Source organism: Pagrus major, chromosome 8, assembly GCF_040436345.1.
Source record: "Pagrus major chromosome 8, Pma_NU_1.0".
Lineage (NCBI taxonomy): Eukaryota > Metazoa > Chordata > Actinopteri > Spariformes > Sparidae > Pagrus > Pagrus major.
Window position 1 is genome coordinate 14688436 of NC_133222.1, and position 121896 is coordinate 14810331.

A 121896-nucleotide genomic window follows, 5' to 3' on the forward strand; every position below is an offset into this window, starting at 1 on the left:
ACGCTCCAAACGGCCCGAAACACGCTCCTAAACACCCCCTGGAGGAAGGATGTTGGCCCTGACACTTAGTCAAATTTCACCTTCCCATCCATCCCATTCACTATGCAGGCCTGCATCCAACCTTGACCAAAGATTTGAAAAAGTGTCCGTACAGAGGGGTGCCAGCACGCTCCAAACGGCCCGAAACACGCTCCTAAACACCCCCTGGAGGAAGGATGTTGGCCCTGACACTTAGTCAAATTTCACCTTCCCATCCATCCCATTCACTATGCAGGCCTGCATCCAACCTTGACCAAAGATTTGAAAAAGTGTCCGTACAGAGGGGTGCCAGCACGCTCCAAACGGCCCGAAACACGCTCCTAAACACCCCCTGGAGGAAGGATGTTGGCCCTGACACTTAGTGAAATTTCACCTTCCCGTCCATAACCCTCACTGTGCAGGCCTGCATCCAACCTTGACCAAAGATTTGAAAAAGTGTCCGTACAGAGGGGTGCCAGCACGCTCCAAACGGCCCGAAACACGCTCCTAAACACCCCCTGGAGGAAGGATGTTGGCCCTGACACTTAGTCAAATTTCACCTTCCCATCCATCCCATTCACTATGCAGGCCTGCATCCAACCTTGACCAAAGATTTGAAAAAGTGTCCCTACAGAGGGGTGCCAGCACGCTCCAAACGGCCCGAAACACGCTCCTAAACACCCTCTGGAGGAAGGATGTTGGCCCTGACACTTAGTCAAATTTCACCTTCCCATCCATCCCATTCACTATGCAGGCCTGCATCCAACCTTGACCAAAGATTTGAAAAAGTGTCCGTACAGAGGGGTGCCAGCACGCTCCAAACGGCCCGAAACACGCTCCTAAACACCCCCTGGAGGAAGGATGTTGGCAAGTTGACATTGGCACTTAGTCAAATTTCACCTTCCCATCCATCCCATTCACTATGCAGGCCTGCATCCAACCTTGACCAAAGATTTGAAAAAGTGTCCGTACAGAGGGGTGCCAGCACGCTCCAAACGGCCCGAAACACGCTCCTAAACACCCCCTGGAGGAAGGATGTTGGCCCTGACACTTAGTCAAATTTCACCTTCCCATCCATCCCATTCACTATGCAGGCCTGCATCCAACCTTGACCAAAGATTTGAAAAAGTGTCCGTACAGAGGGGTGCCAGCACGCTCCAAACGGCCCGAAACACGCTCCTAAACACCCCCTGGAGGAAGGATGTTGGCCCTGACACTTAGTGAAATTTCACCTTCCCGTCCATAACCCTCACTGTGCAGGCCTGCATCCAACCTTGACCAAAGATTTGAAAAAGTGTCCGTACAGAGGGGTGCCAGCACGCTCCAAACGGCCCGAAACACGCTCCTAAACACCCCCTGGAGGAAGGATGTTGGCCCTGACACTTAGTCAAATTTCACCTTCCCATCCATCCCATTCACTATGCAGGCCTGCATCCAACCTTGACCAAAGATTTGAAAAAGTGTCCGTACAGAGGGGTGCCAGCACGCTCCAAACGGCCCGAAACACGCTCCTAAACACCCCCTGGAGGAAGGATGTTGGCCCTGACACTTAGTCAAATTTCACCTTCCCATCCATCCCATTCACTATGCAGGCCTGCATCCAACCTTGACCAAAGATTTGAAAAAGTGTCCGTACAGAGGGGTGCCAGCACGCTCCAAACGGCCCGAAACACGCTCCTAAACACCCCCTGGAGGAAGGATGTTGGCCCTGACACTTAGTGAAATTTCACCTTCCCGTCCATAACCCTCACTGTGCAGGCCTGCATCCAACCTTGACCAAAGATTTGAAAAAGTGTCCGTACAGAGGGGTGCCAGCACGCTCCAAACGGCCCGAAACACGCTCCTAAACACCCCCTGGAGGAAGGATGTTGGCCCTGACACTTAGTCAAATTTCACCTTCCCATCCATCCCATTCACTATGCAGGCCTGCATCCAACCTTGACCAAAGATTTGAAAAAGTGTCCCTACAGAGGGGTGCCAGCACGCTCCAAACGGCCCGAAACACGCTCCTAAACACCCTCTGGAGGAAGGATGTTGGCCCTGACACTTAGTCAAATTTCACCTTCCCATCCATCCCATTCACTATGCAGGCCTGCATCCAACCTTGACCAAAGATTTGAAAAAGTGTCCGTACAGAGGGGTGCCAGCACGCTCCAAACGGCCCGAAACACGCTCCTAAACACCCCCTGGAGGAAGGATGTTGGCCCTGACACTTAGTCAAATTTCACCTTCCCATCCATCCCATTCACTATGCAGGCCTGCATCCAACCTTGACCAAAGATTTGAAAAAGCGTCCGTACAGAGGGGTGCCAGCACGCTCCAAACGGCCCGAAACACGCTCCTAAACACCCCCTGGAGGAAGGATGTTGGCCCTGACACTTAGTCAAATTTCACCTTCCCATCCATCCCATTCACTATGCAGGCCTGCATCCAACCTTGACCAAAGATTTGAAAAAGCGTCCGTACAGAGGGGTGCCAGCACGCTCCAAACGGCCCGAAACACGCTCCTAAACACCCCCTGGAGGAAGGATGTTGGCAAGTTGACATTGGCACTTAGTCAAATTTCACCTTCCCATCCATCCCATTCACTATGCAGGCCTGCATCCAACCTTGACCAAAGATTTGAAAAAGTGTCCGTACAGAGGGGTGCCAGCACGCTCCAAACGGCCCGAAACACGCTCCTAAACACCCCCTGGAGGAAGGATGTTGGCCCTGACACTTAGTCAAATTTCACCTTCCCATCCATCCCATTCACTATGCAGGCCTGCATCCAACCTTGACCAAAGATTTGAAAAAGTGTCCGTACAGAGGGGTGCCAGCACGCTCCAAACGGCCCGAAACACGCTCCTAAACACCCCCTGGAGGAAGGATGTTGGCCCTGACACTTAGTCAAATTTCACCTTCCCATCCATCCCATTCACTATGCAGGCCTGCATCCAACCTTGACCAAAGATTTGAAAAAGTGTCCCTACAGAGGGGTGCCAGCACGCTCCAAACGGCCCGAAACACGCTCCTAAACACCCCCTGGAGGAAGGATGTTGGCCCTGACACTTAGTCAAATTTCACCTTCCCATCCATCCCATTCACTATGCAGGCCTGCATCCAACCTTGACCAAAGATTTGAAAAAGTGTCCCTACAGAGGGGTGCCAGCACGCTCCAAACGGCCCGAAACACGCTCCTAAACACCCCCTGGAGGAAGGATGTTGGCAAGTTGACATTGGCACTTAGTCAAATTTCACCTTCCCATCCATCCCATTCACTATGCAGGCCTGCATCCAACCTTGACCAAAGATTTGAAAAAGTGTCCGTACAGAGGGGTGCCAGCACGCTCCAAACGGCCCGAAACACGCTCCTAAACACCCCCTGGAGGAAGGATGTTGGCCCTGACACTTAGTCAAATTTCACCTTCCCATCCATCCCATTCACTATGCAGGCCTGCATCCAACCTTGACCAAAGATTTGAAAAAGCGTCCGTACAGAGGGGTGCCAGCACGCTCCAAACGGCCCGAAACACGCTCCTAAACACCCCCTGGAGGAAGGATGTTGGCCCTGACACTTAGTCAAATTTCACCTTCCCATCCATCCCATTCACTATGCAGGCCTGCATCCAACCTTGACCAAAGATTTGAAAAAGCGTCCGTACAGAGGGGTGCCAGCACGCTCCAAACGGCCCGAAACACGCTCCTAAACACCCCCTGGAGGAAGGATGTTGGCAAGTTGACATTGGCACTTAGTCAAATTTCACCTTCCCATCCATCCCATTCACTATGCAGGCCTGCATCCAACCTTGACCAAAGATTTGAAAAAGTGTCCGTACAGAGGGGTGCCAGCACGCTCCAAACGGCCCGAAACACGCTCCTAAACACCCCCTGGAGGAAGGATGTTGGCCCTGACACTTAGTCAAATTTCACCTTCCCATCCATCCCATTCACTATGCAGGCCTGCATCCAACCTTGACCAAAGATTTGAAAAAGTGTCCGTACAGAGGGGTGCCAGCACGCTCCAAACGGCCCGAAACACGCTCCTAAACACCCCCTGGAGGAAGGATGTTGGCCCTGACACTTAGTCAAATTTCACCTTCCCATCCATCCCATTCACTATGCAGGCCTGCATCCAACCTTGACCAAAGATTTGAAAAAGTGTCCGTACAGAGGGGTGCCAGCACGCTCCAAACGGCCCGAAACACGCTCCTAAACACCCCCTGGAGGAAGGATGTTGGCCCTGACAGTCAAATTTCACCTTCCCATCCATCCCATTCACTATGCAGGCCTGCATCCAACCTTGACCAAAGATTTGAAAAAGTGTCCGTACAGAGGGGTGCCAGCACGCTCCAAACGGCCCGAAACACGCTCCTAAACACCCTCTGGAGGAAGGATGTTGGCCCTGACACTTAGTCAAATTTCACCTTCCCATCCATCCCATTCACTATGCAGGCCTGCATCCAACCTTGACCAAAGATTTGAAAAAGTGTCCGTACAGAGGGGTGCCAGCACGCTCCAAACGGCCCGAAACACGCTCCTAAACACCCCCTGGAGGAAGGATGTTGGCAAGTTGACATTGGCACTTAGTCAAATTTCACCTTCCCATCCATCCCATTCACTATGCAGGCCTGCATCCAACCTTGACCAAAGATTTGAAAAAGTGTCCGTACAGAGGGGTGCCAGCACGCTCCAAACGGCCCGAAACACGCTCCTAAACACCCCCTGGAGGAAGGATGTTGGCCCTGACACTTAGTCAAATTTCACCTTCCCATCCATCCCATTCACTATGCAGGCCTGCATCCAACCTTGACCAAAGATTTGAAAAAGTGTCCGTACAGAGGGGTGCCAGCACGCTCCAAACGGCCCGAAACACGCTCCTAAACACCCCCTGGAGGAAGGATGTTGGCCCTGACACTTAGTCAAATTTCACCTTCCCATCCATCCCATTCACTATGCAGGCCTGCATCCAACCTTGACCAAAGATTTGAAAAAGTGTCCGTACAGAGGGGTGCCAGCACGCTCCAAACGGCCCGAAACACGCTCCTAAACACCCCCTGGAGGAAGGATGTTGGCCCTGACACTTAGTGAAATTTCACCTTCCCGTCCATAACCCTCACTGTGCAGGCCTGCATCCAACCTTGACCAAAGATTTGAAAAAGTGTCCGTACAGAGGGGTGCCAGCACGCTCCAAACGGCCCGAAACACGCTCCTAAACACCCCCTGGAGGAAGGATGTTGGCCCTGACACTTAGTCAAATTTCACCTTCCCATCCATCCCATTCACTATGCAGGCCTGCATCCAACCTTGACCAAAGATTTGAAAAAGTGTCCCTACAGAGGGGTGCCAGCACGCTCCAAACGGCCCGAAACACGCTCCTAAACACCCTCTGGAGGAAGGATGTTGGCCCTGACACTTAGTCAAATTTCACCTTCCCATCCATCCCATTCACTATGCAGGCCTGCATCCAACCTTGACCAAAGATTTGAAAAAGTGTCCGTACAGAGGGGTGCCAGCACGCTCCAAACGGCCCGAAACACGCTCCTAAACACCCTCTGGAGGAAGGATGTTGGCCCTGACACTTAGTCAAATTTCACCTTCCCATCCATCCCATTCACTATGCAGGCCTGCATCCAACCTTGACCAAAGATTTGAAAAAGTGTCCGTACAGAGGGGTGCCAGCACGCTCCAAACGGCCCGAAACACGCTCCTAAACACCCCCTGGAGGAAGGATGTTGGCAAGTTGACATTGGCACTTCGTCAAATTTCACCTTCCCATCCATCCCATTCACTATGCAGGCCTGCATCCAACCTTGACCAAAGATTTGAAAAAGTGTCCGTACAGAGGGGTGCCAGCACGCTCCAAACGGCCCGAAACACGCTCCTAAACACCCCCTGGAGGAAGGATGTTGGCCCTGACACTTAGTCAAATTTCACCTTCCCATCCATAACCCTCACTTTGCAGGCCTGCATCCAACCTTGACCAAAGATTTGAAAAAGCGTCCGTACAGAGAGGTGCCAGCACGCTCCAAACGGCCCGAAACACGCTCCTAAACACCCCCTGGAGGAAGGATGTTGGCCCTGACACTTAGTCAAATTTCACCTTCCCATCCATCCCATTCACTATGCAGGCCTGCATCCAACCTTGACCAAAGATTTGAAAAAGTGTCCGTACAGAGGGGTGCCAGCACGCTCCAAAGGCCCGAAACACGCTCCTAAACACCCCCTGGAGGAAGGATGTTGGCCCTGACACTTCCCATTCACTTTGCAGGCCTGCCTCCAAGCCTGACCCCAGATCCGAAAAAGTGTCTGTACAGAGGGGTGCCAGCCGACTCCAAACGGCCCGAAACACGCCCCTAAACACCCCCTGGAGGAAGGATGTTGGAATGTTGACGTTGACATGATATTTATGGTAGATAAAACATAAACTTGCACGTTATCGAATTTGTTTTGACTTTTGAATATTAAAATCGGTTTCGGCCTCAAAAATTCAGTATGGGTCATTACCAAATGTATAGAATTATTAAATCTTTAAATAATGACATCTTAATGAACCAGTTAAACAATAGTTTGTTTGTTTTAAAATAACCGACGAATAAATGAGTTTCTAAAATAAGTTTACAATGGGTTTGACATGAATTTGCATCTTTTGGTTAATGTATGATGCAAAAGATGAGATTGAAATGATCCAAAAATAAAATCAGTATCAGCCCGCCGTTGACCTCAGGTATCATGTACTCCTTGTACAGCAATTCAGTATAGTCTGCCAGTAGTGCATAAATCTTGTGTTCAGCCACATGTAAATCAGTGTCTGCATTCAGTGATCAGCCCACATACATCTGTTTACATCTTCTATCTTTGACACTATTATCCATATCTATCAAGCACATTTTATATCTGCATAATACTGTGGATGGTCTGTGTCTTTATTGTGACATTTATAATCATTGTTGGCCAAAACAATGTGTCAGCTTGCTTGAGACATAATAACCATATGTTAAGCGCGGTTATTTTCATATGTATTTCCCATAAATTATTATATACTTCTCCAAAGCCTTACCACACCATACTGTAGTTATTTAAACTATTTAAACTTGTTTTTTTGTAAGATAATCAACCTGAGGACAATAACCATCCCTTACAAATAGGTGTCAAATAGAATTATTTTCAGTTTTCAACATTAGGTGATGAAATGTGGAAGTGCCCTCAAAAACATTATTTTTCATGAAAAGGAAGAGCCTTCAGTTTCTGCCTATTCATGTGTTGGACTGCCTGTCTGAGCAGTCTTTGTATTGGCCTCTTTTGCACACAGACCAAGTATTTTTGTTGCCCTCTGGTTCAGTGCTCTGTGGAAATGGATGACAGTGTCTATATAAACAACACTGCGGAGTTATGCACCACAGACTCTTGAACTTCTTTTTTCTTTTCTGTCCTGCTTTGACTTGTGCTCAAAATATCTCTTTGCAGCTGCAGGGTCTTTTTACCCATGAGGCTCTTTGATTACAATCACTTTTGCTTCCCCTCACTGATTTGATTTAATCAGATGAAATTTATTTTGAAATGTATTAATGCATTTTTCTTTTATTGTAGTTCAAAATGTTCAGAAAGGAAGCTGTTTAATGCAGTATGATTGTGGAGAAAAGCAAGCAATACCTCTGGGTATTCCTCATATGTAAAATGGAATAAGCGCAAGCGAGGTGGCAGTAGAGTTAAAAATACAAGCAAGTAGAAATGTCACACAGGTCAACCATTAGTGAATGAGATTCTCTGGGAGTAAGACCTGTTATTGGTCCTTGCCATGACTCTCATGACTCTGTGCATTTCCAAGCTCCTGCACACTAATGTGGGGTTGGTGTGTGATACAAGAATTTGATGCTTTTGTGTTTGATGCAGCTTTAATTGGGTTACCTGTGGTGAAGCAGTCAGGTCCTCCACCTGTCTTTGGTGGATGACATGTTTGCTCTTCAGATAACATTTCCATATAATTCCCTTCTTAGTGATATATAGTGAGAGTTTCTTTTGAGCAATTTTCTCCCTGTCACCTTCAGACACGCTATTACATGCTCTGCACACCTGTGCTCCTTTATTTATCCAGCTGTGTTTTGTTGCACCGATAGGCAGAATTCTCTGCAGAGTCTTTTGGCCCGAATTAGGAATATTTGTTGTAATTAAGCCTGTGTGAAAGCTGTAATGAGGATGAATCTTAATGAAGGGACATACATTAATCAAAAGGGCAATCATCTCTGTCCCACAGTGCCTCTCTAAAATGGAGTCATTGTATCTCATAATGTTTAGTTACAACTAAAGCCACACGGGTACTGAAATTTTGAGGCGATACATGACGTGTTTGTTTCAGTCATTTTGGGTAAATAAAGCTCACTATGCAGCCACTAGTCTCAAAGCTAAAGATATGAAGTATTTCCTTGTCATCACTCCTACTTAATGTGCATTGCCATATTACCTACTGGAGTGAGATGATGGATAGTTAAGGCCTGGGTGCCAATTTGGGGTGGACATTATTTTTCCACTTATTCCATTCCATACCTTTCCTCACCTCCTAAATCTAAATTGATGAAGGATCTACAGGATGAGCCACAAATGTATACCTATAAACAGTACATATAAAGTCAAAAACGCAGTCAGTAGAGCTCTATCTGTGCAGGATATGCACAGATAGAGCTCTACTGACTGCATTTTTTCATTAAGGCAAATTTCGAAATCCCTATTAAGACTGGGTATTATATAAATGTTTTTTGCGAATGGCTGTTTCCCTCCTGTCAGATCCCACAGTTGATGTTGGCCAGAGCCAAAGCCATGCTTGGGTTATCATTCTTTGCTCCTGCATCTTGGACTCTCAATGATTTTCCCTCCTGTCAAAGTGTAAAATGATTGTATGTTGCAAATTATTCACCATCACCTTGGGTAAGGACAGAGCACGCAAAATAATGTTCATAGCGCTCCATCCATCTTGACACGTGCAAATGTGTACACAGATCCTGTGTTGAACTGCAGCCACGAGCTAGGCTTTGTTTAAGTTGTCTGCTGAGCTGTTTATGCTGAGCTCAGTAATGTGCTTTTTCTTCTGTTGACAATTAGTGGTGTCCCACTTGAGGATGTGACACCGCGCTTCCTGCTGATCTGTTAACCCCAGCCATTTCTGCATCTCTGTGAACGCTGTCTGAACTCTGTTCACCTAATCAGTGCTATGGGGGTTCTTAATGATATATATATATTTCTTTGGGCTCAGGGCGATAAAACTGCCATCTATAGTAATCTAAATACATTACAGTCCAATCTTCCCAATGAGATTTCATTTCTCCAGGATGCATAGTGTGTTAGTGCTGTAAGACCCAGATCTACTCAGGAGGCAGCTCCTCCATGCCTTATTTTTCACGGGGCAAACAGTATATTATGGTCCTTCTACTGTGCCCCAGGTTTGAGTCTGTTGTCGTCATTAATTCTGTTCTCAGCGTACTGTTGCTACGACCCATTACAAACCAACACCTCCATCTTGGCTCTGTGGTGATACATTGCTCTACGCCTCTCATTAATAACCCCCACTGCATACAGCTTGGTGAGGTAAGAGACAGGGAAGGTGGGCCACGACAGAGGATGAAGCCTATGGTCACCGGTCCTTATAGAAACAGAGAAGCAAAAGCAATTAATGGCACAACATTGGAGGGAGTTCTAGGCCACCTGCAGAGGCTAACCATTGTGATAATCCATTATACAGTAGCGAATTTCGTCTCTGCTAGAAGTATTGTGAGTATTTAATGGGGTGTAAAGAGGTTCTGAGGTATGGCTGAGCATTATGTGTAACCATTTAGGAGACAACACTGGTGCAGGAGAAGAGAATAGCGTCCAGGTCCCCCCTTTCATGGAGCATAATTGACTAACTATTGTTTGTTGTACTGTGTGGGAAAGAAAGATTCCCAGTCTTATTAAAAGAGAATCCATTTTGGTCAGAGAGCTTTGATTATGACAGTTTTTTGTAACATGTCACTTCAGTGTTTTTTCAACAAGCTGTTGCATACCATTTAAAGGTGCAATATGTAAAAATGTTAGTTAAAAACATATTAACTAAAAGTATCGACGAATTTGATTTAAATAATTGTTTTGATGTTATGACGACTGTGTATTGTGTTGCAAAGATACAGTATCTCCTTAAGTTAGCATGCTAACCAGCTAGCCCTGTCCCGGTCCACACTCCCGGTGTAAACACAAACACCCTGGTGTTCTGAGATCCTAGTCCAGACCACTACATGCACAGCTAACCAAGCTAGCTAGCTAACAGCAGCTACACTTAGCGGCTACTCTGGTGATACACTGCCTCCTGTTTGAGTATGAATTTGACAGGTGGCCAATTCTTACAGATTCCACCTTTAAATGTTTTATTTTCTGTGTGTTGCAGTGTAAAAGCACAGCAGTTGAATGGAGAAGTTCTTCTGTTTTCAGGGTGCTACATCAACAAATATTTGCATATTCAGTCATTAGAATTTGTATTGTGATGAATTTCATGAAGTGGCGAGGCTGATTTTTCTTTTGATTGATGTTGGCACAGGCTTTATGCTGTTGATTATAATACTATACATATTATAATTAGATCTAAACAGCTGAGCCGAATCCTTGCCAAGATGCAAAGCCAAAATGTCAAGTATCAAAACTGTGGTGTTATCATATTTAATCCCACTTCAGGCACACAACTGGACTCGCTGCAACATCGAGTGCAGTCTGAAATCATTAGGACACAAGTTGTTTTTCAGTGGTTTTGCTGTAAGATTAATGAGCTGCTCTTAAAATAAATATAAAAACTTTTTATATTTGACAATTTTAAAAATATCCCAGACAATTATTTTTTGTTTTCAAATGCAGAAACAAAAAAAATACATATACACTTTCCGTTTATTTATTTATTCGTTTAAATTATATTAAATTATTGTTTGAATTACAAACCCAGAATAGAACTTTATCATTGAATTCATTTTTGGCAGGTAGAGGTGCGCTAACTCAACAAAGTAATCTGAAGATAAGTCTTGTGTGCTGCTATCTATCATTCACTAACAAACTAAAAGGCTGAAAAAGCCTGCAGTCCAAACCCTTGTCTGCAGAAACATATTCCAAATTAATTCCAAATCACAAATTTTGTCCTTGGCCCTGATTTTCAATGCTGTTTAAATTTGCAGTGAATAAATACTTCACCCCGTACATGCCGTATTTGGTTAGACACACACATGTCAGTTCTGGGATAATTGTTGAAGAAATAATAAGAATGTTGTGGTGGACAAATGAGGTCAACAAGTTTGTCGTAGGTTTTTTAAGGTCTTGTGCAGAGAAAAAGCAGGTTATATGGTGAAGATAACAAAAAAAGTGTGTAGAGCCACTTGTAAGAAAAAATAAAGCATTAAACTTTCCTTCACATCCCAGTTGTTTTGGATGGTAATCTCTCCTCCATGTTGTGTTCCATTTTCTTTTCCTATTATCTTTATCTCTGCCTGGATCGCTGGGGACGGCGTACCTGTTCCAGCTTATTCTGTATTTCTTCAAATGCAGTCTTGTCAGCTTTTCTAACTGGAGCTGAGAGCTTTCTTTATGCTAATCACAGCATGTGTCACTTGCCACCAGGGTGATTGGGAAGCTCCATAGCAAGGCAATTTGGCAGACCGCAGGCCCCGGAATTAACAGTGTGCTGAGTGGCACTGCCAGGACTCCTTGGTGGCTTCATCACACTGTCACTTGGTGGAAAACCCAGAGGCTTCCTCATCGATTCAAATTATTATGACAACGCCAGCTTGTATCACTTATTAATTTGATATTTGACTTTAAACATCAACTCATATTCAACAGATTGAATATTTCATGACTGGCTTTTTATTGTTTCCAGCTGACTCGTTTTTTTAAAATAAGATTCCAGTTATTGGGGTCCTAAATATGTACTTGTCGCCTACATATATGACATTATTCTCAAAGACTTTTATTTTATGGCCATCTCCCAGTGCCCTCCTGTTTTGTTGTTTTTGTCAGGAAACTCAAAATCACCTATGTGCACGCAGTCCACACCCAATATACAATATCAACCCATTTGTCTCCACAACCTGGCAACCCACAACCTGATTCAAGGGGCGTGTGCACAGCTGACAACGAACAGCCCAACGAACTTAACATTAGTTACACACTCACACCACTTCAGCATGTGCTGTTTGGTGGAAAGGTTCAGGGAATTAGCAAATGAATGTCCTTCACCTATACGGTAAGTCTCTTGAGTAGTATTTACAGAAAAATGCCTATTTCATAAGAGTTATTTGATGACAAAATGCTTACAGGGAAGAAAATAAACAGAAACCGCATTCTTTCAGCTGATCATTGTGGTTTTCAGGAAATTCCCTGCATGGCCTGTTTTTTATGTGGAGTTTTGGATGGGGTCTTACAGTTTGAGAGAAGCTTCAGTCTCTGATGAGGAACTTGCAGCTAGACATTAAAGCTTCTGAAAACAGGGAGTCACGAATTTGTGAGTTTTTGCTCCGGAGATTTAAAGAGTGTGGATTTAAACTTGCAGAGATGGAAACATACTTTTTGCCCTCCTTTTACCTCTAACTTTTACATTTAAAACTAACTTCTCCAGTTGTCTGTAAAGATTAACTTGTGAAGTACAGACATCTGGGGAGACTTCCTCAGCAGCTCTCTTGTCAGCTGTTTGCTGTTGACTGCCCATACACAGCAAACACGATTAAACTGGAGAGTTTCTCAAGTGCCGCCACTTATGGCTGATAGTAAGATCGTCACCTATTGTAAGTGTGAAAGTCCAGACATGTCGCTCCATCTATTGGGAGGGAACACTGATTATTAGCTCGTGTTAGAGTTCTTATCGCTGCTCGAGCTGGCCAAAAAGCCATGTGTTCAAAGATGAACCGGCAAACTGGACGGATTTATGTGCCTGTATGAGGTGAGAAGAGCTCAGAGGATTGTGTGTGCCTTTCATATCATCGTCCACTGACCACTCAAAATCCATTTTCCCCAAACCAAAGCCAGTTGCTCTGGAAATAACTGTGGCTTTATTTGTTTGATTATGATTGCAGCAGCAGTAAGAATCAGATAACAAGCAAGGGCGCCGATACAGTCTCCTCGTCTGTCACTGATCCCTCCAATCCTTCCCGTCTTTCTTATCCCCAGAGTGTAACTTTCATCCGCCGTCCAAGCTCAGTGTCTTAGTTTTCAAGATCTTCTTTTCCCCGAGTGCTGGTGCTTCATCTTTCATCCTCCTTCTCCTTCACAGCTCTGAACTGGGCAACCTTTAAGAGAAATGGTGGTTGGGGAGAAGCAGTCAGAGTTGACCTCTTTGTTAAGTGGGTACAATTGTGTGTAGTTTTTCTCAATGGACAGCTGTGAGTTATAGCAGCCTTGTATTTCATTGTTCCCCTTTTTCATTCTTTGGGCCCTGGAAAATCAAAAAGGAGCAGTTTGTTTATTCACTCAGTGTAAGACTAGACACTAATTACTTTTATGAAATGTAGCGTGGGAAGCAAACACCATCAACTTTTAATGATCATCAACAGATATAAGCTAAAATTACTCAACCAACTGAAGCTACAGGCAGCGTTCACTCAATATTTTTCATTAAAAACAAAGTACCATCTAATTTATTCATCATTATACAACACAAGGTTTTACAAACCAAAATGAAAGTTTGTAAACTCCTTCACGCTACACAAATTACAGAACATATATACAGTTATTTATATACAAATATAGATAAACACGTAGTGCATGTTTTGAATCTGCGTCAGGGTGTATGTAAACAGCAGCAACAACATGGTGATGGTGATGTGGTCGGCATCTTCGTATCAAAAGTTCGACATCCGGGTAACACTGTCCATTAACTTAAAACTGTGTTCGAGCAGCAAGCATCAATGTTATAAACACTGCTCCTCGCCCCACTGTAGTCCTGCACTCTGTCGGCTCAGTCAGTCCGTCGTGTGCAACAGCTTGATTCAAGATGTTGTGGTGGAGACAGGTCTGTGTGGGCACAACAGTCTCCGATTCCACGTTGTTTTACCAGCCTGAGTCCCATTTTGTCCACTTCCTTTTCCTGCAACCAGACATTAAACCAAGCTGGATTAGCACAGCTCTTATTCCGACTCTCTTCCTCCCTGGGGCAGTCCAGTCAGTTTGGATTGTCGAGAGGTGCAGTGGGCCGTGATGGTCTCAGAGTCCGCTGCTTTTAATCCAAAACACACAACTTTATTCTCCAATGATGATGACAGTGTTTCTACCATAGGCAGTACGTGTTTCAGCAATAAAGCCGAAAAAAACGACAGCCAAAAAAGACTAAAATGTGGCATAATACAGAGGAGCTACCAGCCGCTGCATCTTCATGCACCGCCATTGTCATAGCAAATCACAGATAACAAAGCAATATCTGATACCACACTGGATGTCTTATTTATTTTGCTGCTTATCGTCTCCTTTTTCATGCATGAAAATCTTCTTTGTGTGTTTGGACCAAACAGTCCGACAGATTGTGACATAACGCTCCCTCTAATTTACATAACATGTCAAATGCACCAGAGAAGAAACTGGAGCACACTGATTCATTAGCAGCTATTAGTGATGCAAATGTTTCAACTACAGTTTTTTAGTCAGAGTGAAAGTGAGAAAGGCTCCCGTCCGCTTTCCTCTCTCGGAGTGTCCCGACCTTGATCGAAGAACCACCTCGTTCAGCTGCACATTGATGAAAGTGAGGAAACCTTTATTGATGTGAAATGCAGCCTTCAGCCACTAGTCCGACAATTACGAGAAACTCACAAAACCTTCTTAAGCCGTCTGCGAACCTTTTAACTGTTAACAAGGTTGCCAAGTGCTTTTTGCTTTATAATCTAACAACAAATGTGTTCATGATGCTACTAATAAAACTTTTATGGTCTTATAGCACATAATGTTAGTAAGCATCTAAAACAGACTTAAAAAGGCCTTATTACCTTTACTTTGCAGTCTTTTAAACTTGAACTTTAACAAAATGTTTTGTTTACTGCTGCTCGTTTCCTTGTATTGACCCATGTATGTTGATCTATCGCCTCTGACATATGACTACCTCTCCGTGGGCTTATGGAGTTGTGTGTTTGGACTGGGAGACCTGCAGATGAATTGTCCTTCTTGAGATCAATAAAGTTGTCTGAATCTGAATGAAAAATCCATTTTCTTCAGAAGTGAATGTCACACAGGTCATCGACCTTCATCTTTGAACTCACCAACATCACCTTATTATGTCTGATCAGTCGTGTGTCTGTGACTCTGTGAAAACTGTACATCCAAAATTTGTCTGAAAACCTTTTCCCAGGCATTTTGAAGCATCAGTATATGGCTCCACGGAGAGGTATTAGCAACAAAGAAGGTGAAGGAGGTAATGACTTTATGTTTAGCAGATGGCAGAAGTAGTCTTTAAGGGCCAATATGTAAGATATTGCCAGAACAAATTCCACCTTAAAATTTTTCTGCCCTAAGACAAAAAAGTGTTTAATGTAGTTATACCTTTAATTCCACATCCATTCAGGATGCTTGCTTGGTGTTGTATCTGACAGTGATTTTATCAAAGATGTGCAAATCTTCCTTTTTGAGCCTAAAGCCCATTCTGCAGAGCAAAAACCTGATCCTACCTCTTTTTTTCTCCTTGGTGCAGCTGGCAGTTGCTTTGTCTGCATTTTGCTAGCTTTAGGTCACATCAAGGAGTCAGGTCAATTCCCCTTTTATCCTCGCTGTTCCAATGACACCAGAGCCCTCATCCAAGTCTGTGAACTTGCAGTTTGTCTGAATAGTGTCTGATTTGAGTCTGACGACGTGGTTCTGACTAATAACAGTGATAAATAGGCTTGTTGAAATAGCTTAGTGCCTCAGCAAATGGATCACAGGACATCTGATTTGAAACAGCATAGTAACAACAAGGCAGCAGAGAGATAATGACATACATTACATAGAATTAGCTGATATTGTTAAATTAAGTTGAATGTCGTCTTTGCCACTTTATTAGGTTGTAAAGGTCTAAAGGGGGATAACGAAACATCCTGCATGTAGTGCGTTACCACCCAGAAAGTGATGATAGTACAACCAGCAGCCTCCTAACAGTCCTTGTTAAATCCTGCAGAGACCACACGTCAACCCTTATCTCTGACAGTTAGAGCAGCAGATCTCTTGGTATTTCCCTCACGCTTTCACATGTTCGTATGAACTGATTCTGTTAAAAGAAAAAAAAACTGGGCCAGTCCCATGGCACGCGGTGCTCCAGAAATACCTGCAGGTGATAACTAGCTTAGGTTTTCTAGCAGGTGTCCTGTCACCTCCGCCATTATGCTTGCATCATAACTGTGGGTGGAGGTGGTAATTAACTGTTGCTTTGCCATTTTTAGAACGTTGCCATGACAGCTCTCTCCGGGTCTCTTTCTTCTCACCTTAACTATCTCAATAACTGTCACCTACTTCCTGTGTCTCCTCCTGTTCCTATGTCTGTTCAGCTATGTGTTATCACGCTTTTTTTCCTCTTTCGTTGTGTTTTTTTAGTCCTATTTCCATGTAGTATTTTCATAACATGTAGTAGAATTTGCAGTTGACATGGAATCCTCTCACCTGACATACCTGGCGCATGTACGCGTGTGCTTCTGTGTGTGTTCGTGAGCTGAGGGTGGTCCTGACAGGCTGACAGAGCCATCCATCATGGTCAGATCAGGTCACAGGCTCTGCCCAGTGGGCTGTGGCCTGCAGGTAACAGCAGCTGCAGCACAGCGGCTCAGCTGTCATCCATCTACAGAGTGTCGGTGTGACAAGTGCTGTCCACTTCAGTCTACGGGAGTTCACAGGACATGGCTGCAAATAAAATGACTGTTTTTTTTGTGCTCCAAGCCCTGAAAATAAGGTCTGTGGCTGATGATTTGTTGTGATGTCAGTCAGCATTTTATGTGTATTCACCGCATTTTGATTTTTTGTAATCTACTTAAGTTTCAAACCAGTTGCCCTTGACATACTGCTTATTTTTTTCCAGGTTTTACCTTGTTAAATAAATACAACTTTGTCTTTTTCATATATTTGAAAAACCTGAAACACTTAGCAAATTAACCTATTAGTTGATACAAACTTCAGCGTCAGAAATTGACCCAGACAATACAAAAACATAATAATCTTTACATAAGTAGTATTTATTTCAGTGCTATGACATTAGATTGTCTCACGTTTTACAGGTGTTGCCTTTAATGTGTCCGTCCCCTGAATGTAGCAAGTACAATTTGTCACATTAAAATGATGATGGTGCGCTGCCACCATCGCCTGACAAATTGAGTAATAAAATGAAACCGCTGCCCGTGGTGAAATATTTAATAACCAGGATAGCAAATATTAATGTTGGAAAGTTGAAGTGCGATATCATCAAAAGGTGAGCGTTAGTTTAAGAGGGAGATGACATTTGAGCGATGATGTCGGAGGTCTGCGAAAGCTCTTCTGTGTCTGTTATTGCACTGGAGATGGAGAACAGAGGGAGTGTAGACTAGACATGCCAACATTAAAATGCTACTGTAAACCAGTCAAGCTTCTCCCTTTTCACTGGACACATTTTGATGATTGTTCTGCGAGACTGGAACAGTTGTTATCTTGAACACCTTACAATGCCTGATTGTTTCTTCTATAGTTAATTACTTGAGGTTTCACAGCCGTGTAGCGCAGAGTGATGAGTCACAAGTCCAGCTTTGATGTCAAAAGTGCAACATGACGTCAGCCTATGGGGTGATAGATGTACGGCACCACTAGACAGCGTGAAATGGTGCAAGGTTGTGTGAGGGCATGAATGTCTCTGAGATGGTCAACTTGGCAGTCATGGATGTTTTATTGAATTTGGCACACAGCACCTGGAGGACTACATAATAACCTCACGTCATGCACACTCTCAGTTCTGCACTTTTTAGTTTCCAGTGGAAGTAAACAGTCGGTCGATCGACAGAAAATGAATCACTATATTCACGGTGTGAAGATAGCAAATGCTGTATGACAATAGCAACAATGCCAACGTCTTAGTTTAAAGATTTTCCTGCTTTTCTTTGTCTCGCATGATAGTAAACTGAACGTCTGGGTTTTGTTGGTCTTAAAAAACAAGATACTGTCACGTTGGGCTTTTGGACATCCCATATAAAATCAATTAATTGAGAAAATAATGAGTAGTAATAAGAAAATAATTGCTAATGAAAATAGCTGTTAGTTGCAGTTTCCCAGTAATTTCAAAACAATAACAGTGTTCAAGTCAATTAAAACCTTTATTTAAGCCTCAAAATCATCGAGGTCTCCCATCAGTGACGTGGAGAGACACAAAAATATGCAGTTAAAACATTTCAAAAGGACGGAACAACGTGAAAACAGTTACACACTGAGTCAAAGTGATTTGAGATTATCGTCTTTGAGATCATCGGTTTCTGCCTGTTAAAAGGCAGTTTTCTTGCCACTGTTGCCAAGTGCTTGCTCATGGGGGAAATGTTGGGCCTCTGAGATAACTCTTGTGAATTGATACTATACAAATAAAGATTGATTGATTTAATGAACAAACAAATGAACACAGATGAATGAATCATCCAGCGTTAGTGATAGTGCCGATCTTGACCCAAGCACGGTAACAAATAACAAAAACAAATACATGTCACAGCAGACAACATCTGAAAGAAAATGTTTGCTGACGATCCATGATTCCTCTGGTGTTGAAGGATCACAGAAATATTAGCAAAGAGATGTTTCAGCCTCTGTGAGAAATCTATATAATAAGTACACACTTTTACAGTATGTCAAAGTCTCAGAGAATAAGTCCTCATAATGACAGCTGGTCTCCTGCAAAAGCTTTTTGTTTTACTGAAATTGCAAATGGACGAAAACAACACGGTTAATTGAGAACACACTGCAGCCAGTGTTTTGAAGGACCAGCGTTGGATGTAATACACACACGTGATGGGCAGAATAGATATGAGGGATTTGCCCCTACCACAGGCCGGCTTAGAGCAGCAGAGATTAGGTTTTCATTGATGTCTCCAAAGATTCAATAAAAGATAAGACGTCCAGATCCAAAGCAGTGCTTTGCTTACCTTCTTTCTGTGTCCTTGGTGCAAGCTAATTCTGGCTCATGGTATGGCATATTTATGGTGTGAAGCACAAGCTGACTGCCAGAATACAGAATTTACCTTTTTTTGATTTGATGTGGAGAAAGTTCAAACAGCACTTTGAACTGGGGTTGGCTGATATAGAACAATAAGAATGGGTCATTCATCAGAGGTTTTTGTTTTAGTTTTGATACTGTGGCATCTAATCCCTTCTATGTATTGGTATTAGGTTATTGTGGCCAATGCTGCAAATCAATGAGAAGAGCTGCTTTATGATTATATTGAATTTCTAGTCTTTAAGCAATTAAAGCAACTCAAATACAAGTAAGCCCTCACCATGTAATGATCGTAACAGCGTGCCATACCGCCATCAGCTCTTCTGCTGCACTGGATGTCATGTTAGAACCGCTGGCTTCCCTGTTTTGATGAATTAGTCGACTGCATAATTTCAGATGCCTTTATTGGTATCTGGATATCACCACAGCTCACTTCAGGCAATCAGCTCAGACTAACAAAGGCTACTGAGAAAATAAAAACACCATCATTAGATAAGGGTGCAATGGTGAGTTAATGACAACAATGAAATTATCTTTTAATTCATCCTAAAATATGTCAACAATCAATAAATAATTTCCTGTTGAGATAACCAGGATTTATGAATGCCCTGAAGAATAAACAGAGTTTTTTTTCAGCTCCCCTTCACTCTCAGTATATCACTGGAGCCTAATGGGAGTAGAGTCAGGTGTCCATCTCCGTCTCTGTCTCTGTCATGTCTTGATATCTCATTAGCGGCGTGCTCTCGGGTTATTGATCCCTGGGACACGTTAATTACGTTATCAAAGCTTGAGTCGTATCCTTCGATATAGTAAACACAGGAAATGAGGATCTGAGGCTGATTGTGTTTACTGTTTTCAGTCATGCACCGGCTCGAGCCTCTGTCTGGACCCAGAGTTTAATTTCTTGGAAAAATAATAATCGATTAATGTATGGGTGGTAATAAAAGCTCATTGAATCTCATTTTATGACCATTTTCCCAGAAGAGATGGTTTCACTTCCTAACTTCCTCCATTTAATTTCCGTTATATCAAGGGCTGCAACAAACAGTAATCTTCTTTATCGACTAATGGGCCGATTATTTTTTAGTTAATCGTTCAGACTATGTCCATCACAGCTTCTAAGGACACACCAATAAAACTTTTTTTCCCCCTAAACCAATCCAAATACTCAAACTCTGGGTATCTACTGATACTGTGCACCTGTCTACTACCAGACGTAAAATTAAAGGTGCTATAAGCAGTTCTTGAGGAAGATAGTTGATTGTTCAGTCTCATCAGCACAACCCAGTACTTTGGGTTGGTGGGCCGGGCCACTCATGAACACAAAGTATCAGTATTTGACGGCCTGGAAATGAGACTAAATAATCAGCTGTTTTACAGATTGCACCTTAACGCTGTACTCTCAGCGTTAAGAGTACAGCGTTAACTTCTCAATTATAAATGTGGCTTTTCATACAACATCATCTTTTTTGTTTTTTGGGCCCAGAGGGGTGGATATTAAGATATCACAGTCAACTTAGTCAGACCAGAGAATTTTATAATGAGATATATGGAAGAAAAACTGTTTTTAATGTGGATCAGTGACTTCTGGCTGATACTCAATCGGCTTAATAAGATATGTGCAGAGCGCAAGGTGGTGTCTGCAAATTGTTTTTACAGTCCATGTGCAGTTGACAAAGATGTATAAAATATTAGTAGCATATATAGCAGCAAATATTAAAACCTTGAAAATCTGGAACCAGCACGTCTGGTAAGCTAGCCAGTCGGCAGACTTTGGTTATCCCTCAACTCTTCCTCTAGCGCCACCAGCAGAGGAGAGTTTTCTCTTATCCTGTGAAATATCTCATCTACAAGATGGATTGTTGCAAAATGATGCACACACCAGGGCTGGGCAATATGGGCTGTATCATGAAACACAATATATAACTCACCATTTTGAAATTGTCGACAAAATCAAAAACCAGGATGATTTTGATCAGATGCCTCAATATTGATATTGCAACAATATTGTAGGGTTGACTATCGGTACTTTCACGAAATATTACCACAATGAGATTTCTGATAAATAATCATCAGTAATGTGGAAATATTGACTGAAGGAGAGGGTAAAGTCAAGTACTGGAACAAGTAGAACAGTCTGGTAAGTCCAGAAAAGGACATCACTTTATTACTTTATTGTAATGCAGCCTTTAAAACCAGGGAAATACAACACTTATGATAAAGCTAAAAAGATACATAGGCTCATATCACTGTGATAATATAATATCGATATACTGATATTGACCATAATCGTCATATTTAAAAATGAAATGTTGATATTGTGTATATAAGGCATCAACTCTTAAATAATTTCCGTTTCTTTTTGTTCTTGCTTCGTGAAGTCTAATATTTATTTTTGTAGTTATGGTTACAGACTCTCAAGAGTGCAATTGATTTGCTAAAAAAGAGACAAAAGACAAAATAAAGTTTTTTAAAAATTTTCTATAGATATTGCGTTCCTATTGTTATTGTGAATTCATTAGGCCATAATAATCGTGTTGTGGAATCTGATATCCTAATCGATATATTGCCCAGCCTCATACACACATTTATTGTTCCCAGAAAATGTGCCTTATTGGACTCGGTGTTCCCCTGACTTTCTCTGTGGTTTCACCTGCTTAACATCAGAACAATAGGTTTGTCATGATAATTAACTTAAAGGGCCAGTGTGTAGGATTCAGGGGCAGAAATGGAATTTAACATTAATGATTATGTTTTCATTTCTGTATAATCACTTGAAACTAAAAATCATTGTGTTTACGTTACCTCAGAACGAGTTCGTACAGTAGCCCAGATAGGCTAACCCGACACTGGCTTGAGAGGTTTTTCAGGTTTTCAGTGGCCAGCGTAGGTGAGGGTGAGACGAGGGGTTGGACCTTTAAACAGTAAATTGATTTTCAAAATTGTTGCAGATACATTTTCTGTTGATAAAATGATTAATTAAGTGACTTGTAGCACAACTATGTGATATTAAAAAGTTATGTCACACAAGTGTGACACAACTATCGGACTACAAAAGCAGTCACCTGGAAAGTGAATGGGCCCAGACGTAGCTGGACGAGCGTGTCTACATTAACAACTCTGTAATCCAGGGCGGCATTAGTGTGGATTAGTATTGCCGGGCAGCGGTTGTGTCCCCGGCTTCTCCAGAGCTTTGTTTGACTCTACCGTGATGTCTGTCCTCTTCGCTGTTCTGCTGTTCAGCTGTTCAGCTGTCAGACCAAAGTGCAAATTCTATCAGCAGGGGTTTATTCAATTCAGCTCTTGGTTGCCTGAAACCTGTGGACCAAGGAAATGGAATGATTTTCCCCCTTTCAGAGTGTTCACACACCATCCAATTAGGGCTGCGAATCACAAGGGAGAGAGCAATAGGTAGGCAGCGATGTGGGCAGTATAAAAGGACAAAAGAAGACCGGTGGTGTGACAGGTTATAGAATATAGTCGGAGAAGGGAAGAGACAAAAGTGGAGGGAAACATGGTGCCTTTGAAACCATCATATTAGCTTTCCTACAGTATGTGCTCTGTGAAACTGAATTTTATGTATCACTGTTTTACTCGGTCACTTTTAATGTTATCTCCACTTTAATGTGTGTTTTCTACTGTAATACAGAAGGAGATAAATATTTTTGCAATAATGTCATCATTATATAGAGCACACAACAGAGCTCACAAGTTTATTCCACAAATTTAACAGACTCTCATGAAAAATGTTTCAGCCACAGTTAAGATACTGTGTGAAATTTTGGATGAGTGAAATTCATTTATACAAAGACTAGTAAAGGTAGTAAAGTATATAATATTAAATGTACTTAAGTATCAGAAGTAATTTTCTGGCAATAAATAGTAATAGTAGTACAAGTAAAAGGACAATTAGACAATTATCAGATTCATTATTCAGCATTTTTCTGAAGATCAGAATCAGTCTTTTAGTCAATTAAACTTAATTATACATTTATTTATTTTTTTAAAAAAGGGAAAAAATGATTGTTGGTGAAATAAATTAATATAAAAATGTGTGACTTTGGCTCTGATGCAGCATGTATCTGTACCTGAGGGGCAAGTGAAGAACAGTGAAGTCTGATCTAAATTGTTTTCACTCCTGTATTCATGACTTGAGAACTGGTGTTTTGCCAGGATAATCTTTCTAAATTCATTTTTTTTTCCATCCTTGAAAACATGAAAAAAAAAAAAAAAAAAAAAAAAAATCAGAGGAATTGTTTTGTTTTTTAGTTTATTTTCTAAAACATTTTCAGAGGAAATTTGTTTTTCATGTGTGAAACCAAGTGGAAAGAAAAACATTTTTCAAGTGTTTTTCCAACAAAGGCTCAAATATCAGAATGAGGCCCTTAGATGCTACCGTCTGATCTGACCTGCTGACAATACACATATTCCACTCATGACACGGCAGATTTGCGCCAAACATAACACATTCCTCGCCTAAAGACAGACGTGTCAGTAATATGAGATGACCTGCTGAAACACAATAGATGTATCTTGTGTTTAGTGTGGACAGAGAAATCAAAGAAGAAAACATGAAGAAACATTCAGAACATGAGGTAGTGGTGCACTTCAGCCTCGTGTGGTCATAATGAGTCTTACAAAAACAAACAACTTACCTAACCACCTTCTTCGCACATGAAGAAAAAACAATCCTCCTGAAAAAAATGTTTAAAAAATGTTAGCATGTAAAAACACTGAATCAGTCAACAGAAAGTTAGAGGTTTTTCTGTATGTCTCTTCTTTTTCTCTGTGTAGTTCACCTAGTAGAGAGCATGCCCCATGTACAAAGGCTAAATCCTTACTGTAGCCGCCTGGCTTCATTTCCAGCCGGGGGCCTTGCTGTAATCTTTGGGGTGGCTGTGGTTAAGGAGGTAGGTCGCATGTTAGATCCCCAGATACCACGGCTGCACGTAGAGGTACCCTTGAGCAACATACTGAACCTCAAATTGCTCCCAAAAGCTGAGCCATCTGTTTGTGTGTGATCGGCTGAGCATAGAAATATCACAGGGTGGTTTGGATAGAGAGCACAGCATCGCTCCTGATGAGCATGTCAGCACCTTTCACAGCAGCCCCTGTCAACAGTGTATGAATGTGAGTATGAATGGGTGAATGTGACAAGTGTTGCAGAGCGCTTTTGAGTCGCAAGTATAAATTAAAAAGTAAATTTAGCATTTGCCACCGCTGACTGAGTTGTTACCTGACTGATAGAAAGTGACAGGATAACATTCACTTCTCTTTGCTGGCCTCTAGATGTGCTCAATAAACACTGACAGAAGAGGAGCTGTCCATCACACTTCACGTGCCAAAATCTCAGTGTGTGCTGGGTGTTAAGTTAAGAAAAAGAGAAAAGCACTGACACAGACTTGTCACCACGACCACTGTGGTAGTGCATTTTGAACAAACTAAAAAGTATTGCTATACAGGATTACCTATCTTTCCTTCTGACACTATTGACAACCCACTGAACCTGCAGAAGTCTTCATCTCTTCAAGTGTTACAGCACCAGTGAGCTGCCAGTGATGGCTGAGCAGGGGAGAAAAGAAACCCACTTGTTTTGTTTTCCACCTGCAGTCTTCTTCTTCCTCATGTCATCTTTTCCCTAAATCAACAGTACCTTGCAGAGTGATTTGAGACATATGAGCATGAACGCGCAAAAAGAATCTCTAAGTACCACATGCTACATTTGTTCAAGTGATCCATAACGCACTAATATAAAACAGCAGAGTGGTACTGTATGAATCACCCTCCAGCTCCGTCTTTTCTTTACGAGATTATACGTAACGGCAGTGCAGGAAGAAAACGATGTAATGTATCTGTAACAAAATGCCATTTAGAGATGACTGCCAGACACAAACACTTTTCTCTAACAGTCTGCTAGCTCTCAGTGAATTACTAAAGGTAATTGCCCTTAATTAGGAAGCCTTGATTAAGGTGCAGCTTTTGATTTAAGAGGAAGCCAGCAGTGATGATCACTGTCTCAGTTTCTCTCCATTCTAATTGTTCATTTTAGTATTCATCTCCTCTTTAATTGTTCCTGTCAAAAGACCTTATGCATAAATGCATGCCATTTATGCCAAATTACACCTTTCTCTGTGGATTGCTACCCAGTGACCTTAAATGATTATCTTTGCTGTCCTGAAATCCTTAATATACCATTCTTTTATGGAAAATTACTTTTGAAATGTAACTCGCCACAGCTTAAATTACTCATTGCTTGTTATGCATGAGATCAGGGGTTGTCAACCTTTTTGATATGAAGCGACATTCTGTGTGCAATATCATATAACTTTAACTATGAGTTTGATCATGTACTACAACAAGATCAGAATCTCAAATGGATCTGTACATTTATTTCATCAATATAGGCAACGTGCACGGCAACACAACAAAAATATGTATTTTTTCTTTCTCCCATAATCAGGACATTGTAATTCAATATGAGAGCACTATACTGGAGCTGCCATTCTTATGAAAACATCCACATTAGCTTGAAATCATTAACCCTGCCAGCCCTCCACCAATCTTGTTTATCAGCAATAAACTTACTCCCTGTGGTTATTAAATGCACACATTTAAGTATCAATCTGAATTAAATCTCAGTACAGCAGCCATTTAAAATCAAATGTGTGAAATGATGGGTGTATTTTCTTTTTCCAGCAGCACACCATGTTCTTTTACTGTGTCCACACGGTTAACTTTGCTTCCATTTTGTGTAATCCACCCCATGACAGTGACGCATTGTTTTAATTTTCCAAACCGGGACAAGATTTTAAAAAATGCTTTTAATTTCTGAGCGCAGTGACTACTATATTCTTTAGCTGTCCAATTAAACATACGATAGTGCGGGGCCAGAAGCACATCCGACACAACTTTTCCATTTCCCCAAATACTCCATAAAGTATTCAACTCGGATCATTTTGGAGTGGCCTGTTACGGATATGCTATAATTAGATTCCTATGCTTGAGAGGCTTGCAGGGTGTTGATCATTGATATTTCATGAGGCATGCAGTGCTATGAATCTCATCTTTTCATACTAACCATTTTCTACTTGCAGATAAGGCCCCTCAAGATATACACAAACATGAAATAATAACTTCCCAATGTCCATGAATCATTTGCGAGATGTTTTATTCTATTAACTTAAAAGTAAAATACTAATTATTTATGACTATTTCTTATGAAACTGCAACGTGTTATGGTTTTCTATACCACGGATGCAGTATTATCAACGCAGTATCTATGTTAATCGTGTAATCTTTTAAACAGTATTGAGATGGCAAATGTTTGTTTCATGGGAAAATGTCTTCCACTGAACAAAAATGGAGTAATGGCGCCCTCTGGCTCTCACAACGAAAATTAGCAGTTTTTATCATTTCTTTATGCCTGTGTAAGATTCAGGCAGCAGAGTAAATTAGGCAACTTACACATGTTATTATGTCACTGGATGTTTTGTGAAAATGCAAGTATTCCTTGTAAACATCTCTTGTGAAAAGCCTATGATAATATATTCTTTCATTTTCATTTCCTTTTCATCTCCAGGGGAAGAGGCCTGTGCATCAATAAGTACAAGATTCAATTAAAAGCTTTTATGTTGACCTCATTCAGTCCAAGAGTGAACAGTACAATTGCTCCTTAGGAGGCTTTTGTTAGCATCTGTGCGTGATGATTTAGATGTGGGAAACCAGCATAGAAACAGAAGAATAAGACACACTTCAACTGTGTTGTTACCTGGAAACATCAGGCTTTACTGGTTGGACGTTTAGTTCAGTGGATATCGAGAGCTCTTAAAGCTGGAGATATAAAATTTGCCTGGTTCGGCGTGTTATTTAAGGACACGCTCTTGTTCACAGGAGGAAGCTGATAACAACTGAAAGCAAAAAAAAAAACAGGCAAAAGCAGATTGTGTAATCAACCACAAAGCAATGCATCCCCAAACATCGTGATTACACTTTACAGTTGATTAAAACACTTGGATAAGATGGAGGTTTAAAAAAAAAAGTATTTATAATATGATACAAGGATATTTTGTGCAAGAGGTTGTTAGGGCTGTGAAACCTGTACATTATGAACAAAGCACTTAAAATTCAGTGGCAACCTGAAAGCTGAACATGGCTCGTGGGCCATGATTGTGTCAAACGGCTTACTATCAAGATACTTGCTGTATTATACAAATGGATTCCACCAGTATACAATGGCTGTATATGATTAGATTACATATTTATATAAAGTGCAAAAGAAACAAGCACTTGCAGCAAAGGCCTGAAGTGCTTTGTGACTGAGTGTAAACCCACCACCACATGCTTACAGCCTTCTCGTCATATGGCCAGGTGGCTGGGCAGAAACAATCTGAAGACTTGGCATGGCGGTATGACAAACTGTTGGCTGCAGAATATATACTGTATTACAAAATGTATGAAAGGGTTACCAATCTGTGCAATATATTGAATCTTACAAATATAATCAATATGGACAGTTGTGAAAAAGTTATCTAAAATTCCCCTTTGTACAATAATAAATAGACACTTGTTGTATCCTGCTCCTTCTTCTCTGAAGCATAGCACCACAGGCTCTCATTTTTCAACCTTGAATATGAAATTACCTGAAATAAATGAGAAGGTTCATTCTTATTTCAGGGGAATAAGACATCTTCGACATTAAAAGATATAAGAAAATATATGCGCTGTTAGTGACTAGATTACATGTTTTTGTTTATAGTTCATAATTCTGTTTTTCCTCTAATAATGTTTCAAGGTTACACAAAGCAGGTGGATTCAGCATCACAGTTGAGTCTCAAGAATACAGGAGAGCAAAGAGGCATCAAGCGGTCCATCAGACTCTGTCCAGCAGCTGGGGATTCTGGGGGATTATCTAAGTCTGCTGGGAACCCTGTTGAAAGACGACAGGAGGTATTGGTATACAGTATGGTAGATATAACTGCACGTTGTTGTGAAAAGAAGGATATCAAATGTCACAGTTCGGTGACTTTGGTCCTTACTGAGTTGGTTCTTTTACGCTTCCAGCAGTCTGGATTGAGTCTTTTTTGCTCCTCAGCCAGAGCTTTGGCCTCCATGGTGTACATCCTCCTCTCCTCACTCTTCATCTTCTTCCACTTGTCACCCAGGATGACACTGATGGCTCTGGAAAGTAGAGTTAGAGACAGAGGATCAAGAACTTTGCCTTTCCTGAGATTACTGTCTTTTTAACCAAAGCTACTCTTTAGTTAAAATTAATACAAATTATATTTCATCAGTTTAGGCTCTGGATATGTTATAACAGGGTGACTACAGGTATCAGACACCTAAATGTACGCATTCTTAAGACCTTTTCACTACAACCAAATCAAACTAACCAAGTTAGTTCCTGTACAGAGGTAGGTTTTATGAAGGAATGTGGTAATTAGATTGAGTAAGGTTTAATGCACATTTTGCCAACAGGTAACAGTAGTAGGTTCAATGACAGGTTTAAAAATTTGTGACATCAAAAATGTCGACGTTCACATAGAACAGCTTGAATCATTTTGACAAAAAGAAATTAAAAGATAAATATTTGAAATTAAAAAAAAAACAATTTGGGAATTAAGACCTCACACATTCAAATTTGAGACTATTTAATACCTTTTAAAGCTTAACATTTATTTAAAAAAGAATTTAAGAATAAGTATTTGAGACTTTTTAAGGACCTGAATACACCCTGCATTGGTAGAGTAACCAAACACAGAAGTATGAAACTGAGACCTCAACCTTGCATCCTTAGGTCTCTTTAAAGGGGCTATATAAAACTAAGATATTATTATTATTATTATAATTATAATTATAATTATTATTATTATTATTATTATTATTATTATTGTTATTATTAAACCTGTGGCTTTAAATGAAGAATTTACTTATAAAATGAATCCTGTGTAATAAAAAATAAAGGGGCACTGAAGGGTCTACAAAATGTGACGCCTGTTAATACTCTAGAATCATTTAATTTGGTAAGCCAACTGAACAAAAAATAACACGACAGAAATAACACATTCTCTAAACGTGGCAGCAGAGGTCTTCTTTCTCACATGCAGTGGAAACCACACTGGGAGATGACTGAATAGATTGGTCCAACTCATTGCATGTGGGCTCTGTAATGGTTTTAAAGGAGGAGAGACTATTGCTCACTCTGTTTTGCTACCACATTTTCACAGCTGTTCCAGGTATTAACCAGATTACGATCACTTCTCAAACCAACATGCGACTAAAATAATAGCAGAACTGAAAGAATGACCCAAAGAGGCCATGTGCACGTAATTCACCTTTTTCTTAATTTTTCACCCTGCAAGAGTTTCTGTGTTAGTTTATCCTCACTCTTGGGGTCTCAGAGGTTCACTAGGTTTTCTCTTTGTGTTAAAATACAAAGCTTAAAATATACTGTATTGTTGTGGACAAAAAAGTATTAAGTATGGTATGGCCATATTACACTTTCCTACAAGTTTTACTCCCCCTTTCATGCAGGCCCATATAATGGACAAGGTCAAGATGCAGTGTGTTTGGAAATGGATAAATCATTATTCTTGTGTGTGACATTATGCTGTTTAGTAAAATATTACACAACCATACTACAAACTGTAACATCTCATTGAATTTTGCATACCTGTTGTCCTTGCCGGGATACATCTGTGTGTACTCCACCCTGTACTTCTTGGCGAAGAGCATGAAGGCATTCATTGGCCGCTTGCATTTTGTAGGCGTGGCACCACTGGCTGTCCCTGAGGTGTGGCTCCTGTTTGATTTGCTTGTGGAGGATTGTGGGGAGCTGGAGCGCTCAAGTTTATCACAGTCTGGACTGACAGCACCCCCGCTTGACAGGGAGGTCCTGCGCTGACGAGCCATGCTGCTCAGAACATACACCGCTGAAGAATCTAGTGGGGTGAAGTCGTAACTGCAGAAGAAAGGAAGGAGAGAGACACCAACCCAAAGCATCAGTATTTGACAACCTGTGGATGAGACTCAACAATCAACTATCATTTTTCCAGGGGGTTACATCTGTTGCTTTAACTCCATTAGTTATAAGATTACCTTCTGAAAGTGTCAAAAACCACAGAGTCGTCGCAGTTAATGGCATCTGGGTGGTTTGGTGGCAGGCAAACATCGCCCAACTGCATCTCATAGCAAGGGATCCCATGGTGCACCACAGTAAGGCTCGGATAAAAGGAAGACCACCCTGATAAACACAGATGGTAAATTACAGATTACTTTGAACGTAAAGCTGTTTGTTTAAACAAAAAATTAATAGTCTGTATTTGGCAAACAACATTTAGTCAGTGGACACTTCTGTTGGCAAAGACGAATTTCACATATTGCTATAAAATCTGTTTTTGGCATGGTTTTGCTTTCATTTCTTGTCAATAAAGCTCATAATGATCTTATAGTTTTGGTTGGGGTTTTGTAAGACCAATTGGTGCTTGTGCTTAATATGAACAGAAATAATTTAAGAATCTTTTTCAAATATCTTTTTTTTTACCTTTATTTTTGACAAAAAATGGGTGATCCAATCGGCATTCAGCTGTTACCAGGCCATCGTCAGATGAGCCAGGGTCAAAGGTCAGCTTAAGAACTGCCTGGCTATAAGAAACTGTCTCTTCATGGCTCACCAACTTCAGCCCATCTGAACCATATCTCTGTAAATGAAACACACACACACAAAAAAAAACATTAAGAGGAGAGTTTACTCATCAGCAGGATGAGCCTGTTAAACTCACCACAAAGAGAAGGTAGTGTAAAAACAATTTGGTGTCTAGTGGCCTGAAACTTGGGTTTTTATCATATTAAATGAGACCACCACTTCAAATCATGAAGGATGTAATGTGCTTCAAAACTCATCATGCACTCAGTCACTCACATCCTGTACCTCCACTGTTAGCCAGGCTGCCACCTTGTGACCATTACAAGCCATTGTAATGTCTACTAACATCACACTGAACAGAATCATGCACTCATCTAGTCAGCAATACTACATTTAAGGTCTGCATAGCTGGAGTTTATTATGAAATATATCAAAACATACTAAACTCACTATTTGTTGCTTACCTTAAGAGAGAAGGAGGATGGCATCATGGTTTCATCATCTGAGTCGTCATCAGAATCCCCGAGTTCATCCGCTTCCTGCCACTCCACATTAGGACCTCGGTGGAAGCGCAGGCGAGTTCCTGAATATCAACACAACAATGCGACATGATGAATAAGCAGATGTGTGTTGGTACTGATCAGAGAATGCTGGAAAAATGGATGCAATACTGTTGTTTGGACACAGGAGGTCAGAATTTCTTTACAAATGTTTGTAATTCAGGCTTATCCTGGTAAAGGGAGGATCCTTTCACAAAAGCGTAAACAAAAGATTAGTGTCAGCACCTCTCTCCAGCTTCTGTCAAAAACAGTCTTGATTGCATGTCTGCTTGTCATCGGCACAGCTTGAGAGCAGAGCGGTTAAGCAACCCATCAGTACTGTTTTGACCATATAAATTACAGGCTGCCAAGAGTTAGACTTAAAAAATAAAATTGTGTTTCTCAACTGATAGTTTTTTTAAAAAGGGTTTTATAGTTGTGTTCAAAGGTTACTGATGTTAACAAAAGATTCAAGAAAACATAAATGAATTACTTTAGTGTTTTCTCATGGGGAGTGCATGTTTTCACTGGAATGTGGATCTGCCTTTAAGCTATGACAAACAATTCTCTGAACCATTTTTTCGTTACAAGAAATTCTCAGAAAAGCTCAGGGTTAACTTCAATGTGTTTGAGTCAAGGGGTTGTCTGTGTGTGCGCTGGTGGATGCATTCAACATGTGCAAGTGTACATGAAGGTACCTTTAAGGAAGCAATGCCAGGCTGTGGAGGGCCAGGAGTGAGACCAGGCCATGTCTTCATCATCAGAAAATGAGGAGGACATTGAGAAAACTCCACTCTCCGATTCACTGCTGGCCTGTTGTAAAAAAAAAAAAAGTCAAATATCAGTATGCATGTCATGTAGATATTACTAGGAATTGATCAATGGGTCAACAGGAATGTATGATTAATAGGTTTTCAGAAGTGAGAGGTTACCCTGACACGCCTGCGCTCCCTGAGGTGGCCTCTGGACGGGGTGGGTGCGCTACTGGCTAATGGGGGACGGGCATAGGAATGTAAACTATTGCTATTGCCAAAGATGTGGACTGGAGATGATCTGAAAAACAATTTTACAAACAATCATAGTCATAAATGCACATTAGTGATACTTTATATTTTTAAAGTAATATTAAAATCTACAGACAGATGAATAAAATCCTGTTGTTCATCATCATCAGCAACAACAAATCATTAGCTGGCCAGGTTTACTGTGAAATGGTTTTGCAACATTCTGGTATTAACAATGTCAATATAACAAGTCATTAATTGATTTAATAATTGCCAAAAATCAACAACAACAAAAAAATCCTGCTGAATGGAATCCCCCCCACACAAGTGTGTACTTGTGTCATTGCATGTGTGTCACTTTCTCTTTGAGTTTGGCTGACTGGTACAAACCTCTTATGCGGGGCATTCTTCAGCAAGGGGCTCTGAGGACTGGTGGCAATGTTGGCCAGTTCGGCAAGCCAGTTGGTGCTGGGGGAGCAGCTGAGCTCCTGGTGAGACACCCCTGCCCCGACCTGAAATAACCCTGGAGACCTCTGGTCCTCCTCCACCTCCTGCAGCTCTGGCATGTCATCTGGGGAGAGGTCAATAGGAATATTCATAATTAATATGTGGAAAAGCTTAGTTTTCTTAAACGTAGAATGTGACTTCTTTTTAGGGCTGCAGTATATGGTAAAGAAAAAAAAACATAGTCTTTATTTTTGACAGATATTGCGATATGATTCACAATGAAGTGCGTCATTTCAACATATGCAATATTGGGCAATTTAATGAGGGGGTCATATGACATCAGAATAGATAATTATGGCAGGAAAAAAAACTGCATGAAGGCACAACAACATTCATTTAATCTCATTTGTTAGTTAACATTTCTTGGTGTAAGCTATTTTTTATAGCAAATTCTCAAAATTAGTCATTTCAAAAAGTGAAGAACAAGATTTGTAGGCCAGGAAATCTCTGCAACACTTACTCATCATAATCAGGTTTTGTCACACATTTTACCTTTATCAAAATCTTGCGATTTGGCTATTACACTTGGCCAAACTGCGATTTTGATCATATTTTCATTAATTGTGCAGCCCTACTTCTTATCGGAGGATGTTACCATAATCCATGTGACACCCAGGTGACGAAGGCAGGTCCTCGTTACACTTGAGTGGATCAAAGGTCTCGTCCATTCTCACAATGTTCTGCTATTTCCTCTCTATTTTTAACAGTCTTCTGCTCAGTTCACTCAGCTTCCATCATCATATTCTGCCACATCAGCTGGTTGTATGCAAAAAGACAGAAACAGCATTAGAGTTTTCACAAACAAAGTGAAACTGCTGTGCAGTTCTATTTATGGTACTGTTTCAATCAGACTAATACACTCGACCAGGCGTATTCAACTGGCGGCCCTTGAAGAACCTCATTCCTGCCCTTTGATAATTTTGTTAGTAGGCTAATTGTCTGTTGCTATGCATTGAAATACTCTTATTTCATTAAAAGGTTTTAACCCAGCCGGTTTAAGCAGAGGAAATTTACAAGAAACAAACTAACAACCTCCTTAAGAATTAAAAAGTGGATTGTTTTTTCCTGTTCTTTTGAACATGTAACTTTTCTTTTTTTATTATAAAAACTAATAGAGAAAGAAAAGAAACAAATCCTGAATAGGCCTGCACTAGACTATACAATAACCACTCATCATTGATGAAAATAACTGCATACATAAAGGAATGACTGATGCATTTTTATGACTGAATGAAAAATCCTAACATAAAACACTTAATCCGTCAACGATTTCTGATCACAGCACATTTGAAAATACGTCCGACATTATGCTGTCATCGCAAGACATGTCATGTACTGCATCGATATAATGGCAGCAGCCTTACGGGAATCCTTTGTCTCTGAATCGACACAGTATACCTCTGTGACTGGTCATGTGACTCGCTGCGTGGAGGCCTTGTTTATAAACTTAAAAGGATTCGGCGCATGCGTACCAGAGCTCATTCATTCATAACTGCGTAGCAAAAGTGACAAAAAGCAGAAAATCGTTTGGAAAAGTGGCGTTAAGATAAACGAAAACACGAAGTCGGAAAAAAGTGAAAGAATAGCGATGACAGGGTGAACCATTTCATGCTGATTTTTTTTTTTACGTGGTGTTTGGCGCCATGGAAAGTAAAATAAAATCGTTAAAAATATAAATGAAGCTTTGAACGTTAAAAGGAAGAACTGACCGTTATTTGTGTTCTGACAACCCACCAACGGCCGCTGCTCGAGCTGACTAACCGTCGCTTCGACTTCCTAAACGCGGATATACAAACGACATACTGTTAATAAAAACGTTTCAAAAGTGTTACTGTGTCCAAAAAAGACAGCTTGAAAGACGGGCCTGCTGTTTCCCCACTCCTCAAAGGCAACAGCAGTGTCCTCAGTTCAAACCCAGAGGCTGTCGGGTCTAACACTGTAAACAAAAGAATGTCAACAAGTTGAGGCATGACGCAACCCCTCTGCCCCGTTAAAAATGAATGACACGAACACAAGAAGCCTTTTCACGACGTTTGCAAACTTCTTAAAACATATTTCACCGAATGAAGGACTTGTTTTCGTGCACAAAACTGCACTCGGGTTGGCTTTTTATCACCAAAACAACAAGCGTCACAACGAAAAAAAAAAAAAAAAACATTGTCGAGCACAACCTGTCATTCGCCGTCAAATAAACGCGTGACAACCCCGCTGAAACGCCAACTTAGACTCGCAGAGACACGGATGACACAACGCTCGAGTTAAAATTAGTTTTAACCTTTAATTTCTTCGAGAAAAAAGTAATTAACTTCCCACTTACCAAAGCTATCGCCATCGACAAACTCTCTGGCATTCAGTCGAGGGGTGGGAATGAATGTTTCGAGAGAACGCTTCCTATTGGTGGGCAAGAACGTCAAAAACAAGAATCCGGGTATCTTATTGGTCGATATCGTTGAGAAAAATATAGAAGGCGGGGCCTAGTTTGTTGATCATCGTATCATTGGATGGAAGTACATGCCTGTTACTACCCAGTAACAGCTGATTGGCAATAACAGGAACAATACATGGTTATTTTTTTATCTGCAATGTTGCAACTACAGCAAAAAGCACAAAGTCACACTGCCTTCTAGATTAATTCTCTTTTGCCTTGTAATTAAATCATTGTTTCTCAAAGAAAAACTGTGAATGAACAAATGAGTGACTAAGAAACATGAATGAATGAATGAATGAATGAATGAATGGTGAATGAGTGACTGAATGAAAAGCTTTGAAAGTGTGCAAATCCTTTGTTGTAACAAAGATTTCTGTGACAGGCGGATATAAAAATGTTCTTTATTGACATGAAAAGTGAAACATACAGTACTTTCAGCCATTATCATGGATTTGCCTTCAAAACTGATCAGTACTATTTGCACAAAGGGGGGAAATAAATTCTGAATGTTTAAATGTTAAACCAGCTATAAACAGTTTAAGCTGCAGTAAACCACAGACCAAATACATAATACTTCAATTATTAATTTCAAAAAGAGAGAGAGAAGAAGAGAGAGAAGACCCACTTTAGATTCCTGTTGAGAGGGAACATCAGAATATGTTTTTCCAAACAGTATAAGTTGTTGGCAGAGGTAGACAGCAATAGTGGATGTCATTATCATTATATATGTTTCACCGACACAAAAACAGTATGACTTAAGTTTTACATTAAAACACAGGAAAAGCAATTGTCTCAAGACATTGCCTATAATGACTACAATCTAGGAGGGCAACTTATTAAATTTAAGGTGGGCCTATATAATAACAGTAAATACTCATTTTCAAAATGTACAGCAATGTGTTCTTACAAAACTATCAGCCATCTCTCTGAAGTTTGTTTGTTTTTTTGCAAAAGCATAGTATTAGGCCAACAGCCACAAACACTAACCAACAATGATATAGCCTACAGTTAACATGTATTCAAGGAATGAGATCTCATGATGAACGGAAAAGTATTTTGTAAAAAATGTTAAAGTACTTCCAAGTCTACATTCTGTTGTGATCGAATGTGAAAGATGTTATTAAAACACAGAATCAAATCGACTTCCTTTACAAATTCTTTATCCTTTATCACGTCGGAGCACTCTTGTACCAGTGCACCTCGTGCTGCGAGTGTTAGTGCTCTTGCCAAAAATGACAAGAGAACGTGATTCATTTGCTCATTATCCAGTAAGAAATTAGCTTTGGCATCCGATTTGAACAAACAATGTTTAGAAATTTACAAATGGCGTTATACTGTAGGTGTAACTATAACACTGCAGAGAAAAGGTGAGAGTAAACAAAAGTGTTCAATATACAAACAAATAATGTGTCTGACACTGACAAGTAAAATGTACACTTACGTTTTTAAGGTTAGAGTCGTGAGAAATCTAATTTAAACAAGCTTTAAGCAACTCTGCTTTGGCTTACTTTACGTTCGTCATTACGCTCTGCTGAAATTAACCTCGCCTCATATGGGAATCTGACGTAGTTTCATTGTTCTGACACGCAAATGTGGTGGATATTCACATTTCTTGTAAGAAAAGCTGTTTAAGTGAGTATGGGGTGGGGGGGGGAGACATCCGTACAAGCCTTTTCTTTTTTCATCCACTGATTCACAGTCAATTGGAGCCATCTCACGCACTTTGTTGCTCAATCTCAGTGCTACTTCCAAACAGGGTCACCAGCTGCTCCTCATAGTTAGCAATGTTTCTCTTCATGATGTCCATGCACGGGCCCAGCAACCTCTCGAAGGCTTTAACGTCCAGGACTGACAAAAAAAACAAAAACAAAGAACAAAATAGGCAGACAGTTGAAGGAGAGTAATGTAAAATAATAAGAGGTGTACTGGGAAATTTACATGATTTATGAAGGATTATATAATTGCACAAAAAGTACCCAAGCATTTGACGCTCCCCACAGCATAGGCTGATGCAGCTCTCGGTTTGTTTGTGACAAGCGCCAACTCCCCAAAATACTGGCCCCTAGAGCATGTGGCGATTTCCACCTCCTCTTCTTCCTGGTCTTTTTTCGTCTGGCAGAGAATGAAAGAAATGCACACGATCAGATACCAGACAACAACAAAGTTTTTTTTTTAGTCTTAAAGACGTAGGGCAAACATACCCTGCTTCTTTTCATGGTGATTCTAACTTGGCCAGACTCAACAATGTAGAAACAATCTGCTAAATCACCCTGCAATGCAAAGCACAAAAATGTCAGTGTTTATAAAAGATTCACTGCAGCCCAAAATAAAAAAGATCAACCATAGAACAAAAGCGATTCATCACCTGAGCAATAATCTGCTGTGAATCACTGAACGACTTGGAGGATAGTACATCTACTACCTTCATTCTCTCTGAAAGCTGTGGATGAAAGGATATCTGGTTGACAAAGTTGTTCACTACAAATGCACGCAGCACTTTCTAGCGCTGGAGGACAAAGCTAATATTAACCTCTAATGACGTAAGCAGTGGTAGCGTTTCAATGAATGCCTCGTACAGCCTCCTCTTCTTGGCATTGTTCTTCACTATGATCCTCCTGAATGTCAGACGATCCTGAAACACAGATTTAAAGAAAGGAAAAATTATTCAGGTTCATGTTTAGAGATGCAATATGATAGGATTTGCCACCTGTCGAATTCATATTGTACACCAAACAAATAGGGAGCAGCATATCCCCAGAGTAACTGCTGTAGCCTGCCATTAGCTAGTTAGCTCAGCTAGCCGTGCAGCTAGCGCTCCCATTAGCTAACTCTGTCCAGACCGGGAGCTCGGAGCACCGGGGAAGTCTTGGTGCTGTTTACTATCAGACTATCACCTCCTGAGGTACAACGTGGCTCGGGGCTAGTGTGCTAATTTCAGTAGAAGTCTCTGCAACACAATAAAGTTCGTTTTGGTTCTGGTGCTATAAGTGACTGCAGCACTATTGTTTATATTTATTTGATCATGACTAAAGGGCTACTTCTATGCATCTTTGACATATGGTCAAAACTATTATTTTTTCATATTCTGGAAATAATTTTAGTTTGTTTTTTTTTTAATTCTAACATACTGCACCTTTAACAACATGCTGTAATCCTGTGTCCCTGTGTAGTTGTAGTTACTGTGTGTATTTTACAGCTCCAGCGATTGGCCGATTAATCAATTAGTTGTCAGCTATCAAATTAGAAGCCAACTTTTTTTTTCTTTTCTTTTCTTTTCTTTTATATGACAGTGGACTCAGTTATCTTTGGGTTTTGGACAAAAGAAGACATTTGAAGAAGTCATCTTGGCCTACGGGAAACAATGAGCAACGTTTTCATAATTTTATGGACGAAACAACTCATGGATTAATCAAGAACGTTATTGACAGATGAACTGATAATTAAAATAATCATTCCTGTAAAATGTATACAATAAGAGTCGAACAGATAATGGAGTTATGATCAACAACTTTACTTGCATCATCCATGTGCTCGTGTCATCCTGCTGCTTTTAGTGATAAACCTTTGGAAGTCTCTCAGTTGTGTGTCACTTCAGCCGGATGATACAGAGGTTAGACTCAAATAATGGCTAACAACATGTTAATAGTAGATGTTTACATACCCAACTGCAGAAAACAGTGGTAGCTACCAAGAGCGCCCTCTACCTACCGACCAAACAAAAGCAAGCACGGCTCTGTCCTTGTGGCCAGTAGCATCAGCCCTGGGCCCTACAGTACTGTAGCTGAATCTTCTACCGGTCTGCCATGAAGTTAATTGTTCACAACTGTAATCCTAGACTTTAAGCGAACGCCCTACTACATGGTTTGCTTTGAGGCTCTTCAGCAGCACTTTCCCTCGTCGACATCAGGGGATTGTTAGTTGAACAGGACCGGCTGCTTGTTCACAGACTCAAACACACACACTACAAGTACCCAGGTCAACAGGGGATACAGCTGCAACCTGCCCGGTCTGCACAGGGATGACATAACAAAGCTGTTACCTGCAGTTAAAGGACACGACCCTCCCTGAGTCATTAATAAACAAGCTGCTGCATGGAAAGAGTATCAGGTGAATATTAACAACTCCTTGTCCGACCCAAAAAATTTTTTTTAACAAAAATACAATTTCACTGAAATTTCACTGTAAGCCATGACGGGAATAAAATAGTTTTTACCTTGACTTGTGTTTTCTCCCTGATTGAGTTGACAGCCCCAATTTTACCATTTTGATAATTTACAACATCTTGAGCTCTCAGTTACTGAAGTTCACCTGAGGTGCATACTTCCTAAAATAGACATGCTTGGCCTTGTTTGTCACCAAACTGGCCACAAAAGGTTTTTATTCAGTCTGAGCACTCATTTGCTTTAATTAGCTCCTGTTCTGCACATGCAAGCAAGGACGCATTTTGCACGAAAAAAGGTAGACAATAAAGTATTTTCCAGTCTATTTTAAATATGTGCATTAATAAACATCAGGTGCATGATCAGTGCTCTCTCACTTGCATTAAGTGGATTTTATTCAGTATTTTATCTCAGTCAGACAACATGATCTCACCTATGGTACCTGGTACTAACACTGCCACAGACAACCAGGATATTTACTCTAAATAAAGATGACTGACAACACAGCGTGTTATAAAAACCTGAGCACGGAGCCAACTGTGCTCTTGCATAAGGATTTAATAGTTTACTCACTAGGCACCAAAGGGCTCCAGGCGAGGTGGCGGTTATTGTGGCTGCCCTGGGGGTGTTGTACATCAACGCTAGTTCTCCAAAGCTGCCTCGGTTGTCATAGCAGCCTACCAGCTTATCCGCGCCATCAACCTTCACGAAAATGTTAAATGTCCCACTGAATGAAAATATAAAAGAAAAGCAGAGAAAATATTAACACATGGCAGCCATATTGGCCTTAAGTTAGCAGCATTTTAAGGATTTATTTAATCACCTTTCAATAACATAGAAGTTGTCCCCGTCATCATCTTGATCGATGATGTGCTCGCCTTCGGTGCAGAACTTCTCAAATATGGCATCCAGCACCTGAGACATCTCTTCCTGTGATGGCGTGAAATATCAGTCAAATATTGTTGAAACAATCGTGCAGAATCCACTCAGTGTGCCTTTTCAGCTTCTTAAAAACAACCATCTTCAATAATCATGCATAGTGCACTGAGCTGTGGCAAAACGCTCCTGGCCTCAGGCCATGTTCTCCTTTGTGTAATTTAAGAGATGGCAGAGTACAAACCAGAGGAGCACAGAGTGCTTATGGAATAATCCACTCACCGGATCCAAATTCTTGAACAGAAGAATGTCCCTACATGCTTCCTGTAGTCTCTGTCTCTGCTCATCGGTTTTTGGGTGGGTGACCTGCAAATTGAAGTACAGTCTTGTAACTATAAAGGCCTACACATTAAATTACATACAGAAGACTCTATAATGCCAACAATTCAAACCATGAATATAAAGACAGGTATAAAATAGTTTACCAATGGCTCTTTATCCTCTTCATCTTCATCAGGGTTGAAAGCCTCAGCACACACTGCATGACAGAGATCAACAAATGAATGAGCCAGACAGCAATCAATTCAATTGTAACCCTTTGGGAAACACACAATTTTAACTCAAACATTAAAGACTAAACTTTGGCCCAGCAGAGAGCACAACTTTCATCATGGTCTGGGATGACACAGTGGAATTTCATGCAATAAATCTTTCAATAAACACAATTTTTCTCTGTGGAGCTTTTGGGGATGCGGTGATGGTGGCAGCACTCACATTTCCTTCCTTCTTTCCAGTTCTTTTATAAACTTCTTTTCGATTCATGTCCTATAAATTGAAAAATGCTGTATATTGCAAATGCGAAATTTACTTTGATTCTGTAAAAACCTGACTCTTAAAGGGACAGTTCACCCCAAAATATAGAGTGCTGTAGTAATGATGTATTTTTGTAGGCTAACCCAGAAGTTAGCATAGCGCTGGTTCCCTCAACAAAAAGCTTATGGGCTGATGTTTCCAGGGAAGGATGGAAACATCAGTGGGGTTTTTCTTGGCTTAGTTAGCGACCCTCTCATCCATGAGTGGATGCATGCTTCCTTCTGCCCGGTAATACAGTTGGTGGGTGTATATTACATATATTTTGGCGCTTTGAGCACCACGAGCTGAGTGCCATCTAGATCCATTATCTCCAAGGGAAGGCAGACATCTTGATGGCTAATATCTCCAAAACTTGGCAGCTCACACCAAAACAATCGATGGATTAAAAGCACCACAGACACAAACATATGTATTTTGGATTTTGGGATGAACTGCCACTTTAAATCCCTGTAAACTTGTTGATAGAATATTCATACCTCAGTAACAATACTTGATTAAATCAATGTTATACAAGCACATGTTAATTGATTTACATTTTTAGTCTACGACCATTGTAGTAAGTTTATTTCCCATTTGAAGTAATAAAAGGACGGGAATTTGCTTCCAGTGTTACTGAATACTTTCACTCGCTCATTCTTTCCATTCTGAGTGCCAAACATGCAGATATGTGGTTTCAGAAAGTCTAATAAATCAACGCTATTATAATAAGATGAGGACAGTGAGAAAAGACAGATGGAAAAATACTTCAGTACTGTGTGTCAAAGAAGTTTCATATGTTTCCAGCACAGACACTGTCCAGAGTTTTCCCTCTTGACATAACAGGCTTGAACAGCCAATCACAATGACAACTCACCTGATGCTCGTCTGATGAATCTGTTTATCACCGGGGCTGCAGGAGGATAAAACAACATATATCACTAACACGTTGAAATTCCTCATGAAGTAACGCTATCTAACAGGAACAGATTAGGTTCATGCACTGTGTTGCTACATCCCCAGTAGTACATGTGCAGTGGAGCAGCCCTGTGCTCATTAAGGATCCATTTGGGTAAAACCTGAATAAGGACAGCTGCTTTGAAGTGCGTTTGAATCACATTTAAATGAGGATCAAATTCAAATGTAAAACACAGAGGAGAGTGCAAAGCTCCAACACAATGGCACGGTATGAAATATACATTAGTTAGGAGGCCTCATCCATTAATAGCCTGACAGCTAGTGTTGTCCGAGGAGGATCACCGGAATATCGTCCAGACAAGACACTCGAGGTGTGATGGGACTCAAAAATACTATATTAGTGAGTTTGATGACTGAATTTGGCGTACTTGTCCTTATGTAACCATTGCAGCCAGCCCTACAGACCCCACCACTCATTGGGATGCTGTGTCAGAGCTCTGGGTTGCTATGCTACTTGCTGCACCTTATGGCAATACTGCACTGACCATTGTGCTCAATATGAGCACAGCTTAGGAGGCACAAATCAATCTGGGGGGGATTACATTCACATGTTGCATTACTTGCATCATAGCAGAGCTTTAGTTTTCCACCTTTATCTGCTTTGTCATATTTTTTTTTTTTTTTTTTTTTTTTTGACAGGCCACATAATCAGACTAGGCCATGCACCTGAAACTGGAAATATTCAAAACACCTAGAGGTGCACACACACACACACACGCACACACAAACACAAACACACACAGTAAAAAAAAAATCTGCAGCAACACAAAGCATCTTTTCACAAAAACGTGCCCAGAAGACCAAGACCATCAGCCTCCATGACCATATATGGCAAATGACAGAGCCATGGTGGATGCAAGGTGGCGAGCGCCGGAGCATCACTGCGCTCAGTGCGCCTCCTCTGCCGCCGAACACAATCCGAGCACACAAACAGACATACATGCTCATATTTCTAAATAAATCAAGCTCATCCGCTCTCACACATCCTCCTGACACAGAGTAAATACATCAGCCTACCTATGAATTCCTCGTCATCGTCGTCCTCCTCCTCTCCGTTTTCCGAATCGATCTGCATGGCTTCGTCAATGAAATTGACCGCTTTTCCAGGTCGTGGGGCCGAATTTTGGTCATTGCCAAACGAGGCCTCTTTGGTCTCTTTCTCCTTCAGCTGGGTGAAGTACTGTAACGCGAACTCGAGCAGGTCCCTGGGCTGATTCCTCAACACTTCCACGGTAAAGCTCTGTAACAGCTCCGTCAGTCCTTCAGGAATTTCTATACTCATTCCTGTTATCAGTCTATGGATGTGGACAAAACCGGTTTGCTGCGAATCTGAGATGATCAAAAGCATACAGCTGAGGTTGAGGAAGTTTACAACGGGAGACGGGTGTAGTCCGGTCGGCGAGCCGTCCACAGCGGATCCTCTCTTTTTCTTGAATGAAAATGGCTCTGGATTTTTGGTCCAAGCATCTTCTGCTGCTGCTTCTGGCTACAGGAAACCCACGCATGTGACCCAGGAATCCATGGCAACCACCTATCCAGGGATTGCGTATGAGCAGCAGCAGCAGCAGCAGCGGCGCAGAAACTGCAGTCAGTCGCAAAATACTAATTATGAGAGAGAGAAACCCTCTGATAGATCGGCGAGGATCGATGTTCACTGGGAGAGATCAGATGAGACGTCGGGTGTCTGTATGGTGATCAGTAAGTTATAACATATATTGTTTCACAGCCACTTTTTTCGTGTTTAATATATTTTTCTTAAGGAGAAAAAATATTCAAAATGTAATAATAAAAATGGGCATATAAAACAAAAGAAAGTCTCGTAAAAATATGAAAACAATAACAGTCCTGTTAGAGGCAAAAACGTGCTATCCTAGAATGATGAGTATGATCAAACAGGTGCAACTTAAAACTCCATCTTAATCCCAATTATTAATTAAATCTATAAACTAATAGCTGCAAGACAAAGGCTCATTATAGAGGGGACTGTCCCTTTAATAGCACCAGCAGCTTAGATCCTATTTCTTGTTCCACAGGGAGGAAAATTAATAAATCTGATGCATATTTTAATGTCATGGGACCTTTCAGAACATTGTGTGACTCCCAGGCAAATAGTGCACGCTGCCAGAGAAAGCTTCATTACAGAATTAAAGATTCAGCATCAGAAAAAAAAGGAAAAAAAACCCCTGCTGTGATAAAAATATTCTTGGCCTGAAACTAAAAACGTGACAGTCGACACACTTCATACCATCTACGGTGAGCCTTTTGCATGAAGACAGTGTGATAAGTGATGCAGTCATTTAGATGGGTCATTTTTTATTTTTATTTATTTCAAATGAATAAAACATCCCCTTTAAAGAAACTAGAAAACAGAATCTGGTTGATTTACATGTGCCCTTAAACCTTAAAAACTGCAAACTCACTCCAGTTGTGCTAAATGCATAAACAAATGGGGGCAACATATCACCGGAGTAACCGCTAACTGCTGCCAACTGTAACTGCTGCTAGCTAGTTAGCTCTGTTAGCTGTGAAGCTAGTGGTCCAGGCTGGGAGGCTTTACACCACTTCACAGCACAGGAGCTTTGAACCTGGCTAGCTGCTTAGAATGCTCAACACTACAACAAAACACATACAAATTACAATGTCTAAACTGTTATTGCTCCACATTCTGTTGATAATTTTAGTGAAGTCTTCAAAGGCCACTGTGTGAGGAAGTTAACTCTTGAGTCTCATTCCCAACTCGTCAAATACTGACGGTTTGGGATGGCAACCGGCCTGACCTTCAATCCCAAAGCGCAAGTATTTGACAAATTGGGTGCATTGCACCTTTAAATTTGTAGTTCTCATGTTACTCAGCTCACCTTCAAACACGACACAGCTAATCTGGGAACAAAAGAAAGGACAGACAAGGAAATATAAAATAAAAAGTGCGTGTCGATGACAAACATTTAGCTTCAGAAGAAATACTGGAGCAGATTAGGTGAGCCTAAAAAACCCTGAGACTGCACAACAACCCTCCTTTGTGTGAGCTATATTTCAGGGATTATCATGTTGGAATTTGATCACAGAGAGCAGAGGTCAAACAGAGATGAAGACATGGTTAGCAGCAGGGAATCACTAGAGGGAAAAAAAAAATTATCCAAAGAGCACAGCTATTATCTGCCATGGCTGTCCTCCACCCTCTGTGCCTCTGCCATGAGACCCCTCCCCCTGCTGTGTGGCCCATATCTGTCACTCGTTATTAAGTAGGCACAACATTTTCTCACTCAGGCGAAACATGGGAGCACGTCCATGGAGTGACCTGTAATGCAACACTGCTGCTGCTGCTGCAGCCGCTGTCCCTCGACCTCACCGTTCGAGACCACAGGCTGTGAGGGATGGATTTTATTTGGATCTGTACAGTTCAGCCCCATCCATTCGTGGCATCTACTGTGAGAACAGACAGCTGTTAGTGGAGAAGGAGCATCAGCCCTGCTCTCTGAAGCGCAGATCCTTACGATTGTTGCTGCCTAATGCATCTCAACAGGACAGTGACGCTTGTTGCAGCTGTGGAATTATAAAAATGTAAAAAAAAACTGCTGATTCATCCTCAGGATGCAAAAAGGTGGTTTACTGTAAACACAAGCAGGAATTGGGCTCCACTGACATTTGGGATCAGGGTCAGTATATTTACACAGTGCAGGAGGCAGTCAATCTACTGTATTTGAAGATTAGTTGATAGAAATGATGACGACAAAAATAAGAATATACACCAGCAAAAACTAATACAATCTAACACAAGAAATCTTACCCCAATGAAGGTTATAATTAGGGAGGCACAACAATATAGGTATGGAAAGGCCTTAAAGGGTAAGTTCACCCAAATATTTAAATCCAGTCATTTTCTACTCACCCCATGACGCTGGAAGGTCTGGTGAAGTTTCATAGTCCGAAAAAACATTTCTGGAGCTTCACCGCAAAACAGTGTTGCAAAATTCTTCTCAACAACTGAAGTAGATGGAGACTCCTAGGCACAGCTAGCCATACTAACCAGCTAATGGAAGCTACAATTACAATTTGGAGTATGAATTTGTCAGGTGGCCAGTTCTTACATATCGGACCTTTAATGGCTCTCAAAAGTATGACAGCGGAGGCTCCATGGTGGCACAGTGGTTAGCACTGTTGCCATCAGACCTCTCTGCCCCCTTCATGGTGTGAAATGCATTTTTTTTTTAGCTTGTTTATGGTAAAAGTAATGTCATTCACAATCATTATGCCCAAAAGAAAATAAGAAATTGCGAAGGAAACCCTTTAATATTGTGACTGATAATAAAAAAAGGTAAAATGAGATTAAAGGTATTAAATGGAACTTTTTTATATAATTTGACGAAAATTGGGAGGAATTGACAGTGTGTCCTTGAACACTTCTTTGTCAAGGACCCAACAGTGTTAGGTAAGCAGGATCTGATGCACCATCAGACATACAACATGGTTCAGTAGCACCTGACTGAATATTGACTACTCTGAAAACTTTGCATTCTATCAGAAACTTTCAAACTGTTCTATTTTATCATGTCTATAAACTCCGGCATATAAAAGTGAAATATCATGAGCTGTAGTAAAAAGTTTAGGCTACCTTTGATAATGTACTGTTGCCTGTTTATTTGGCCCACTTAGCCAAAGCTAGTACAGAGGGTCCGCCATATTAGTAATACTAATAGTACTACTAATAGGGCATCAAAAGTCATTTACGGGCAAAGAAGTTACTCAGGTATCAAAAATACAAGTAATAGTAAAATTATACATATGTTTACATGTGTTATACACTGCATGCTATGGGCCGAACAATTATTGGATCTGATATTGTGATTGTCAACATCAGGGTTTCTGTTTTTAAAGTAAATTGATTTAAAAATGAGCTACTTTAGCTCTGATGCAGCAGGTAATCTGTAAAGTTACTAGTAACTTAAGTTATCTAATAAATATAGTGGAGTAAAAGCACAATATTTGCCTCCAAAATGTAGTGGAGTGTACGTATAAAGAAGCAGAAAATGGAAATACTCGTTAGTAGCTCAAAATTGTACTTAAATACGGTACTTGAGTAAATGTACTTAGTTACATTCCATCACTGGGTATACCTGATAAACTGGCAGCTGAGTGTAGTTACAGTCTGTCTTGCCTGAACACTTTCATCTTCTTTCTTAGAAATACACCAGACTGTAGTGACATTCATATTTTCAATATTTGGCTGACTGTGCCACCTGCTGGCCATAGTGTTGTAATGCAACGTTGAAATACATCACACTTAATATTTCCTCTGGACAGTCGTGTCAGATCCTCCATTAAACAATGGTAACAACATCTAGATCCATTTCCTGCACCACAGTGTGATGGAGGGAGCATAAAATGTTCCCTAAGAGACACTTGGAGCACATGAGGGAGCTGAGACTGGGTCAGTAATCAGATCAGTGCAGGAGAAGTGGTCAACACTGTATCTCATCAGGAGGAACATTGGTATATGTGGCATTATATTAGAAAATAAAATAAAAATACTGATTTATATAGAATTATAAGCGTAACTGCGAGTACATTTTAAGATGCCAGCAGGTTTTAATGATACATTTTTTAAAATGTATAAACTAATATTCACACTTGAGTCATTTTTGGTTTCTTATTGTGCTTTGTAGCAAGGACACATTTTGTAAACCATGATTGGGTTTTGCTGAGCTTCATTTATGCCTTTCAAGTTTCCACTACAGAGATACTGAGATAAGTCCACACAAAAGCTCTTATCAGATGTCAGAGTTGAAACCAAACCTCACACTAATGCTGCCGATAAGAAATGTCAGCCGTGCGGTTTAACTGAGGTCATGACTGTTACTTGGTGATAACAAATCTGCTTGGATTTAATCAGTTGAGATGAAATTCAGTTGTTTAATTTCTTTGCCTGGTTTTGATGCTGTATTGATTGAAAAATGAAGTAAACTATCACTTTCTGTTAATGCAGCACTGTTGGCACATTAATGGGCTTTGTGTTTGTACTTGCTGATTTTTGGATTCATATTCATTTGTCACAAACAACAGTAATAACAGTAAACAACCATGCAACAATCCTGTCAATAGCTGAGCGAGTCTTACCTGGAAAAAGTGCCTTTCCACTGAACACAGTATTGATTATATTCACTACGATAAATGAAAGAGCATTCATTGAACTGCAACAAGCTGATTAAAAAGGATCAATTAAGACATAAAGAAGACACCCCCTAGTGTATATCAAGCCCTACTTGTAGGATGTCAGTTTTGAGGCGCTGTAAAGCAACCACAGGTGATCAGTCTTGTCCAGTTGATTGAAAGTGTTGGGGATTTCAAACTTTTAAAATATTGTAATCTGCAAAGCTGAGAAACACAAAAGCAGGAGGAACACATATCACAGCAAAACCAAAGGGAATGACGTCACGGCAACATGAGACCAGTCTAGGTTAGCATCGGGAACAGAAACAAGTACAGCAATGGTCCATGGGAAATAATGAACCATCAAGCCTGAATGTGTATCCAGTTGGTCATAAAAGAGGATATAATGGGACTGGAGTGACAGATGTCCCTGATTGTTTATTGTAGAGTGAGGAAGCTATCGAGACTATGGCTGATGTTTCAATGAACGCTGTTAAACTAGAAATCTGATGGAGTCGTGTTGACTCAAGGTTTTTTCCTCAGAAGAGCCATTTGAAAAATATGTTTTAGACTGTGGAGGAAATTGAAACTCTTGAAATGTTTTTTCCAGAGGTATGCTTTGAGAGACTGACTGAAGAAGTAAAATACATTAAAAGTAAGAAGCCAAACTCTGTTGAAGAGGGCAAGTTCTTAAAACGAGAAGTTTTGCCTCTTTACCGTTTAAGCTTTTGTATTGTCCGTTTCCTCAAGCATAGCATATGAACTCGCACAGTAGTTTCTTTTTCCCAATCTGGAATCACAAACTCAAAGCACTTACGGACAGACAGCTTTTTGTACCTGCCAAACGAACCAGACAAGCACTTGCATAAGTGCACATTTCAGTTGGCTGCAAGTGTCAATCCTTTGTCAAGTACACCACCAGTCCGTTAACAAGACAATATGCTGATTTCTTTCCACCTTTACTGCAAAAACATCTTGTTTACATCTACAAGTCAAAGCAGCTGCAGTATTGTGGTTAACATTAAAATGTCTTAACACCAAACAGACACAGCTTGTCCTTTTTTTCCAGGAAACATTTATTCGATCAAGAGACAGGATCGCATCTTTCCATAAACAGGTCAGTTAAATATTAACAAATTTACAGTCATGAGGAATGTAATAAAAAAACAAAAACAAACAATGCTCGCCTTAAAAAACCCCAACCCAGGGACCCCACCCAGGACATGTCGGACCACGGGGGCGCTGGAACAAGAGTCGCCTCCATGTTCAGCTCCGTTGTTGTTGTTGTTGTTGTTGTTGTTACGTGCTCTTCCTTTCAGTGCTTTACAGTTCAATTCTGCCTCTTTTTGTCTGTAAGGGAACAAAAATAAAGTTGTGAAGAAACCGCCAGAAAAGAAAAACACTCCAGCATCTGAATTTTTTACATCCTTAAGACGCTACAACATGCTTAGTGTTCTCACCATTTCATCATCGTCTTCCTCATCTACAATTTCATCTTTGTCCTCAGAGTCGTCCTCTTTATCTTCAGAATCGTCCTCTGCGGGCTCCTCCTCTGGCTCCTCTTCTGGCTCTTCTTCAATCTGTCAAACAATCATTTTTAACATTACACACCCACAAACTTCAACCATCATTGAGCTGACGCACTTAAAAATGACCCAACTGGGCACCCTTAAAGAGGTATGGATGCTTCAAATATTTACATTGACAAAAATACAACAAAAGAGTAAGTAGAACAATTTCCAATGCAAATATAACCCAGTTTAATCAAGTAGGATAGATAGATGAGAATGTGTTCACTGATGGCTGAAACTGAAACTTTCTATGTAAATGTTTCTTTAGTGATACAGAATGTAGCAGCTGGCATAGACTTGCCTGTTCGTCCAGGCCCACATTCATGCTGAGTCGGAGCATGCGCTCTATCCTGTCTCCGTAAGCCTTCGTGTCAGACAGCTGGTAGCCTGAGCGCAGCGTGGCCGTCTCAAACAGAACCACGGCCAGATCTGATGCGGTCTGGTCTTCGGCGTCATCCTGAAGAACATGATTGAAATGATAATCACCAACAGAACGACTGTGTTACAATGTTCATTCATGTTACATGTGCAGGCATGCTTAAAATTTGTTGAAAACCTGCATTACTTGATGTGAATGACCTAACATTTATTACTTTTTGTTTAAAAGCATCAAGTTATTTTATAAATGGCATAAATATGGCGACATACAAATACAGCAAAGTGACAGATCAGACTTACGCCAACTTTCTTAAGCATCTGCTTGATGAGAGGATGTTTGGGGTTGATTTCTAATGTTTTCTTCTGGCTGGCGTAGTAACTGAAGAAGAGAGGAGAGCAGAATTGCCGTATAAACTCAGGAAACAGTCAGGCAGGCCACAGGATGCGTTACATTTGCATTTTACAACCGTGACAACAGGATCATTACTCACTTTGTGGAAATGTCTTTGCCTGTCTGGTAAGCCTGTGCCTTCATGATCCTCTCCATGTTTCCTGACCAGCCATACTGACTGGCAACCAGAGCGCAGGGTGAGTTGGTGAGCCTCTGAGAGAGGATGGCCTTCTCAATCTGTGGGAAAGACCGCATCGTATTAAATAATATGACTGCAGCCAAACTGTATCACCTCTGTGGCTGGTGTTTTTTTCCTCATGACATAAATGTGACAAAATAACCATCTCTTTACCTTGTCCTTCAGGGCCTTGTCCTTCAGCCAAGTGGTGAGAGGTTCGTACTCCTTCTCCAGAGCCTCCCTGCTCTCCTTGGCCTTGTCGCTCTCGTCAAATTTGACACCCTCCTTTGCCACGTTCTGGAAGCGTTTTCCATCAAACTCGGGCAGTGCCTGGATGCAGTACTCGTCCACAGGCTCCGTCAGGTAGATCACCTCGTAGCCCTTCTTAAGCAGCCTCTCCACGAAGGGAGAAGACTCAGCCTGCAAAGGGAAAAATCACACAGACGATCAATACCAAGCTATGAAATTTCATTTGACTTGAAAAACTTGTTAATTTCAGCACAAATACATCCACTCACCTCCTTCCTGCTGGTTCCAGCCATGAAGTAGATCTTGTCCTGTTTGTCCTTCATGCGCTCCACATACTGCTCCAAGCTGGCCAATATGGTGTCGCTGTTGGAGGTCTGGAAGCGCAGCAGCTTGGCCAAACGGGTCCTGTTGGAGTGATCCTCAATGACACCAAGCTTGATGTTGGTTCCGAACTCCTTCCAGAACTTATCGTTGTACTGTTCCTCTGCGATCTTTTTGATCATGTCCAAAGTCTTACGCACCAGCTTCTTGCGGATAACCTGAACAGGGAGAAGATAAGCATTATGTTTTTTTGTAACTTTACGTTTACATTCAGTTTAGTCCTGACCCTTTATTTTATATCTTCAGTCTCTCTCTTTCCCCTCTCTCCTTCCTGTGAAACACTTTGACTTCAGCTTTGAAATGTGCTATATACATGTAAATAAGGTAGCTTTCCTGCTTGCATATCAGTAATATTTTTGCATCTAATTTACAGGGGCTCTGTAGAACTTCTGTGTCCATTTCTAAACCAACGTTGGCTACTGTTGCTCTTTGTTAGAGAAGCAAAGACACACTGATATGAGGCACTCGAGAACATGTCATCTGCACCTGTAGCTGTTTGCTGTACTCAACCTGTTCTCCCAAAAAAACCTACACAGATCCATATCCTCATACACTGCTCTTTTTACTACATATTTCTCCTCTATCGCACCATGCACCTGTGTTTATGCACCATGCACTTGATTTTATGTATTCTTGTATGTATTCTATTCTTGTAAAGTGTCTTTGAGAGTTTTTAAAAGCGCTGTACAAATAAAATGTATTATTATTGTAAATGTATTATGTATAGAGTCATAGCCTTTGGGCTGTCTTGGAAAATACACCCTGAGTCCTTCACAAAGAAATCCACAGTCCAGCAGCATTAAACAACTTAAACAAAACGCCCACAGGCTTGTCTAGGCTTAAAGATTGCTACATATCTCCCCCTCATAAATCAATTAATAAAGACCATCATGATTAGAATATAAAACTACAAAAGCTAAAGAGTGACGCAGCAGCTACTGAGATGGTGTCATATTCATGTTAGATGCTAAGCTCACCTTGAGCAGTTTGTGCTGCTGCAGAGTCTCTCTGGACACATTCAGGGGAAGGTCATCGGAGTCAACCTAGCAAAATAAATTTCCATTAATCACAGTGCAGGTGCCACCTGATCAAAGACAGTTTATATTATCACACGACTGTGTCTCCGCTAGAGTGAGAAAATCACTCACCACTCCCTTGACGAAGTTCAGGTACTTGGGCATCATGTCGTTGAAGTCGTCTGTGATGAAAACTCTCCTCACAAACAGCTAAAAAAAGATGATAATTTAAAAACAGTTAAAGGAATTCATGTATATCATTCTATAAACATGGTACAATCCTACAACTTGAGGGACATACCTTGATGTAGTCGTTCTTCTTGGAGCCATACTCGTCAAACAGGCCACGAGGAGCTGAAGTGGGCACAAACAGGATGGACTTGAAGGTAACCTCACCCTCAGCCATGAAGTGGATGTGGGCCAATGGGTCGTCACTGTCCTGTTAGAGAGTGAAAAATTGTTTGAGTTGGTTAAATCAAAACTTGTTGAACCTACAATCTGCTTGGGTGCTTGATGCAGCACTACCGTTTAGGTGCCTACCTTAGAGAAGGTCTTGTAGAAAGCCGTGTACTCATCCTCCTCAACCTCCCTAGCTGGTCGCTGCCAGATGGGCTTGATATCATTCATCAGTTCCCAATCCCACACAGTCTTCTCAACCTACAACAAACACGACAACACATTTCAAGTTTAACCCCAAAAATATTCCTTTTTGGAAGAATGAATTAAATGGCGTCAATTCAGGCCTGAGGCATAATCAAATGTTTTAAACAACCTCTCCATATAATCATATGTTTTTTCAGGATACATCATAGGTCTCAGTCCAAATGTTTTAGCAAAATATTTTACAGCTTAAAATCTTTATTTTCTGATGAAAGAGAAAAAAAGGATTTTATTCTATGGGAAAAAAATTACTCGCCTCAACAAAATCAACATGGGATAAATATTTGACCAATGCCATTTTTTTTTAAAAATAAATAAGAATATTTTTCTAACTTCCCACCTTCTTTGTCTTGGGCTTGTCCTTTTCCTTGTCCTCCTCCTCTTCCTCTACCTCAGCCTCTTCTTCGTCAGTCTCTTTCTCTGGTTCCTCTGTTGCCTCAGCATCTTCATCAATAGGCTCTTCAACGGTCTCAGTCTGGTATGTTGAGGGGAAGAAACGATGGAACGACCATTTGTTAATTACCATATGTGTCAGTTTCATAATATAACTTATACTGGGATCAAGTCTGAGTCAAAATGAGGAAGGAAGTGTCTTAAAGTAATCACCTTGCTGGCCCAAACGTAGATTGGGAAGTTGATGAACTGAGAGTATTTCCTGACAAGGTTCTTGATGGTCTCCAGCTCCAGATAGTCTGAGGCCTCCTCTTTTAGGACCAGTCTGAGGTAGAAAAATATGAGGATTTATTAACAAAGTCAATACTTATCTAAAATTTGAGTAACAACAGGAAAACAGCATTTAAAGGAGCAAATGAGTGAGTGTTGCATAATACAGTAGAGTAAGAGGTGTGAATAGCAATATGACTAACAGGAGTTGATCACAAAGCTAAAAAAAGTAGCTAAAATTGCCATCAGTGATTAATAGGAACAAAATGTAAACTCACGTGATGGTGGTTCCTCTGCCCAGTGTGTCCCCTCGGGGGTCCTCGATGACAGAGAACGCGTTCGAGTCAGACTCCCAGATCTGCTGAGTGTCATTGTTGTGTTTGGATGTCACAATGACTTTGTCGGCAACGAGGAAAGCAGAGTAGAAACCCACGCCGAACTGGCCAATCAGCTCTGACGTCGACTGTCCTTCAGTCTGCATCTCTGTCATCTTGTTGAGGAACTCGCTGGTGCCCGACTTAGCGATAGTGCCCAAGTTCTTCACCAGCTCCTCTTTGGTCATTCCAACACCAGTGTCAGTGATGTGGAGCATGTTCTTCTCCTTGTCCGACTGGGGATTGGATCAATACAGTGAAGTTACAAACAGAGTAAGAACTATTAAACATTACAAATAAAGACTACAACATGCAGTAAATGTACACCCCATCCCCTTTCTTGTGCATACTTTTATTTTGATGGTCAGCTCTTCATTGGCGGCCATTGCATTCTCATTGGTCAGAGACAACAGGCGGATCTTATCCAAAGCATCTGAAGCATTGGAAATCAGCTCCCTGAGGAAGATCTGAAACAGATAAACAGTCATTGGATCATTAGTTCAGCCTTTCCTGAAGAGGATGCATCATCATAGGTGGTGCCAGGACTGCACTTAGTGTTTTCAGCAAACAAACTTTTTTACTGTCCATCACACAAGGCAATTTTTGTACTAATCTCAGATCATGGCTGCATAGGAGCCAATGTGTTTTAATTTGAATGGCCCGTGAGATAGCGCAGATTGAACAGAACACAGAGCAACTCCTTTCAAGGGGAAGTTTCCATGACCTGACTGTCAGACGACTAACATGACAAAGTAAACACAACTTGGGATGGCAACTTTTACAAAGAACTGTGTTGTAAAAGCATCAGTCCAGTTGGTAATTTAAGTATAACAGTCAGCAACACATTTATTGTGTGCACTTTGTGTGCCTACATGAACGTGTAGACTGATTATAATATATGGACACTACATTAAAAATATCTCAGAAAGCTCAACAATGTGTCCAAAACCATCTCGTTAATGATGATAATATTGATTCTTAAGTGCTGAAGTCGCAGCCCACCTTGGTTATCCTTCCTTCCAGTATAAGGCCAATCAGCAGACCCACTGGCTTGCACCCTTCCCTTGATCTCAAATGAGTGCCACCGATGACAGAGACTCACTGGTGTTTGTTCAAAACTCGATGCCACTACATTTGCCAGATGCTATTTTAGTTATCCTAATGTGCGCTTAAGTGGCTTCTTTTTTTAAAAAATATGTTGACAATTTTTTTTTATAATGCTCTTAAATGTAGAATTTGTGGCAAATCTGTTGTGATAGATTACATAAAATTATACAGATGTACCAAAAAAAGGAGTGTGTTAGGTGGAAAAAGCTATTTTTGACTGTTAGCAGTGTGTTTGAAGTAATAATAATAATAATACTACATTAATTTATACATAAAGGATATATTCATATTGCCATTTGAATCGAGTCACAAATGATCCCCATACTCATTCCAAGGCTTAAGGGCTAATGCACATCTTACAAGTAAATCCATAGCAATCATTATGCAAAACTGATTACTGTACATCAAAATGTTATTTATTCCTGCTCACCTCCTTGTTCTTGTAGAGAGAGTTGATAATCAGCTTCATCATACGGTTGACTTCAGCCTGAAAGACATGTTTTTCTGATTTTTCTCTGAGTTCCTTGATCTGAGCTGCATTCAATCCATCCAGCTGGATTGCCTCTTCCTCTCTGAGGACAGACAGGTGCACACACAGGTGAGAGCAGGTAGACAAATCAGCAGTCAAACAACAACATGAGAATCTGTTCTTGCCTCGAGGCAACAGTATCCAAGCTGAAGCACACAAGATCCCCTACTTTTAATGAGGGAGGTGCAGTAAAGCTGGCAAAGCTTTGTCACCACTAAGAGTCAAGGGTTGCCATGAGCCTTTGTGTGCACAAGCTTGGTCACATTGACCTTGTGCTGTTAACTTAAGGTTTAGTCGACCTTTCCTGATCGGGACAAACACAGTTGACTCAACAGGGATAACATGAAGCTATTCAAAGTGACACCTACCTCTGCACCACCTCATCATCTGTTTTGGAGCCATCTCTGCTTTTACCAAGATCCTCTTCTACCGTCCCATCGATGTCAACTTCATCCTCTGCCCTTACAGCGGCTGCCGAGGGACAAAAAGTAGGATTATAAAAGATATCAGACGTGATTGCAGGTGTATCTGGAGAAATATTCACCAAAGATAAATTCATGTACAAGGAAGCTCAACAAAGACGTGCTATAAATCACTAAAAATAAAAGTGTAACGTTAGGCAGGCTGGCTTTTTCTTATCAAGCGTGAATTTACATCTACGCAGCAGTAACGTTAACGGTTTTCATGGGTATGTTAGCTAGCCTCAGATTAATACATGGTGTTTCCACTAGAAACTTCTAGAAAGGCCTTCAGCAATAACATTTAGCGCAGCTCCAAGAAATGTTTCGAGTCCAAACCATTCATGTTGTCTCTCATTAAGAAATTAGCACAATTAAGCTTGAAAACTGCGAATAATAAGGCTCCAGTCATGAATGAGCAGAGCACAAGCACAAACCCAAGTTAACGCTAGCTCTGGCTAATGTTAGCTGAAACGCTGGGTAATAAATAAGAAAGTGAGACGAGATAGCAAATCCTTCCGCTACTCACCAAAGGCTAATAGTGCGAAAAGAAGACCTATCGCCCACACTCGTTTCATTTTGAGATACTGCTTGACTGACGATGTGTATCTTCAGCTCCTGAGACAAAAGCCGGGAGATCAGTGCACGCAGCGCAGCACTGCCTTTACAAGAGAGACTGACAAGCTACCACTCCCACCAAAAGAGCCCACTCTATTAAACCCGTGACAACCGACCAATGGCTGCGCACCACGCACAAACGTCGACCAATCACAGCCGAGTCTACCGTACATGTTGTCCAATCAGATTCCTCAACATAAGTCAATACCCTAAAATCGTGGCTGGACACCATTGGCCAAGAATGAATAATCAGCACATCACTTCCTAAAATTTACCTCTCACAGTGAAAAACAATCTCAGTCAACACTTCACGTAAACTTTGATTTTCTTGCGCAATTTCACAGCCAGGGGCACACTGAGGACTGATGACACTGAAGATAAAAGCACGAAATATATAGCTCTGTTGTCACTGACTGTACTGTACTTGTTTTAATACATGTTATATCTTCCCATCTTATATGTTTTTATTGTACACACTTTTGTCATATATGGTGTTTACTTTTATTATTAGTGTTAAGCACATTGAGTCTCCGCCTGTCATATGAAATGTGCTATATAGATAATCTTGACTACTCTAGATTATCTGCTGTTATGTTGAGTGTATGTGTACAATATATGTAGGCTATATGGTATAGTATTTAGACTATCTGTATTAGATTTCCTTCAAGGGTGTGGATGCATTGTACTTTGAGTTGCCATGATACATTGAATGGTGAGCACATGTGCACCACTGATCGTTGTCCACGAGGTGGCCCTGTTTAGTTGGTGAGTTAAAAATGCAAATGAGGGCAAACAGTCTTTTCTTACCAAACACACAATCTGATCAATATGTGGAAAACTGAGATTGTGTCATACCAGAGTAATAGTAATAGATGGATAACAAAGTGAATAAATGTTATGATACAAATGTGCACATTATTGTGCTGCTTGCTCAGCCTGTCAGATGATGAGTGTGTACCCGGTCATGTGAGTGAGCCATAGGATCAGACTACAGGTGTCATATTACAGTTATAGTTAAGTGTGTGAGTGTGTGTGTGTGTGTGTGTGTGTGTGAGAGAGAGAGAGAGAGAGAGAGAGAGAGAGAGAGAGAGAGGAATTAGCAGGTCATAGTAATGAGACAATATGTCAAAACCTTTGATGAATTATCTTGTTATTATTAGTAACGTTAAATTAGTAATGAAAAAGTATGTCATAATATCGACTTTCTCAGGCAAAGAGATAGTTAAGAAATAGTGGATATAAAAAGTAAGGTACTTAGAAAGAATACTTATATATTCAGTGTAAAGGTGCACTATGTGGTTTTGGGGTAGTTTTTTAATCAGAATTCATTGACTGATTTTTTTTTTATGCTTAAACAAACTAAGTAAACAAACCCTTTATATTTTTATGTGGCGGACCCTGCCACCTTTCTAGCTTCGACCAGTGTTCTGGGGACCTTATTTTCTTTTGAGAACAGCTTGTTTATTCAGTTATGGAAAAAATAAATATTACTGAGTTTGTATTATTACCTCATTAATATTGTAAATATTAAAATTCTGAGTTTGAATTTCTTCCCCAAAACTACATAGTGCCCTTTTAACTCTGGACTTTTCGACTAAAAGTTAAAAGTTTGACTAAATATAATAATATTTAGTTTTTCTCCTAATATTTTGTCTGCAGGGAAACTTTCAATATTTACAGAGGTCAACATCTTATTTAGAATCATAGATCATAATCTTGCATTAAAAAAGTCAAACTTTTGATGAATAATCTCATTATTATATTAGTAAATTAGTAGTATATCAGTATATCAGTCTTGAATTAGTGATAAAGTATTCATACTGTTTACTTTCTCAGGCAAACTTAAGAGATAGTCATGAAATAACTAGATATTCAGTTTCACTTTGGACCTTTAGACTACAAAGTCAAAAATTTGACTTAATATGATTATATTTACTTTCTCTCCTAACATGTTTGTCCTGCAGAGGGGCCTGTATGTCTTTTTTTTATATTTCCATTTTTATTTTTATTTTCTTTAAATGCTAGAGAAAGAGTAACCCCTGTAACTCTGTGTAATAAATAATTCCTCTTGTGGATTATGCATATTTAATACATGCATCTGGCAGCCCATCACATCTGTTCAGTGGACAGTAGGAAGCGACCGAACTCCAGACGCACCAGCCTCTGATTCGCTGGATGGCTGGGACCTTGCCGAACGCGGAAGTGACGTCAGAGCGACCGTCCAGGGACAGTTTCGGTATTTACAGACGGGCCCGTCAGCTGTATGCAGTCTGCTGGGAGTCCGCCGCGACCTACACAGTCATGGCGCCCTTGTCTTTCCCCCTGTCGTCTCTCCTGAGGCACAGGGACTGTCTGCAGAAGGCGAGTGTCTTCAGTAACGTGTTACGCGGGTTACAGCACCGGTCGGTCAGGTCTCGTGTATGGAAACGGAATTTCGGCGCGGTGGCACATGGAGTCGGTCAACTGCTGTCAAACCAGCCCAGAGCCCAAAACTACGCAGCATCTGTTTGTAGCAGCTCCTCGGACGGTCAGGACATAACGGAGCGGCTGTGGTCTGTGTACAAAGAGACCAAAAGACAGACAGAAGGTATGGACAATACTAACAGTGACCATTAATTCATTAAGATACAGCAACTGTTGTTGGTCTCATTATAACCCTGTTATGACTGATGTTTCCAGCAGATCGATGCACTAACCATCTCTACAGCCTCACATTAGCCTCTCAAGCAATCAGCTCACCCTGCACTTATGCTATCATACTTTGTTTTACACATAAACGGGATGGACAAAACAACACGAACACCTGCGAAGGTGAAGTGTAATGCAACAGTAGCCCTGAACTTACCTTTTGTAAAGCTTAGAAAATGCAAATGTAGTTGATTGTTGTGTTCCAGCATTTCTGGTAATCTGTCACACCTCTAACCACTAATTAAAACCAGCATATCCACCAGCATCAAGGGGCTTGGTAGCACAGGGCTCCACACTAATTTCCCCCACTGCTTGCACTGGTGCATCCATTTTCATCATTTTCGTTTAGGTGCACCCAATGATATAATACATTTTAACTTCTTAACACATTGTATAAATGATTGTAAACAGGGGGGAAAAAGGAAGAAAAGGAAATGCCCTAATTTCAATTGTTTGAAAAATAAACCTCTAAATCTCTTGAAAGACTTAAGTCACACATGACAGATTTTTGGGTGCATCTGGGACCAAAATAGTCGAACCCTGGATTCCTGTAGCACCCAGATATTTACAGAATTTTTTAAACATCTTCATAACACACAAGAACTAACAACTAATTGCAGAGTAGACATTACCAATTTATAATATGTAATTCTAATTTGATAGTAATACTTGGCTCTGTACACATGTTTATAGACAGAGGATTCTGGAGGTGTAAGCAAAAATCTAAGCTGGCAAACAAGCCAGATGTTTTACCTCACACAGTTCCACATAATTGCCTTCCTTTCAAGGCATGTAGGAACAGGAAACAAGTTGCCAGCAACAACTAAACTGTGCACACTGATGTTCATTTGTAAGTGGTGATACTGAGAAATAGTGCAGGTACTACAAAGCAACTTATCCATAACCTTCAACAAACTCGGATATCAAATGTAGTTCGGTCCTAAGACATTCTTGTCTGTCGTGGCAGGACATTATGTTCCCAAATGGAAAAATAACCTCATGTGTTTCTTTCCTCTTAGATTTGATCCCAGTCATTTCCACCAACTCAGTCAACCCCGACACCATTTTTTCCAACAATGAGATGAGCCTGCGAGACATTGAGATCTACGGCTTCGACTATGACTACACCCTGGCATTCTACTCCAGACACCTCCACACCCTCATCTTCAACATTGCGCGGGACATCCTCATCACTAACCACAGGGTAACTGTGCAGGGTGACTCTCGTAAAACCACACATTGTTGTTCCGCATACCTTCAGAATCATTCATAAAACTAATTGAACAGAAAAGGACAAAATACTATCATGTGTTTCTTGTCATGTTTCAGTCCGATCAGGATACATTAGGAAAACACTGTCACTGTGCCACTGAGCAAGGCATTTAACCCCTCAAACATGACCAGTAGAGATACAAAGAGATTGGTTGTAGAAACTTGTGTTTATGACTGAATGTGTTTAAGAACTTTGGTGTTAATAAGCTGCATAATCGACTCAGTGAAGGTTTGAAATCGGCTACAACTGTGTTGCACCATCAAGAATCATTTTCACCTTCCTATTTGCAATATTGATGTTGCTTAACTGTTTTAAAGGGACAGTTCACCTCAAAATTAAAAATACATATTTTTCCTCTTACCTGTGGGCTATTTATCCACCTAGGTTTTTTTGGTGTGAGTTACCAAGTTTTGGAGATGCCGGATGTAGAGATGTCTGCCTTCTCTTGAATCTGATTGAAAGGGTTAGGTATGATGGATGTCAATGTCATCCAGCTCATGGTGCTCAAAACCACATCATGAACGGTTACTCAAGGTAATACACAGAAGTAACCATGCAACAGTGTGAGGATGTAAACATTAATGATGTCGTCTTCACCTGCGCTCTAACACCAGCTTGCTTAGTTAGCTATAGCCTCTTGTCCATGTGTAGCTGCCTAAACTCATGAAGTCGCACGAAAACAATTTAGATTGATAAGTAGAACTACAGGTAAGAGGACAAACATGTATTTTTGCGGGGTGAACTGTAGCTTTAAGACTCAGTAGATCTAATGCCCTGTTTTGTTGTCACTGAAAATCTTAAACCAATTTGTTAATTTTCTTTTGTCTTAGTATCCAGAGGGGCTGCGGGAGTATGAGTATATTCCTAATTTTGCTGTAAGAGGACTTCACTATGATGTTCAGAAGGTGAGAAGGTCTTTGCTTATCTAACTCAAAAAACTTCTGTTTTGTATTTTGCATCAATCGTACCAAAAGCTCATGCGAACATCATTTTTTGGTAATATCGAATGCTTTGTAACAGGCACTGCTGATGAAGATAGATGCATTTCACTACATCCAGCTGGGAACTGTCTACAGGTATCTGTGCACCATGTAACTGCTCACACCACTGTATTTGGTGATAAATATGAAATTCACTGTGTGATTATAACATGATTGGTATGAATGATGTGGTATGAACTATTTTTTAAGTTCACCCAAAAATGTAAATACATTTTTTGCCTTCTCATCCCAATGCAGATGGAAAGTCGGGTAAAGTTTTGTAGTCCACAAAACATTTTTAGAGCTTCAAAGCAAAACAGCGTTCCAGCTCATCCTGTGTAAACCAAATCTCTGGAAGCCCTCAGATCCAAAATTGATTTAAAGGACGTCATTTGCGTCCCTTTTAAAGCCGAAATCTTCACTGTAGCTGCTAAGCTAAGCGTTAGCGCACACCTTGTCTGAAGTGGGGGCCCAAGCACACCCACTCACCAAGGGTGTAAGTAACATCTTTTCATATCAGCTTGGGATCTCAGGGCTTCCAGAGACTTGGATTATGGCAGACGAGCTGTATGGAGCAGTTTTACGTCCACATGCAATCCCCGTATATTTGAAATGCTGTTTTGCTGTGAAGCTCCAGAAATGATTTGTGGACTACAAAACATCAACCTACTTTCCATCGGCATCAGGCTGAGTACATAATGATTGAGTATTCATTTTTGGTAGAACTTATCCTTTAAGGATTTGATATTTTGTGTGTCCTCTACAGAGGTCTTCATTCAGTTCCTGATGAGGAGGTAATCGCCATGTACCAAGGCAGTCACGTACCTCTAGAGATCATGAGCGACTTCTATGGCAAGGTGATGATCATTTCCTCCTTTATCTTTGACAAGAGAGACACTGCAGAATCACAAACAACAGAATCTAATGATGTTAATCACTGTCCTGCAGAGTTCCCACGGCCACACCATGAAACAGTTCATGGACATATTCTCCCTGCCGGAGATGACCCTCCTGTCCTGTGTCAATGACTTCTTCATGAGGCACAACATCGATTATGAGCCGGTCCATCTCTACAAAGACGTGAAGGTGCACTATCTTATTATTCTACTATCTTTGATCAATGTTTCAGAGAAAGCCAGAGAACAATATTTGAAATAATCTGACAAGGTGAATTTTCCCATTTACTGTATCTCCCATGGGCCATTGTGTGTAAAGATATTAAATCACTCCACATGTACATAAATGCTAGTGTATTTAAAGTGTTTGTAGTGTGCTGTGATACTCCAGCCATTCAATCCTGTCTTAATTTTAGCTCTGAAAACTGGTGTCTAATTTTAGTCGAGCAAGCCCGCCTCCAGCCATCTGCGTCTGTTCTCTGGTGGCTCTGCTACTTCACAGGGAGAGGGACGAGAAATCAGCGCTGTGTTCTCCCTTTGAGGGCAGCTGTCATGCCGGTTCTGTCTATTCTGCGCGACACTGTAGTGTTCTTGACAGATCGCTGTCATTAAAAAGCCCTCACACACACTCTCTGTTCCACGAGTGCCTCTCATATCTTTTCAAGGACACCCTGCTCAAATCTTTTTTTTCCCCTGCCAAGCCTGATTTAGTATTCAGCATTAACCCGGTCATTTTTCCTTTGACTTTTGTGTACATCAAATAATCTTTGCACATGATAAAGTTCTGTTGAAAGTTCCCTTAAATGTGCAACTTTGCAAGGTAGAGTCTGTTTACTCTGTCACTGACTCCAAAGCACAAGTCACTCTGTTGAAAATGTTGTGGAAACTTTCTCCCTCTGTCACCAAAGTAACTAAACTCCAGGGCTCGCTTTCTTCATATTCAATTTGTATTCAGAGATCCCCGTCTTTGTGCTTCCAAGTCAACCGTTTATGTACAGAGCAAAGTGTTGCTACTGGAGCTGAATGCTAACACTGTGTCACTAAAGTCATGACTTCCTGCCTGAGGGCTGTTTACTTCTTCCTCTTCACAGGAAGCCATTAGAGATGTTCACGTCAAGGGCATTATGTACCGAGCCGTGGAGGCAGATATCGGTAATGTTCTTTGATTTATATTGCTTTGTTTGAGATAATATAAAAATTACACAGCCACATTTGAGTTGTTCACGAAAAAACAATTCAGTATTAATGAGACTGTGATACGCAAATAAAAAGCTTTGTTTGCTTTTTGTTGTGTGCAAATGATATCAGAATCACCCACCCGGCTCCGTCTCTCTCCCTCTGTTTTTCTAATTTTTCAGAGAAATACATATGCTATGGTGAGCAGAGCCACGCTGTGCTGAAGAAGCTGTCAGAGCATGGAAAAAAGATGTTCCTCATTACCAACAGCCCATTTGACTTTGTGTAAGTGCGAGCGGACAGAGTGCACACGTGATTAATTAAAAACGTCATGTGTCCGTGCACTAATATTTAATTGGCGCTGCTGGATAATGTCTAAACTTTTATAGACGGGCAACCACACATCAAAGGGCCTCCTGTCTGCAAATGTTTCTAATTTATTGTAAGTCATTGACTGTGAGCCTCCTTTGAAGTCAGGCTTGAATGCACAAAATGGTCAGCTATGCGTATCCAACCCCAATTTCTACTCAAAAGTCTAAAAGCATTCAATCTACAGTTTGTCCTTCATTTAATACTTTATTAAATTCAGTCAAAAGAGGGGCTTTTTTACTTATTTGTTCATTTTCTGCCTCCGTGCCGCTGATAGCCGTGGTTAGAGATGTTATTTTTTTCATTCTTGTGAACGTGATATCTCAGGAGTGCCTTTGAGGAATGTCTTCAAAATTTGGCACAGATGTCCCCTTGGATTCAACGATGAACTGATTAGATTTGATTGGTCAAAGGTCAAGGTCGCTGTGACCTCACAAAACACATTCTTATGATGTCGTAACTCAAGAATTCATATAATAATTACAACAAAAAAAATGTCTAATAGGATAAATGATGAAGTGATAATAATGTTCTGGCCATTATACAATGCCATAGCTCAGGAAGAGCAACTTGACTGGTGCACAGAGGAATACAACTTTGAGGCTTTGATTCTAGTTTAAGCCTGTTTCAACCATTGTCCCATTGAGATAAAATATTCTTTTTTTAACAAGGGAGACCTGGCCAAGAATAGCAGAAACACAGAGTAACAACAGGTTTGAGTTGCATTAAAATGATCAGATCAAACATTAGCACACAGAGGATACGAAGGGATACAATGTTTTCAAGTTTAAGATCAGTATTATCAGGTTGTGGGTGCAGAAAACCTCAAACTTTCTTTCCCAATTCACTCCAGACTTTGGGAATAACAAATCAGCAGTGTCCAGCCTGTCCGTACGCTGAGATTTGAGCCGCAAGGTCCTTGCAGGTCGAAAAGACCTTGCATCTTGCAAATTTTAGTGCCTCTCATTTTCCTTTTATGCTCTTTTTTATCCTGCACCTGTATGAAGGTACGGAAGTTCATTATTCTACATTTTCACAATAAACAGAACATCCAGGTTTCCAGATTCCCCCCAAAACTTGAAAGCCAAGTAAACAAGAGAAATGTGAGTATTTGTTTCCTCCCTGACTTGAATCTTTGTCCTTCTCAGGGACCGAGGAATGAACTACATTGTAGGGAAGGACTGGAGGGACCTGTTTGATGTTGTGATCGTGCAGGCCGACAAACCTGGTTTCTTCAACGACAAGAGAAAGTAAGTGTGTTTGCGTCTGCGGCTCATACTATACCGCTGCAGTGCCTCTTTTAGCCCACTAGGGGCCTCATTGGGCTACACAGCCAACAGTTATCAGCAGATCTTGTGCACTGAGAATGTGCATTGTATAGCTGCCAATATTAAATAGATTTGTCTTTGTGTATTTTTTCCCTAGACCATTCAGGCGAGTGACAGACAAAGGTGCGTTACTGTGGGACAGGATTCACAGGTTGGAAAAGGGGAAGATCTACAAACAGGTATTGTGCCTGTGGATCACCTCAGCGTTCCAGTTAACCATTTTCCTCTGGATGAAAGGCATGATTGATTTATTTAATCTGTGTTTGATCGCCGCAGGGAAACCTTTATGAGTTCCTGAGACTCACCGGCTGGAGAGGTTCCAAAGTGCTCTACTTTGGCGATCACATCTACAGTGACTTGGCAGTAAGCAGCATCCAGGCATATTTACAAACAAAGGACTCATTATAACTACACAAAACACTGTCGTATGATATGATTAAGATGTTTTGAACAAAGAGGGGAGCCCTGCTTTGACCATGATCCTTTTAAGATGAGCTTGTTCTGGGAGTTAATCTTTATATGTAACAGTATAAATCCTAATGATCTGTGAGCAGATGCACAAAAAGATGCTGAGTGAATGTTTGAAATAGAACAAAGATATTAAAGTAACTGGGTTGCATTCAACCACAGTTACAGAGTTTGGTTGACGGGCATTTTAATGAGTGTCTACAGTGTCTACAGTGTCTACAGCATCTACAGCTACAGCTGAGTATGACTGCACCTTATTTACCTTTCTATACCTGTCACCTAGCAACTTGCCAACAGCTGCCCCTCATCTGCGCTAAACAAACTAACAGGCATCATTTCTTTTTGTTTTTTCTCTTTACCGCGTCACAATGAGTTATAACAACCTGGATATATGAGTGTGTCTGATCAACTCTAAGTGGTGATAATGAAAGAGAGAGTTTATATCTTTGGCATAATGCCTCGCTGGTAGCAGGCAGCCGGCTGTCAAACATGTCATCTTGCTTATTTAGGAAGATGGAACATGGCGTATGTGGTTTAAAGCCGCCGCAGCTCACAGTCAGGCGGAGATGAGATCATTACTGCAGGAGGACACAGAGCAGAAGCATGTCGGAATTGCTAAGGAGTTACAGGGGTGGGAAGGATGGAGCAATATTTTATTTCTGCTTCACCGAAATATACAGAAGAATACCCCAAAATGTTCTCACTTCCCTGGATCCATTTCAGCAGGGTCCGTCTTAACTGCAGCCAGAGGAGTTGAGGCCTGAAGTCTATTTCTTTTTATCTTATTCTTACAGTTACATTAGGGCTGAACACATAATCGAAATATTATGGAAATCGCAATATGGCCAAGAGTGGTGCTAGTGAGATGCCCCGGCTCACAAATCACATTCTCCACACGTAAGAGAGCACCATTTTTTGGTAGAGACCCAAGCATCATCATCATTTTTATATTTTTGACAGTGAAAATGAAATGCAAAAATTACCATCCCCATTAAATTCATGACTCACACTGCCATATCTGTCAAAACAAGTGACAGCCCTGAAATATATACAGTGAGTTATGTCAGAGTTTTCTCAAAAATATGAGTATGACACTCTTATAATGTCATATATTTCTGATATCACAGAGTTGGTGCTGCTCCTACAGCATCATAATCAATGTTGGTCCAGGTGTTAGATGTCATAGTTTTATGACTTGTGTTGGTGTTAAACATATTATTGTACTCTTCACTTATTAATTTCTTTTTAGTATTCTGTCTCTGTTTGGTTATGTTTAGGGGACTCAAATATTTAGTTAGCTTTAGGCAAACATGGTTTTGGGTTAAAATACACCCTTTCTCAATGTTAAACATGTGTTTGAAAGGATATTTTTCTGGTCTTTTTCCTCGAGTTGCAAAGCTATGATGGTCCTGAAGGCCGACAAAATTTCAAGACTTTAACTAAATTGTATCATGCATAGCACCCCCTCTTATTTAGTGCTTGACAAATCAATCTGTACATGGTAGTTTGGGTTCAAGACTGGTCTTCTGGTCCTTTTTTTTTTGCAGGATCTGACGCTGAAACACGGCTGGAGGACGGGTGCCATCATTCCTGAGCTGAGGAAGGAGATCAAGATCATGAACACAGAGCAGTACATGCACATGATGGCCTGGTTACAGGCACTGACTGGGCTTATCGAACAGATGCAGGTCAGGGGAATATTTAAAAATCATTTGGGTCTGTCTTTTGTTTTTTGCTACATTCTCAACATTTAACTTCAATGCACTGCTCCCCAACAGGTCTACAGGGATCCAGTGTCTCAAGCTGTCGTCGATGAGTGGATCAGAGAAAGAGAAGCCATGAGGTAGTAATTACTTCTGCAATCAAGAGCAGTTTTGATAATTCTTGTAGAAGTAGTTTATACTAAGAAGCTGAGCAAGGCCGTGCTTGCAATTATTTTTTAATGCCATTTCCTCAAAATAACAAAGCTAATTTTCTTGTGATAATGGGCTCATTTGTCTTGTTATCTTGAGAAACACAAGACAGAGAGAGAATTTAAGATGAAAAATGTATGTTTTCTGGAGATCAAGGCATAATTATGGGGAACTCAACAGGTGTCTCAAGGCTATATGGAAATGTTTTAGGCGACACTATGTACAGCGGGGTGGGCTTGCAAGTTGCATGGGAAACTGGCTTTTATAACATCTTCACCGCTGCCATTGTAATAAGCTTTATTTGAGCAGCTGCTGGCGAAAGCAGAAAGATGTGAGTTAGTCATTATCTTTCTTATCTTTGTCTGTCATTAAACAAGATTGTCTGTTCTAATGACGTAGCTTCAGCAAACAACACCTCAGAATGATGCCTTGATTTTCTGTTTAGTTAAGAATCCTCCCTGGCAGTCACGACGGTGACACTCATTATTGAGTTCTCTGTAATTATCCCGTGATCTTAAGAAAGCAAAGTCATTTCCTTGTGGTAAATTATCTTGTCATCTTTTGTTTTCACAAGATAAATTAAACTGTTATCACCAGAAAACTTTGTTATGTCAAAATAATCCTCAAGATGACAGAATTTAAGAAAATCATTTCAATCCTGGCCATTCTCGGCTGCCCTGCTAACCTCATCTTGATGGAACGACTGTGTCTTCCTTGACAGGGCTCAGACAAAGGATATCTTCAACAGCCAGTTCGGGAGTCTCTTCCGGACATACCACAACCCCACCTACTTCTCCCGCAGACTCTCGCGCTTCGCTGACATCTACATGGCCTCCATCAGCTGCCTGCTTAACTACGACTTCCAGCACACCTTTTTCCCTCGCCGCACTCCCCTGCAGCACGAGTCCCCCTTCTGGCCCGAACACAGTCCTGCTGGCATCAGCATCTCAGCCTCACAGCTGACGGACAGAGTTCAGAAGTAAAGACGAGGATGTAATGATCTCCATTGCTTAGCTTTTTCAAGTTTTGAGACATTTTAGGAGACGCATGCCACATCTCAGGATGTGCTGGCAACAATCATGCAAACTGTCGATGTTTATTAAGCTTTAAACTAGTTAGTTCGGCACCTTCTCTCAGATAATTTGGCCTTTAAGAAGAACAGATTTAGTGCTTTTAATTACATGTGCTTCTTGTATTTGACATTTTCATCAGACAGAATTTGGAACATTAACTGGACTGTTTTGTGTTTGCGTGTGTGTGTGTTTCAATCAATCAACCAATCTTTATTTGTATAGCGCCAATTCACAACAAAAGTCAGCTCATGACACTTTCCAAATTGAGCAGGTCTAAACCATACTCCTTGATTAATTTATTTACATACCCAACTCTGAGAGCGAGTTTGAGAGAGTCAGCGCAGTGAGATTATACAAAGATGATGCAGTTACTCAGTCTAAACAATAGGGGGCAGTCACACATCAAGTCTTACATGGATCTCTGTGTGGATTGTATCTTTGCTTTTTTTAAGCTCTGCTTCTGTAAAACTGTAGGAGACTGTCAGATGTGACATTTACATCACAACATGTGTTGCCTTAATCGTCACATCACTGCAATGTATATATTTTTGTAACAGCTTAATATGATATATGGAAATGAAGCTTTTCAAACTTTGCCAGTTCAGCATTTTAGTTCACTCCATTTTGAACTGCACTTGGTGACACAAATTGCACATTTATGCTGTGAAATGTTTGTATTTATGGATTGTAACCAGTTCCACACAACAGCAGCCTGTGTGTCTCATTTTAGAAGTTAGAAATGTTTAATATTTGTCAGGGGAAAAAAAAAAAAAAAAGCATCATGACTATATTTAGCATGAGTGTTTGCTGTTTAATCTGTGAAGGCAGCAGCGGTGGGTTTGACACTTCTCTGCAGAAAATGTGTGAAATGTTTTCACACGTGCTGGAAGGAGAATATCTTGGATGTGTAACCTGGTGTCTTTGAGTTTGTAATTATTTGGACAAAAAGGGAATTCTTAAATACAAGTGGCCACAACCAAGACCTCATTGTTTATTGGTGTTTCTGTGTGCATATTTATGTCTCTGTTTATTAAAACTGGAACTGGCTTAATGATCTTGCTGAGTGTTTTTGTGTCACGCATTTAAATGCAATTGAAGTGATTGCATAAGTGTTCTGTAATTAGGTTTAATTAGCAGGTATGTGTGTTAATTCCTATACCATGCTCTTGTCCCCTTTTCTATTAGCTGTGTAAACAACACAGGAAGAAATGTTTCATAATTTGAAATTAATTTAGAGGACTAATTCGTCACTCTCAACTTTCCAATTACCATTACAGCAGCAGTGGGTTTATTAGGATTAATCCCTCCAAATCGTGTTAAGGAGCAATTTCCCATATTGCATTTGGGGCTTTCTCCATCAGACAGGTGCACAATCTGACATCTTGGTGAATAAGAGGAGCAGAGTGGTTCAACGGGGATCACAAATGATAAGCTCGATGACGCCGTGTCCTGAGCTGAGCACACTGTCTCTGGCCTTTCACCAAAGCTGGACTTCATTTTGGCACCATGGACAGCAACAGCACGCCGTGGAGCTCCGGCCCTCACCCTCCATCCATCCACGCCGAGGCGCTGGTGACCGCGGCGCCCACCATCTTCCCCCGAGTGGGCTACAGCATCATCTCCTTCCTCATGTTCATCAACACAGTGTTGACAGTCTTCAACAATGGCCTCGTCATAACCGTGATGCTGAAGAATCCGTCTCTCCTCCAGCCCATGAACGTTTTCATCCTCAGCCTCGCCGTGTCTGACCTCATGATCGGCCTCTGCGGCTCCCTGGTCGTCACCATCACCAACTACCAGGGCTCTTTCTTCATTGGACACGCAGCCTGCGTGTTTCAGGGCTTTGCAGTCAATTATTTTGGTGAGTGGAGCTGTGAGAGAGCAGTTTGTGCTCTCTAGACTTCTGAGATCAATTTTGTTTTCAGTCTGAGCCTGGAGGTTCTATTGTTGTACAGAAAATTGTGAGGTTGAAATACTCATCCTTCACTTCATCTCAGAATGTGTTCTAGTCTCAAGGTACTCTTTCAAACACACCTCACAGTTTTCTCAGAGAATGCAGTTTGCTCAAGGGTCATGGAAATATTGTTAAATCTTCGATAAGTCAACCATGGGCTTTTATTTTGTTAATTCCTTTCTATGTCCTAGGTCTTGTCTCTCTCTGCACTCTGACCTTGCTGTCCTATGAGCGGTACAACGTGGTGTGCAAGCCCAGAGCCGGTCTGAAATTAAGCATGCGCAGGAGCGCCATCGGGCTGCTGTTGGTCTGGGTCTTCTGCCTGTTCTGGGCAGTGGCCCCTTTGTTTGGCTGGAGCTCCTACGGGCCAGAGGGAGTCCAGACCTCCTGCTCTCTGGCCTGGGAGGAGAGATCGTGGAGCAACTACAGCTACCTCATCCTCTACACACTCCTCTGCTTCATTTTCCCTGTTACAGTCATCATCTACTGCTACTCCAAAGTGCTCAAATCCATGAATAAGGTAGAGCCTGCGATGGCTCCTGCATATTTATTACACATTTACACCATTAGCACCAGATTTAAAATTCATACCACCATCCTCTTCTGTTTGCAATTTACCACCTACAGACTGAAACAAGTTATCAGCTTTTAATGGGTGTTGAATTTGCTTTCTGCTCGTACAGCTGAACAGGAGTGTGGAGCTCCAGGGTGGGCGTTCCAGCCAGAAGGAGAATGAGCACGCCATCAGCATGGTCCTGGCAATGATTACAGCTTTTTTTGTGTGCTGGCTGCCCTACACGATATTGTCAGTAGTGGTAGTCGTGGATCCAGAGCTCTACATCCCTCCACTGCTCGCCACCATGCCCATGTACTTTGCCAAGACCAGCCCTGTCTATAATCCCATCATCTACTTCCTTTCCAACAAGCAGGTGAGCAGATAAAGAGCAAATCTGCTGTAAAATTGAGATGCAAAGGGTAGGGTGCTCATATAGGATGCTTGCTCGTATATTTCCTGAGAGTTTTGATGTGCGTCTATCCCCAACAGTTCCGTGACGCCGCCCTGGAGGTGCTGTCGTGCGGCCGCTACATCCCCCACGGGGCCACCACCGTCAGCATCAACATGCGCCCCTTGAACAGGAGGAGCCGTCTGACTACCTTGAGCAAGAGCGTCAACATGCACAGCAAGGTGCTGCCTCTGTGACTTTCTCCGGCAAAAACAAGAAGCTGCCATGGCTGTCAAGTGTTTATCGGTGCCTCATCAAGGACACAGACCTGCACAGGTCTCTCAGAGAGGTCTTCAGTGAGAACAGAATCGGCTCAGAGACTGACAGCTGATATTCAGAAGGTGGACAGAACAAGTGGAAACTGACACAGTAATGCAATCCAATCCAATACCACTGAAAAGTGCTTATTTTGCTCTCTTTATGTTGAGATTTTGTAAGAGATGTGTTGATTCATCTCCTTTTGAATTTGTTTTGCCGTTTTATTAAAGGAGACCTATTATACTTTTTATTTTCCTTTCCTTCAGTGTGTTAGGTTCGTGTTTATGTACAAGATCTTAAAAGTTAAAAAGGTCACAAGTTCACAACAACAGACGCTCCTCTCTCCCACAGAAACACTGCTGCTGAAACGCCTCGTCAGTATCATGATGCCATGACATCACACTATGTCACCATGTCAGATATTTGCATAATTAACGCCTAGCAGCTAGAATTAATTTAGCACAGCTGCTCTGTTGATTTTAGCAGTGCTGGCTCAGGCGTTTAGGAATTGACCAATCAGAGCAGGTATTTCCAAGGGTGGCCTTAAAGAGACAGGAGCCAAAACAGAGTGTTTCAGACAGAGAAAACTGATGTGTGGTTTTTTTTGTAGCATTAATGCATGTAAACCTATTCTAGTTGTAACCCAAAATAAAATCATGAACCTGAAAATGAGCACAATATGTCTCCTTTAAATGACATTATATTGAAAGTTGTTAGTTATTGGTTATCCCGTTTTTCTAGAACATGTTCATTAAGATGGTTTTATTTATGTGATTTGTTTAGATCAATAAACTCAAAGATAAACTAGCCACAAAGAAAGGATATTTTGAAAGGACAGGAAAAAAAGACTAAAATGAATGTGTTTTGACGAATGTAGTTTCCATTTGTAATTCTCCATCTGTATGCATTTTTAACAGGACTAAGCCAGTCAAGTACAGCTGCGCCGCAGAGAGAGGCTGTGAGGAAGTGAAACCTTTGACCCTTGTTCATAAATAAGATGTTCTTGTTTTCACGTAGTCGGAGAAGATGCTGCAAGTCTCTTCGATGTTTAACATTTATCAGGGTCTTGGGCAGTGCGTCCTGCCGGGCATGAAATATTGATTTATACATTGTATACTCTGGAACCCTTTTTATATCACAAGGTCTTTTTCTGCCTTTTTCTGGAAAGATTTTATGTAAGTTATACACATGCTGCAGGCATCTCTCCCTGTGTAATGTTATAAATGTAAATAAATGAAATCAATGTCAACAATAGCCAACTCCATTATGTCATCAACACTGACAGCTAAGCCAAATAATTTTATTTATTGTGCATTATGCAATGTATAAGTCCTGCCTTTTGCCAACACTCACACCTCCCAGATGCCTGCTGCACAAAACACATAATATTAGATTGCTGCAGTGTATACAGGCATCATTTGACTCATAAGTACCTGTGTGAATACAGGATTTGGTTTATTAGTCGCAGAGAAATTGCAAAGGCAACATAAAATGCTCTCCCTCAGATTGCTGCTGGCCTCGTACATAAAAACGCTGTAATGTGCTTCAGAAATAAGGGAAATTTGGACGCACTTGTTAAGCAAGCCTGCCGCTCACCTTGTGCACTTTGCAATGGGAAGTCAGTCAGGCAGCAAAACACTTTCATTTCTCTTGGCAGGACTTCTCTGTGGTCTGTCAATTTCTTATTTGTATTTTTTTGTTCTTTTTTTCATCTCTATAGCCAGTTCAGAGAGGGATTAGACACTTCAGAGAAGGATGACATAATGACAAACCCAGGACATCGTGTCTTATGTGGCACAGGCCTAAGCCCACACTGAGTCACCAGAAATGAAGATTAATATGCATCACTGAATAAAGATGAAGTAAAAGGACAGAATCAGAGGGAGTTTTAACTGTTGAGTTGACCATTATGCAAGAACAACTACGAAATGAACCATGAGGTTTAAATAAATTCACTATTTGGTTATTTAATCTGAGCGGGGCATTTATTGATTTACTTATTTTATAAACTGGATTTAATGTTTGTTTTTGGGAGCAATAATCTGATTATAATCTGTCTCCTGAGCAAGTCTAGAGGTTCAGTCTTTTCTTCCTGCCCAACAGATCTGTCCCTCGTTGGTCCGACTGAAATCCAGTCATCCAGTCTTTTCACTTTGTTCAGTGCTGTGCTCTCTATAATAACTGTGTTGTTAGATGCTTCTGCACTCCAGAGGACCGATTAGCCTTTCCTTTACACTGTGCACACACTTGTGATTTCTATTACTGTATACACCAGGCTAGTGGTGGGTACCTTCATTGTATTGATTGGTGTGGAAGCCCATTTCCACCGATGAGATGGGAAAAAAACCTTAATTATTGTTTATTATCCTTTGTTTTTATTCTGAGAAAGTGTCTCATTATTTTCAGAAACTTTCTCATTATTATGAGATTTTTAGTCATTACTGAAGATATTGAGTCATTATTTTTAAGATACTAAGTCATTATTTTGTCATATTACGTGAGTATTTTAAGATACTCAGTCATTCTATTGAGAAAATGTCATATTACTTTGAGATACAAGTCATTCTTTTGATAAAATTTCTCATTATAATGACTTCAGCCTTTTTTTTCCTTCCATAGATTTTTCTTCCAAACAGTTCTTTTTGTAAACATGCTTTTTGAGTTTGTTGGCAAAAAATAGTCGAGGTGAATTTGAGTTTTATTGCTTGTTTTTTCCTCTTCCCTCCCACCTTTTTTTGGCAAGTTTGATGAAACTGTTGTAAATGAAAATCAGATGTTGAATGAAGTTATTTTCATTTGCAGGGTTAGGGTTCTCTTTTGTCTCTTTATCTCTATTTCAGCGAGGTTTTTATTACGGTCAGTCTCATTATGGTCTCCTATAATATTTACAGTTGATGAGTTGTTTTGTTTCACCACAGTTTTGTTTTCCAGAACTTTCTTTTTCTTTTGTGTATATGAATTTAAGAGACATTTGATCAGCCTAATACATAGGATGGTCAGGAGGAACATGTATTGTATTGATCTAATCCCAGATTTGTCCATAAGCTCGCACATTTGAAGCAAAGAGCATTTCACACTTTATCTGCAAACAGGATTACAGAGTGTCATGCTATAATCCAGCAGCATGGCTCCCTTTATTTCCTGAGCCAATTCAAGAACTCCCAAGTCATCCATCTGGCATGCTTAATGCAAAGCCTTTAACCTTTGTGAGGTACTGTATTAAATAAAATGGACAGCTGTTCACTTCACACTCACATATTCATATCCTCTGCGTCACGGTGCCATGATAATCATCATTATTACATTTCATCTCATAGCCCCTGGTTGGCTTTTTTAAAGCTGTATATCAGGATTGGGACAATGGTGACGTAACCACTTTTCAATTAACAGCCAACCTTTTTTTCCCCGTTGTCTCTGCTGTGAATACACAGCACAGTTTTTTTTAATGAATGTGAACAGCGAGGACTCCCAGGTGACCTGCTGATGCTGTGGAGTGATAATGAAAAGGGCGGATACTTTGTCCAGGCTGCAGGTTCACCCGTTTTATAATATTATTCATTCAGTGAAGAATCATAAACAGGCTTACTGCATGTCTGGTCAGCATGTAGAGAATGAAGACGCAGAACTTAACATGCTGACTCTTTGAACCTGGAGATGAGAGGCGAGTTTGCACCTGCACGGGACTCTGGGAACAACACTTTTAGGGAGGAATACACCGACATCGCCTTTGTGATGGCAAACAGCTTGATCCTGGTGATCACTTCTGTCGTGGGGATTGCAGCGAATATTTTTGTCATATTGGCAGTTTATCACCAGAAGTCACTGCAAACGTGGAATAACGCGCTGGTGGTGAATCTCGCAGTCATAGACATACTGAGGTGTTTAATTGACTGCCCCATTCTGTTAACCATCGTCATGACTGTGTATCAAAGGAGACATGTGGACGAGTTGATCTGTGACACACAAGTGGCCTCTTTCTCTTTCAGCTGCTGCATACAGCTCTTGACGCTGGCCTGTATAAGCGCTGAGAGATACCAGGCCATCGCACAACCCTTCAAAACCAGTCAAAGGCGAATACGGGTCATGGTGCTGATTCCTGTCACATGGACTACAGCTTTTGTGGTGGCTGTTTTTTGTCTGATGTTTGTGAAGGACTCACCAGTGCATGTGAAATGCAAAGGATTACAGAGAGAAACATCACCCTCCTATGACACCTTTGGACTTTACATGTTGTTCCCACTTTGGGCAGCTTGCTTTGGTGCCATCATTGGATTTTACACTCGCATATTTACCCTTGTCAGATCACATAATCGCAAAATATTTGACAAAGGAACTTTCCCTCTTTCAAAAAAGGACAATACAGAAGATGAACTGAAGACAGAAAAAAACACAGTTGTGGAAAAGGGACAAGAAAAATCAGAGCAAAACCAGACCTTGAGCAAAAGTGTTGCTGAAGTGGGAGAAGTGACAAAAGCTGAACCTGACTCATCCAAGAGAGATTCAACAGCTGCTCTGCTGACCTCAACAAAAGCACTGCAATGTGCCTCCCTCGGTTCAGAGAATAAAACAGAATTAAAAAGTACTGTGGAGATAACCGACTTGGAAACAGAACAACCCTGCCCTCCTGCAATGCAGACTGCAGTGCAGACTGAGGAGAAGCCTTTGAAAACAGAGCCGTCCAATCCCTGTGCCAAGAAAGTTGAATCAAAACCATCAAATGGAGATGCCGTTGCTTGTGTTAAGAGCTCAGCCACAAAGCCGCAGAAGGTGTCGTGCAATTTCGACACAGAAAAGCAGTCCAAAGTGCGAGTGAAAATCGACAAAGCACCCTCTGAAATGAAAGAAAGCAGCCCTCATGAAAACCCTGAGTCCACTTCGGTTTTACTGATTGAGCCAAAACCACCTAAGAGCAACAATGGAGGGGGAGCACTGCCTGTTGATACAGTGGATCAAGTGTCTTCATTACCTGCAGTCTCAAGCAATGTCCCTGAAACAGATGCTGCGAAGCAAAACGGGCAGATTGAAGGAGCCGTGTGCATAATGCCTTCAAAAGCAAGTAGAGAGAGAGCGAGCAAGAAGAAGGAGAGCAGAATGGCAAAGCGAGCCGGCTACATAATTGTATCTTTCCTCTTGTTCTGGCTGCCATTGATTACGACTATCCTGGTGAATTTTGCTGTTCACAAAAGCAAAAACACACAGGTAAGGAGCTGTAGAAGTAAGGATGCAACTTTCACCAAAAAGTGTAAGATGTTGCTGTTTGTAGCAACAGTAAGGCCTCTCAACTCCTCCTGGCCCTGTAAACTCACTTTTAGATCCCCAAAAAGCCATGACACAGGCACGTATAAAATCAAGAAGACGTAAAGATGAGTATGATATGCTTTAAAGTTGTATTTTCAAGATATATATCAAACAAATGTGCATATTAAGCGACTACATGTGGGACCTCAGTTCTGTAGGTTGATAGGCATTACACAAAATGTCTCTAATGTTCTCTAACACCTTTTAATTTTCCCTCATTGTTTCAGATAGCAATCATTTGGGACGTGGAGATTCTGTCAGTCTCTGTCGCCTGCATCACGTCACTGAGTGACCCGATAATATACGCTGCAGTGAACCCTCAGTTTCGGACAGAGTTTTACAGGCTCAAAAGCAGGGTTGAATCCATATTTAATAAGAAGTGATAACACTTCCTCTTCTGTATAAATTGAGTCTCAAAAGACCAAATGACCATATTCAACATTCCCTATGTAACTGAATAATAAAATGGTTAACATTTGCAGAGTCATTGTTCAAACATCTACTAAATTAAACCCCAGACGTCAAAGTGTGAACTTGTATTTGGGTAGACGAAGCCTATTATTTTATATGCCGCTGCGTTATATATTAGATTTTTATGCTTGCTGACGTCTCAGTAGATACTAAACACTGCGGAGCAGAGACGCTACACGCTGTGAGAGGCAGCCTGGACCGACGCAATCAGCTCAGCAGGAGGACGCTGCTGAGTTTTCTGTCAAACAATCACCGAGGAACTGCTTCTGTGTCTCCAAGGAGCCTGCAGTCAGGACCCACCGCTGGGCCGGTCAGGTCCTCACATGTCCTCCAGCAGCACCTAATTATTATGTCATCCTCTTATTAGTGATGCTCATTGAGTAATCAGGCAAAACATTATGCAATCCATCTAATTGTGTTCTAGTAAATAAAAAAGACATGGGTCATTTAATGGATGTTTCAGTAGAGCTACAGTATTTATTCTATCCACTGCACCAAATGCACAATGTGTTGATTATTTTGTCCCTTTTTCCTTACCCACTTTATATATGTACTCCATGACAAGATTTGTATTTCATTAAAAGCAATAAAGTGTTGCAGAATTTACATCATAACACACCAGCCTCATTGTGTTTCCTTCCAATCGATCTCATTTTGACTGACAAACCCCCAACAAGAAAGCAGAGACATACTTTTTAATAAAACAGAATTCTGCAATGACAGCATGCAAATCCTTAATTCAACCAGGTAACAGACAGAAATAGTATGCCAACAACTGTCAACTAAATCTAGAAATAAGAGGAGCCAAATTCAAATGCAGTTGATAAAGATCTAACCGAGATATTTACAATATGAAAAATGTACAAAATGGCCCTTAAACACAGTGACATCTACCAAGTCTCGCTTATGAATATTATAATTTAAGAGGAACTCAATGGAGTTGATGTTCTACACTCTGTCATGTGGTTTTCCTGGTCAATACTATGTGTCCACGTTAGGGTTAGTATTAGTTCACTCATATTTCTACCTTGTGACCTAACTAATATGTACCCTGTATAGTTCTCAATATCAATTGTTAATTAAATGACAGTGGCTTTCACATATGATCCATATCAGAATGTCAAATATGTAAGCTAACACAAATTTTGTCGTTTTCGACTTTCACTTGCACATTTCACAAACATGTCAGGATGCGTAGTTTTTTTTTTTTTTTTTACTCATCAAGCGATGACACCAACCAGTTAATGAGTCAGTTAATGAATATTCACAACAGGTGTCCATTCCAGCTGATGTATGTTTTCTGAATTTACAACAGTGAGGGGACTATCAGAAGCCGGTTAATCGAGGGGTTTCAAAACAATCTATTTGAACCGGGTGGTGAGTGAAGTGAGTGCTTTTAATGTGTAAGTAGACTGATTCGATATTCACAAAGATGGTCCTCAGTCAATGAATATGTGTGCTTTGTCATCAGAGGCCATCAAGTTGACCTTTTAACATCTGCCTTTCCTCCTTTGAATCAGAAGACAACAAATACAACTACATTACATATTCAAAAATAAAGTTTTTTTCTCAGTATTTTTAGGCAACGACGATAACCACGCAATCCCAACACTTCCTTGCTCTGCTGTGCTTAATGGAGCAAGATCTGCTGGTTCGCTTTTCCCTCCAAGGCAGCCGTCCGTTCATCACTCTAATACCATGCAGAGTTTGACATCAGATGAGATCACTACTTCAAAAAACCCCCAACTTCTGCTAATCTTATAATCCCTCTAGATTATGGCAGGTTGATGCTCGGTGGTCCCTCTCCTCGGCATCTGGTGCTTCTCGAGACCATTTAGCTGATCAGATAGGCATGACATCTACAAGGCAGATACTCGGACAATGTTGCTCTGAGAGTATGCGGTGGTGGTGGTGGAGCCGTGGCCGTCTGATGAGGTCACCGCCGGGGCAGATAGGCTGACCATGGAGGGTGTGATGTAAGGTTCGTCACATTTCAAGGGCACAGTCTCGTCGAGTTTGGCATTCAGGCTGGAGCGGCTGTGAAAAAAAAAGAAAGAAAGTAAAACACAGGATGAAAGAGGGCGAGAGCCTTGACCTTGTGAGTGTCTCACACAAAGCCTGTATTACAGTCAGTTCTTTTAGACTTTTCTTTACTGTATGAAAGCCGCTTGGGAAAAAATCCACAGTCTTTGTAGAGATTGAATGTACAGTATAATGGAGTTTAGGCTCATGTTACTGCACCATGTATTTCAGTTTTCAGTCTGGTCTAAAGAGAACATACTAACCATTTTAACTATTTCTTTATAACAATTAATTTTTCCATTTTTTAGGTTTGACTGACGTAAAAATGCTCATCACAATGTCCCAGAGCCCAAAGTGATATCTTCGTATCGCTTCTTTTGTCCAGCCAACAGTGTGAAACCCAAAGACTCTTCATTTACTGTCACAAATGACAAAGAAAGCCACAAATCTTCATATTTAAGAAGCTGCAACTCCCAAATATTTGACATTTTTGCTTAAGAAATGGCTGAAACGATTAATCGATTGACAAATAGTTATAGTTCGTGGTGAATTTTCTTCTGATCGTCCACATCCTGTGGATCTAAGACCAAGGCTTGAGACTGACCATACTGCATATCTTACATAACACTCTTTTTACATGTTCTCCATTTTGAACCCCCATGTATTAAATGTGTTTTTTTGGATGCATGTGAACACAAAGTCCACATTGACTGTCTTGTTGCATGTGAGTCTCACACAATACATTACATGTACAGGCATGCATGCTCATGAAAAATAATTTACAATTTCTCAGCTATGTATGACATGTTTCCAACCAAGATTAATGGATACATTATCTCAGTAACCCAGTGAGGGTTGCATCATCTCCATTTGATGGTTTTGTTTCAACTTTCTTGGTGCAGTGTTTGGACAGCTCTGTTTTCAAAAGCTTCTCTTCAGTCTGCACTGCAGTCTGCATTGCAGGAGGGCAGCGTTGTTCTGTTTCCAAGTCGGTTATCTCCACTGTACTTTTTGAAATACATATTAGAGTTTAGGTTTTAAACTCCCTGACGTTTTGAGATATCCAGCTCTGACAATTCTGCCCCAGTATGATGGATCTGAACGTCATGTCATTTTTGTCTTATTTTATTTGTGTTTTATGTGTTTTTTAGGTTTTTGTGGTGTCTTTTTCTCCGTCGTTCCTCCCCAATCCCTTTCCCTCCACTCTCTTGGTTCCTCTACTCCTTTTTCATACATGTGTTTCTCTGCCTTTTCTCCACCTGCACCTCATTCCCTCGTTAGTTAAGTTTGTATTTAAGTCCAATGATTAGCTAAGTCTCTGTTGTGTTTGCCTGATCCTGCTGTTGTGTTTTTGCCTGGTCTTTGTATTCCCTTGATCCTGAATAAAACTTTATCCATTGATCTTCCTGCCTGCTGTCTACTGCATTTGGGTCCACCTTATCTGTTCCAATGTGACAGTGAATGGGATTTTGTCTGTGCTGCTTACAATATTGAATAGTTTCTTTCAACAGCTCCTTCCAGATACAGTGTCGTAGTTGTTTTTTCGATAATCCACAGAACAATCTGTTCAACAGTCAACAGACTATTTCTTCAATACTAGACAGTAGCTCTACTGAGGTGTGGGCTGCCTGTAGATAAGCCAGAGTAAAGCTGAGACTGTTTCTGGAGGGAAATGTTGCTGTTTTGCAAATTTTCTTTGAGCTCCAACACAAAAAGACATTAACATAAAGATAATTAATTAATGAATTATATGTATAAGTGTATGATATACATATATATATGTGTGTATAACATTGTGAGTTGGGTTGAGTTGGGGTGGGGTTAAATGTGTTTACTTCTTCTTAAACCGTTCCTTCCAAATTCATATTGCTGTTCTTGACGTGTTTTTTGAGAGCTTTTTTACTGCTTGTTTTCTTTTGTTTTTACATGTTTGATATAAAAAAGATATCAATCAATCAAAACCAGTAGACATGAAGATAATTCTATGCTTATGAAATCCAACATGTTGAGAAATCACACACTGTAAAGTCTGACAAAGTGATTTTACTTAAATATATCAAGGAAACTAATTACCTCGAAATTACCAAGTAATCTACAGTAATAATTTTAACTTGTTAAAACTTTTAAGCTCGTATAACTTAAATTTAATAGGTTACTTTACTTGGTAATTCCTAGGTAATCAGCTTCCTAGCTATTTTGAAGTTAAGTTAGCTTTTAAATTTTACAGTGCACGTGCTTTGAACTTGTGTTTTGTAGGTAGCAGCACTACCTGTTGGCCACTGGCCTCTCTCTGATCTGGATGGTGCTGAGCTCCTGGTTGTTTGTGCTGGGCAGACTGAAGCTGCTCTTCTTCCTGTGGCGCCGAGAGCAGCACGAGCTCAGTCCATGCGGAGACGAGGACAGCGAGGACGTGCGGGAGCCCGACTTGTTCATCACGGAGATCTCCATGCAGTTGGACTGAAACGTCTGCTCGTCCACGAACTCATGATTCTGCGGAGGGAGATGGGGGAAATGTCGCTTGTGAATCACTCGATTACACCAATGATTGGCTCGGCTAAACAATGAGTGAAGATGTTTCACAGTAAAGACTAAACAGACTGAACAGAATCCACAGCAAAATTGTTTAATAATTGGAAAATGAATCATCAAGGGAGCAGCAATATATTGGCCCAGATGTCCATATTAAGAGCCATCTGTGAAAACATTCACAACTGTTATCCCTGTGACAAATGAGCATGACTTGAAGGTCAGGCTCCAAGTGCGTTTCAGGCTCTGCCAGCAGGTGGCAGAGTGACACCACGCAGTTTCTGACGCCATGCCTCTGAATCATGCATCCTTTCTTATACGTTCCTTCTGTCAATCCTGCACTGCACTCTGCCATCTATAATGTACGCCATGAGAAGCCTGATGTAAACATGTATGCCGCCATCTGAATGCCATGAAGCCTTTATGGAGCTTCTCCCAGACGACTGGCAAGCATTTTACTGGGGGGAGGATCATCTAAGAGGAGGCACACTGATTTACTGCCTGTCCATGTCTCTCTGTACCGGGGTTTAGAGCTGCAAGTGTAAAACTCATGTCACAGGCAGGCATTAAGGAGCTCTTACATCTCTGAATTATACATAGTGTAGAAATTAAGTATGCTGGTTTGTTTGAAAGGAATAATGTTACTGGCTGGCAGAGTCATGTTATCTTTAGCATGTTGCTGGAGAGGGGACCAAACATTTCCCATCCCCATTTACAGCTATTTTTAACTCGCGCTGCATGTGAAATGATTGTACAGTTTGTGCATGGATGAAAAAACTCACTTTGTTTCTATTTGTAACGCACTGTAACCGGCTGGCACCACTGATGATAGAGCGCAGGCTGCAGAAGTGATGCAATTTTGCATAAAAGGAGCTATTTTTTACTGTGAGATGTATACAATCTGTTACCAAGATAGTAAGAATGAAAGATGCCAAAGTGAGTGTGTATTTTCCAGTGGACACAGCTTTTAAGTTTTAGGAAGAAAAGGGATTTTTTTTTTTTTTACCGTGGTCTTCTCCAGGCAGTGCAGCAGGTGATGATGCTGGCTCTCAAAAGGAGGGTGAGGGGCCTTCCCCACCAGGGCTTGTCCTGCCTCCTTGGCGGCCTTCAAACAGACAGAGCAAAGCCAAAATGAGCAGGTTGACACTCTGCATCGGAACACAGTTTCAGGCAACAGCTAGCTCGGTTATGTAGTGGAGAGTATGCAAAGCACTGAGGGTTGAAATGCTGATCTGTAGCACGGCAGCCAATCTACTGAGAACCTAGTGAGACGGGGATTCTTTAGAGATGCATAAAGACAGCGGCTGATTACAACATGTTACACTGATAGAATTGGTTTTGCCATTCTTTCGCTGATTTGGTGAGAAAGACCAGAAAAGTCAAATTAGAACTGAGCTCATTTCAGTGCAACAGCAGTGGCACACCTGGACACAGATCGAACAGATTGCACCAAACACGGCACGGAGTCTGGACCACAACAACACTACACACGTTGATGGAGCTCTGCACGGCGCTGGGATGGAAGGTATGTTGTGTTAGTCTGCACTACAACCTGGATGCTCGAGAAATAACACACAGAACACACGGCAGATCAGAAACAGAGTTTAGAGGAGATGCAGGCTGAGCAGACACAGCCTCCATGGGCGACCTACTGTCCAGTAAGCCTCCGGTTCCCTCCTTCCCCTCCAAACCCTGTTGGACAGACATGCAGAGCTTGGTCATGAGTCAGTGTGAGTGTAATGGCTGAGCTCCACCAGAAGGCAAGTGTGCCTGCCTGGCCCTCCTGCTGTATGGACAGAGAGAGAGTGTTGACGGTGCATGTCAATGCTGCAGCGGAGAGGTGCGATGTAAGAGAGACGGCGATCACACTGAAGCACTGGAATGACAGCAGCCCCTGTGTTACAGCATGAGAAGCCCCGCCCCCCCCACTCCCTCCCCTGTGTGTGGTGGCATGGCCCCCGAGCAGAGCGGCATGCAAGCGTCAGCGAGGCCCCGGTCAGTCAGCCCCCAAGCCGCCGCTTGGTCTCGTTACCTCCTCCAGTGAGTTGATCAGGAGCCCATTTTGTTTGTAGCGCATATAGGCATTAGTGCCTCGAATCTTCGCAGCACGGATTCTAGCAAGCCGAGTTTTCTGTTTGAACAAACAGACCTCTGTTTTAGCCTCTGACGGTTTGTCTGTCACACTAATTGGCTCTGTCTCCCTCTGGCAGTCACAGTATTTAGTAGGGAGAGGCCATGCTTAAATCTACCATTAGGAAATTCTGCCTTAGCAAACACTTTTAGGAAGAAATGCACATATTGTTATCGAAAAGCTGCTGACACTATACTCTGAAGATCATTTGTTCAGTCATTGTCACTCTCCCTCTTATTCCTTTCTCCCACTGAAATATACTCAAGCAAGTTTAGCCCACCCAATACACACATACACAGAAACACAATAAAAGATTAATATTCTGGAAGATAGTGTTTGCCCTGTCATTCTGTTACGTGCGGATAAGACAGGGACAGAGAAAAGAGTCAGATAGAGGCAAAATAGAGAGAGATAGAGAGAGGAAGGAAGGAAGAGGGAGGCGGAGGAAGGGGGAGAGTCAGTACCCTCTGGGCTCGTCGTTTCTCCGCCCGCTGGCTTTGGTGGTAGATACGGCTGAAGTTTGACACTATGACAGGGACCGGCAAGGCGATGACCAGCACCCCACTCAGAGAACATATGGACCCAAACACCTTCCCCACGATTGTTTTTGGCACCATGTCACCGTACCTGCAACACAGAAAACAGACAAACAGTGAGCACACGGGGTAGGAAAACAAGAAAAAAACCAACCTTTTAAAGAATCAGCTCGCAGGCCTGTTTTATCATGTTAGTTGTTGTGTGTTTAATGTTATTTTTACTAGTCTTGAAATAGTAACAGTGACCTTGGATTATTTCACAACTTCAAATAAGAAAGTCACACATTTGAAGTGGGTGAGGAATAAATAGGACTTTTGTGAAGTCACTTCTGCGTGGCCTACTTTTCTTCATGCCATCGTGATGTTTCTCTTTTAAAACCCTGTTTCATATATAATTACACACCTGCTGGCACCGGCTAATGCTTTCACGTCGTGACCAAACGCGCTACATATCCCCTGTGACCTCGGTTAGCCAAACAGCTTGTGAAAGATACAGGGTGTAGTATCACATCGAGTAAAAGCAGAAGGGGGAAGGGAACAGTCAGCGTGATGCTGCACCCTGGAGAAATCGTTTAAGTCGGTGGGACATTTGTGTGGTTTTGTTTTTCTGCGTGCATCAAAATGGACCCTGAATATTGAATGTAGATAAGCGGTGAAACCACACTGAACATGTTTGAGACAAAGCCAACAGCGGCTCTTTGTGCAACACTGATCCGATGGTGTACCTCAGCACATGCATGTCATTTTTCAACATCATAGAAATGTTGAACAGGCTGCATTCAGCATGAACAGATTAATGGTTGTACATATGTCAGACGAGACTGAATCATCCCCATTAAAGAGATTAATGCGCCTGTCTTCTATCAGGCAGTCGGACCTGTCTGTGCTCAAGGTAAAGCTAGAATCACACTGTCTTCATGATCTCGCTTTCTTTGCATTAGCCATCGCCTCCGGTGCCATTTGCAGGAAGTGGAAAACTACAAATCATTCTGCTGTTTTTAATTGTTGTGTTCAATACAGTGTGAAGATTTGTATCCACTTACTATTTACACACTGCAGTGTGAACAACAGTAAGTGAATTAATCGCCGTTCATACCGACGCAACGTTTAGCAGAAAGAAGTGGTGGAAAGCAACTTAGTACATTTACTCAAGTGCTGCTCTTAAGTACAGTTTTCAGGTACTTTAATATTTCCATTTTCTGTGACTTACACTCCTCTATAATTCAGAGGCAAATATTTTACTCCACTATGTGTATTGGTAGACTTTAGTTACAAGTTACTTTTCCGATTTTTTTTAACAATACAGAATATAAAAATATCTGATACCATGAGAAAAAATTGACTTTGAGGGCATAACATTTTTCAATATTCATTAAAAGATAAGCATAGCAAGAGTTATGTACTGTGCGATTTTAGCTTTTAAGGTAATTGGGTGTGAGGAGGGTGGCCACTGCAGCACTGTGTCTGTCCACTTGCTGTCAGAGAGAATAGAGAGAGAGAGAGAGAGAGAGAGAGAGAGAGAGAGAGAGAGAGAGAGAGAGAGAGAGAGAGAGAGAGCACTGCTGGTATTACCATACTGTGTAAAATGAGTACTGAAACAGTTTCAAATATTCTGTCTCAATATTTATCAGTATTATGATATTTTTGACAACGCTACGAGCAGCTAAACTATATAAAGCAATTTAACCACCTTTACCAGCTTCCACATTAAAGTGATGAACACATTAATGCAGCATTATTATAATCCAACAACATAGAATATATTATTTTAATAATGAATGCTTTTACTTTTGTTACATTAAATTCATTTTGAACTGGCACTAGATAACCTTTTTGCTTTAACTTATTCTGAAGTAAAAATGCTGAATGCATAATGGCTGTATAAACCTCGCTTTGCCACAAAAATAAAGGTTGAATTACAGCACAAAGGAAACGAGTTTGCCGGTGCACAACCAAAACAGGATGAGGCATTGTTTACCCTGTTCGCTATCCCCCAGTAACAGTGGAAGAACTGGAAGAACCGTGAAAAAGAAGAAAACCCAGCTGATGGAGGAGGCTAAGGAGGCGAGGAGTGAGAGTGATAGAAAGCGAGGTAAAACAAGAGTGAACGGCATTCACTCAATGGAGAGGGCTCCAGTGTTTATATGTGTTTCCTCTTACCACTGGGACTCGAGACGGTTCAAAACTTCCATTCTCTCTACAAGATCAGTAAGTAACTAAACCTGCATACTTAATAATACAACCAAGTGTTTAACTCTGCCTTTTCATAGCACTGAGATCAGGGTTTCTAGGTCAAATATGGATTCTTACGGTTGTTTTTTCGCTTTGGACAGTAGCCAGGCTGCTAGCGACAACGGTGCAGTACAGTAACACCAGAGGGAAATGCTATTTCTATAAAAGTAACAATTTAAATGCATGGCTTTTTCCTGAAACCAAGTATTTTTACACTTTAGTGTTGCTACTTTTACTCAAATTCAAGATCATACACCTCTGTCAGTGAGTTCAGTATATTTCTGATTCGATTATGTTCAGTCCAGTACAAAACTAGACTATACAGACACATTTTATAAGGTTAATGTGAAACAGAGTCGTCATATCTTGATTGTTTCCGTGGCTTTGTGGTCTTTTATTAGCTTCTGATAAGGATATGACGTACAGGCAATAGTGACTCAGTGAAGTCGGTTCACATTGAAGATTTGTTCTTACATGTACTAAACATTTCCACCACTCACCAGCCTATATACTACCAAGACTATCAAACTAAACATTTAGTCACAAGCTCTGTGACATCGTGTTGGTGATAATTCATTCAATATCATAATTAGTCATTTCTCCCAGGCAATTAAAAGCACTAGACACAAAAACCTGCAAATTATACCCACAAATCATTTGAACATAGCCTGCATGTTCATTAATAGCCTTCTGCGGACACTTTAGGGCACAGGAAGCACAGGGATTTAAGAAAAAAACGAATGATTTAGAGCATGTTTGTTTTCCTTGTCTTTCTAAACATCCCTCTACATGCTGCAGAGGACCTGCAATCCACAGGATTGCAGGTGGGTGAGATGAATGATCGAGAGCCTCATGCGCAAATGACCTGAGAAGACCATTACCTCCTGAGAGTAAGATGAATGCAGGTAGGAAAGGACATCAGCATTGCTCAGTGGCTGTGACAGCCGCGCGTCTCTCAAGTGAGGCAGGGTAATGTGAATGTATCGCTACACGGGAGGTTGACTATTTCATAAATGAAGTTGTCTAATGCCCACGGCCGTCTGCTTGAGTCATTAGCCTCAGGTTTCCATCACGTTGGGCCCAACAGCCTGGGCTTTTACAGAGCTTGGGCGGAAAGATGTAAAAGTGGACATTTTAATATCACGCTTGATGGGACTTCATGTACAACAGTTTGCTTTCAAGTTGAGTAATCTCACGCAGATGTCATTAGTTTTACAGTTCATTACAGGTCAAGCCATTTTCCTATGTAATCACCGGCGAAGCCTGACAGCAGGTGTCAATTATAGATTCAGGATGTACTGTTGAAAGCCTATTAAGAGATCCACATAAAAAATGCAGAGCAACATTCCCCCACATTAATGTGGCTGCTCACGTGTGTGTTATTCCAACAGGAGGGGTGTCAAGATGCTGCTGGATGTGAAAATAAGTCTGAACAGTCAACTGTGGAATACAGCGAATTGCATTCCTTTCAGCGGCGAGCATCGTCTTTTGAAAGCAAAGCATCGCAGTGAGCAGGTGAAAAAAGGAAGGAGCACTCGGGAGAGAGGCACTAACAGTGATGGATTGTTCATAAGGGGGAAGCTGAGATACACAAAGCTCTGCCTCCTGGATGACGGCAGAGGCAGGAATTAACAGCGGCGAGAGATTAAAGTAATGTTCCTGCTTTGTTCTTGTTGTCTCTGACTACCAGGTACCCACGTTTGCTACCCCGAGCTGACATGGGTGAGACACGAAGATGGATGGCCAGATCCTTATCCACCCTGCAGAGGAGGAAGAGGAGTGTCGGAATGACTGAGTATCAATTCCCCAGTTCCACCCACCTGAAACCACGCTGCGCACGCACTCGCAGCGGTCTTAAAAAGCAGCGCATTGTGTAGAATTGTCCTACAGTGAGATGACAGCATTGCAGATGAAGCCCAGCGTGGTGAGAGAGAGAGCAAAACTGGGGGCTCGCCTCAGACGGCGTAGGAGAGGAGAAATGTCAGACTAAAAGGAATATTTGAATTCCAGAAGCGGGGCATGAATGTCCCCGCCCGGCTGGGATAATAGACCAATCAAACATTCATGAGTCCCTGTATCAACCTGCGTGGCAGAGTTTGTGCGGTTGACCTTAAAGGCGGTGCGGTATTCCATCAGGGGGTGCTCTGAGACAGATTTCTGAACATGACCTCACCGCCTCACAGCTAGCGCTGACACCCAATAACATGGACACGCCTGGACACACAGGAGCACACACACACAAGCAGTGACGAGAATATGCACTCATTTATGTGCGTGTTTGTGCGTGAAAAAGGCCTTTAATTTGACATCTAGTTAAACCAATCCCCCTTCCTAAAAAAGCAATCTTGTTCCTTGATTGTCTTCCAGAACCCTGTGTCTGAAATCTGACTGCCATCTGGTTAGTGGGAAGCGAGAGGAGAAAAAAAACAAACAAGATATCTGGATGACTTTACAGACACGTCATTTGTTTACTTCTCCTCTCTGAGACCACTTAGTTCTTTTATTCTCAAATCAAACAAAATGAAATTAAGTCTTTCCAGGTAAAACGAGCCGAAACTGTAGAAAATCTGACCTTTTCGGGTTATGTTCACCGCTGTGTACATCAGCCTATTAAAGCGTTCGGGTTCGGTTGGCAGGGCAAAAAGAACACTTACATAAAAACACCCCTCTTAAGTGAGAACAGGCTCAAGTTTATGATGTAATCACAGAGGTCTAAAGTAAGTCCTGCTGTCCCACCAACTGACATGCCAGTTGAGATCACCGCCAACAGCTTAGCAGTGCTGACAATTAGGATCCAAGGAGGATTGTGGCAGATCTTTGGGCTGAGAGGGCTTTGTCAACCGCGCTGAAATCCAATCATACACTGGCACCTCTGTCACGGTGCTTCTAGCTTCTACTTCCTGGCTTTTACCGTGAAACTAACTCGCCTCTTTGCTGAAGTGACTGTAGTAAAGCGGCATCATAAAAGCAAAGGGGAATGAATGACGCTTAAACGGCCTCACAGAGTCGGATTCCACTGATGTGAGCGATCAAGGTCAAGGTGTTCAAATGAAGAGAAAGCCTGTGATGGAGATACCGGAGCTGCTGGACTGTGTGCGCCCATCCTATTAAATCCGTCATGGTAAAGACATTGAATCTCATCAAACTGCACTTTGATCTACTCCACTTTGATATTTCAATGGGAAGCAATGGAATGAAGCTAATTTGATTAATACATTAAGCATTTTGATTCGTCAGCTGATTAGAATCAAGATGAATTAAGCACACTCTCCTATCTCGTGCGCCATCTATCCCCGTTGTTTCATGCCAATAATTACTAAGCGGCCTGCAATCTGATAATCTGAATCTGAAATTAATTTCAATCTCACCTCCCTTCTTAAGCTTCCACATCACTCTTGGCGTTTCCCTGTATGAGACACGGTCATTGGACTCATTGGCATCTGTTGTGCGTGTTGAGTTACAGTGAACTTGTTATGAAATGCTAAAACAAGGCATTCATTTGAAAAAAACAGCACTTAATTGGGGGAAAAAGTGTCAAGGTCAACCACTTTTATTCTGACGGGGGAATTAGCATTTTCTATCATTTCATTAAGATGAGACTGGCAAATTCCACGCATGCTCTCTGCACCGTGCGTCCTCAGCGTGTCTTTCATAATTCTGTGAATGCATGGTTTTCTGTCTGACCTTCACCGACCGTCCCATCGCACACCCAGCACCCTATCAGTGCTTCCTGGGGTAATTCACTCGCTCAGTTTCACAGTTCAATGGTTTCTACAGCACAGGCAAGCCCTCCAAACCTGTGAGACCCGAACCTGTCAATTATCCTGAAACGCCGATACTGTCACTAACTGTACCAATCAAAAGTTGATAATGACGGAGAGAGGCATTAAAACTGTGCAGGGACAGCGGGACAGTGGCAAGGTCGGGGAGTATCAGATATCCTTACAGTGGTGACATCTCCTGCGGGCGTGATGTGAAACGTAAAGCCACGGCAGACTATCATAGAGTGTCACTGTGGACACAACATTAAAATCTTATCCGAGAACATGACACAGAGGTGATGAAGCCTAACGCTGACCAACCGAGAAAGGCTCCATATTTTACAAGTCCTGACAAGGAGCAAATGGAGCAATGCCCCGCGACAATACTGTTCTATGTACCTTCTCCACAAGGCTGAAAGAGCACAATATTCATCCTTGCTGACAGTTAAATAATAGATGTACCAAAAAAAATGTAATTTCCCTCCTGAACTCCATCATGCTCATACAACTATGAATTCAGAATCTCCAGAAAATGGATTATACCGCCTGCATGCCATAGAGGCATACTAACATGAGTGACAAGAAGATATAAATTTTCCGGGGTGTAGTTGTGAAGACCGCAGGATTTATGGAGTACTGCAGAAGGAGGTCTTGAGGGTGGTTATGTCAGAGTCCTCATAAAAAATTTAGTTCGTAAAAACAAGAAAGGAAAGGCTATAAGATCGTTCTCTTCTGTGCCAACAGGCATCGTGAATCTGACCACTGAGTGAGAAAAGGAATGCAGCAAACACAGATTGCTGAATTTTACAGATAAACAAGTGCAAGTGGAAGCTAGGTGGATAAAAGAAAACTCTCTCCAGTGTACCATACATTTATATTATTAATGAGCAGAATGTAAATCTGTTTTGTGTTTTGGTCAGCGCGTTAAAATTTTAAGCGCATTCTGTGTTTATCTGTGTTTCCACCATGAACAGACTGTGAAATAAAAATCTCAGAGAGACTGGCCTGCAAGATTTTCTCAATGCAGCGGCACACAGCTACAGAATGTACCACTGCAATGCAATCCTTGGGGGAGATGCACCACAAGGTCTAAAGAATCAGAAGCACAATAAATGAACACGATCTCCAACATGATCCCTAAACACCTCGTATCATTCCTGATGTTCTGCGCCGCATCTCTGGCTTCAGCCCGGGAGCACAACATCCGAAACGCTGCCTCTCTTGGGTTCGGACACCAAAGACTGATGGGATTAAGAGTGTGTGGGCTGATAGGAGGCTCTGCTCTGATGCTATCCCTCAGATATACATCATTATAGAGGGGGGGAATCCCACAGGCGCTGGGATTAGCCCGCTAGATTTTCACTGCAGGTGATAAGGGAGAGAAGGAGAGGCTGGCAGAACTACACAACATAATGGGGAGATGGGAAAGCAGAGATAGGAGGGAAGCAGAGGACCGCACTGCCTGGTGTAATGCGTGTGGAAGGAAAAACAGAGCACTCGAGTATGAGTAACTGCGAACAATAGCTACAGGGAAGGACAACTTTGAGATAGGTGAACATCTCCGACTTGGTGGGCAAAAGAAATGCACAGACTACGTCGCTCAGACTGGATGCTGAAATGCAGCAAAATGAAGTGTGGAGCAGATGGGAGAGATTGTTTTGTATGCTGTATCCGCAATCCAGCTGAGATCCAGTCTCTGCAGATTTGTGAAAGGCGATGAAGGTTAGCATGTGAAGTTCAAGGAAACAGCCATAGCATGCGTGGCTACATGTCAGTCGGTGTTAATGCATTGTAAATGAAGACTCAGTGATGCAGCAGTGTCAATGTGGCTTTGATCCTCAGGCTGAACGTTCACCCGGGAGTCTCAGGAACTACACAGACCCAAGAAAGGCCGGTGAAATTCCTCTCTCTTAGCCATGCCGACACAGATAAACCATATAGAATAATCCCCCACGTATAGCTTTGGCAAAGGCACCTCAGCTCTCTCTCGCTCACATATCAAACATGTATTCCCTCAGCCCTCCAAATCCCAGCTTAACCCTCACCCCGCGAAACCAGGCGGCTAGTTATCACCGCGGCTTTGACATTAGCATGCACGCCCTCTCTCATTTGGGAGATCTTCTTAAGAGTCAGGGATGATAAAAAGCTTTCCTCTCTACCGCTCTTCCATTCCTGACTTTGACTCACCCTTCCTCTGCCTGGACCTGCCTGCCTCTAACTATGAGTCGGAGATGAAACGCTTCATTCTCTTTTCCTTTTCTCCTCCTTTTCTATTATCATGCAGTGCTAGCACAGCCCTGCTTGACATTTTTCTTTTCTTCTGCTCTTCTCCAGTTTCCCAGTCTACACCTGCTGACACTTGAGAAACAACTGCTGTCCTATGCAAAAAAGCACCCCCTTTTTTCACTGCTATTATATGCCAAGTCACCTCGACTTCAGCGCCTCGTCGTCACGATTATGACCGAATCCTTGTGGCGATTTCTTTTAATTGCAAGATGAATGGCGGCTCTGTATTAATAGAAGTTTTACGAGGGTTAAGTGTCCACATTGGATCCATAAAATAGGATGCTATTCTGCAAACACGCAAATGTGAGAATGATAATCTGTGTGTGTCGGGGGGAGGTCTGCATGATGCAATTCTTCAATCACCCGGGCCATGATGAAACCAAGGTAAACTGACTCGAACATCGCCCTAGGTCCAATTTGTCATTCCATGTTTAGATTGCTGCCCATTACATTACTTCAGAAAAGCCAGGGGCTAAAAATATATTCCCACAACGTCAGTATAATACTTTGATAATGCAATTACACTGCTTCGTGGCTGAATGGGGAGGGCAAAGGAACATGAAAGAGGGGTTGGAAGCATGAAGGGGTGCCGGAGCTATGGATTATGGGAGAACGTGATAATAAAATGAAATCATCAGACACTCAAGCGATTATGCTAATGAACTCATTCCGTATTCACCATAGGTTAATCGGCATGCGAGCGAGAGATTGGTGGCATTTTCTTGAACACAGAAAGCTTTGATCGAGCAGGCGGCGAGTTACATCACCTCTGGTGTGTGAGGGCCTGCGGTGGGGCTAAAGGTGAAAATGGTAACATTTTGAGATGACCAATTGTGAACAGTGTTTATTGAGGAATGAGTATTTTTCATGTTTCTTTTTAATAAACTGTACTTCTACTCTTTACTCTTTTACTTTGCTACATTTGTCAACTTGTTTAAACTAGTCTGATCCAGATGAAGGGACTCAGTGTAGGATGGAGGCGTGTGCGAGACTTCGAGTGCAGATGCTAAGTTTGAAGCTGCCTGGAAGAACAAGAAGCACCACCTGTCTTTTGACCAAGATGCTTAATGACGGAGCAAAAGCAAGAACAAGATCCACATCTGGACACACTTTTTATACTAAAATTTACTACAAAAAAAAAGAAAAGACAACAGTGACCTGACAAAGTGCTTGCTTTGCCTCTTCTAACCTCCATAAGCACATTAAAGTCATTTTCACATGCTGTAGGTGAAAATGTAGTTAGCTCGCTAACAGTAGTTGTGTTAATTTTTCATGTTTAACGTTAATGTTTGATGGTATGATAATGGCTTTAACTGATCTCGTAGCTGTTGGACTTGGAAGAGCAGTGCTAACTTCAAAGTTAACGTTTTAATGTCAAGTGCAATTAATTAAAATTTAAAAACATAAAAATGGACATTAACTTTAACTTTGAGTAATTTATTAACCGGATACCTCTTTTACTTGAGTAGGTTTCTAAAATGGTCATTCTCACTTTTACTTGAGCCTTTTTTAATGGGAGTAATTGTGCTTTTACTTGAATGCAGATTTTTTCAGTGATCTACCCACCACTGGCCCTGTTTCATCTGCTTGTTTGTGTGTGCTGCGTCAGTTATTGTGGTCACCTATGTTGTCTTTAAGGTGCGAGAGGAACCTGAGTGCTCTGGAGCTCCAGGGCCCCGGTGCTCCATAGGATGTAAAAGTCCCAACTTCAAGCATGGCTCGCTCTCTTTCCTTACTTGTTAACACTTTTCAAAACAGTTTCTCGGGGAGTGAGGAATGATTAAGGAATGTCCTGATATTAATGAGTAACTCCAGTAGCTACTCCTGACAATTAGCTACTGAGTTTTCTGTGAACTCCCAGTGAAACCTCAGTAGATACTCGTTCTAATCAAGAACTAATGACGGAGTTCTCAGCAATTACTGATTCAGTATGATGTCCTTTACATGAGGGGGCACAAAACTAATGATCACATAATTAGTGATTAATGAGTCGGCACTAGTTTCTCTGCGGCTGGTTCATAGTAGGGATGAGCAAGTACGCTATTATCTGTATCTGTCTGCATGTCTTCAACCAACTAAATTAACCTCACCCATACTCGGAATGGGCGGGTTTAAACCGGAAGTGGTCCGTACTGACTGTAAGTTGTTTATTTAAGCCTGAAAATTGAAATGGGTTGATCAAATGTTGTTATATATATGTTTTATTTATTAGGAAACTATTCACAGAAAAGCCTGAGACTCAATCCCATTTTTACGACTACCTTTTGTTTTTGTGTTACGAGGTGTGGTTGAAAACTAAACATGGAGAAGCAGCGTTCAGTTATTATGCACCACATATCTGGAACAAACTCCCAGAAAACTGCAGGTCCGCTCCAACGCTCACCTCTTTTAAATCAAAGCGGAAGACCTTTTTGTTTGCCACGGCCTTTCACTGAAGCAATTTCAAGGCTTTGAACTGCACTGTGACTTTTATTTTCTAGTCTAATCTCTTTTAAACCTATTCTATTTTAAGCTTACTTTCCTATTTCTTAACTCGTTTCAATGTTTTGTTTCTTGATGTCTTCTTACTTGTTTTTAATGTATTTTTAATGTATTTTTTATGCCCCTGTAAAGCACTTTGAGTTGCCTTGTGTCTGAATTGTGCTATACAAATAAACTTGCCTTGCTTGTTATAAAGAGAAGCACCACAATATATTGAAATTGACACTCTATCCCAACTAGAATCAGGATTCCTTACCACTCTACATGACGGCGCACAGTGGAGGGATAGGGCTAAGTGGTAGCAGCATGGGGTCTAATGGGACTGGGCCTGATCACAAGAGTAAGAGAACGATTTACAGAACAATTTTTAATAGTTTTTTATAACCTTGGATGAACAGTCAGCTACCCAATGAGGCTTTTCCTTCATCACAACTACGGATATTGACGCATTTTCCTCCCATGATACTTGTTTCGGCCGAGCGCACACTCAACACTAGCTCATAGTTAGTCAGGAGCGACTCATGAAGAAAGTGATCAGTATTCTGATTCACAGATTAATTAATCAATACTGAATGATTTAAGTACAACGTCCCAGTCCTCCAATCACATTCAGGAATTACTCATGAGCAGTTCATTAATTATCAGGTGGTTCCTGACTTACTCTTTACTTGTTTCTTTGTAACTACATGACATGATATTTTTGTGTACTGTACTGTAAAGTGTTACCAGTTCCTGCAACCCCTTTGCTCTGCTTCACCTTTTTGATCATTTCTTTTTTCACTATCAGTGAACACTACTGATGTTACTAACGCACCTCACGTCTGAATTTACCTTCCAGTTTATCGCCTGCATTACATGATATTGTCTGTTTGTGAGAAAAAAATGAAAGCAGCTGAACAGTAGTAGCGTCAGTAACAGCAGTGTGTGTAATAATAGCTGTATTGTTGTTTTATTGAGTTCTGCAATGTGAAAAGCACAATCAGGACGCAGCTCAAAAAGACACAATGGACCAAACTAGGACCAATGCAAAGGCTCAACTGGTATTGATCCCATGAGATTTCAAAGTGACCCCTGTGACCTTTGTTGTGCTCTCAGGTGATGGGGAAGTGGAAAAACGTGAAAGGTCTTGCGGATTAGTGCCTGTGTGCTGGAAAGGGGAACTGGTCCAGGAGCCTCATCACACTGACAGCAGATTAGTGCTCCGCAGCACCAGAGCAGACGGTGCAAGATTAACTTTGATGTGCGATTCCACACAGAGCAGCCGCTGGATATCAGCTCCCTCCACCAAATGGCCCCTTAACTCTGAGTTTGCAGCGTGTGCATTCACGAGCTACAGTGTCTAAAAATCAGCACATTTAAACGACGGAGAACAAGGGTCGCCCCATTTTTGGGCTCCTGCCACAAACAATCACTTACATTGTTTTGTTTACATTTAAATGTGTCAGTTTGATCCATTAACCATTTAAAGCTGATTATTTTCAGTATCAATTAATCTATTAAATGACCTTTTGAGTAAAGCAGCAGCACTCCAAAAACTTTACTCATGAAGACAGTTTCCTCATCATAAGAAGTACTACTCTGCAAAAACAGATGAAAAATGTCTCCTGGGGCTCTGGAGGAGCTTTGTCAAGTCCATGAAAATAACCTCTGAGGATGTCAGAGTGGTGTCATCAGGGTTGTCTGTGCTTGGGCTTGGAAACTTCAAACTTAAAACATAAATCCTGCCTTAGGAACTAAAAGTGTGGAGTTTGAGAGAAGTGGGCAGGGAGGGTTTAATGAAAGATGCTTTGGAGTTACATCTTGGGAACTGTAAATCCCGGCGCTGAGGACTATATACAGTATCTAGACTAGATATCTTGGCCTCTGTTGTTTCAATTTTGGCTAATCTTTTATTTTTGTCTCCATTTCCACCTTAATGGAATTGCAATAATAAATTACCCAAGGTAATTTAATTTAATACCATAAAAGACGATGAAAAGCAGCACTTCATCCCATCTGAGAAACTGAATACAGCAAATGTTTTAACGTCAAAACCACTGAGCTTGCATGTCAACAAATCCATCTCACTGACAACTGTGGATGTAACGATACATCGATCCAGACCAATATATGTATCCAACATCATCAATGAAAAGTAAAACATCGATCCATATCATCATCTTTAAAATATGCCTATATTTAATTGTCTGACAGGAAACTCCAGAAAACCAATAAGTAGCCCTGATACTGGGGGTGTTTGGTCAGCCTAGTATTTCCAAGGTCAATGCTAAACTTTCATGATTAATTAACTATCTGTTAAGCACATGTCATTTCTGCCACTAGGGGTCTCTCAATCTAAATAATGCAAACAAAAGATGTAGTTTGGTGATGCTGTGAAGTAGCTCGGGATCTGACGTGACTCAGAAAGCAGAAATGTTCACGAACGTGGTAATTAATTAAACGTTTACTCACGTTATGTTCAGTAACGCGAATCAAATTGCGATGTATCATCTGATATATCCTCAGTAAGTTATATTTGAAGAAAATTACAGATTTCTCTGGGTTTAAACATAGTTGGAAACATTTGTGGTAACGATGAGTACACAACTAAATGAAACATACGACCATTTTTGCACATTTAAATGTAGAAGCCTTACATATTTTATCATTAAGTAATAACTCTGCAGTCTCTGGGAAGGTCACTTTTACAACAAAGGCTTCACAGCTTCAAAGTAAAGCCCAGAGGGACAAACATATTTCCAGAATTTGGAGGAACGGGCAAAGTCTGAAGATGATACATGCTGTTGGGAAAGGATTGATTTTCCTCATGCTCAACATCACAAAACTTCTAGATTCTGTTTGAGTTGCAACTTTAAATTGGCTAAATCAGCGTTTTACGCCAAACAGCTGCGGCTCCTCATCTCCAAGTTTGCTTCCTGTTCAAACAAAACACTCACATGCAGGATAGTTAACGCCTTGTGTGGGGTAATGTAGGTAGATATAGAGCTCATTGCCGATTACTTGTCAAGGCAGTGAAAGAACCATTTCTACATCCCTCAGGATCGTCTTTGAAACAAACATGAAGGTACAAATTCCAGCCGTTTAAAAAAACAGCTGCAAGTTCAAAGGAACACTTCAAAATCTCACAGTGAAACTGAGGGGAATAGCGGAGGTTGGGATGAGACAGAAAGAGTGGTGAAGCGTAAAAATGTACTGAGCGCTCCCTCTCAGAGTGTGGACAGCAGCCAGACTGGCGACAGCAGTGAGCCCTGATAACAGCGAGCACCAGGAACCGGCGAGAACCTGTGGGGAAGTATTGGGAAGAGCTGCATCTCTTCTAACAGCTGCTGACTGGCCCCTGGGGCAGAGCAGAGCTGCTAGCTGCAGCCGTATCCACCATCTCCCCACCTGCACTGCGCTACTTCGTGCGCAACGGGGACGTCATTACTTTTCCCATTTCACTCCACAAGACTTCTCCTGTCAAATCAAAAAAATGACACAAAAAATAATAACTCAGGGGCATGAGCGGAACAACAACAACAACACAACTGAAAGGTCATTTTGCCGATGAAAATTGGTCTTGCATCCACGCAATCTATCAGTCATCAACAGGTTTATTGCTGAATGTCTGCTTTCACAGCAGGAGTGGCTGTAGCCTGAATTAAACTGACCCGGGGCCAGTGGTGAGAACGCACGTGCACTTAAAGACACAACTCCCATTATTTATCACCTCAACATCTTTGTCAGTGCAGAGGACAGGCCTCCTGATGAATAATGATGTGAAGACGGGCGGAGTGAAGACGCAGCTCCACCAGCCACGGCACATTCGAACGTACCGTTACCAATCGTGACTGAATGAAGGTTATTCATTTTAATCACACTACAGCACGCCCTCCCTCACACTATCCCAGGGGGTTGCTATATTTAAGCACTTTTTCATTTCTTCTCCTTTTTTTGGGTCTTGGCTGATGGCAAGGCAATTGCTTTGTGGGACGTCTGCCCTTGAAGAATCAGACAACAGAAGGAGATATTTATACATACTGTAGATGTGGAGTGAGAGCAAGCTGTATCAAATTCAACACTTCCCTCTTTGACTGTGCGGTGTTAAGAAATCAAATCACAGGCGCTTTTTCTTCGCCTGCTTGCCGGCTTTTATTTCTCTCCTTTTTCGTTTTTAAACATGTTTTCCCACCAAAACACAAGTGATGTTGGTTTTGTACCTGTACTCTAAGATTAGCTGTCTGTCCCGGGGGAGAGAGAGAAAGAGTTGGAATGCTTGTCTCCCATTCCTCCCATTCATCCGCCCGCTTTCTAATTGGACTCCTCCATCTGTTGAGGTCTACAAATTGTCTTCTGGGGATGCTACAGCTAAAACATCCTATCAAACACACAAATACATCAGGGACAGTCTTCTTGGAGGGCTGCCATGCCAGGCACTGAAAGAGTAGTCTGTGTATATGTGTGATGCATAATCAGAAGTCCAGCAGCATACAGCCTGGAGATAAGTAGATATCCAGAGATGAACTCTGATTTGAAGCTGGCAGGATTGGCTACTAGGAGAATTTATTTATCTGCTACACAGCAGATCTGTCGGCAGCAAGTGACATACTTTAATAAGAATTATTTTCACAAGATGACAATGTTGATGGGTGGCTGAAACGAAGTGCCAGTGAGTATTGACTGAATGTCTCGTGTGCTCCTGATAAATGTTCCTCCTCTGCAGTCCCCGAAGATGTTGAGCAAACAGACGCAATTTTTAAATTCGGGAAAAAAGACCATTTTTTGGATTCTCTTCCAATTCTCACTTAGAGTCGTTAATGATATGGGAAATTGTGTTGCTCACGCTTGTCACTCTTTACATCCCATTGACTGGGAGTTGAATACTCAGGAGCGAGCAGTGGGACGTGTGACAGTGTATTTGTGGTGATGATTACAGCCCATTAACTTTGATGGATGCCATTTCATAGAAAAGACGATGGGAGTTGGAGACGACGGCGACGCAGCTTGTTTTCTGTCGCCAACATGTGTACACAAAAAATTGTGCGGAAGAGCGCAGAGGAGCAAACTGTGGCAGTGTCCATGCAAAATTGATTTTTGGATCCGAATGAGACCACATCAGCTTTGGAGGTAATTGAATGTCACTTCAGAGAGGCTGATCCTGAATATGTCTCCCAGGATGCTCGGGCATGATTCCCCTGTGACCTCCAGAGGACAGTGAGGACCAGAGGATCCAACATCACCACAGCAGATACACCAGGAATGTAAATCGTGTGTGTTCAATGCATGTGGGAGCGAGTCTGTATGTGCAAGTAAATGAGACTAAGATGGACCTGAAATTGATTGCAGTGTCCGCCTTTATTAATGCTAACTGTCTGCTCTCTTCTCTGCTCACTCGCTTGCTCGCCTTTGCCTTTTGGCCTAAATGTGTGGCTTAGTCAAAAAGAGACACACTCCGTTTGTCTGTGGCCGTTATGTAAAGATAAGGCATGCCAGAAATCTAACTCTTAAGCTCCTCCGGAGGGATTACGGACAATTGGCTAAGGGGAAAAATACAAATAATAATCAACTGTTTACGGTTTTCCACTAATACCTTGAAAAAGAAGCGAAAATCCCCACATGGAAATGCAATCCTTAAGCAGTTAAGATACCCCTGTGCGGGGACGCCTGCAGAGAGACACGCAGGCAGGAAATCCTCTAGGTGGGAGCTGAACCTGCACTTCAATAACACCTCTCAAACATATCAATCTATGGTAGCTATCATTTATCCCATTCTCAAAATAGCTTTTAAGTTGTTGCCAAATTTTAAGTCAATGAAATCCGACCAGAAACCACTGAGAGAATAGGATCAGGATTTGTCATTTAATTTTTTTTTTACTCTCAACTTTAATATGCTTACCTGCTGTGACCTTGTTAGTCGTTTGCCTAGCTCACCCCCTGGAGTGTGTATTCGCTGACTGCTTTTAAAAAAATACCTCAGCTGAACACTCAAAGAAAGCGTAACTGTAGTTTGGGATCAAGTCACTGGTGGAAGAAGGAGTCCCCGGCCAATTAAAAATGTGTGTTTCTTCTTCTTCTTATAGTTGAAGGTTTGAGCTTCACTTGAAAGAGCGGTGTACGAGCTGAGTTTGACACCCTGCTGTTTTAACATTCATTCGACACACATTAGCACATTTTAGTTGCACGTCTTAATACATGTGTGGAGGGGATCCTTGAGTAAAAGTCGCAGTACTTTAATCTAAAAATACTCTGTTACTCTACATGTAACGGTTCTGCAGGTATTCACAATTGGCCCTTTCAGATTATTAGGATATTTTTTTTTACCTCTGCCAGTATAGAGGGTTAAGTTTTCATCCGTGTCCGTTTGTTGGTTGGTTTGTCAGCAGGATTACACAAAAACTACTGAAAGGATTTCTACGAAACTTGGATGGAGGATGGGTCTCAGCCCAGAATAGACCTCATTACCTTCTGTTGACCCGGATAAAGCGAGGGATCCAGGAATTTTTTCTCACTTTCTTTAACATTGAATCTTTGTGAAAAACATCAGGTGTTTTTAGGTTGTTGGTATTTATGAGTGACTACAATTTGATGCAGTTTTTAGATCTGGTGAGTTTAAGTTATGGTTCAGCAGTTATAGGTGATTTAAAATTCAAGATACAAGTTTCCGATTCTTAACAGTGTCATGTAATGAGTTTTGTTTGTAGTTAGCACCTACATTATGTCCGACAAATTGTTACAGACCTGAGATTTGTATTTACGACACTGGTGTTGCACTCAGAAACTGTGGGGGGCGCCAAATCACACATAAAGCCAATTTCTACATAATGTTGCTTTAACATTGCTGGTCAACATGAGGCTACCTACTTCACACAGAGCTGGGTAGTTTAATGTAGACTAGTACATCATATTTTATTCGTTGATCGAATGCTTTGTATGTTAAAACTAAATCTACATGTCAAAGTCCCCCAATGTGGTAAAAAGGGTCAAATTAACTGCTCTGTGAGGTTGTATTTAGGGACAATGGTGTTTGAGCTAAATGCTAACAATAGCATACTAACATGCTCACAATGAAAATGCTAACATGCTGTTTAAAAAAGATATAATGTTTACCATATAGACCATCTTATTTTAGCGTGTTAGTCACAGGGTCAGTTTACGTTGGTTCAAGGGGCTCACTGAACCCCCTAAAAATGCATGTTTAAATATTATTTATTTGAACTGAAACTTTATTCTAATGTCTTGCTCTGTAACAGTGAAGGGTAAACTGCTTATGTGACTGTGATGGAAGGAACTCTCCAGAGGTGACAGAATTGAACTTTTAGCTTCTGAAATGAATTTTTTTTTTTTGACAGCTTTGATGGAGCACAGTATTCATCAGGAGGACAAAGGCTCATTTTTGTAGAAACTAATAACTGGGATCTGTTATGGTTTAATGGCAGGTTATGCAATTTGTGCAAGTACAGTTTTTGTGGTAACTCTCGCAATACTCCATCAATCATTGGATGTGTTAGTCTTAATGTGATGCACCTGCTGGTATCCTGATTATTCATGTTCATGCAAACAAAGCTTCTGTTTTACATATTACATTTACTCGAGATTTTTTGTGGACTCCAAACTTAAAGTTCAAACTCGGCCTAGAATTTGCTCATTAGCACTAGACACAGAGTACAGCTGACCAGATGAAATGTTAATGGATCACTCAATTAAAAATCATCCTGACGGGAACATGAATGCACCAAATTTCACAGCAATCCATCCAACAGTTTCAGAGATATTTCACTAAAAATTGCAAAATGTCAATCTTGTGGGGGCGCTACAGGAAATGTCAGGGGATCACCAAAACCACTAGGATTCATCCTCTGGGTACCACAAATATATGTACAAAATGTGATGAAAATCTATCCAGTAGTTGTTGCGATATCTCAGTCTGGACCAACGTGATTGTCCCACCAGCCGACAGAAAGACACTGTCATTCATAAAGCCACGCTAGAACAATGCAAAAACCTGGGAGAAAAAAACGGTTTATCACCGTGGCAATAAATTACACTGAAACGCGGATAAAAGACAGACACTGATATGTGCTGCCTTCAACCTGTCATGTGACTGCTCTGAATTTACAGTGGGTGGGCACAATAAAAGCATCATCACCATTTCCCTTTGTGAAGATTTAATGCTCAATCCTTGTTCAGTCTGTGGCAGCGAAGTGTTGATTTAACACTGTGGTAATTCTTCTCGACCATAGTTTGTGGTAATTCAATTGCATCATATTGTAAGTCTATGTGTGACAGAGATTCTGACTAGCTCCATATATGAACCAACATCTTTCCAACACAAATTACATAAACACTAAAGGACAGTTTTCACAAACTGATAGTTATTGCAGAGCTATATGCTTTTTACTGTGCAGGTTTTATTGTGTCCATCACAAATATACCCGGAAGCCTAATGGTGGCTGTAATAATAGGAACTGGCAGTTGTGTTAACAGCGTCAATAGATAGCAGAATAACTACAGACAGAGGTGGAAAGCAACAAAATACAAATACTTATAGATTTTTCAGGTATCTGTACTTCACTTGAGCATTTATTTTGACAATTTACTTTTACTCCCTACATTGTAAAGGTGCAACATGCAAGCATTTTAGTTACTAAAATTATGAACAGCATGCGAAGAAATAACAGTTTTGACGTCTATGCTTTGTGTTGAAGAGATATTTACTGAAGTTAGCGTGCTAACCAGCTAGCCCCAGGCCTGAAAACCTCTTTTTCCCCCGCGGTCCAAGGCTCTTGTGCTAGTGGTGTAAACACCAACATCCTCCTGGCAGTCCGGCTAGCTGCACGGCTAACTGGGCTAACAAGCTAACAGTAGCTACAGTCATGGGTGTATAGAAAATATACAGCTGGCAGCAGTTAGTGGTGACTCTGGTTATATGCTGCCCCTGTTTGTTGGGAGTATGAATTCAAGGTAAGTAATTCTTACGCATTGCACCTTTAACACAAATATCTGTACTTTCTACTCCTTACATTTTCAAAACAGGCTCTTTACTTTAGTCTTACGGTAGTTGTATTTGAAGGGAATTATTGATTATCGATTATTTACAGTACAATGCTTTGTCAGTCCAAAATGTTGGTATTTGACGTCCTGGGAATGAGTCTCAACAATCAATTCTCTTTCTGGTGCGTTTAGGAACAGCTCGGACAAATCCTACAGATTCTACCTTGAAGTTTAACAGTCTCTCAGAGGTTCAGTTAGTTTACTTCTACTTGAGTAAAGAACGTGTGTACTTTTGCCACCTCTGGTAACAGATATATTTATAGTATTTATCTTTAAATGAACTATTTCATTCGATGAGCAGAAATGATCAGTGTCTAAAAGTCTGAACTTGACATAAAATGACGGCACTATATGATTGTCACTTAATACTCCATCAGTCCATCTGTGACTGTGTGCAGACAGTTAAAGAGAAGGAAAATATGAAGATGTGAAAGTGGTGATACACCTGGACATGAGAAATTAGTTTGAGGTGAAAGAGAGATAAATGTCCTTAGAACACGTGCCTTGTTTAGTTTCTGTTTGACCAAACGGCCTACATTAGGTGATATATTTTGCTATTTATAGAAGCTGGGGCAGGCAGGAAACAGCTGCCATGCGTCAGGGTGACAGGCTGACATCCCTCATCTCAGCAGGACCTCCCTGCCAGGCAGACGGGAGGAAGCTCTTTATACCTAAACTGAAATGGGACATAGCCTCTTATCATTCATAGTGCATACAGAAACTAATAATCTATGGAGCCTGTGGCAAAGGCTCAACAAAGAAACTGGGTTAACAGCGGCTGGTATGGGCAGCTCCATTCCAAGTCGCACTTGCACCCTGTACAGAGATCTGTATTCTGCCTTTACAGCTACCGCTGTGGATTTCATTCAAGTGGGATCAGTATTGATCATGAGGAGCTTTTATTGTGGTATCCCAGCGCTGTAAACTGCCACAAGATTCCTGAAAATGAGACGGTTCATGAACGGTGAAGCAGAGTTTTAAGCTGACAAACGGGCTGAATCAATATTCATGACTTTGCCGCGAAGCTGCTCACGTTCAGGTATTATGAATGGGCTGTAAACCAAGCTTTTGGTAATTAATGTGTGAGCGTCAAAGTTCCTCCGCGCTCTCTGAATCTGATGACGAGCCCTGCCTCCTGTTTGTCTCTGGCACATAAAAAAGTCTATATTGATTTGGACGCTGTCGCAGGATACAAGAGAGGAACCGGTGTTAACATTACACACTATCACACAATGAAAGTGAGTCACCATGAAATAAATGTATGCTACACAGCATTTAAGTGTAGATGCTTTAAAACCAGGGTAACTGTCAGGGTAATGGATTTCTCTCATTTCACCCCAGTTCATGTTTTGCTGAGAGGCTTTAAAAAGAGCATAACTTTCTGCTTAAACTCGTATCTACAGTGACATCAGATCACTCTTCAAACGAGGTACGACACCAGCAGAAGTTACATCACTCTTTGAATCTTTTCTGTTTGCTTCGCACGGCAGACTGATGATTGCTGTTAGCTATAATCTCTGGATCTCTGCTGATCACAGATGTTGGCTTGTTGGCTGAGGGGCATTTTTGATAAAGAGACAAATGTCAGGGGGAGGGATACTCACACTCTGGCATTATAAAAGCTGGCACCGTTTCAAGATATTGTGTTTGCTATGCTGTCCCACGCGCCTGACAGAAAATAAAAAAAAAAATAGAAAAAACAGTGCGAAGAGCAACACACCCCTCCCAAACTCCTCTCACTGACGGGTGGGATCATCACCTTCCTAACAACTTTCTGTTCCTACATCTGCGCTGCAAAGCTGGATTTCGAGGTCAGGAAGGAGGCAAAGGCCGGTTCGGGTCTGGGAAACGCGGCATAATGAAGGCTAGTTCAGTGTTTACCATAGTGACAGCAGCGTCTAAAAATAAAAGCGCAACTGTTTCTCCCTCAACCAGGACTCATGACATGCCAATGCGGGGAGTTGCTGGTTGTTCAGACAGCCGTAGCTGACATTAAAAGTGTTGCAGCTCTGTACTCTGTGTGTCCATTTGCTCAACTGTTACACAGAAAGTAACAAGTGCATATGTTTAACTAATTTATTTGAATGGCTTTTTTCACGATGCTTATGTGGCCTGAGGGAATTACTTGTATCAATTCATTTCTCTGTTGTTTCAGCGCTATGCTGGGTGAATAATTAGTTTTCTGACCTTACAGTGAAACCTTGAGCATGAAAATTTAAACAGGTGAGTAGTAGAGTAGTCACTCTCCTTGGAAACTTTTTTCAGTTGCTGTTCTTGAACTAGCAAAAAGGGTTTTCTGTGCTGTGTGAAAATGGTGTATTCAAAGTGAGAGCTGACTCAAATGAAAGGGTACGAATTTACACAAAAGAATATAAAAACGTTCAAAAAATGTTCAGAATGGGAGAGTAGTGCGGTGGCTGAGGAAACAGTGCACTTCATCTTAACGTAGAGGTTGTCAAACTGAGGGGCGGGCTCGCTGGGGGAGCACAGAGAGAAGGGGGGTTTAACGGTTTTCTTGGCTTGACGTGAGGACAAGAATCTGGGATGTAAACTACGAGCAAGACAACATATTGACAATACACTGGTGGCATGGAGGAGAGACAAAAACACTGCAGATGAATAGAAGGCAGACAAATCAAGAATCTCAAATCCAGAAACTTATTCACTAACAGGTTGCACAAGTGTCATAAAGAACACGTAAAACTGACATCAAAAGGGAAAAGAAAAACTACAGCGAATACAGAATTACCAGGGGACACTGGAAAGTGACGAACAAATCAGCTGTCAGTGAAAGGTGTACGATGCATGTGGTGCTTGTATAGTGCGAAGACATTTTCTTCATTTGCTTCTGTTTGGAATTGGATCGATAACTAGATGACTCATACGACCAACACTACATTGCATTTTGGGTATTGATGCTCACATTAAAGAACAGTAAAAATTAGGGAAGGACCCATTATTGGCCTGGCTCACTACTGAGTCCGATATTCAGCCTTTTTACAATTATCGCTATCGGTGATATCTGTGACAGGTTGCTGATAAAATAGATACGTTTAAAAACGCACTACTTTTGGTTGTGCCGCATTCTTTCTCTGTAATCAGCATCTGCCGTGAAAAAAATGTTGTCGGTGATGACAAATATTTAAAAGCAGCCTATTAATGATGTTAATGTTCACCTGACAGATTGTGACTTGGTATAACTCTACATTACCTCCTTTAAAAATGAAAGGTCTCAGTATCGATAACAGTAACAGTATGCACCTTGGTCACAAGAGGCCTAGTGTTAATAGTAATAGCAATAATAGGGAATAACAGTGTTTAGAATAACGAGCTTTACATAAAGTATATCCTGACAATCCTAAAATCTTGTCTATGCACTGCGATCCTAACATGATAATTGCATGGATCAAATGCTAAGAGGAAGCACTTTGAATACATGTGTATATTTCAACAAAGTGATGAGGAGGCATTATGTGTGTCTGCATACCAATTTCCATGACCAGACGAGCCATTTTCATCTGTATGTTAATGCTGAGTATGTAAATAAGCCATGCAGCACTGGGGGAGGAGATAGCTGTTGGGCTCTGGGTTTATCATTTGCACACCATTTGATCCAGTGATCTCATGCCGTACATTACAGCCGATATCTCTTACAACATATCAACTTTCAAGATAGCACATAGTCACAAAATAGGCAATATTTCCCAATTTCATTCATTCACTCCAGCTGGGTCAGGGTTTCTGGGCTGTTAGATTGGATGGAAGTGGAGCCAGGCACAGCAAATGCTTTCTAACAACAATGAAATTGAGGTGATGTGTTTTCTCACATATCTCCTTATTTCCTAATGCAGTGATGCTGCATTCGTTCGGAGTAACTTTAATCTTGTTCTGGAAAATTCCATTAATCTTTGACGTTGCTTGCAATACAAAGAAGATGAAAATGCTGAGCAGTGTAAAAAACACTGATCCCATATTTTATGTTCTCACACTACGTTACCCAGGGCCCAAGTGCAGAGCATGCTAGTCTATTTCCCTGCTTAATGCAGCACATTCAAAGTGAATTAATGAAAACCCCCCGCGTGGAATGAGTGTTATTGGCGCTGCCTCGAAGACGGGTTGTCAAAGAAATCGAATCAAATGGAGGGACAGCCATTTTGTCCTTGCCATATAGATTATTTATCAATCTGACCATCCGCAGTGACGCATGCCTGCTTTTAGAGTCAGTTCACACACACAGTAACCTCACATCAACCTACCAGCTGGCCACAATCTGTTTTTCAGCTCAGGGTTGACTGACCACAAATACATTCTCATTCTGACATTATATTATTCAATATAAAAATATATACTATCATTAAAATGTAATTTAAGGGTGCAAATGAAAGTCTTTGAAGTTCTGACCGACATAAATATGATGTAGTAAATCTGTGATATATGAATGTCGATAAAGTGTTAATCATTCAACTCACACCTCCACAACACCCTTTCAAATCTCTTGCTGCAAAGTGTGAAACTGTTTGTGTGATGAAAACAAAGAGCATTAAAAAAAAAAAAAGAAAAAAGAAAAAAATACAGTGGTTCTTCAGTTTAGCGGGAAAAAAAAAATACATCTCTGTTCACAATGATCTTAATCTCCAGTGAGAAAGGCTGCCTGTTTCCCGTCCCTCGCTCTCACTCCTCCATTTCGCAGTCATTTGCATGGGCAGAAAGGAGCTCGCTCAGAACACATTTCAGTGCCAGGTTCCCCTCATTAAGTCACCTGTCACTTCAGGACTATTATACCAGCCTCGTATTAGCACCACCTCTCCTCCTCAATGAAGCACCTGGAGGAGCGCTGTGAGCCTACAGGCTAATGGCAGCCTACACATCTCACATCAGCCACTTCTGCTTTACACGGTAATACATCACATCGCCCATAATGGATTGCTGATTTTCATAATGTGCATAACATACACAATGCCAAGTGGTGTAATGTATTCTACTGAACACAAAAATTACACTCATTGCGGTACATAATCAAACACACCAAATGTTCTCGCTGACTGTCGTGCTGGGTTGAAAAAAAGAAAGAGTGAAAATCCTCTGCAACGCCTGCCAGGGGCACGGTAACTTATCCCACCACACGAGTATAGTACTCATCATCAAGACTGCATTTGTTATCTCTTGGGTACAGATACAGTGAAAGGCCCTCCAGATTGTTCCTGTATATTTCAATTACATTTGACATGCAGTGAAGGGTTTGGACTTCAAAAAGCTTTGCTCCGCACCACATCGAAGCACGAACTTAATGCTTTGCATTGTAGGCTTTGATTGCCCCGGGGTTGAGGTGTCAAAACTGGCAAGCTTGATAATGGTGATACTCGTGGTGGTTTATGGGCCCTACAGTGACCCTCGTGTCTGTTAACCTTGCCTCCTCTGTCTTATAAATCCTTTCCTGAGAGGTTTATAGGGCTCACTTGTCAAGCCCTTCCAGTCGTATTTGGTGGGCGGAGCTGTAGCACAGACAAACGACATGGTGATAAATTCTGCATTTGTTGAGTAACGACAATGTACAGCAGCGTTTGTTTCAACGTGGGACGATGCACATAGTCAATGCTGCGACAAATCAGTAATTAGAACAATCATCCCTCTCAGTATTATCCGGAGGCAAGCGGCTCAAAGAGGTATAATGAAACGAGGACTGGGAGATTGAAAAAATGTTTGTGTCCGAAGCCGCGGCCTGTTCTGTCTATCAAAGGTAATGTCTGTTTGTGTCCAGGGTAACGTGTGTGTCTCTTTGCCAGACTAAACCCTGTCCTCCCCGCTCCTCTTCCCTTGTGGGTTGCGCTTGACTTCCACCGTTTTCACAGCTGCTCTCAGCAGTGCACTCCATTACACCTTAAATCACTTAAAAGATCTGAAGCACCAAAAACTCCCTCTGCAGCTAATTCACCCTGACTGTGTGGATCATCGGGAGAAAACAAGAGCAGGAAAACACTGCAACATCTGATTCCAGACTAACAAAGTGCAACGCTATCTTTATTTTGGAATCTAACGGACAAATCAAGTCACACAATTACACCCTCAGACTGTAGTGCAGGTTTCAAAGATATTGCAAAGGGCAATACCACAGATAAAAATCAAAAATTTTACACCCAATTCTTGAAGATCTTGGCAGCAGCATTCTGACAGAGGCAGATTCCTCTTTGTGAAGCAGCCACAGAGATTAGGCTCAATAAATAAGGAGGGATAAGTGGGTCTTGTCCTGTGTTTGGTGGCACAGAGCAGTAGACACAGAGGTGTGACACGCAGCTGCACAGTGCTATTGATTCTCCGCTAGTCTCCGGGCACCCTTCCCTTTCATTCAGGCTGCCTGCCAAGTGCCTCTGAACAGGAGCCCCTGCTCTCCCAATGTCTGCACGTCTGCTTAAGCACAATCAATGGGCCATCAGCAGGGGAGAGAACGCATGCCACTGTCTTTACTTCCACAGGGTGTGCGTCTCGGAAATTGAAAATATATGTAGTGGAAAGGCATCATGATACCGTGCAGGCATAAAGCATCATTGACTATCAGAGTGAAATCAAATGCTTTCAAACGCTTCAAATAGAGGTTCCAGCCAGAAGCGCCCCCGCTAGTCTTTAAAGAGCTTATTTGCAACCGAATGAAAAGACTACCCCATTCATATCTGACTCAAATCACTATTTGTTTGGTGTGGATCGATTTTTCTGCATGCTGGGGTCTGAAACAAACCGTCAGAATACCTCATTTCCCCTGATCAGATAAGCATTTGAAGGTGACTGGAGGAGAGCACAACAACAGATATTCTCCTCACTTCAGTGTCTTCGGCAGAAAATGACAACCACAGTTCAGCTCTACTGTACTCTCGGTGCTGTATGAGATATGTGGTTTTTAAAGGGCGCACCTCAAGACAATGATGGATCATGAGAAAGGGGCCGACTTTGTCTTTCAGTGATGGGTATTCAGCCCTCTCCACCGGTGGTCCACTATGCAGCATTCTGCACCACTGCAAGGCTTCAGTACAGGTTGCAAATCTGTCAGCCCGGCTGTCATGGTGCACAATGGAGTGACAGAAACGTTCCCATTATCAAGGACATTTCAGTTTTGTTCTCGCACCACGGAACATCTTTTTCAAATCCGTCTTAAGCAACACAAAGGGGATCCCGAGCTGAATGCAGCAAATATCTTTGTTGCTCCCCAAAGATAAATAATGTACCCTCTTACACAACTCATCTTTCATCTGCGCTTTGAATCTGAATGGAGAGCGTGGAAAAAAACGCTGCATTACGTTTGAGGTGGCAGCTTCAATCAGCGGATGGTGCATATTACTAATTATTCACTCATTGGTCATTTCGAGGGTGAGTGGTGGTTCGACTGGTATTGAGTGAGTGCAGGGGGGGAAGCTCTGTATGCTATTAAGAAGACAGGAAATCCACTAACTCCGAGTCATCCGCAGCATGACGGCGGGTAGAGACAGGCTGGGCATGGTGACAACGAATAAGAAGAATAATAATAATAATTCCAACAATAGCAATAATAATATGTGTTGCCTGCAGAAGGGTAAGCAGGTGCAGAGTGGCTGCATCGATGCAGATATGAGAGAGAGGGTCGACTTCAAACACACGAAAAGTCAGCCATACGAGCATAAACATTCATATCTCAGTTAAACCAAAAAAAAACATAAAGAAAAATCTGAACTTTATAGTCACAGATTAATGCCACACACAAACACACACACACCTGCAGACACACATTCAAACATGGACACACACACACACGCACACAAGCACAAACAGCCAGTGGCAATTTGCTTTGCGACGTTTGATCTGCGGTGTTATGGCTCTGAAATTAAAAGACAACATTATTTCAACAGGACCTCATTTCTGTGTCAGCAGTGAAGAAGAGGAGGAGGAGGAGGAGGAGGAGGGGGACCAACACTGGCTGAGTGGCTGCTCGACCTCAGACGTGCAGCAGCAGTGAGTAAAGAAACAAGCAGGGGTGTTTTCACACACGCATTAGAAAACGGTCTGATTATTATTTCCCGCACAGCCGACATTCATTTCATCCATTCAGTTAAAAAAAAAAAAAATGTGCTCATTGACACAACTTTTCAGCACCTTGGAGAGAGAGAGAGAGAGAGAGAGAGAGAGAGAGCGCCGCCCCACAACGCTGAGCTGGAGCGAATAGTGGCAATAATAACAATAACAATAACAATAATAATAATAATAATAATAACCCTACCCGAGCAGCTGAGCGGTTGAGTGCGCTCATCAATACAAATTAATTTGATGTAATCGTCTTAAGCGCGTTTAATTATTTTATGCCACATCAGCACATTGTGCAGCTGACGTTGTTCACGAGCATGAAATTAGCGTTCAAATATTTACTGTAGCTCGTTAAAGAGAGAGAGAGAGAGAGAGAGAGAGAGAGAGAGAGAGAGACAAAGAGAGAGAGGGGTGTGTGTGTGTGTGTGTGTGTGTGTGTGTGTGTGTGTGTGTGTGTGTGTGTGTGTGTGTGTGTGCTCCCTTTAATTAAATCACTTGTGCCTCAGTTTGGCCTGTAAATGCAACATGAGGGATCATTATTTGTGCTGTGAGGTAGGATTTTAATGTGTGTTGATTGGCTGAAACGTGTGTGTGTGTGTGTGTGTGTGTGTGTGTGTGTGTGTGTGTGTGTGTGTGTGTGTGTGTGTGTGTGAGTGTGTGTGTGTGTGTGTGTGTCCCCTGCTGGTTACCTTTCCAGCGCATTCCCTTTTAAAACAGGCAGGGACGAGGCCCAACCTTTGCACCCTGCCCTCGTATTGACTATTTAATGTGCCCATTAAACGCACACCTGTGGCCGAGCTTTGGCACCAATCAGGGCTCTGTGCGGCTCAGAAACACAAACAAGAGGCTCGTCTGAGGGTTTGTTTTTGTTTCGCCACCAATATGGCCCTTTCATAAGAGCTAGGCCAGCCGGGGCGGTGATTTATAGTGAGTTACAGGAGACGCGTAAAAAGGGTTTATGGACTTATATGCAACCACCTACCCGAGTGTTGTCATGGTGACAATGGTGTACCAAAACGCCGCAGGGATACTGGTGAACTTGCTGGCTGTGGAGCCTTTTTCTGCATAAAACATGACCGTCGCAAAGATAATGATGGCCATGGTGAGGGAGAATAGTAGGAAGCCCAGTTCGGAGGCGCAGCTCTTCAAGGTGTAGCCCAGGATGCGCAGCCCCGCGGAATGCCGGGAGAACTTGAAAATCCGAAACACCCGGAAGACTCTCAGCGTGACGAAAGCGCCGCTCACCTGGTCGTTGTCGGTCATGACCAGGCCGATGTAGTAAGGCATGATGGCGACCACGTCGATGACGCTCATCACACTTTTCATGAACTTGTACCGGCTGGGAGCTGCGATCAGACGGAGGAGATACTCGAAGGTGAAGATCATGACGCACGCAGTGTCCAAACAAAAGAAAGCCAGCGCGTAACGGTCCCCGCAGGAAACCTCCTTCGACCTGTTGGGCAGAGTCCCGCACGGAACCGTCTCCACCACGTTGGCCATAACTGATATGGCAATGAAGAAGCCTGTGACATAGTAGAAGACCAGAGCTACGGTGCTGGTGTGAGGGTTTTCAAAAGCCCGCCACAGGAACTCCCGGTAAGTCAGGTTCACCGGCGTGACGTCATTGTTCATGTCCATCTCCTCGTCGTCTTGAAGCCTCTCTGCGTTCTCGCGCCTCCGGTCCTTGTACTCCTCATAACAGCAGTCCCCGATGATCTCGGGGATTATGCCAAAGAAGGCGAGCTCCTCGTCGTACGCGGATATGCACTCTTGGCGCGGATAGTGTAGTTTCCCCGTGCGGTAAAAATTGAGGATATGTCTGAAGATGTCGGGGTCACGGTCGAAAAAGTACTCGTTTGTCTCCTCGTGGAAAAAGAAGTCCCTCTCCGTGCTCCCCAGCAAAGTGTCCGGGTACCTCTCCAAAGTGGTTCGCCACGTCTGAAACTTGGTCCCACTCACGTTGAGGATGATGAGTCCGTCCTTGCCTTTCTTCTTGTCTTGGGGAGGGATGGGCATCGGGGTGCTCGCCACGGGCATCCATCCTATGGCCGCCGCTCGGGCGAACGGGAGCCACGCCGCTACACCTGCTGCCATGCTGACCTGTAGTGTTCAATACAACCCTGCTCCGGTTATCACAGTGCTACGGTTCAGAGATGAATTGCATCTGCAGGAAGAACAGACAGAGACACTGGTGGTTAGGGTTTGAAGCAGCAAGGGCTCAGCAGACTGTAGGAAAACACACACATCCATTTACTTCTACTGATCCTGCGCATAGTAGCACTCTCAAGCCTTTTCCTCGTTGTAACTGTTCAGTTATGGAAGCCTACTTTGCGGCAGAATATGAATTGGATTTCGAAAAACGTCACCCATCAATAAGCGAGGGGTAGATTTCTCTATGAAAATCCAAGTAACGGAAAACCACCCACCTTAGGTAAGGCTGCTCTTTAAACTGCATCCACGGCGAGTTTAATAAATACAACACACACAAAAAAAGGAAACCTATCCTCGGATGAGCACACTTGCGATTCCGCCTCCCATCTATCTGTCACCGCAGCCCAGACGACAGAGGGGGGGAGAAAAAACAGTAGAAAAACGTCGCATCAACAAGTTAAACAAATTCAAGCGGCAGTTTCTCGGCACGGAGCGGTCATTCCTCCCCTTTCTCTCCTGTCACCATCGGCGAGGCGGCTTCAGAGGTGCTTCTCTCGCATGCGTTTTTCTCTCCCGTTGCAGCTACTCCTCAATAAACTCCTGTTCCTCTCCTCTCGTCGACTGCAAGACCACCCTCCCCCCCTCCTCGCCACCGCCGAGCCCCGACTGTGGAGAGAGGAGAGAAAATCACATGCGGAGAGAGAGGGAGAGAGAGAGAGAGAGAGAGGAGTGGTCCTATCTGCACCCAGAAATTCCTCTGCTGCCTCGCTCCGGGGGGACTAATCAATGCGTAATGGTCGTCTAAGTAGGCGGCATCTCCAAAAGCTCAAGTTAGCGCGTATGCCTTTGTGTGTATATGGCTGCATTCAACTTACCCTGAGTGCATAGTGTCGTTTATGTTAGTGTGAATATGGTGAGATATCTTTAATGAGCTGGCTTGTTTTTTTATGTGGAGGTCGTGATTAATTTTCTCGCAGCGCATTAATGCACAGTTCTTTTGAAGTTTTCCTCCCTTTAAGAGAGGAATACAGATGATCATTTTTGAAACACTGTCAGTTTGGAGAATTTAAAGCGATTTCTTTTGTTTTTTTACGGATTGAAACTCTCACAGGATGCCATGCGCATTGCTCCTGGTGAAATGTATCGATTGCAATATTTACGCTTATTGGGGCTTTTTAAAAAAAAAAAAAAAAAAAGGAGAAATAAATAAACGGTGCACAGATCTGCAACAAATGGTGATCAATATTGTTTCTTGGATTGCATCGTGCTGTGATGCCGTTCAGTGGAGTTACACAGCTTAAAAGGTCAACATCATCGGGCAACACTGCCCTACTGACATTTTCCAAAATAAGCATAATCAATGAAATGTCTCTTGTGTTCCATAACACAACACTGGCAGCTCCGACGGGAGTCCATGCAGCTGTGCCACTGTGAAGCTCGTGCTGCAGCGTGGACCATATGAGGACATAAAGAGCACGTTCCCACTCAAGCCCTGAGCGGATTTTTGTCTGTTTTTGTTTTTCAGCACCACGGACAGCGCCACAGCTTTCAACATCCCTGCAGACGCCACTTCCTCCCGCCTCTGTGTGCTGTTCCCTGGCTTGTTTTACTGTAGTCAATCAGCTAAAGATCTCCTCCAGCTCCAGCTAAGCACACAGGGGTTCACAGTCACGCTTAAGTACACACAGCTGCTGAGCTTCTAGAAAATGGACGGTCTCTCTGACCATTAACCCAGACTCCCAGCCCCAGCCGAAATGAGGTGTGGATTTATTCTCTTTAGCAGCTGTTGCTCTGAACCAAAGCACTGCACTGTAATTTGCAACAAGTGAGAGGGAAGTGTCTTGGTGTCCTGCTGAAGGACAGTCTGTCAGGCTGCTGATGGACACATTTGATGCTCCACAGTCTGACTTGTGGCCTTTTGTTTTCCAGATCTTCAGCCAGTGCACTATATTCCCACTCAGCCTCTGGTCCCCTCTGGCACAATGCTGAGTTTTTGTAGGATGAATGCACAGGACTGTCAGAAGTCCCATTAGTGTATGCTGAGCATGTCAGAGCACGCTCAGTGTTCAGTTTGAGCAGTCAGGCCCAGGGGCTATGTATTCATCAGGGCATTTAAATATTCCAGCGGTTGCCAAATGGCACCTAACACAGGCGTCCCAGCTGAGCTGAGCTGGATGCCAGAGTAGCTGCAAGCTTGTCTGAGCACAGATAGCCACTGTGTTTTAATTTAAAAGGTAGGCCGTTTTTTATCTACCGCGCCTCACATGTCCGTTTGGCTTTGGTTTGTAAATTCTCCTAATTCATCATAAGACTTAACAAGAAGTGAAACCACAAGACTACCCCGTGTAATATTTTAAACCCCCCTCCATTCCTCTTGTTCCCGAATGTTTGAGAATCACTGTGTAGGATGATGAATGAGCACAGTTTGACACTAGAAGGCTGTTTTTGCATTCATTCTGATAGAGTGAATTTTACTCTGTGCTTGTTGAAAATCAGATTTTAAGAGGCCTACGAGCATCATTTGTGACATCACAAATGTTACAAAGCTATTATACATAAACTATTTCCCAATAGTAGAGGTTAGGTTGAGTATGACAGCAAATCACCAGCCTTTAAACACATTTATAATACCTGACATTGATTGATGATAATATGACATTCACAAAAAACAAAAAAAATGAATGAGGGAGAGGAAGAGGAGCTATGTTAAGGATTTTAATGTGGTTATTATGTTTTTTTCCGCTGCAAAAACCATGTCAGACACACATTAGAGAATATCTTTGTAATACATGAGTTTTCAACCAGGGGTCCGTTTTTTAAAAATGTAAAGATGTCTGAAACCACACATTAATATCAATCCATCATATCACTAGCAAAGATTTATCCACATAAAAACAAATTAATTTACATAAAATTGATGATAGACTTCCCACAATGACTAGCTAGCTAACTTAGAAAGAGCATTATGTTATTTGAACATTTCAGCACTGAGAAATTATAGCAACCCACTCGCAACTCTTCTCGTTGACAGTTCGTAAACCACACTGCACTTCTGCTCATACCAAAGGGGCATATGGTCAAAAATACACATTATTTGTACACAATGCTGCCCCGACAACCTTGGGCACGTCTCTTGTTAACTGGCAACGTTTCAAACCCACCAGTAGCATTTGTTTACCACCTCTAACAGAAACTCTGTTACACAAGCGAGCCTAACTATATGCTAAATCCCTGTGCATTGCGGTGAACTAGTCAGCTAACGTATCATTGAAACATATTGGTCAGTTCTCTGTATTATCATCCCACGTGTACAGAGATTCCTGTGAGCCACAGTGACTTTGACATACCCTCCACCTCACAAACCACCCAGAGAAATTGCAGTAGGTGAGGCTAACATGCTTAGCATTAGCCATGCTACAACTGCTGCTGAGTTGTTTATACACGGCACTACAGGCTTCACTACATGTTATTGTAGGGCGAGGTCAATATGCCCCAGAATTTTGTACAATATACATTATGTAGAAGGGTCCCTGACCCGTCTCTCTATCAGTTAAGGGGTCCTTGGCCTAGAAGATGTTGAAGCCCCCTGCTTTAATACATGTGTGGAGGTGATCTTTAGAAATCGCTGTACAGGATGAGTCATTTTTTGTATAACGCTGGTCTGCGGTGTGCTGGGATGGTCAGAATGACAGCCTCCAAGGTGCTGACACACTTTACAAACACGCTCCATTTCAAGAAGTTCCAAGGTCATTTCAGATGATTGGTGTTGACACAGAGCCGTGCAGATGATTTAATTACATCGTCTGTGTGTTTATGGATTTACACTTTGGATCAAGTAATTAGCATGCGTCCTCAACAAGGTTGAACGACTCATTTGGCGTTTTTTGTGTTATTTTTGTGGCACTGCCGCATGGACATCAGTTCAAAGATGGGAGCCACTGATCTGGATTTATAATACATGCATAAATTTGATTAAAAAAACTTGCAGACATCAGGGTTAGCAGTGGCTTCCAGTAATCATGATGCATAATCAGACTCTTGTCTAGTCGAGCCAGATAGAGCCTGCTGGCGTTTTGAACTTGTACCGATGAAGTGACGCTGAAGCTTTCGGGATTAGGTTGTGTAACTGGATACATTTTGTAAACAGGTTCTTAAGTGTGTTCAGTGTTGAAGCGCAAAGGCATGCACCCAAAACAAACACACACACTGACTGACCTTTAGACACTCATGTGGGCTCACACACACACACAGCCATTTTTATTTTTTTTTTGCATTTGATCCACTGACAGCAACAGTCTGTCCACTGTAGTACACTAACGCAGCCCACACTGCGGCCTGTTTTCTGTATTCTATATATAGTCAGGTCCAGCTCAGTGATTGAGATGATTAAACAGATGAGTCCCCTTCACTGGAGACGTGCCAGGGCTTGTTAAGGAAGAAGTGAAGGGGCAGCCGCTATTTGATTCGGGTCATCAAAGGAGAAGCTCAAAATATTAGAAACTATTGAAGCGATCTTGTAAGTTTAAGCCAGAAATAACACATGAGCAGAGTGAATCATCTACAGTGCAAATATTTGCTTCAATGCCTACAAGGCCTTTAAAGACAATCGTATAGGCTCAGTGCTCTGCTGCACTGGGTCGGTAGTGGGACGGAGGTCTAGTTTAACCTCATAATAAACCCCGTTTTTATGGAGCATTTCAACGAGATGCAAAGTTCATGACAAGCGATAAAAGGGTCATAAATAAAAAGCCAATAGGGTGAGCAGTAAAAAATCCCCGAAAAGGAGAAAAAGGTTAGAGACGAATAAAACAGGCAAATTACACGCGGTACCCTATTTCAGGCCTGGAAACACCCTGGCATGTTTTATGACATGCCGCTAATGAAGTCATGAATCGTCCTCATGACCTCTGGGCACAATGACATGCTGATATCCTCAGGTGAACAGCCACACACAGCCCTTCTCCAACCACGTCATCTCCCTCAGCTGCCTCTGCCTCTCTCCGGCTCTAATGAGTTATTGACCCCCTGCGGATGTGTAAAATAGAGAAGGTCTTCTTGTTTCTTTATGGCAGCTGGTGTGTTTGTGTCTCTGTGTCCGTGTGCATGTGTGCGCACATGCGTGGCACTCATGTGTGAAGCTATTTATAAGTGTGTTCGTGTGTGTGTGTGATATGTAGTGCAGGCTGATGTTTACGCTGGAGGAGCGTATGGCTAGTTTTATCCCCGTCAGGATTGCTGGGATAATCTGTAATTTAACAACTGCTGGTTGTCAGAAAGCCACAAATAGGCCATATGGGTACGTGTGGTTCACATGACTGGTAATGCTAGATAGGCTTTTTTATCATTTAAAGGGCAACTCCACCTCATTTCCACAGTAAAGGTCATATTGATAACATTTTTATGTAAACAGATATAAAAAAAAACATCTACTGAGCTTGTAGCACGGTGCAGAGTAAAAGTACCTTTCCCTGAATAACATTATTATGATTTTGAAGCAATTTTACAATGTTTGTGAGGTCTGAAATGATGTTTTGTTTATGTCTGTGTAAGAATTCTGACAGTTATTTTCCAGCTTCTAACAAGGTTTGTCAGCCAATAGTATAGCAGGCGTCTAACGTTAGCTAGCTAGTGTTAGTGATGTTAATGTTAGCAGCAGTAGTGTCAGCGACAGTAGCGCTAGCTAGATAAGTAAAGTGTGTTTACAGGTCTTGCAGAGTACTGTTGCATATTGTGTATTACATTTGTGTGTAATTGTGTATTACATGTATTTAGCTGATTTGCCTCCAGTGATGTCACTCAGAGGCTAAGTTGCGTTGTGGGTAATGTAGACGCCAGGTTTTGATGCAAGGAATGTCCAGCAGTGTTATAGGAGTGCAATGCGACCAGTGGACTGCTTTTCAACACCTGGTGCCTGCATTACCCACAATGCAACCAGACACTGAGTGACATCATTGGAGGCAATTCATCCAACTACGCGCAGCTTCCTCTGGAGCCACAAAAGGCTTTATACTACCTTTTTCACATATGCAGCAGTACTCCTCAAGACATGTAAACACATGTCAATGTGTTAATTTGGTGGGCTTACCCTTTAAGGCATATTAAGTTTTATAACTTCGCTCTCTGCTGCCACTGGAGACAAGCAAATGTGTTAAAGCCTACGTATCTAGCCCCACTGCAGCCTGGCAAAAACTCAAATCTGCTGTTTAAATATGGTCTCTCTCATTAAATCATTCTATCATTTATGCATTCTGGATGGGGAACAGTGAGATGGGGGATAAGTGTTCCACCCACTGGCACTTTTTTAATTGTTTTTCACCTAGCTCCTTCTCACTGTGTCTATAGGGAAAGTAGCTCTTGTCATCTGGTGAAGAGGTGTAGAAGGGATTAGAAGAGAAAGGGAGGTGTCTGTCACTGTGAGTGCTTGTGCCTATAGCTAAAGCTCTCACACTGCAGCACTGTGTCTGAGGCTTCGAGAACTCCTCGAGTACATCACTGCAAGATCAGCCGGCAGTCCCTTAACCACCGCTGCACACGTCGGCTGGAAAATGTAAAGCACGGCCATGAAACTAAACTGAACCACACTCTCCCTCACCTGCCTTGACAGTTCAACCTTGATGTCTTTTGGCCTTGTAGCCGTGCAGAAAAATACAGATGTGTGTTTATCTCGTGTGTGTAATTAAAAAC

The 121896-nt window shown here is 41.7% G+C and overlaps 7 protein-coding genes across 8 annotated transcripts; 3 read left to right on the forward strand and 4 right to left on the reverse strand.

The window, feature by feature from the left end:
• Positions 1–26773: 26773 nt before the first annotated feature.
• Positions 26774–35222, reverse strand: hbp1 (HMG-box transcription factor 1). Of its 2 annotated transcripts, none has more exons than XM_073472112.1 (11): positions 34563–35140; positions 33449–33609; positions 32737–32917; positions 32275–32395; positions 32041–32155; positions 31268–31386; positions 30702–30858; positions 30257–30401; positions 29832–30119; positions 28198–28339; positions 26774–28088 (listed from the first exon to the last, which is right to left on the reverse strand). In XM_073472112.1, exons 2-11 carry the CDS (start codon positions 33519–33521, stop codon positions 28071–28073), a joined length of 1359 nt encoding a protein of 452 aa, XP_073328213.1. In that variant the 5' UTR covers positions 33522–33609; positions 34563–35140; the 3' UTR covers positions 26774–28070. The 2 variants fall into 2 exon arrangements, with proteins under 2 accessions (XP_073328213.1, XP_073328212.1); XM_073472111.1 differs by lacking the exon at positions 34563–35140 and adding an exon at positions 35171–35222 and having other exon boundaries at positions 26920–28088.
• A 1773-nt stretch (positions 35223–36995) lies between these two features.
• LOC141001556 (cAMP-dependent protein kinase type II-beta regulatory subunit) lies at positions 36996–43426 on the reverse strand. Its single transcript, XM_073472670.1, has 11 exons — positions 43162–43426; positions 42044–42079; positions 40803–40855; positions 40600–40683; positions 40265–40371; positions 40015–40168; positions 37812–37913; positions 37647–37721; positions 37483–37551; positions 37258–37393; positions 36996–37129 (listed from the first exon to the last, which is right to left on the reverse strand). Exons 1-11 carry the CDS (start codon positions 43424–43426, stop codon positions 36996–36998), a joined length of 1215 nt encoding a protein of 404 aa, XP_073328771.1.
• A 5917-nt stretch (positions 43427–49343) lies between these two features.
• Positions 49344–56935, reverse strand: hsp90b1 (heat shock protein 90, beta (grp94), member 1). The gene is made up of 18 exons (XM_073472669.1): positions 56776–56935; positions 56157–56259; positions 55690–55831; positions 54503–54619; positions 54057–54388; positions 53722–53833; positions 53456–53590; positions 52996–53112; positions 52757–52894; positions 52588–52665; positions 52417–52482; positions 51328–51597; positions 50984–51229; positions 50732–50868; positions 50541–50619; positions 50164–50319; positions 49752–49871; positions 49344–49641 (listed from the first exon to the last, which is right to left on the reverse strand). Exons 1-18 carry the CDS (start codon positions 56822–56824, stop codon positions 49615–49617), a joined length of 2424 nt encoding a protein of 807 aa, XP_073328770.1. The 5' UTR covers positions 56825–56935; the 3' UTR covers positions 49344–49614.
• Positions 56936–59099: 2164 nt separating this feature from the next.
• nt5dc3 (5'-nucleotidase domain containing 3) lies at positions 59100–70083 on the forward strand. Its single transcript, XM_073472729.1, has 14 exons — positions 59100–59451; positions 60572–60756; positions 61656–61730; positions 61846–61901; positions 62572–62662; positions 62754–62891; positions 63793–63853; positions 64060–64162; positions 65395–65496; positions 65672–65753; positions 65851–65937; positions 67590–67730; positions 67821–67885; positions 68677–70083. The coding sequence occupies exons 1-14, from the start codon at positions 59166–59168 to the stop codon at positions 68936–68938; spliced, it is 1734 nt and encodes a 577-aa protein (XP_073328830.1). The 5' UTR covers positions 59100–59165; the 3' UTR covers positions 68939–70083.
• A 451-nt stretch (positions 70084–70534) lies between these two features.
• parietopsin lies at positions 70535–72183 on the forward strand. The gene is made up of 4 exons (XM_073471350.1): positions 70535–70889; positions 71174–71502; positions 71666–71911; positions 72028–72183. Exons 1-4 carry the CDS (start codon positions 70535–70537, stop codon positions 72181–72183), a joined length of 1086 nt encoding a protein of 361 aa, XP_073327451.1.
• Positions 72184–75898: 3715 nt separating this feature from the next.
• Positions 75899–77925, forward strand: LOC141000943 (uncharacterized). The gene is made up of 2 exons (XM_073471829.1): positions 75899–77443; positions 77770–77925. Exons 1-2 carry the CDS (start codon positions 75899–75901, stop codon positions 77923–77925), a joined length of 1701 nt encoding a protein of 566 aa, XP_073327930.1.
• A 1947-nt stretch (positions 77926–79872) lies between these two features.
• Positions 79873–115155, reverse strand: LOC141001496 (A-type voltage-gated potassium channel KCND2-like). Its single transcript, XM_073472585.1, has 6 exons — positions 114044–115155; positions 85157–85319; positions 84594–84692; positions 83568–83666; positions 82305–82525; positions 79873–80050 (listed from the first exon to the last, which is right to left on the reverse strand). The coding sequence occupies exons 1-6, from the start codon at positions 115153–115155 to the stop codon at positions 79873–79875; spliced, it is 1872 nt and encodes a 623-aa protein (XP_073328686.1).
• Positions 115156–121896: the final 6741 nt, after the last annotated feature.

Bases quoted from the DNA above. Each gene is read 5' to 3' on its own strand.
- LOC141001496 (XM_073472585.1), bottom strand. From the start codon at position 115,155: ATGGCAGCAGGTGTAGCGGCGTGGCTCCCGTTCGCCCGAGCGGCGGCC. The intron at 84,693-85,156 runs GTACTGACTCTC...TTGTTCAAACAG, and splicing joins AGAAACGACGAGCCCAGAGG to AAAACTCGGCTTGCTAGAAT. The intron at 80,051-82,304 runs GTAGTGCTGCTA...TTTTTTTCACAG, and splicing joins GAGAGGCCAGTGGCCAACAG to CCGCTCCAGCCTGAATGCCA.
- LOC141001556 (XM_073472670.1), bottom strand. From the start codon at position 43,426: ATGAGTATAGAAATTCCTGAAGGACTGACGGAGCTGTTACAGAGCTTT. The intron at 37,722-37,811 runs GTTAATATTAGC...TTTCATCCACAG, and splicing joins CACTGCTTACGTCATTAGAG to CTTTCAGAGAGAATGAAGGT. The intron at 37,130-37,257 runs GTACTTTTTGTG...TTTTTTTGTCAG, and splicing joins GGGGAGCGTCAAATGCTTGG to TCCTGGACGTTAAAGCCTTC.
- LOC141000943 (XM_073471829.1), top strand. From the start codon at position 75,899: ATGAGAGGCGAGTTTGCACCTGCACGGGACTCTGGGAACAACACTTTT. The intron at 77,444-77,769 runs GTAAGGAGCTGT...TCATTGTTTCAG, and splicing joins ACAAAAGCAAAAACACACAG to ATAGCAATCATTTGGGACGT.
- nt5dc3 (XM_073472729.1), top strand. From the start codon at position 59,166: ATGGCGCCCTTGTCTTTCCCCCTGTCGTCTCTCCTGAGGCACAGGGAC. The intron at 62,663-62,753 runs GTGATGATCATT...ACTGTCCTGCAG, and splicing joins TGAGCGACTTCTATGGCAAG to AGTTCCCACGGCCACACCAT. The intron at 63,854-64,059 runs GTAATGTTCTTT...CTAATTTTTCAG, and splicing joins AGCCGTGGAGGCAGATATCG to AGAAATACATATGCTATGGT.
- parietopsin (XM_073471350.1), top strand. From the start codon at position 70,535: ATGGACAGCAACAGCACGCCGTGGAGCTCCGGCCCTCACCCTCCATCC. The intron at 70,890-71,173 runs GTGAGTGGAGCT...TCTATGTCCTAG, and splicing joins CTTTGCAGTCAATTATTTTG to GTCTTGTCTCTCTCTGCACT. The intron at 71,503-71,665 runs GTAGAGCCTGCG...CTGCTCGTACAG, and splicing joins TGCTCAAATCCATGAATAAG to CTGAACAGGAGTGTGGAGCT.
- hbp1 (XM_073472112.1), bottom strand. From the start codon at position 33,521: ATGGACGAGACCTTTGATCCACTCAAGTGTAACGAGGACCTGCCTTCG. The intron at 32,396-32,736 runs GTTTGTACCAGT...ATTGTTTTTCAG, and splicing joins AAGAATGCCCCGCATAAGAG to ATCATCTCCAGTCCACATCT. The intron at 32,156-32,274 runs GTAACCTCTCAC...TTTTTACAACAG, and splicing joins GGGAGCGCAGGCGTGTCAGG to GCCAGCAGTGAATCGGAGAG.
- hsp90b1 (XM_073472669.1), bottom strand. From the start codon at position 56,824: ATGAAACGAGTGTGGGCGATAGGTCTTCTTTTCGCACTATTAGCCTTT. The intron at 54,389-54,502 runs GTATGCACAAGA...TCCAATCCCCAG, and splicing joins AGCTGACCATCAAAATAAAA to TCGGACAAGGAGAAGAACAT. The intron at 53,113-53,455 runs GTGGGAAGTTAG...TGTTTGTTGTAG, and splicing joins ACAAGCCCAAGACAAAGAAG to GTTGAGAAGACTGTGTGGGA.